The sequence below is a fragment of the Aphelocoma coerulescens genome, chromosome 5 (assembly GCF_041296385.1).
Source record: "Aphelocoma coerulescens isolate FSJ_1873_10779 chromosome 5, UR_Acoe_1.0, whole genome shotgun sequence".
Taxonomy (NCBI): domain Eukaryota; kingdom Metazoa; phylum Chordata; class Aves; order Passeriformes; family Corvidae; genus Aphelocoma; species Aphelocoma coerulescens.
The window spans coordinates 53,245,730-53,389,908 of NC_091019.1; the positions used below are offsets into that span (position 1 = coordinate 53,245,730).

At 41.6% G+C, this 144,179-nt stretch overlaps 2 protein-coding genes, 1 long non-coding RNA gene and 1 other non-coding gene across 9 annotated transcripts; 1 reads left to right on the forward strand and 3 right to left on the reverse strand.

Annotated features, from left to right (window-relative positions):
- Positions 1–488: 488 nt before the first annotated feature.
- SYNE3 (spectrin repeat containing nuclear envelope family member 3) lies at positions 489–65,957 on the reverse strand. Of its 6 annotated transcripts, XM_069018185.1 has the most exons (19): positions 64,981–65,065; positions 64,339–64,490; positions 44,093–44,250; positions 40,928–41,100; positions 40,190–40,499; positions 35,010–35,171; positions 33,949–34,293; positions 32,658–32,794; positions 30,597–30,744; positions 29,666–29,848; positions 29,269–29,412; positions 28,174–28,308; positions 27,064–27,225; positions 26,178–26,341; positions 25,160–25,286; positions 24,829–24,984; positions 24,052–24,201; positions 22,792–22,830; positions 489–11,484 (listed from the first exon to the last, which is right to left on the reverse strand). In XM_069018185.1, exons 2-19 carry the CDS (start codon positions 64,427–64,429, stop codon positions 11,287–11,289), a joined length of 2,982 nt encoding a protein of 993 aa, XP_068874286.1. In that variant the 5' UTR covers positions 64,430–64,490; positions 64,981–65,065; the 3' UTR covers positions 489–11,286. The 6 variants fall into 6 exon arrangements, with proteins under 6 accessions (XP_068874286.1, XP_068874292.1, XP_068874290.1 ...); XM_069018191.1 differs by lacking the exons at positions 64,339–64,490; positions 64,981–65,065 and adding an exon at positions 65,821–65,957; XM_069018189.1 differs by lacking the exons at positions 64,339–64,490; positions 64,981–65,065 and adding an exon at positions 65,388–65,563.
- Positions 65,958–73,225: 7,268 nt separating this feature from the next.
- Positions 73,226–78,540, reverse strand: LOC138111817 (uncharacterized). Its single transcript, XR_011151463.1, has 2 exons — positions 77,334–78,540; positions 73,226–75,652 (listed from the first exon to the last, which is right to left on the reverse strand). It is a non-coding gene; the product is annotated as an uncharacterized lncRNA (long non-coding RNA).
- Positions 75,955–76,228, reverse strand: LOC138112130 (small Cajal body-specific RNA 13). Its single transcript, XR_011151561.1, has one exon. It is a non-coding gene; the product is annotated as a small Cajal body-specific RNA 13 (non-coding RNA).
- Positions 78,541–78,624: 84 nt separating the features above from the next.
- On the forward strand, positions 78,625–85,455 carry GLRX5 (glutaredoxin 5). Its single transcript, XM_069018192.1, has 2 exons — positions 78,625–78,954; positions 84,064–85,455. Exons 1-2 carry the CDS (start codon positions 78,651–78,653, stop codon positions 84,240–84,242), a joined length of 483 nt encoding a protein of 160 aa, XP_068874293.1. The 5' UTR covers positions 78,625–78,650; the 3' UTR covers positions 84,243–85,455.
- Positions 85,456–144,179: the final 58,724 nt, after the last annotated feature.

Consider the following 144,179-nt stretch of genomic DNA (forward strand, 5'->3'; position numbering starts at 1 on the left):
ATGCTAATGAGGGTTGTGCATCCAAACACACACACTGCAGTGATTGCTCTTCAGAGAGATCAGCACTGGTTACACCAATAAACTGCTTGCTCACTACATGTGATTGGTGTTAACTTCCAACCCGAGGTTCTCAAAAAAACTCCCCTTTGTCTTACCAGCTTTGGGATTGAGGAGAACCCCACAGAGAGTGTCAGGGGCCAGTGCCATAAGAAATCATACTGAATCATAATATGATTTAGCAAATTCACATTTTCTTCAGGTCCAGTAGAATTCTATTTAAACAACTTACAAAAAAGCTGACGTTTTCTGTTAAATCTCAAAGGACTAGAATGAAGTAGCTACATTTAGCACAGCCATCTTCCAGTGATACCTGAGCAGAGAGGCAGGCAGCAGCAGATTTTATTCTTGCTTCACTTGTTCTGGTTTTTTTCTAGGTCAGCCCAAATACTCTGATGGTAAGAAACAAAAATGTGCAACCACCACGAAAATAATCTAAAAGTCCTTAAAAAGAAATGCACGTTTATTTATTGCATTATAACTGCAACATCAAATACAACTATATTTGCATTTCAAAAAAGGACACATGCAATAAAATATTCTGATTCAACACAGTTCATTGGTAACAGTGGAGCATCACAGAATAGTCACAAGGCAAGGGCTTGGGGAGATGATTTCCAGTCTCTTGATCCTACTTGCAAACAGCAAAGTCACATCATATTTTATTTGTCATTGAGGGATAAACTTTTGGAATAACGTGGCTGGATCACAGAAGGTTCCAGCTGCCCTTTAACTTCCAGACAAGTCTTGAAGAATCAGATTTTTTTATTTGAGAAAATATTATGCTTTGACAAGAATGAGGAATAGACAGTATTTTCCAAGCAGAGAGCAGAAATCCTTCCATGTTACACCACAGCTGAGGTACAAAACAGGGGCCTCTGCTTCACAGGTGCAAAGAAGCCAAGGCTGTGAGTTACTTTAACTATTGCTCTGAAGAATGAAATCAGGCCATTTTCTGCAATATTTCACTGCAACTTTCTATTATGTTCATCTGCTCATTGGGCTTCAATCAATTTAATCTGGCATTTCAGCTATGGAATAAATCCACAACACACAGGAGGAGTCCACAGCTCAGAAAAGAACACAAAAAGTTGTCCTGAAGTACTCAAAACATAGCCTCTTAACTACTTAAAAGGCCCTGTTCTTCATTAGAAAAGGTCCTTATTCTATCTTAGCTATTCACACACCACAGGTTCTTATTTTTAATATTTCCCACAAAGTTTCATGGGACTAATTTTGAAATAAGGTTCTAAACAGTGTGGAAAAACTACAGACTCAGGGCCCAAAATGGTACCATTTCTAGCATAACCTCTCCTGACTTTCAGTTGGGGCTTTTTAGGAAGTGTGACATAACGCTGTCCAGCCTTTCAAAACAACGACCTGGTTTCTTTCTGTACATCATGCGTGGCATAACACTAAGGATGACTTACTCTAACAATTTACATAAAAAACAAAGTCAGTCTTTTTATGCAGTTGCATTTTTAGATAATTTCACAGAGTCAGTATACAGAAGCTTACAGCTTTTTGAGCTAATTCTAGCAAATAGGAGGATTTATCTATGAAAACAAAGCGTTCCAAAAGTACATGGAAATCCGTAGAGCAAAATATATATTTCTATATAATTTCCCAACACAAGCAATAGGCAGTTTAGAAAAATATGATTGTTACAGTCTTTCTGAACCAGAAAAGAAAGGATTTAAAAAATAAGTTCAGCTTTTCACAAAGCCATATTTTTAATAAGAAAATAGAGAGGTCCGCATTTCCCTGAATAAGCCTGAAAGGTTAAAGAAAGGTCCAAGCAAGGCAAGGAGTCTGACTTGGACTTGATATCAGCTATGATAACATGCACACGTACAGAGACAGCTGCTTGGCTCCAGTATTGTTTACCTTAGAAACGAGCCTAATTTATCACAATTGCATTTAAAAATCATAAATAACATGATAAAAGTGGAACTGGTCCCCGCAAGGCAAATAATTATATTCATACAAGCAAAAAAATGACATCAATCCAGTTATTTTCTTGTGACAGTTAAAAGGTATTTTGTACCCAACTGTTACATTGAACAGCACATGTATAAACACAGATTATTATTGCAGACTTTGTTATCAGCTACTATACATAAACAAGAAGAGATGTTCATGCTGTAATTGCCTCTAAGGTTTTTGTTCTACTTGAATATTAACATTTACAAGAAGCTGAGGTGGAGACCTGAATTCAAGCCAGGATTTCAACATGCAAAATGACAGGGTTCACAGGAAGGTTTCTGATCCTCCCCATTACTGACATTTAGAAGTGGATAAGAGCTCTGAAGAACTTTAAAACCATTCATAACATGAGTTTCTGTTGTGAACAGCCTTTGGTTTTCCCCGTGCCCAGAAGCGGGTGATCTAACGTGGGACATGCTGATGAAATTTAGATTTACATCAATAAACCTCCTGTTATGGAGAATACACATTTTAGTTTCAGGTCACTTCTAAAAGAAGGTGGCAAAATGTACCTCAGTATTTGCTGATTTTTAAATTAAAAGCAGAGAAGATTTTGATTGCAGAAACTTTGCTCCAGGCTGTTCTTAATAACTATTTAATTTATCAGTTAGAACTTCTGATTAATTCTGTTCAATGTGAGAGCAAATCCCTTTCTTTTGTTGCAATTTTTGTGAAATATATGGGATATTTATTCACCCTATATGGGAGTCTTAGCACATTTCTTTAAACGTTCTTCTAGCTTGAAATTAAACAAAAGCACAAAAACTAATGGAAGCAAGATTGATGGAGTGTTGGTGAAGGGATACAAAACTGTTTAAAATCCATGCTTGGGGCTCGAGACACCCCACTGCTCTGAGGAGTGAGGACAGGTCCTCTGTAGGAACACTGGACATGGGTTATATTGCCAGTAAACAACAGTGCAGCTCCTGGGCCTCCTACCACTTTTCAGTGTCAATGGAGAGTTATGTCTTACGAAAGGCAGTGACAGAAAAATGCAACACCCACATTATTGCTTGTGTAATTGCTTCACAGTGGTCCAGTACAGTCGAGTAAACAAATGAGAAGAAGGTATGGTGCTGGAAGGGAAGCTCTGAGGCTGGGCAGATGCAGTGTGCCCTCCTGGAATCACCCAATAAACTCAGTTAACACAAATCAAAACAGAAAAAAACAAATGCAAAGAGTCACACTGATCAAAAGGAAAACATCTACTGAGGCAAAAATTACCATGGGGGTCTTGGAGCAAGACAAAGGTGTGTCTTTTGCCTTCCAGTCAAGCCCATGTACAAAATGGAGGCTGGTGTTTGAGGACAGACACACACTTAGGATATGCAACATCCACATGCCTTGAGGAACAGCCAGTGCTCAAGCAATGCCTCCTAGGTTAAATTCTTACAGGGTTTTATCTCGGAATGTGATGGAAAAATCATCTTGGGTGCTTTTTGCCCTAAAGACTGAAACCTAAACTCAAAGCTTATTAAATCTCATTAAAGCTCATTAAAACATGTACCTCTAAACTCTTCCAGCTTCCCTGTAAGACATGGTTTCTCTTAAAAGTTGCACTTGAAAGTTACATTGAAGTGGAATGTCGCCTTTCTTTAAGTAGAACAATAATTATGCTCCCCATTACATATATATACACATATATATACATACATATACATATATTTCATGGCAACGGAAAGTACCATACAGAGGCATTCATTCATATCTGAAGCGAAACAAAGTCTGTGGTGTTCAATGCTTATTAGACTTGACAATAGAAATAATTTGATTTTGAAGGTGGGAGTCACTTCAGGAGAAATAACAGCTCCTACCCCTGAGTTCCAGCAGAAGGCCTCCCAGCAAAGCGCTGCTCAGCAGTGGCACTGCTCTCCAAACTCACCTCTCCCTTTTAACACACAGCTTTTCATGGAGCAAAAAGGAGCTAAAATAAATGGCTTGCTATAGGGCTTGATAAATGAGTTGTGAAATCAGTTTGTTAAAAGCAATCATTTTAGTTTTCTTTCTTTCTCTTTTTTTTTATTTTTCCCCAGGCCAGAAAAAAGGGTTCTGGGTGTATAACACCCAGATAAGGTTCTGTGTAACCTTATTTAGGGTGTATAACAATGACAGTGGAACACTCCTGGCAGCTCAAGGGCACAGCCCCTGGCTGAGCAGCACCTGGGAGCTCTTACCCCAGCGGTGACAATGCGAGGATAACAGAGCTGCAGCTGAACCACCGGCCCTTGCACTGACTGAGGGGCAATTTTCTGCACACAGTAATTGGATTACACATCAAAACCTGCTTAAAGAGGAGAAGAGAAAAAGGCTCTGGGCAGGCTATGAACAATGCTAATGGCGAGGCTTTCATTATTAATAATTGCTTGTTAAGTGACACCCTCACATTTCCTGTCTGCAGATATGAGTATTAAGGGCAGTCTCTGAGCCAAAACTGAAGGCAGATGAGGGCAGGACATGGCCAGGAGATGGAAGAAATGGCTGACCAGGACTAGAGTCCCCCCAGATAGTGATGAAGGTTGGTTTGACACAGGGGACAGCAGAAACAGACAGAGCATCTGCAGGAGGAACTGCAATGGGGGAAGAAATTACTGAATTTTGAACTTACTGAAACTGGACCAGATTTTTTGCTCTAGGTATTGACGAAGAACTGACACTGGAAACACTTAAGGTGATAGGAATCACCTAGGCTGTGGAAGAACTGCAACAGGAAAATAAGAATAAAAGACTGGGATAATTTACTTTGGAAAGGAAATAAAGCCAAATCTCCTCTGCTCTCATAAAAGAAGGAAAGACAAAATGTGGCCTTTGTGTGGCCTTGTGCTGGTCTTTCTGCTTCCTTAGATTTAACACAAAGTGGCCAAAAGAAGGAAAATCAAACCATCCCCACTCCCCAAACAAAAAATTTCTAATCCAAAATCAGTTCAGGGGAATACCTTTTTCACACAGCTTGGAATATTGTGGAACTTGCTGATGGCTCTGAAGCCATAAAGCCACTAGCCTTCAGTAAGGCCCTGAATAGGCTCACCCCCAAAATCCAGAAGACTAAAGACAACACCTGACATTTACTTGAAAAGGAACAGAAAAACTCCCACTTCAGTTCTACATTGCATTTCTGCCTCCTGAGGATTGAACATAGACCATCGTAACTGGCTTTCTATCTATAATAGCATTTCTTGTATCTTTTCCTGGAGCATCAGCACCCACCACCTACCATTAACCTGTCACTGAGCAGTTTTAATTTAGCAGTTTCTTCTGTATTTAATGAAAAGAAAAAAAACAAGCCACTTCCAGGGTTCAAATCTCAGCTTGAGTGAATCACCCCAAGGGGAGCTTCCTTCCACAGTCAGGGACATGAAACTGAAACTAAACAGTGCTGATGGCCGCTGTCAAAATTTTGTCTGGATGGCAGGATGGCAAGCCCTTGTTCCTGTGTCATTAGTCCTGGACTGCTCTCATAATGCCAGACCTACATGTTCCCCTCTTGCACTGAGATATCAGGCTGCCTTTTGAGGACCTAATATCTCCTGCTGCTTCTGCTGGGATGCTGCACCTTAAGCTGTGCAGTTTCACCTTACCCACACTTTACTAGGAGAAGGGTTGTTACCTCACAGGTACAATGAGGTAAAATCTGGCAGTTGCTGAAGCAGGTTAGGGAACAGGAGTGCCATTTAGGCTACAGTTTGAACTGGCATATTCCTGATATATATTCCTTGTTTTCCAGATCTAATGATACCTCTCTAGGAGACACATATTCATATTTTAAATTGGATGGAAAAGAGAGAATAAAAAATCCAACTGTATGACAGATTATTCCATCCTGCTTTATTGTTTTGTTTTGGTTTTTTCTTTAATTCAATAATCTTTGTTTTGTTTGTTTTGCCATTTAACAAGTGCAACATGATCTCATAATTCTTAGAAAGACATGTACAAGTCAAAATGCCTTGTGCCTAAAACATGCTGCAGTTACCCAACACCTACAACTAACCTGTTTATATTCCAGTATAACCAATAGATATCTTTTTTAAATATGGCAAAAGTAATAAGACTGGTTTCTCAATGAATCATATTGTCTGCACCAGAAATATTATCTTCAGTATTTTAATAAACTGGCTTCTGAGAGTTGTCAACAGCTGACAGATAAATTAATGCAATAAACTTGTAATGGCTCAGAGCAGGTCAATGATCTGGGCACTGCTAAGAATATCCTCAACAGCCCCCAGCAATTCTGGAAGAAGCTGGTATAGGTTCTCTGGGCAAACGTGTTTTCAGCAGCAGATTAGCAAATGATACTGTCCAAGGGGTAGTAAAGTCTCCAAAAGCAGCTCTTACAGCCAGCTGGGTACCCAACCTATGACTTGAAAGACCTCTATGATGCCTGGCAAAGACATGTTTATTGGGGGTTTTATACCAGCCTTTCTTGAAAGGCAAAACTATTTTTCCAGTTTCCTATGGTGGATAATTTCATTTCAGTCTGTAATCTTTAGTTATTCCAAAAGGCTTTGTTTGCTCTGGGAATCCCTGCTGTACAGCAGTTTTGGGTTTTTTTCCTGAAGAAAAGAGGACAATGTATTCTCTTGTCGACACAAGTTAAAAAAATTATTGTACATGAACTCACTCTTCAAATCTCTTTAGTGCTAATGAGATGCGTATGCACACACATCAAAGTAAAACATTCTCTATTTAATATTGAAGAGGAGATCAGATGTAGCAAACTCCTGAGGTCTAGAGCAACTAAAGGGAAAATACTATTTCTTCTGATGTGCAGAGATCACCACTTGTCTTATCTAGCAATGGCCATTTTTTGGAGACATTTCTTCTCTCCGAGGTCTACAACTACTCCAACAAAAGGGATTAAGGAGAAGCATAAAGCCATTCTAAAAGCTCTCCAAAATATTCAGTGATCACTAGGTGGTTTTATTAGTTAGCCTAGTAGCTTTACTTACAGCCTCAAATGTTTCAGTTTTTAAGCATCTCGGTCAGTACAAATAAAGTAGCACTTGGTAGAAATCATGACTGCTCTGGAGATCCAGTGCTAGCAGAGGAATACAACATTTTTAATGTATGTACTTAGAACTGAACATGTTTTTCATAACAGATTTCTGGAGAGGGCACATATAAGTTAATATTTAATACCATTTAAATTGCTGGCTGGAATCAGAGAAGGGTGGTTAATAGACACGGGGCACAACAGCAATTTTCTACCTCAATGTATTGCTGTCATGGAAAATTCTCTGGAAAGCATCAGGCTTCAAAATCAATTACAGTTCACAAATGAGGCTTGCTTTCATGCCAAAGGTTGGGTTTGAAGTGTGCCTTTGGGCAATGTCTTACTGTAATGTGTGGGCAATGGAGTGCAGGATTTTGCCTTCAGCACTGCAGGGTCATTAATGTGGTCACCCAGCTCCTGGGTCCAAGAGCACAGGCAAGAGCTTGGACAGAGAGCTGTGAACAGGCTGGGTGTCTGCATGGAGCACAGGCCAGGTGCACAAACAACTCACAGCCTCAAACATATTCGATATATTTTAGAGGGTTTTAGCATGCTTTGACAGTGGCTGCATCTGGACTGGGGAAAATGGTGCAAGTCCTCAGCTGCAGACACATCCTAGGTTCTGTGCATCCCAGGTTTTGGCAAGGGAAGGCTTAAGGCAGTGGCCCCAGTCTGAACCTGAGCTGTAAGACATCTCAGTTACATCTGGATGTCAGAGATGTATGAGCTGGGGATTTTATAGGCACAAAAGTGAGTATATAACCACCAAATCATCTGCGAGCAAAGACGAGGAACCATGCTCAAGATTTTAAGGACTGATTTGGAAACAGTATGATTTAGTTTGTGTTTTGAGGAATCTGAGCTTCGTACAGTTTCCTGGAAGCTGGACTGGGCAGTTTGTTTTCATTATTCCAATTACTGACTTGATTAATATTTACACACACTTCCAGGAATCAGTATCACAAGATTTTCAGAAAAAAAAGCCACAAGAGAATAAAAAAGAAAGTTAATTTTGCATTTACATCTCAAGTTTACTTTTGTGGTTCTTTTACTTCTTTCTTTGCCAGAAAAATGCCACGCCTGCCTTGGACAGGTGAGCTAAATGACATTATGGAAGACTTAAATTGTTTTCACTGATAGGAACATTAAAGTCCAGTGCTTTGGATAGTTTTCATTGCAAAGAAGTAGAAATATTCATCACTTCTATGAGATATTCAGATTATTTAAGTTAATGAGAATAGATTGACTGAGATTTAAAGCAAAACTTTCCAATATTACAGACAGGGGACTTAGAGAATAAATTGATTGCAAACCCAGCAGCAAAAATGTGTTTCTAATTTAGTTGTTTGTTTTGGTTTTTTTTTAAACCTGCAACAACACTGAAACATCAAGGTGATGATGCAGTTGTTCTCCTAAGATCCTCTGTGCAGAAATTTTTTCTCCCAGAAACGTTTTTTACACATTCCCATGGTGTCAAATGCATTTGTGAACCCATACAAATCACCCAGATCAGAAAAGCTCAGCAGAAAGAAATCTGATGTGAGATTTTCTGCTTTCATAGAAAAGCTTTTTTATCTCCCTATTGACTTCCATTTGCAGCTTTATTATTCCTCATTATTTTTACTTTCTCACTGGTATTTTACATTCATCACCTGGAACAGCTCAGCAAAACCCAGAGAACTGCAATGTAGCTATGTCACAGAAAGGTGTGTGCACACCTACACACATTCACAACCACACAGAGCAGGTTTTCTTACTGCCCCTCTTCTCCCACACTTCTTTTTTAAAGGAAGATTTAATTTGAGATGGAGATGTGTGTCATAATTAACTCCTTGCTGGGTAGCCACAGGGTTTTCTTTCCCCAGGGCTGGCAGCAATTTTTAGGGGAATGTGCATGGCACTTGCACAGCTAATCAGGAGAGGAGAAGGCATGTCCTCTGCCCCCAGAAAGAATGGTTGCAAAGAAGGAATTAATTTGTCCCATTCTCTGCCAAATTATAGCCCCTCTCACCCTCTCCATCTAGCTCCCTCATGAAAGAAATCCCAGGCCTTCTTTCACTTCCCCCACTGGAATGTCTTACTGCTCAGCACACATGGACTCTGCTCACCTTTCTGCTTCCAGTCCCTTCTGCCTGCTCTGAGAGCTCTTCTACTGCCTCCTGACAGTCAGGTTTTTAACCCACACCAGCTCAGCTCCTGCTCGTGCTCCCCTTGCACTTGACTGATCCCTTCATCATCCCTGCTGTCTCCCCTTTAACTTCCACTCTTCTTTACACCTTTAACAGAATTTTGGCATTTTAATCCAACACTAGCAAACCCAGTGTAGTCAGAAGGATTATTAGGAACACAGTGACAGAGTCCTGGTGGTGGAAGTGTCTCCTCAAAACACTGGTAGAAGCCCTGTTTCTCAACCCATTTTAAACCTTGAAAACTGAAGAAAAGCTGTTTAATATGCAATAGAACCAATACTGTAGCAGGCAGGGGGAACCAAAAAGATGCTGAGATTTTTTCCTCTGCAGAGCCTGCACTCTTGTCCTCTGTGTTAATTGTGACTCCCTTTGTAAGGTTTTACAAATTGATGGACACCTCTCATCTCTATGTTTAGCTGCTCCTCTTTCACACTGCCTGTTTTCCTAATCCTGTGCCTAAATTGAGCTCTGTGCTGTTATGCCTCCCAATTCTACACAAGTTTGCTTCTTTAACAGAACTTTAATGATTTTGTTAAATAAGTGACTTCCTCCTTCAGTCTCTCAGCTACTTTATTATTTTAGATCTTATTAGGAAGAGAACACCAAATATCTCATACTGATATGCAGAAGAGAAGTTCCTCCTGCAACATAGCCTGGAGAGGGAAAGTAACTGTTCCTTCTGTTGATTTTTTTCATGATTACTACTGTAGCTAAAAACATAAGACAATAAGGGATAGCTCTCAGAAATGGCACAAATTTTTAGAAATTACCTTTTCTCTCAGGAATCAATTATGTAAAACACCACTAAGAACGGCTTCATCACTCTGAAGTGAGAATTGCTTTTATATTAAAAGGCAATGCTTAAATGTACATTCAAAAATTTGATAAATCAGGCATAGGGTTAGGTAAATAAATGACAAGTTGCCATAATTTTAGAGTTTATACTACATGCTTGACTGTGTTTGATACAATCAGTGTACATAATTTCAATAAACCATTAATATAAAAGCCTCCTAGATAGGAATCTTGTTTCCAAGGTGGTATTATTAAAGTACTTCCAACTTTTGCTTTACTGACAATGAACCAGGCTGCATCCCAGTGTTCAGGCTTTATGATCCGTTACCAAATGCCCCTTTATAAAGTAAAAAAACCCAACAAACTAAATCACAAAACCTCACAAACACAAAAAATCTAACAAAAAACCCACTCTTTTTTATAGACAAGATTGGTGATACAAGGTTTTGTTCAGTGCTCACAAATTTGTTCAGAAAATTATGAACTGATTTTAAAAGTTCTCCTGCTAGAGAGATGCTAAAAAAATATATTCTTTTTTTTTCTAGGTTTCTTCCTACTGTATTCCACCTCTCCTGATTCAGGTGGGCTGGAGAATACAGTAATTGGAAAAGAAATCTGGTAAAAAATAAGAACAAGAGGAGGTCCACCCCCACTCCTACTGAAGTCAGTAGAAACATTTCTATTAGCTTCTGCAATCCCTGTATCCAGATACTGAAAAAGCAGCTCAAGATTTCAAAGAGAATAGTCCAAATCTTCCTTGAGTGGAATGTCAACCACTCTACTCAAACATGATTCTGCTGTGCCTGCTCTCCAGTTTACACTCTGGTGCATGACCACATGTTGTCATACTTGCTCTGACTTCAGTTCAAACAAGAATCTGATAAAAATCACCCAGAAAATCCCACAACAACACCATCCTTCAGTACTGCTTGCTGAAAGATAGCAGAAATATTGCAGAATTATCCTTAAACAGTGGATGAGTGGATGGTGGTTGTTAGTTTGACCACAGATATGCATATTGTTTTATATATATATATATATGTACATACATATACAATCTCTATATACATATTACAAATACAATAGTAAAAAAAATGTAAAAATATTATTTTTGCTCAAATACCTGATTAAAGTGGATTAATGTCATGTTGCAATTATGTGATCTATCCAGTTGATAGGATGGCTGTGTTAGAAGCCCTAAAATCTACAATAGCTGCAATTAAAAACAAAGAGTCTGCACTTCCTCCAGTCACCTCGTGCCATGCCAAGGCGTTATGTTGGAGGTGGGCCCTCGTATCTCAGCATCAGCTTGAAGGAGCGAGCGAAGTTGTTGGCCAGTGTGCAGCTGTGGGTCTCTTCTGCCAGGGGCAGGAGGAAGGCCAGGAGCAGCAGGAGCAAGAGGAGCAGTTGCAGTGGCAGTGCTGCCCGGCACACGCGATGCAGGTACGAGCACACGCCCCCAGAGCGCTTCTGAAACACACAAACCAAAGAGCAACTCAGCAAAATAAATTACTGGGGACGTCTATTTCAAACACATCCAACTGCAGGGAGAGGGTCAGAACAGCCCCTGTGGTCCTTGGCCTAGGGTCCAGCCTGGGTGCTGGGCACACTGAAACTGACTGAAGTTAAATTATGTCTTTTAGGAGAATTCTCTAGTTTCAAGAATTCACTGCTGCAAACTGTTGTCTTCTAGAAGGAAAACACTGCTGACTTTCTAGAAGGAAATGACTGCCTCCAAGTCCATTTCCAGTTACAAAGTGGTGGTTACAAATGCTCACGCCCAACTGGTCCCCTCACAGCCACCTTGTGGCACAGAAGGTCTGTGTTTGCTACTCTCCAGTCAGTAAAATGAGAGTGCTGGTGCCTGGAAGAGAGGAACAGCTTCTGCTCTCCATCAGCAGAAAGGAGCTTTGCTTGCCGCTCATCCAGCTTCTAATCATCTGCCCTGCAGCACCATGCCTTGGCTTTGGGGTCTACAAGACCAGAGGTCAGAATAAAGGCCGCACAGTGCAGCCTGCCTCAGTATACCTTATACCTTATCAGGCCCAGCTTAGAACTTTGTGATGCAAAAGAACGAGAGAAACACAACACTGATAGTTAAGGAGACATTAAAGTCTCATCCATTTCTGCACAGGTGGGGGACACACAAAGGAGTCCCATTACACCTTTCTTTATGCTGGTGCAAACCTAGAGTAGCTCAGTTAACCTCATAAATTTAATCTGGTTTAGCATGACCAGGAGAGAATATATTTAGGGCTACAGAATTCAGAAAAGATTAATTAAGAAGGGAGATTTCCACTGGCAAGACTCCTGGGTAACTCCTGCCAATGAGCTGAACTCTCTTGAAAAGAATTCTGATAAAAAGGGCTCAATTACCCACTTATTTCATCAAACAAGGATTTATACAACGAACATAAATGCAGTGCTTAATGCACCAGCCTACATCACAAATGTCAGCACATTTGTGGGATCCACGTTTTCCACAAAAGGAAATTAATTTATTCAAGTCACAGGCAATGTCAGTCCTGCAGCAAAATTAGGGCTTCTGCCCACTACAGGGTGCTTAACAGGCAATGCCTTTGTCCCACTATAGCACCACCATGAATAGTCCATGGGGAACATCAGCAGAGAAGACAAGGAGGAGATTGATGGTAGAAGAAAGTGATTATGCCTTTTGTGATTTTTAATGGTCTCTTCCACTGCTTTCTAAATTACTCAGTCCCTTGTAACTCCATATAAATGCTTACAGAATTAATTACAAAGGTAAATATACAGCTGCAGTTATACACAGCAAGACAGTTGTGCTGCAAAATCCTTCTGTTGTAGTTGGTTTGCTTCCATTATATCGTATGGCTGATGAGATGTAATTATTGTGTCAGGCAGATGTAGAGGCAGCAGAGCAACAGCTGCTTGCTCTATCATTTCTGGCCCACAGTATCTGGGTTGTAATTTGCTTGCTGTGGCCAAGGAAAACTCAGATCCCTGGACCCTGGAACTGTCAGCGGATAAAGTGTACATGCCAGGGTGTGAGTGGGACTGACTCTGGGCAAGATCCCCAGGTACAGCAATGTCATTTACCCACAAAATCAAAGCTTCACCAACCTGGCTGCCTTGCAGAAGTCATCTGCTCCTACTGTGACCTGTTCTCAAAGCATGAGGCATAAGTAGCTCTACTAATGAGACTTTCCCTTCTCTAGTCCAGACCTGAAATCCTTCTTCCCCCCCTGAATTTCATCTGCCTATGGGCTGAACAAAACCTGGAGGGTCTTTAACAGTCAATGCTAAATCCATCATGCACAAGAGCAGCAGCCACAACCCTTGGTGTGAACTCTCTCGGCTTGTCTCTGTGATGCCACAAAACAGCCACTTCTTGGTAGGTTCAGCATAAATTAATGCACTGTCATTCACAGCTCTGTTTTCATTGAAAAGGATTTCTCAGTCTTAATTCTTCATTGCATCCATAATATACAGCAATATGACAAATACATTTATCAGAGTGCCCTATCTATAAGGAAAAAGACCCCTGCCAGGTTCCAGAAGCCATGAGCAAGTTTTATGTATTAACAGGTGTAGTTCTGTCAGTGGAAGATCCAATTCGATTTAACTCTGCATTGGGACAATTCAAACCATGCTCTTTGTCCTACCACTAAGGCACAGCAAGTCTTAATGCTGATGTTGTTAAGGGGTAGGAACCTGTGAGTGACTGTTTAGTTCACTACAACTGGAATCCTCAAAAATGTTCTCACAAACTCAAATGGGGACTTAGAAACCCACCTCTCACTGACACAATTGTGAGGACCACCAGTCTTCCTAGAAACATCTAAAACTTTTGGTTTTACTGCTGTCAATCATTTAGAATTGGTTTTGAAAGCTACTTCAATCTGAAACTATTGTTTCGTTGCCAGGCCAGCTGCAACACATCTCTTCCCTGCTATGTGTTTCTGCCTATGAACTGGTGGGAAATGTGGGCTTTTCCAGTTGTGCCTTGTCTCTGTTCCTGCCACAGCCCAGGGAGCAGATGTCTGATGGTCACTCAAGCCTGTCACTGGTTTTCTATGATGACCACACTGCCCGTTAACCACTAATGTTTTTCCTACCCTAATTCTTTTACCAATCCAGCATTTGATTTAGAGCAGTTCACTGACTCTGCCTTGATTTCTATAGCAAAGACTATTAATGCAACTCAAATAACATTTCAATCTCATCCCATTTCTCAAAGTGTCTTGCTTTTAGATACACTGGAAGAAGCTGTAAAATAGTATTGCTTTTCACAGCTCATCCTCCAGAAAGAATTAATGCAAAATGGATTTATTAACAAGCTCTCATTTGCTCTCCTTGGAGCTTTCAGCAGAGAAAGATACTCAGGCTAACCACAGCAGATCCTAGCATTAGAAATATCTGTGAAGGGACATTTACCTTGGGGCAGAACTTCAGGGAATGAGAAATATTTTGTCTTTGTCTGCTGCTTCTCCCCTACCTGCTTGGTGGGTTTATAGGTATTTGTGTTTGATGAACTTTTGTCTTTGATGCCCAGCTTCTCTGTCTTGTTTGATCACACAGCAAGGTCAGAATCTTGTATTTCTGACTCCATTTGTTGTCATGGGAATGACTCAGCTATTGCAAACATGGTATTATGATGTCTCTGCAGGACTGAAAATGAGGCCCACAGGAGCTCTAAAGGTTTGGTGTTTTCAGCAAATTTGCAATGATAAACCCTTAATAAATGAGGGCCTCAACCTGCACACACTGAAATCCATAGGAGATTCATCATTAATTTCAGTGTCTGCAGCAGGATTATGCACAGGCACAACTAAATAAAGTCATGATCAGGAACTACTTGTCTTTGGAAGTCAGCAGGTATCTTACAAATAGATTCATTACTTATATGCCCAAGTTGTTGTGACATGAAACCTACATTAGTTTCATTGCTTTGTGCTTGCTGGAAGAATTGGTGATTTCTTCTTTTTTTTTTTGGTGATAGTACTTTGAGAGGTGTTAAAGGCTAAAAAAATTTGAAGGAGACACAGTAACTTTTAACAAGAAAGATGATACATCTGCAAAAAGCATGGAAGGTTTGAGGCACTGAATCCCTTTCTGAGTATGAAAAAACAGCACTTCAATTTTACTAAGTCAAGATATTTTTTAGATCTGTGATGTGAAAAAGAGATGCTTTCAGGATGTGGTGACCTGAGATTATGGCACCAACAGGAAATTCAGGAGGCCAAGGTTCAAACCTCTGCTCTACTGGACTCAAAGTGATCAGGGTCCTGGAGTCAGCACCATACTTCCAACCCTTTAGCACATCATTCTGGGCTAGAAAAGGACAGTCTAACATAGTTCCACCTTTGCGAGACACAGTTTGAGTATATCATTTCCATATGAGATGGAAGGTTGATGATGAGAAAGATGAGAAGGTCAGAATCACAACCTTTGCTACACAGTGGAATTTCCCTTCCCCAATCACTCCAGCTACTGGCATCAGTACAGCTACTACCCAGCACCCACAGTGCCTGCAGTGCATGTGTCAGATCTAAGCTCCACTAAATATTCTGAAATCAAATCTTCCTCTGAGAAAAACTGGCAAAGCTCCAGTGAAGTCAACAGAATTTTAATTTCCACCATCTTAGAATAACAGCTGGAATACCTAGGTATTGAGCCAAAGTGTCAGAGACATTTTTGAAACACACATGGAAAAGGAATAGGTTGGCATTTAAAAAGAAAATATACTTTTAAAGTTCACCATCGAGAATAAATGTCCTCCCCCTTCTCCCTCAAAATACCAGGACAAGCAAGGACTGTCAAGGGGTGGACTGCTGTGTTTTGTGTAATGCTAAATGCATGCTTGTTCCAAATGAACTGCACTGGCTGTGAACATTCACATTTGTACTTGATTCATGTTGGGGCGTTTGAATGACAAGCATTGGTTCAGATCTAGGGAGTCCTCAGAACTTAAATCTGTTTGCAGTTAATAACTCCTTACCAAACGCACCATGAAAAATCACTTGGATGGGAAACAGCAGAAAAGCACTTTAGAACTTGCTGCATAATATTCCTGTGTAAGTTGCTGAAGTGTTTTACTAAAAATCAGTGCCCCCCCGGTTTGCTATTGACCACATTCCAGGATATAAGAAAACACACAGTTAATCTAGCTATTTGAGAGAGCAGAGCAATATAGCATCTTAGACCAGACTCATTAGTGGGGCTTTGCTGCTGCTTGTATGTCACCAGCGTGCCTGACAAAAATCATACCTGCACCACTGAATCAGTGATCCAGCAGAGAAAAAATATTTAGTCTGGATTTATTCCTCTTACCTCAGAGTATTTCCTGAGAAATGCACTGCTGCCTGAAAACTCCTGCTCTCCCTAGAGGTAAAGCGACCAAAGACTTCGTGTCCTACAGACACTACACACAGACACCAGCAGCCATTCCACTTTGTGCCAGGACTATACCCAGCCCAAGTTTCCTCTATTCTACAGCAGTTGGCACAGATGCACAGGTATTAAGGCAAGCATAAGTAATTTCTCCTTAATATTTTTACCCTTCAGCTACTTTCAGTTCAGGCAGTTTCCTGAGCCTGATAGAGCTTGTTCATCTGTTTAACATTCAGTATCTTTCTTCCAGATACTTGTCCAGTTTCCCCTCGAACCTACACAAACTATACTAAGTCCTCAATACTCTTCAGCAAGGAGTTCCAGCTGGCATGAAAAACACGTCCCTTGTGTTAGCTTTGAACCTGGCTCCTACTTCATTCTACAAGAAGAGATGGAGAGTCAACCATCATCTACACTCTCTGCAAAATTCATGATGATGTGAAACCCTAAGCTACAAGCCCAGGCAGGATGAATCCAGGCCTACCTCCACAGTGGGTAGGTCACAACATATTGGGCTTAAACTATAGCAATAGGGACAGAGGAAGAACTTCCTAACAAGAACAACAGATAAGCCTGGGAAAGGATCACCTGCATAGGTATGGATCCTAGCACTTCCTTATTCCTCTGAGAATAAACAGAGCTGCCAGGAAGGCTGAAACAACAGCTTGCCATACATTCCTTTCATCCTGCATAGGAGTATGCCCAGATAGGAGTATTAAGCACCACCACTTGTTTTGGTGAAGCATCTGCCTTATCAGTGGTATTTTGCCTCTGAGAGGCCCCATGTTTCTGCCACTTGAGATCTCACTGTGTTCTTATTCAGCTGTCACTCACAGAGGCAGGTTATTGACAACAAGAAGAACTCAGTTCCAGGGGGATCATGGGCTGCTCTCTCAAACCAAAGCAAATTGGTTTTTTACCTCAATGTGAGATAGTTTGGAGCTGGGCTTCTCATCAGTTCTCATCAGGAGCCATGAGTGTCCCTCTCCAATATAAACAACACATTGCAAATCACAGCTGGTCTTTTCAAGAGGGAAATAATTTAGGGGAGTTGGATACTACTGTCACCACAGAACTGAGTATCCAACATGCTCTTGGGCAATGCACAATCCCATAAACTACAGCAGGAACTAAGATCAGCCTCTGTTGATCAGAGGTTATGTGGCTTCCGCAAAAGGACAGTGAGACACTGGGCTCAGAACTGTATTTTCCTAAAAGCAAACACTGCCCAGGGTAGGCAACCAGCAGTGAGGAACGAGTAAGGAGGGCCTGGGACCCCATTGAGTGCTGTACTTATCATTCTCCTTTGCATAAAGAACTACCAGAATGAACCACAATGCTGAAGAGAGGTTAACTGCAGTCATACAAGCAATTTTAGCTCTGACATTTTCCATCTTCAGATTGCTTGACTTTGCAACCTTAATGTTCCTTTCAATTCTGAAGTGCATAAACATATGCATGTAAATAGATAAGTACACAGGCAAATTAAATACTGTTTTCTTCCTTAGGGAAGATTCTGGAGTACCTCAACATGGCTGGGGATAATCTAGAATCTTTGATGGAGGTTTCATTTACAAGAAACAGAAAACAAGGAAGAGCCAGCAGTTTGTATCTGAGATTTCAGCAGCCACATATGACGGATATTTCAGAATTTCTGCTGCAAAGTCACTTAGAACTAAGCACTGTGCCGTATGCTACTGGGACACAAATGGATTTATAAAGATTAGCTTCTGTGTGCATATACAGCATAACATGTTTCTAGGAGAAGCACATCACAGGACAAGAGCTACAGCCTGACCTGTTAAAGTAGCACTGATTTCTATAATTCTCCAGACCCAAGCAAGCAGAAAAAGACTTCAGCCTTCTTTAATTATTCAGGAAGGCAGACAAGTAAAGCAACTTTTCCCAATTTCCATCTTCCACTCATCCTTACAAGTTGAAATAAACTAATTAAAATAAGCATAGTAAGAGTGAAAACTGAAAGAAAGAACGTTCTGGAACTTGTAGAAGAAGTTACTGACATCAAAAGATGGTTTATCATGTCAACAATGTATGTTCCCAGCTCCTCTGCCAGTGACTTCTCTCAAGTCAAGATCAAGCTTTTCTTAAACTTCAGCAGTCACTATACATAATTTGAATATTATTTGCATTTTATTTAGATAATTAAAAATGTGATGGCTTACTTTTAAAGAAATAATAGGTATAAAATTAGAGGTAATGACTAGAAGAGCTTTTCTTACAGTGCCTTTTACAGTTGTGTTAAAAACATTTTTCCAGACATATACTGAAAACTGGTTGCATTCTGCTACTGCTCAACAAATCTTTTTCTCTCTCTTTACCTTTCAGTTAGGATATAAAATTATGTCTTCCAAGAAAAATCATTCTAGGCTATCTTGGTGAAAATCTGCAAATACCTCACAACATGGCAGGCAGCTAAAGGATCATCTCTTCACATAAAGCAGGTAGCACCGACCACATGCCTGACTAATACCCAGGAGCATGAAAAGAATGTAAGAACCAGATGTCCTGGGAAGCAGGATGTCACCTCCTTGCATGAGCACTACTGTAGGCAGAGAGCATTGGCAGGGCACAGGTGTGGCAGGACCAGATAAACAACAAACAAAGAGCCCCAGATTTCTAACATTTGAGGACACTGTAAATGTCCTCAAACGAAACCGACAGAAATAAGAGCAGACATGCAGGGAGTCTCACAGGTGCAGTAACACGAAGGAGCCTGCTGGAAAAGGAAGGGGATGCTGCTGCCTGGCTCAGCATATTTAACAGTGGCTCTGAGTTAGGAATGGGCAGTCAGGATTTTTCTGGAGGTGGGATTTTTTGGGGGTTTTCTTGACTAGGTTTCCTTTCTGAGCAAACATCACTATTGGGCGAAAATAAGTCTATCTACTAATTTTAAATGCTAAGATGCCCTTCATCTTGTGTTTGGAGCATGGTATAATTCCTAAAACAGGTAAGCCCAGGCTTATAGGCAGAGTGATGAAAAAATATAATGGAGAGATATTATCTTTATCTATAAAAGGGGTATTGAAAACTGAGGAAAAGATACATTTTTAATAAGTCTTTTTCATTTTACTAGGACTGTAATTGTACAGAAGATTTCAAGTGGGTAACACCTAGCAGAACTTGAGGAAAACAAATGGGCCACACACTTTTAATAGAGAGGCACCACTAATACAGGCACTAACACACAATGCTGTGACTTTCTGCCATGAGGAACTCCCATCATATCTGCACTTGGGCAGAGCAGACCACATTACTGTTTTCCTCCTGGCAAGCTGTGGCAGCTCTTGCTTTGCAGTTTCCTGAATGACTGCATTAATTTGATTGACTCCAGATCAATGGTGTCTCTAAATAAGATTAAATTACATGTTCCTTCTGCCTGTATGTTACAGGAGATTACTCTTAGCAGAATCTCAAAGGAAGCAATTAGCTGACCACTGATGTAATGAATTCTAATTATTTTGTTTGTACAAACAATAAAGCCTGATTGTTTGTTTAGCAAGGAAGTGTAATTACTCTGAGCACTTGAGAAAATAAATCAAACAGCACTACCTAGACCTGTAAATAATGAGGCTTCGACTTTGTATTTATGCTAAGAATACTCATGGAATATTTTCAGGTAGCTGGGAGCCAGCCTTTGAAAGTAACATTCATCATAGTTATTATTGAGCACTTGCTTGATTATGTTCTTGAGTGTGCTAGGTACCCTGCAGAAATATCCATCTACATTGGCTGTCACTGGCACCTGCTAAAAATTTGCTGCAGCCAGTGCAATTTCCTGCAACTGTTTTTTGTTAATCAACAAGAAGTTGCTCACATCACAATCATTAGGCTGTTCTGCTCCTAAGGGCACCAAGTGGCAGGGGCATGTCCTCAGCAATGGACGAATGACCAGAAAAAAAAGCACATTCCTGTGAATGGAGCAGGCTCTATTCTGCCCAGCATTTGGCCATGTAGGCTAGAAATGGAATAGAATCAGAAGGCAATGGAATGAGAATGGCCGCAGCTGGGCCTTCCCCTTCTCCATGCTGATCTGCTGCTGCTGCAAAATATTCACAGCTCAAACAGGAGAGACAAGGAGAGTCACTAGGGACCTCGTGCTGCAAAAAGCAGATATCAGTCCAAAAATACCTCAACTTCTGCAACTTCTGCTGATTTTGTGTGACTCAAGAGCATGAAGGAGCTGACAAATCAGAGATAACCTGATCCTATTTTATGCAAACTCACTGGTTGTTGCAAGCACAGTGATGCAACCATTTGCATTTCCTGCAGATCCTAAACTCCTGAGATCAGCTGATCTCTTCAAGGTAGTTGGCTTCCTTTACCACAGCTTTGAAAAGATATTAATGCATGCAAAAATATTTTGCTTAATCTTTCTTTCATTTCTAGCCACATTTTATGTGTTAAATCTGAATTTAAAGCAAACTGCATAGACTAGAATTCTGCAGTTGGCCTGGTTTTCCTCTTTTCTTAGTCCAAACAGTGATACACCCAAAAGGGATAAACATTATTTTCTGGCTCTCTTAAGTGGTGCTCAAAAATCTTGTGGCAACACTGGCTTACATCCTGATAAAACCTGAATGAAAAAAAAGACACTTCTGCTTACAGCACTTGGATTCTTGTTGTAGAGATACTGTTTAAACAGAGAATGAAAGCCCTGAGGTCAGCGAAATCTCACTGAAGTGAGCAGGGTGTAAATTACAGCAACATCTGTACTGGCTGAAGGGAAACTACAAATCACTTGTTAGTGCAATGGGAGCCATTTCCCTCATGCTTATGAGGTATTTCAGTTCTTCATTCCTTTCCACCCCGAGCTGTTTCTCTTTGTTTGTGTTCAGTAGCTACTAAAAACTCACAGAGTGGGGTTTTTTTTGTGCTCTTGCTGTAGGCCTAATTGACAAATGTTTGCTGCCTGCCATTATGTTAAGCCAGTATCTTTGAAAATTAACTGAAGACTTTAGTCTAATTTGGAGAATTTAAGGGTGAATAAATACCATGTCCCCAAGGCAGGTGAGGCAGATGAATTAAAAATGGCATCTAATTGTAGTGGAGACATGCTTATGCCTAAAGCTTTTGGTTTTTTTTTTCCCTACAAACAACTTGACCCAACCAAACAACATGAAACCAGAGACTGCCTTGGACAGTCTTCTGGAATATCCCTTTGAGCCTCTTCTAGGGAAAAGCAGCACTACTAAATGTTTGGCTGCCTCTACCAAGTATTAAAATGTCATGCTGTTTTTCCAGCCTTAAAAATTCTGGTGACCTTACTGGATGAAACAATTAATGCTGAGCCAGACAGGCAAGAACAGAAAGTCTTTGGGGGTTTTCAGGAAGGCTGAACTGCAGCCAAAACTATTGAGAAAAGTGTGAAAACTGCCTTAAAATTGGTCAGTATTTTTCTGGGTATAAATACTGGAGCTGCTACTCCACATTTGAGTATTAGAGGAATATCTCATCAGAATGAGGAAAGTCTTGATTTCTGGCCATGCTTGAAGTGCACTGTACTGCCCCCTTTAAATATTGGTCTCTTGTACAGAGGGTGTTGCAACAGGAGAAATCAAGGGTTTGATTTATCTTAAAATGACTATGTGATTATGATCCTGCAACACATTATTCATCCAGTCTCCTTTGTGTTGGGCAAATAAAGCCTTATTCTGTTCCTTCTCAAAACAAATGGAAAGTGAGACGACAGTACAAAGTAGAAGAGCCTCTATAAACAAAGCAAATTGTGACAGAAAAATTTGCTGGCTTTGTGAGAATAGGATCAGAAGTGCTGCTTGGTTTAATAAGAAACTGTCAGTATTTTGTTTTCTTTTAGCTTCTCCTTATCATCTCCTGTACTGCTTCTGTTTCTTATGTCATCACTTCAAAAAGAAAATCCATCACAGGAGGAATTCTGCTGCTTAGAATAAGGATTTAGTCTAATAACATAAGACAAATCTCTTGACTTTCTCTGGCTTTCTGCATCAGAAAGAAGATGGGCTGATTGATCCAAAGCACTTTTTTTCAGAAGTGTCTGAAGAATTAGAAGTCCCATTTTCAAAATTACTTTAGGCACTTAACCACTAAATCCTTTACAGAGATATTCTGGCTCTTCCTTAGTCTCTTTTGAAAAGTGAATTAAGTTTATATAGCATGTAGATATACAAAAACTGAGTTCCCCTCCTCTCCCAGGAGATGGATATTTAGCTTCTAGAGATACAGTAAGCCTAGCTCAAGAGTAAAAACTGTCTAATATTTTTCCTTTTAAAAATCTGGAGAAAATCAACAACTTCCTTAAGAGTGGCTCTTAATATGCAAATTAATTTCAAGAATCTTTAGAAAAGTTTAAAATAATCTTCTGCAAAACGTCTGGTCAAACATTTTAATAATAAGAAACTGTCATACCTTTCTGAATCTGTCTGGTTCCTCCAAAGATCCAGCACTCTGTTTAAAAGAAAAAAAAAAAAACTTAAAAAAAAAAGGCATGAAGTTAATATCCCAGAGGAACCTATAAATGAGTATTCACCACACAGGGGATGTCTCTTTCAATTCATGGTCACCTGGACAGAATGAACCAGCAGGAGATTTTTTTAATGAGCTTTTTAACAAACATTAGGCAGAAAGATGACATGTTTTTAGGTTCTTGACTATTTGAATCAGATGAGTAGTTCTCCTAGCCATAGCTTTGACTTTACTGACACCTATTGACTATATTAATGCCTACAGAAAGTTTTGGTTAACAAAGCATGAGTCATTACAATCAATGGCAAACATAGAAATATGCTCTTTATTAACAGAAGTCATGCTTACCTTCCATGCATTTTAAAAGATTCATGTTCTAAATAAGCTTTGGATTTCAAGTCAATGTTTCCCAATACAGAAAATTTTAAAATGCCTCAAATTTTAGGTGTTCAAGTTCAGGTACCTTTGAAAGCACATACAGAAAGTACCAAACGCAAACCCGTAAATTCTAGTCCTTTGATTATGGTATCTTGAAGTTGCCCAGATAATGTGAGTAGTTAAGCTAGAAAAATATTAATTAATAATTATATATGTTTATGCTAAGAACATGGGAAAAGCTTCAGCATGCCCTGAAATACTTTATATATGATGATGCTATCCTTAGCATGCCTTACATATAACAACCCAGTAACTTCTATAATAATTTGGTTTTTGCATTAAAATGCCCCCCCTTTATTTCATTCCAAATCATTAGCCTATAAAGACAGTTTCAAAAGTGACTAGGTCCTTCTGTGCACTTTGAATCAGTTCAGTCACTGACTATTCTGTCCCACAGCAGGAGGCACAAATAATGAACAGTGAATATATTCTTACTGCAGGAACAGTCAAAAAATAACTCTATGGAGAACGTTGTGTGGAGAAAGGGCAAAAAACATAAATCCATGTGCCCAGAACCAGGCATTTATCCAAACTATTCGCACACACAAACACCTCTCAGTCCCCAGCTGCTGCCTCTTTGCCAGTTGTCATTCGGGTTTGAACCTTCCATTTCAGGAAATATTTTGAGCATAGCTTACCAAGGGAAAGGCCCACAACTCTTCATTAAGCACACACACCTACTGTTGAATTAAGCCCAGCAATGGGAAGCAACCTGAGAGCGCAATGGCAGAGCTCAGCAGCTGGGGACTGTGTGTTGTCACCTACCAGAGTACTCATGGACTCTCTGAGTTTAGATTTGTAGAGCATCCATCGGTAGCGCAGGTCCTCCAGCTCTTCAGAGTTACCAATGACAGGATGAAGATGAAGGAGGTCCTCAAAGAGATGCTGACCATCAGGCACATGAGACTGCAGCTCCTACAGGCAAAGACAAGGGTCAGCAGCAACTCAGGATTCAGGAAGGCCCCACTTTTTAAATTAGCATTTGAAATAACAGTGGTTATGGAATAGCACATTTATTTTTGATATTGCTTTTTTGGTTTGAAAGGATATAAAACTCACCTGAAGGACTCCTATAGCCTTAGCTATTTCTGTATTTAATTTCTAACAGCATCCAGTGCCACAGCATTTGGCTATACTCAACAGGAAGAGTGAGACCAAATACCAGACACTGATTTTAATCAGCTTCTTTTAATGAACACCTTTGCCATACCACACTGGAAATGTCCAGCCCAACAACTACATGCCAGGTGCTCCCTTCCCTTCTACCACTCTGGCTCTGGGCTTCTTAGTAGAAAGGATGAAATTTGTCCAAACTTCCTGAGCTTCAGCTACTCTAGAGTCTCCTAAAGCAGAGAGCATAGTGTTTGAATTTTTTGCCTGTTTGTTCTTTGGGGATTTTTTTTGTTCTTTTGGGGTGGTGGGATGTTGGTTAGTTGGTGGAGTGGGTTTGGGTTTTATTGTTCCTGTTTGGGTTTTTTTAACTCAGAAAGAATTTGCACTTATTGCAGTATTAGTATCTCCATTCACCCCCTGAAAACTAACCTCAAGTTTGCTCTGGTGTGCCTTAATTTCCTCTGTGGAAGATGGAGTCCCAGCAAGAACTTTGGTTAGTTTGGCATTTTCTCCTTGTAGCCATTCTTCAAAGTCATGTAGGAGCTTCAAGTGGCTGCTTGTACTTTGCCCTTCTCCCATCTTCTCCTGGGACAGAGGACAACAGGGACAAAAAAGCTCTTACTGTTATGTCAGATGTTTCCTCTGAAGGCCTGATTGCAAGATCTTAACCTCCAACTTTGTAACCTGCAGTATCAGATGAAGGCAATGAAATTGTTTTTGTGAAGCTGATATGAAGGCAGACACAGAGTTCCCATCTCACCTGCTTATGGTTGGGCTCTACATCAAAAAGGCGGAAAGCAGGTCTAGACATCCATCTGCTGTCCACAAATGCTCTTTTCTTCTTCTTATCAGCCACTGGTCTGTTTAACTGCCACTTTTTGAGGAGGCTTGAGAACACAAAACCAGAGACATCAGTGCAGCAGACATCCACATTTTGACTGGGTCTATGGGGGACAGTGCTGGGGAAACAGCACTATTGTTGTTGTTATTATTATATCATTATTATTACTACTAATAACACTATTACTATTAAAGTTATTCCCAACTGGAGTGTCTCAAAGCTGTACCAGGACTCTAGTTCTAACATTTCCAAGTGTTTTGTTTTCTTTTTTTTAGGGGAATGAAAATATTACCTTGGCAATATACCTTCCTTTCTGGTTCCAGGAGGCAGTACAATCAAGCCTTCCTTGATTTTGTAATTTAATTTTTGTGCCTATTCTGACACTATGTATGAATACAATCATATATGCAGCACATCATTAAATATTAATACAGACTGGCAAATGTGAGCAGCATTCGACACTACAGAGCAGAGGCAAAATAAATTAAGTCTTCATTCCCTAGCTAAAGAGAAGATTTTTAGCTCTGCTTATACTTTTGCAGGTTTTCAAAAGGCAGAAATCCCATTGCAGATATACCCTCCTTGGAGGCATCTCCAAGGAGAACAGGAAGGTGAGACAGAACAGCACAACTCACCCAGTCTATGCCAAATTTCTTCTGACTGGCATACAAGAGTGAGCTAGGTCATAAGACACTGCCTGCTCCAACATGAGGTAAAGAAGATTGACAGACATTGGTGCAGAGTCTTCAAAAGGTTTTCTTGAAAATAATGATTTTCAGTTTATAAACAATTAAATAAAATCCCACCTTGCTTCTAGCATTGTGGTATGGCTGTTCACTTTCACAACACAGAGCATAAAGCCTCAAGTGTGTCTGTTCTTATTGCAGTAAAAGAACCCCCTTGAAGGGACATGAGGAAGACCTACATGACCACTTACCCAGTTGCCATCTCTTTCAGTGATTTCCACGACTCCTTCAGCTGATCCAGCTCTGCCTGGACATGGGCAGTCTCTTCTGGAGAAGAATTCTCCATGACCAGCTGGCCATGAGCTTCCACAAGGTGCAGTTGGATCTCCTTATCTGGAAACTCAGCTAGCCATCTCTGAAATGCACAGCCCTTACAATTACTCCTAGGTATCCTGGGTAAAGCAGAGGCTATGTCAGACTGAAGGCCATGCTCAGTCCAGGACTATGCTGGTTCTGTTGGTGCTAGCTAGAACATACCTAGCGGGCAAAAAATATGCTGTGGATTCTTCCAAAGAGCCAACATAGGCCAAAGAGCTGATGGCAAAACTTAAAGGGTGCAAGCTGTTAATGCACCTCCTTCTGTAGCCTTCCCATGAAAGATTTTGGTCTCCCATAGGAAGGCAACAGCTGCCAGCTGAAGTAACATCCAGGGTGAATTTAGCATACAAGGTACTGCTACCCAGGGAAAAGCTGGCAGCTTTGGAACAGCTCAGTTCAACAGAGTGTAAGGCTAGCTAACATGGCAGGAATCTTCAATGTATTGATGAGTATGGACAGGCAAAGGCAGGTATTGTCCAGAGGGATCACCCCGACAGGAACAGACCACCTATCCCTGTATAACACTTTATCCATCTCAACACTTCTTAGTAATTTTTCACCATTCTTGTCTGTTACATGGCCCCACATCCCACAACAGAGGGCAAAGCAGCGAGGCAACAGCAACCAACAGTTATTGGAGGAGAAACACACCATCATTACCCTCCCAAATCAGGAAATTCTCCCTAGAAACCCCCACTCTTAAAGTCTGAATGCTGCAAAGTAAATAATTAACATCTTAGTTTAAGATGCTTTTCCCACCTCCAGGTCTTCTAGCCTGCCCTCAGTGTTCTGCTCTCCATCAGCATCCTGGTAGGAGTCAATCTTCTCCCTGGTTACTGAGATCCACTGCTGGAGGTCAGACAGTTTGTCGTTATATGCCCAATGCTTCTGAACGTGGTCTTCACTCTGCTGTATCATCATCTACAAATGATAAAAATATGTCAGCAACTAAAGACAGACAAAAAGCACTTTCTTTACTGGATCTAACACTATGATGGGCACAGAACCTCATGGGCAAAAAGGAAAAAAGCAGCTGTTCATGAGAGACAAAAAACCTATCCTTTTAGCATCAGTGGTGTGGAAAACACCTCCAAGCTTCTGCAGGCCTGTATTCAACCACACGGGGGGGTATTAAGAACTAGAACAGCTCCCTTCCTTAGCTGAAAGGGAATACACGTCTTGGGCTTTTGTACCCCAGTCAATATCAAATACATCTTATGGTCCCTGAATCAGAAAAGATTGTACAGACTTGTTTGGCAAAAGTCCAGTTCAGTGATAAATGGGATGACTGAGATTGAAACTAGAATTCCACAGTGCATGTTCAGGTAACACTAACATATGTAGTTTTATAGTGAACTGCATAACTAAAGTAACTTTATGAGCTCTTCTTCTGAGATTGCTTTGGAGGTCATTTTATAGGTATGTTTGCAAGCTACAAAATGCCTCAGGACAAAACAAGTATTTATGCAATTGCAGCACTTTTCTCTCATTAACTTGTAGGTCCCAAAGCCATGAAAACCCCAAACACTTTGGTACAAAATCCCTACCCAGTAATCTGTGAAGTGCAAGCACGACCATGATAATATGAGTTCTTTTGCTCAGAAATCTCAGGCCCACTCCAGAAATTGTTTATATAGACATAAAATCTGTGTGGATGGTATTCTATCCCCAAGGGAAATCACATCAGAGATAATCAGAGAATCCTGGAAGAGTTATCAAAGTCATAAGAATTCAGTGCCTTCTTCCCCTGAAATGAAAATATCTGTCACTCAAAGCATGTAATGTCATATGCCCAAAGATTTTTTTAAAATATTTTAAAATAGAGGCAACTGACAACTCCCCAGGCAACTAAAAGCTTCATTATGTTACCTCCAGTGATCTCTTCAGGGCCTGAGAGTCAGATGAAAGTTGGTTCATTTCATGCCTGTGTGTGGTATTTGACTGAACAAGCTTCTCTACCTCCTCCATGTGAATTGCAAGCTCTGCCAAGTCATCTTGGATCATCTGCAGATGAAAAGACAGATTCTGTATGGGTAGTGTGCTAGGTATGGCATGGATTTTCAGAAAACATACACCAAAGGTAGCTTCATTTGACAGTGTGAGGACAAAAAAATCCCAGCAACAATCACTGTCATTAAGAAAGTGAATTGTTTCTATGCCTAGGAGTAAATGTTTCTTAAAAAAATGGTTGGATTTACTTTACCTGCTACCAGGAGATAACAAAGAAGATAAGTTACCGAGAGGTGCCAAAGGAGCCATAGTATAACCAGCTAAATACTGCAAAGAACTGTGGTGAAAATATCCCTGTGGTCACCGATGATGAAGTGGCACAGTACAGCTGAACCATCATAGCTCACCGTGGCAGTCACATTCCCTCTCCCTTCTCCTCCTGCTCCTCTCTCCCCTCTCCCAGGTATGAAATCCCACTGCATGCCTTGAACAGGCTCTACTGCATGTTGGACTCTTTGCTGAACCAGTTCAAAACATTAACCAAAAAAATTATTATCTTTTTCTGTTAATTTTTTTCTTATCTTGGCCAGCTGAATCAGTCTGTGGAGTAAATCTAGCATGTGTCAAAGCTAAGTGACAAGGTAAAGAGCAGAAAGAGGAGGATACAAAAGGAAGAGGAACTCTGTTGGAGGCAGTTAGATTGGTTCAAGTTATTTGTGCTGTTTCACTCCCAGTGGGAAGTGTCAAGATACATTTTCTTTAGCAATTAAACTAGCCCAAGAAGGAGGTACCACCAAGAGCTTCCAGCTGCTTCTTCCTTGCCTCAAGCTCAGTTTGCCAGTGCTTCATCTGCATTGCTTTAATTTCATTCACTCATGCTATAAACTGGACCAAATGGAATTATCTAACACATAATTGAGGGGAAAGGTACTGAATTCCCAGTGCTAATAAAATATGAACAAACAGGATCACAGTTAGCTGAGGATAACAGGGCCAAACAATACTGTAATGTACCTGGAGTCTCTGGAGTTGTGTCTTTTTACCCAAGAGGTCAGGCCGTGGCTCCTTCTCTAGATCTAATTTGGCTTTGATGGCAGATAATTTCTTCTGCAATGGTGCAAAACCAGCATCAAAGTTCTTATGTTGCAATATCAAATTCTAGATGGAGAAATAAGAAAACAGGTCCAGCATTCCAGATATATCCCTTGGCATTATCTTTTGTCAATACCAACTTCATATTCAGAACAAACACTGAGCTACACTATGCAACAGACCACAAATTTATTTGAATGCATGATCAGCCTAGAGAAAGGGATTAGTACTGAATTTGTATATATAAAAACTGCCTTAGTAAAGACTTGATCTTTGTCTTTATCACAGGCAAAGTCAGTATATGGGTTTTGTAGCTCACCTGGAGTTTGCTCTTGCTTTGCAGCAGACTTTTGTGTAGGAGTTCTCTCTCCTTTGAAGCTTCAGCTGCTTCTTGAAGGAAAGACTCTGCTTTTTCCTCACCAAGGACATTGTTTAGCAAATCTTTCTTCAGCTGTAACATCATCAACATCTCTTTGAACTGGGAGCTTTCAGCTAGAGCAGCCTAAAGGAGGAAAGTTCTTCCAGTGAAATCATACCAAAGAAAATAATAATATAAACATATTATTCTCAAACAAATCACACAACCAAAGCAGTATGACAAATTCAGGTAAAAACAGCATGCTGGGCCAACAAGGGGTAACAGAAGGTACCTGGACAGTGCCCAGTTAAAGGAAAAATCTTCCTGATAATGTTAGAGGCACCAAGGCTGCATCCATTTTGTGAACAGAAATAGAGGTAAGCTGTACTATGGAAAGAGTTGTCTGTGCAGAGGAGAGGCCTAAACAACCAACAGAAAGGACAGCTTGAATGCTCATCCTGAGGATAAATTCCATCCCTGTTCACAGACACATTTATTCTGGAGATCACAGGGATGAACAAGTAACAAACACACTTTGCTGGGCACATGCATAAATCATGTATTTTAATCCCATGTCTACATCACTACAAAATTCTTTAACAGAGTCCACAGATTTCCCATCCAGGGAGATCTGGGTTAATGCTAAACAATATTATCATCACTGTTAAAGATATCTAACATTTTAATGCAGCCTACTCAGCTGACAACTCCAGTTAACCAAATGGGGGGCAGAAAGTAAGACAATGTGCTAAAGCTGGAGCTAAGTAAAGACCTCCATCCCTACTGTGGGTTTTCCTGCCACACTGGCAGGACCTTCCAGCTGCTGCTGCCTGGCAGCTGTCTGCACCCTTGGTCAAACCCACATTTCTGAAATTAGTAACAGCTTTGCTACCTCAATGTGAGCCAGTTCTGGCTCCGGAGTCTCCAGGAGCATCTGGACTGATGGCTTCCACTGTTCAAAACTTTGCAGGGGATTTTGGAAGATTCTCTTCAGTTGGGTTTCTGTATCAGTGCTCATTTTAGAAGTCTTGCCTCTCACACTGTAAGGATAAAGTGACAACCAAGAGAAGGATTATGAAGAAATCCAAGTCCAAACATTCTATTCTTCAAGGCACAAATTAACACAATACTCGGTGTAAACCATGTACAACACAAAAGCCTCAGTGTGTTTGCCTGTCTGAGCCTGGTGTTGCATACCATCAGCTGCTCTGTCAGTCAGAGACATCTGAAAAAACTTTATTTAGATGCTGTAGGACACATTTTTCTGTTGTATCAGGAACTACTTTGCTTTTCTAGTAGCCAGAAGTCTCCCTTTGTATACGATCCTTCTTGGCTGCTTAAATCACCAGTGTGATTTAACAAATCATATGATTGGAGCAGTCTCACTGACTGATGGGAAGAACAAGCCAAGAGTGTCTAGAATGTAACTGCAGTTGCCTGTAAAAAACAAGGTTTTGTTTCTTTAAAAAATTAGATTTAAAAGTCTTTGATAACCTTATGTTAGCACAAAAAGTGAAAAATACATTTTTATTTCAGATATAATTCTTTTAAATTTTGCAGAACCACTTGAATTTATATTAGTACATACAGGTGATTCTGATAAAAGCTTTCTATTTATGTATATGTATCCACATACATACACAGCTCTATTACTGGAAAAAAAAATTAAATCAGCAAACTTTCAATGAACATCCAGGCTTCTCTTAAAAAGGCTTATCCCAAACACAGCCGAGTGACAAGGCCCAGCAGTGACACACCCCATGCAGCTGCCTCCTGTTTTTCTCAGCTTGCCTGACCTTCCCAGTCTGCAGAATCCTGCCTGGTATGGCAAAATGCAGCCCAAACTTTATGCTCATAGGGGAACAGTATCTTGCAAACTCACAAGACAGGCAGGTGAGAAGAATGCCAATCAGGATCAAATACTTCCTTTCTACACAGAAACAACAATCTTACCTGTGTCACTGGGCCGTGACAGAGCTAAACAAAGGCAAGTTTGCAGAGGCCAAAAGCTCCGCAAATAGAAAGTTCTGACTTTACACGTCCTCTGCCATTTGCTCTGCTGCCCCTGCCAGGCTCAGTGTGAAGCTGCCAGACTTCCCAAAGCAGCTTTGGAGAGAAGCTGGCAAAGGAGCAGCTGCCATTTCCTACTCAGAGGCAAGTCCCCTGCTTTCTTTGCTCCTCTTTCAACATTGTTTACTTGCTAGTTTTTAAACTGAAATCCTTTCCCAAAATTACCTATAACCCTTCCAGCAGGACAGCATACTGAGCACACAGGGTAATAAGCTGGGATACAGGAAAAGAACTGACCTTCTTTTTTCCCTTAAAAAAATGATCCTTTCTTCTAGTTTGCAAAATTTGCTGCAGCTTCTTTACTTCCTGATTCCAGGCAGCCTGGAAACGGAAACACTGAAGTCTGGGGAGAGGCTAAACTTTCAGAGTTTCCAAACCAAGGCAAGTTGAAAACAGGAACATGCATAGAAGCTGCCAGGAGAAAGGGAATAAAGTCTGCCAAGTAATTGCTAAGGCTGGTGAGTCATTGCAACAAACTCAACAAGGGAGGGCCATAATTCTTCTGAACCGTTTACTACTACAGCTCCTGTCCTGATTTTCTAGTTGCTGGCATGAAAGGCAAGCAAAATACATAAATTATTATTATAAAATGCTAATAAGATCAAATTAGCTGCCAACAATCTAATTTTCTTCAAACCATACACAACATTAATGATGTAAGATCATTGCTTGAAAATGACCAGGAGCCTCCAGCTCCTAGCAAATGGCTAAAATTACAGCTTTACTGAAACATGGAAGCGGATGTAATTAGCAAAAGCTTTTTCTTCTACTCATCACTTACAACTGGATGGCATATCACTTTTTTCTTAGGCCCCTGACAATCCCTTCAGTGTCTGACAGAAGATTCCCCCCACCAGCCCACCACCATCAGACTTCCCAGTACCTTTGATACTGGTGTATTGCAGAGACAACACTCTCAGCGTGCGGCTGGACATCTTGGGAAAACCGTAGCAGTTCCTTAAGCTGGGCCTTCAGCCTCTCAATCTTTGACTCTTCTGCAGCCAGAGCTGCTTTGGTTGCCTTAATTATAGAAATAATGAACAGATCACACCTTATGTAGCGTCTGGCACACAAAATGAAGAAGTAAGGCTGTGTCTCAGGGTATGCACAAATCCCCTTTGGGATTTTTTTTTTGGCTTTTTTCTTGGTTATAAGGAATATGGTCTTTGCTAAGACAGAAAACATTCTCAGGAACAGTTTTGTTCCAGCAGGCTCTCTCTCCTCCCCTCACACTGCCCAGCCTCTGCATCTGATCTGCAGTGTTCACTGTTTGAACAGAGTGAATCACAAACAGGCAGAGTTTCAGTTCAGTGATTGCAGTATATAACATGAGCTGCACTTTTGGAGCAGTCTTAACGGCATCTGTTTGCATGAACAGATCTTTCTCAGAAACTCACATATAGAGAATGTTAATTCTAGGGTGACTCAGGGAAACAAAACCAACTAAAACCCATGCAAATGTAGCTGGATTGAACCAGTCTAAATTTTTTGGATCCTTTTTGCATATACTTCTCCCAGTTAGTCCTGCACAGTTCTAGACATACAAACAGCAACGAAAGGCATTTTGAGAACAGATAATAAATGTAAAACCAGCCCTCGAGAGGAAATGAGTAGCAAAGATTCTTATCTCCTTTATGTGTGATGAATTTTTTGCACTCATTTTTGCAGCAGATTGGATTGTTACAATCTTGGGACTTCTTAGTACTGATGATGTGTCCACTAGTAAAGGAAGAGAGGTACCTACCTTACAGAGATGAAGGATACAATATAGCAATGGTCTTACCAAATTCCTCAGAAATATGTGTACTTGTGTCTGTGTATGCACTTGTGTCTGTGTATTTATATGTACAGTGAGGCATTAATTTCCTGCTTCTTTTTAAGTGGAGCAAATTGTGTTGTTTGCTCTGTATTGTGCTCTTTTTGTATATGATCCCTTTGAACTCTAGACACAAACTCCAGCACATCCTCCAACCCTGCTCCTTCTGTGCAGTGTAAGATGGAGGTTGGGGCAGTTGATTCCATTGCTGGCAGTCACATTTTCCTCAGTCTGTTTCACACACACTCATACTCTTTCCTTATCATCTTTAACCAATGGGACAGGCATCTGTTGATGTGACTATGCATGTTCAGTCTATGGCTGCACTTGATCCTCCACACAAAGGGTAACAACTTACATTGCATTTTCTCCACAGAGTTACAAACTCATCTTCAGTCTTTTCCCCTTCCCCAGGATCCAGGTCATTTTCTAGTCTCTGTAGATCTTTCCTCAGCTTCTGGATGTCTGCTTCTAATTGTCTGGCTTGGGACTCATAGGCACTTTCAGACTGTTGGATCTTGAGCAATCTCTCCTCCTCCTCACTGCTCAGCAGTTTCAACTTCTCCAAGGATTTTCTTAGCTCTTCAAGCTCATCCTTCAATCTTGCAGCTCCAAGTGGAGAGGTATTCTGAATCACCTCTGCGCACTGATTTTCAAGGTGCTTCCATTTCTTTCCACCACTCCTAATGTCTTTGGAAATTTCCTACAAAAAGAAGTTAAATAAAGATTATCTGCAGGAATGGGAAGCTAGGGAAAAAGCTGAAAGCAGTAGGAAAAAAGACCACCTCTCCTGGTTGTATGTATTTTGGTTTTCACTTCTTATTTCAAAATATGTCTTTTTTCAAGTGACCAGAAGCCAGGGCTAGTCATTTGACTGCCTTCTGAGTAATATTAATTGCCATTGATTCTGAAAATACTGGTTTTCATTAATGCTAATCACCTGAGATCCCTGACAAAGAAAACAGAAGCTACAGGCACTAGATAATAGCTGGGATCTCAGAGATTTTAAGCTAAACAGTTAAAACAGTGGCACCAAAATAAAGGATATTGTTCTCAAAACTGGTATTTTCATCACCAGCTCTTAACTCTCAAAAACTGTGAATCTTCAGGGTCTATTTAGATCATGTTTACCAAATCTGATTTATTTAAACAAGATTCTCAAAGAATCACATAATCGTTGGAGATCAGGCTTTAAGAAAAACAAACCAGACCAGTTTGTGACTCATACTGGAAGAACCATACATACAAACAGTTTCAGGACTTCATACAGATCTTCTGCCCTAGCCCATGCTAAAATCACCATCTATTTTGTACATGTAATTCTTTTCTCAAGTACACCCTTGTATGGTTTGAGCAACGCATACAGGGATGAAAAATACACAGTCCTAACTCCTTGTTAGAGTAATATTGTTCAAGGACCTTCAGTGCCTTTAGCTTGTCCTCTGCTGAAGACTTGGTTGCTTCTCCAATGCAGCAGTTTAATCTCTCTGTGACACCATTCAGCCATGATTGAAACTGGTTGACATTAGCGCTGTACTGCTCATGTTCCTTGGTTATCGTTTCAAGCAGTTTCACTCTGTTCTGTAACAAGAGACATGAGAAGTGGTGAGGACTGTGCTTATCTGACTCTTTTTCCTTTATATTATAACCCAGAATTTATAAACAAGACTCCCTTTTCATGAGCCCCGATAACACTTGGCCTCCACAGGAATTCAAAGTTTACCTTGAGAAACAGAACACAAAAGTACACAAAGGCTTGTTCCTGTCTGGACTGTGCTGCAGGTTCTCAACGTCTAAGTCTCCAAGAACACAAACTGCAAGGCACTGTCAGGTGAATTTCTGACTTTCCAAACCTTCCTACTCTCTCATTAGGAAAAGAAAAGAGATGGAAGTTTGGTTCTGGTTTTCACTTTGAGAGACAAGCAGTTATGTTCCTCTTGTGGGTTAAAAATGAAGATGAGCACACCTTCCATATGTCTCAAAATGAAAATAATAGAGAATGCACTAGAGGCATGAAAATTGTTTTAAATTGTTCATTATTTAAACAGACTGCAAGGAAAATGACCATCACCTGCAATTGTGTAGTCCAGGCACTTCCGTACTTAGCAGATCACAAACTATTCTGTGGTGGTATCACAGACTCTGGAAACAAATTCAAGCCAATGGAAAGCAGACTTCATTTTCCAAGATACTGCCTGTACACCCTATAAGTAACAATCCCTGAATTTACAGGGGCCTGCACATCCTGAGTTGCTCCCTGCTGATCCAGTCTGGCAGTCCTCACAAGTCAAAGTCACATTTGCTCAGATTAGCCTTGTTTTGCCAGCCCAAGTTTAGGCCTGTTTGATTTTGACACAAATCACCCGCTCTGTTGTTTCACTAGTATAATATCCAACCTAAGTATTATTTTCTGGAAAACCAGACTGATTTTTTCTTGCCCTTCTCCAGCTGGCATGGAGAGCAGTTGAGGTACACCATGGTTACATTAGATAAAAAATAAATATTCCTTGTTCAATCCATGCAGTGCTTGCAGCACCCTTGAAAGCACCCCTTGCTCTCACAGACAATGGGCCAAGTTTCATTCTGTGTAACACAGGACACACCACTGGCTTCTGAGCAGCTGCCCTCCAGGGCGAGTAGAGTGACAGCTGCAATGGTGGGGTAGAGCTGAAAAGTCCTCTTTGCATTTCCCCTGTCTCTGTGAGGCTCTGGACAGGTCCCCATACCTGCCAACCTGGCTGAGGTGGCAGTGAGCCATGTCCATTCTGTCAGCCTGTTCTCCAGCCAGGCCAGCAGGAGGGTGGCATAAGCATCAGTCACCCCAGGATCTCCCGTGTGCTGGGGTGACATTCCCTCTGGGACTTTGCCCTTCACCTTTGGGACAGGTTATGCCCATGGTGCACTACAAAGCCACCATCCTGCAAGTGGCACACCACCAGTTCGTCTTCCTCACTGCCACTGCAGTCTCTGCTGACTTGTGCAATTCATGAGTGACTCCCCTAAAGTTAGTTAACTTGCTGTGGGACAAAAGAAGGACAGCTAAGGGACAATTGTTTCCCATGGAAGATGAAATGCTGCCCATATTAGAGCACAACCTTTAATAGCACCAGCCACATATGGCTTTGGATGAAACCAAAAGGTAGTATTATGACTGCCGACTTCTGTGGCCAAGATGCATCCAGCAGAACACTTCACTTGCTAAATCCCCGTGTGTCAATTCTCAAATCTGCAGAGGCTAAACAATTCATGCCTCGACCTCATGTCAGGGACCTGAAGAAGACAACCTTATAGCAGTGTAAAAGGACCACACCAAAGTGAGACAAGTCAGGCCAAACTTATTGACTCCACGGAATTAGATTAGTTTGTTTTACTGGCAGAAGCTCCAAAGGGCATAAATCAGAATAACAAAGCAGAGATGTTATTAAGCTCAAAAATCTTAGGCTGATATACAGGGGACTAAAAAGGAAATCAACAACCTACCCTTGGCCAAGGCTATTCAGCTAAAACAAATGAATCTGCAGTTTGGGTACACTGCTGGTCTGTGAGGTCAAGGGATAGATGCCATGGATCTGGACAGACTGTGCCAGTTGTCAGACAAAAGGCTTACAAAGAGCTGGCTGAGCCCTCTTCCCCCACAAGAGGTTAAGCAGGAAAACTGTTCAATGATGAAAAGTAAGGTATCACTTGCTCCTGCTAGGTTAGCTGCTTGGGGAGCAGGACAGCGTGAAACTCAACATCCACATTCACTGGAGGAGACTGAAGCAAGGACACGGCCCTGGAAAGAGTGAGAGCACTGGCAGGAAAAGAATGGGTTTGCCATGGGCTGCAGAGAAAGAGATGTGTCTGGGCAGAATATGCCCAGCCCTGGGTACTCAAGGAAGGTGGGCAGAGGCTTAGGAAGCCCTCTCCCCTAAGCTCCCTCCACAGTCAGTGAGGGCAAATGAGCCTCCTCTGGAAGGCAACCTAGAGCACGTAAAGGAAGTTCCTGCTTTAAATCCCTCTGTGGTGTCTCAAGGAGAGTACAGAAAGCTCCTGTAGGCCTTTCTGGTGTTTTTAGTCTTAGCCCTAGGGTAACTTAGCAAACTGTTGTAATTATCTAGGTTTCAGTTAACAGAGACAACGTGGACTGAAATCAATTTGATGTGCTCAGAAGTATTTAAAATATTTCCTAAATATCAGCATACTGTATATCATAACTTTTCTTACCATCTTCAATCATCATTTATGCTAAAAGACACAACCATCTACCTCTGCGTATTTTTAATTTCCTGGACAAGGAAAGTATGTAGGAAATGGCTGCCACATATAAAAATATTCCTGTTGATGTAATTAAAAAAAAGTATATGCTTTTAAAATTTGGGAATGTTAAAGACACATGTTAGCACTAAGAAAAAAAAAACCCTCCCACCATTTGCTCATACCAGAGAAGCAATATCACAGGCAAACCATTTAAGAAGCACTGTCCAAGAGCCTGCCTTCTGACAGAGCTGGACAACTGCACAGGATCTAAAAACGCTCTTCAAACACAAGTGTAATCTACAAACACCAGCGAGCCTCCTCTGCTCAGGCATTCAGCTGGCATCTGCAAGTCACATTTAGTCTGGCCTCTCATCATGTGAGGGGCCAGAGCAATCCCCTTACAACTCCTGTGTCTCCTTCATTCATTCCTCCTGCCCGATGGAAGAGGTGGCAGGGTTTCTCTAACTAGTGCTATACTTTCCAACACAATTCCCAAGGTGCCAGTAACCTTGGCACTAGATAATAAACTCCTCATTTACTTCAGTTGCAAAATCCAAGGCTTCCCAGCTCCCTTCTTTGTTCCATACCTCCAGAAAGAGGGATTTCTTAGCTGGATTCTCTCACTCAGTCCTTCTATTAAATGTGCTATTTATAACCAATGCCAAAGAAAAGCTTTCTCTAGTGTCTCAGTTGGCTGGAAACATAAAGACATATTTTGTCTAACTAGTATGAGCCACTTCCTGATCTCATTTACACCAGCACATATCCAAGTCAGTTAGAGAAATCACACTATGTAAAATCAGTCTCAGAGAGGTCACATTCTGGCTTTGAGTATTCAAATTACTTGTTTGAAAGAACAGCTTTATTAAAATAACTAATGACTGTCTCACTTCAAAACCAAATTTTGGTGAGGAGGGAGCAAATGATAATTTTAAATGCCAATCTAGATAAACCCATGAATTCCCAGGAACCTTCTTATTTGTATATCCAGATGCCTTGTAACCAAGATATCTACCTTTAAAAATAAATAATAAGTGTTGAGGCTCAAGTCTGCTGGTGGCTTCTCTGTGGCAGCTGCAGCTACGGAATTTCCAAATATACTCTAGATTTTGGAGAGACATTAGCAGTAGTTGTATATTTATGGCTAGGAAAGTATGTGAACTACATGCTCACAAAAGATGCCAGTTGAGGTTTTTTGTCATTTTTGGGGCTCAGGGTATTTTACTTCAAAAGAGAAAAGGTATCTATGGAGCAAGCAGGACAATGGCACAAGCATCCTAGTGCTGTAGTTCTTCCATTGTGATCTGAAGTTAGCTTTGTACAATGGCACCAGGGAGGGAAAGCATCCATCACTGTCAGGCTCCAGTTCTGGACTGGTGTGGGAATTAATAGAAGGCAGCATTGTAACAGAGGCAGACAGCAGAATCAAAGTAATGAAAATGATGTCTATTTGCACCACATAATTCCAGCCTATAAAATTCCTGGAGGTCACTATGAGCCAAAACTAGGTTTCAATTTCTATACATTTGGTATAGATGTGTCTATATATATATTTAAAATATCCCTTTGAGTATTTCTATTGATTTGGTCAGTAAGAAATTGAATTCTTCTGCCCACATGCAGATGGTCTGCCCCTCAGCCATACTGCATGGTCTAATCCTTTCTTTACATGAGTTTTAGAAGTGCAAAGTACAAGCATTTTCTGAAATCTTTACTCAGAAATAGGGTGAAAGGAAATCACTGGTACTGAAAGATGAAGCAGGATGCCTTACACCAGCCTACTCTAGCAACTGTTCAAGCTGGAAGATTAGTATTGGGCAAGAATTAGTATCTGTGTGCACGAAAATCTTTTAGGTAGTGGAACTGGTCACTGAGCAAAGTGTTGGGCCAGAGCTGACTCCCACCTCTGTGTTTCCCAGTTCTGCAGGCAGGCAGGGTAGCTCTGGATCTCAACTAATGCTACTTCCTCCAGCAAGGCTGTATTCACGTAATATTCCCTGGCTCCTGGAATGGGTACTCTGCATCTGGTTATACACGAACCGCTAATGTGCTGAAAGATGAGGAACAATTCAAACTTTATACAGAGATGACCTAAAGCAATATTCCTTAGGTCACAGCAAGCAGCCTGCAGTCACTTTACAACAACACACTATAAAGCACTGTGTAAGAGCATCCCAATTAACAGCTCATCTTGGGACTTGACAATTGTTTCAAACAGTCCAGTGACCGAAAGAACAGGTGTTCTCAGCTCTGTTTCCTTTTGCAGTTCTACCAGGTAAGCCCCATCACTCAAGGAGCAAGTAGCAAAGAATACCATAGATCAGAGGAATTTGGACATCTCCCGCTCTTTATGAGTGTACCTGAGCTTCTTGTCTGATTCCTTCATATTCCACACTCATTTTCTTCTGAGCATCCTCATCAACACTGGGGTCACCTATCCTGCTGAACAATGAAGCAGCTTCATCCAGCAGCCTTTCCAGCAGGACTGACTGATTTAGGACATCATTCTGCAAAACCTGAGCATGGCTCAGCTGCCACTGCTTCTCCTTTAAGCCAAGCTGCAACTCAATGTCAGGCTCCAAGGTCACTCTCATATTGTGAATCCATGTGTAAAACTCATCTTGGGCTTTCAGGTACTCACTCCAGTGCAACCAGACCCACTCAATGCGGCTGTTGGGGAGAGCAAGAGAGAAGAGTTAGATGAAATGATGATGGGAGCAGTGGAGACCAACAATCTCAAAAAGCCTTCAAAACAGTGCACAAGGTTCTCAGCAATTTTAAGCTGCTCTGACTTGACAGAGTCTGGATTCACTTCCCAAGTCCTCTCTGCTTTGGGGAGGAAATACTCTGTATAAGATCCCCGTGCCTGACCAAATTCATCATTCCAGACTATGAGGTGGGTGGGCCAGGCTGTGAAGGCAGAGCACTGAGGTCTCACTGATCCTCTCTCCCCACACAGTCCCCAAAACGCTCATGGGACTGGGATTAGCAGGGAATTGCTATCTACAATCCAGGCAGCAGAGAGAAGCAGGAAGCACTTTATGAAAGCACTGGAGGAAACAGCTGCCTCAACACAACCAAGAGTGTGTTTGTCTTACCTGTGACAATGAGTAATGTATATGGCTGTCTCTTCCCACAAGGCTTTAATGTCCTTTAGTTTAGAGAGCACCTCATGCTTCTTATCCTCACTGATGCTGCGAAGAGCAGCATCTGCCTTCACAAGAACCAACTCCATTTTCAAGCTGCCTTCTGGTTCCAGTGCACGTATTTTCTATCAGAAAAACAAATGGTACTGAAAGCATGGAAAGAAAACAAGCATAACTGACAAAATGTAAACTTTGTTTTTACTCAGAAATCATGAACTCAGAATCATTTAGGTTGGAAAAGACCCTCACGATCATCGAGTCCAGTCATTAACCTGACACTACCATGGGATGGAAATGTTTCTATACAACACAGACAATTAACCTTTCCCATCTAACTCCCTGCTGCAGAGTTTCCCCTGAAAGGAAAATATGATGGTTTTTTTCAGACATGTTTACTTTTAAACATCCTAAAGGACTGAATTTAATTGCAAGCCACACAGCAGCTGAAAAACATTAAAGTTAGCTACAAAAAACCAGACCATCCTCTATGAAATGCCTGTGGCTGTGTTTCCATTGCTGCTATAAGGTTACAGCACTGTATTGCCACAGGCCAGCTGTTCTCCCCCACCTGCCAAAGCACAAAGAGGCAATCTCCACAGGGTACACTGCAACCTCTCAATTTTAAGCTCTACTGTAAGAAATCATGAAGCATATTAAAAAGGCTTCCTAGTGCAAATAAAAGTTGGCTTAGAAAAGAAGCCAAGAGAAATTAACTAGTGGAATTTTCTGTCTGCTACCAAATTTTGCTTCAACCCTAAACTGCTAAGTTATGAATTGGTGAATATGTGTATCTTACACAAATAGGAATGCCAGGAACTGATAGTTGAGTCATCTAATTTTAAGTATCCAGTGGAAAAATCAGCAAAAGTTCTGTACAATATAACAGATTAATTATGTCCCAATTCAGATGTCAGCTTTCAACATTACTTTATCCAAACTTCTGATACTATAAAATTAGCTTTTCTTACTGCTCTTCCATAAACTCCTAGCAAACTGCAGGCTTTCAAGCTTAAGAAAAAGGCTTTTACAATGAAAACACCAAGATGTTCACAATCAGCGATTACTTTCAGTAAAATTAGGCCTATGGCATTTGTTAAAAAAGAATCATGTCAGTTATTGCAAAGGTGAGACAAATAAAAGGCCTTTGGATTTCCAGTCTCACATTCTAGGGAAAGCCTGCTCTTTTGGCATGCAGGCAGCACACCTGCATGTGATGTACAAACAGGTGTTTGGACAAATTATTTCCTAAGAAAGGTGGGACTAATGGAATCCAGAGAAGCAGGGCAAAGGCAAGAAAATACAAGCCATAGCTATCACCCAACAGGAAACATGTAAGAGTAAAGCTGTATTCTGAGCCTGATATTTTTCCAGCAAGTAGAAGCAAACAACAGCTGGAGAGAAAGCAGTGGCTGTACAGTCATTTTTCTTTTTCAAATCTGTTTTTTACATGATTTTTATCATTGGCTGACATTTTCATTAACAAATTAACAGAAAATAAACCACAGGAAGGAAGCATGAAAAAAACTGGCAAGCCAGGTGCAAAAAAGGAACTGAAACTTGATCACTGGATTTGAAAACAGCCAATGGGTGAAGCAGTGAGCACATCATGAGGACATCCAAGCTGGAGACAGAAGCCAGGCCCAAAAGGAGGCAGGATGAAGGAGCAGGAGGCAGTTAAGGTACACACAGGAAGAAAGACACTTGTTAATCCTTAGAATGATGAATTTCCAAAGTCTGAGTTGAAAGAATCTCTTAACATGACTTTTTGCCTGTTACAGACCTCCTCTAGAGCCCACAGAAGTAAATGGGCTTCAGTTCAGGCCATATCACATCACCACAAATCTCCAGACCTTAAAACTTGTTATCTCTGCCATGAATGTTCCCCCTTTGCCAAACTACCACTCTTCTACTCGAGTTCATGTGTTTCTTGCGTGTTTTTTGAGACTGCACATATCAAAGTTTCCCAGACAAAACAAGAGTGAAAATAATTTAAGATCAGAAAAATAAAACTATAGACCAAGATAGAATACTTCAGGTTTTTATGACTAACATGCATGTCTAGCTACCATCCATCACTCCATGAACAGCTTCTGTATTATGCCAGAGGCAAAATCCATCCTCCAATAAACCCCAGTTAAGGAAAAAGGCTGAAGACATCACTGTAAACTACCTCATCATCCATATAAGCCTGCAACTTTTTTTGTTAAAACTTCAGAAGAGGCAGGCCAAATACAAATGGACACACAAAAGGAGAGACTTTGGGGTAAATAACAATGGGAAAGATTTTTGCCATTTAAATTAAAGAACAGATTACTTGGAATTGAAGGTAATAAAAGTATAAAAACAGTTTTTCAATATTAGTCATAGAAATATCACCACTCCCTCCAATCATGAATGGTACAAATGGGACAAACAGGAGTGTTTCCTTCTCTGAGATTACAAGACCTAGATAACATCTAATGAAACTGAAGTTAATGAATGTGAAATCACTGTAAGAGAGCAGGGACAATCTACAACAGGATCTCTGTGAGAAGAGTTATACAACAGATTAAGTAAAACCAGGAAAAAATGAGAACTTTTACCTTTTCATTAAACAGATCATAAAGGGGATCTGTAAACCCTCTTATCATCAGGGTTTATGGAAAAGGAAAAAGCTATTACTCTAGAACAGCTCATTACCAGGACACTGCAGTCTCTCTATCAGTGCCAGAGTCCTGGAGGAAATGGAATGCTAACGTGATCTGATTCTCTTATACTGTGTGCTGCTCGTCTGCAAATTACTGTGGTAATTGCAAGCAGCAACCAAATTGTTCCAGGCTTGAGGAGAGTGTAAACATTTTAACCTGCCAAACCTGCTGCTAGTGTTCCAAATCAATCTGAACAGCTTGGAAGCCTGTGATATCAAATTGCCATCCTCTTTTTCTACATCTGTAAACATTTTACAGATGGAAAAATTAGAAAGAATACTGATGTGAACCCATCCACACAGGCCCAATGCTCCAACAAGCAGGGGCAGCTGACTATTTCCTAATGGAAAACTCTTGAGTTTACAGCAATAACTGCTGTAACAGTGGCAGCAGTGAGAGCTACCTCTGAATTCCATCACTATTCCCTTACCTCAGTCTCTCTCAGTCTGGCTTCTAGGGCAGATCGAGGTCCTTTGGTGTTGTCATTGATCCTCAGTCTCTCTTGGATGGCCTTCATCCAAGCTTCTGCATTCTCCACGCTACTGTCAAATTCATCCTGTAGCTGCTGAGTCATCGCATTGGAAGAAGCTGAAAAGATAGGAAATGGAGGTAAGCAGATTTTGGGTAAGACCTAAACAGAAATGAAAAGCACTATAAAGGAGCAAGGGAGAAAAGCTAATGATATTGTGGCTTTCCTTTTGAACAATAATACCAAAAACTGCAGCATCGCTGTTCAGTTGGGCACAAGAGAACACATGCACAGCAGCTTTCCCAAATGAAAATATACCAGGAAACAAAAAGAAGGTGGAGAACTGTGGAAGGCTCCATTACAGTAAACATTCAATTCAAAGCTTTTAAATTAGGTTAATTTGGTGTGTGGTGTATTCTAGATTAGCTACACCAAACACAAACACTTCCTGTTTCTTCCCAGAGCCATGTCAATATAAAACTCTCCCAATGCCCTTCCGGGCTCGTGTGCTGACACCAGATAATGAAGTATTCTGGCACATGCTTAACTTAGAGGTGTATAAACTGCTTTTGTAGAGGTGTTAAAGCTGCTGAGAGCTGGATCAGATGCTTAGGCCCTCAGTTAACTTTTTCTGCTGACACCATGCAGAGGTTATCTGAATGCACATGCAGTGAGCCTGGGATACACAGACAACAGGAATTGGCCAGCAACTTCTGAGACAAACCACAAAAAAGCCTTCATAGGGGAATATCAACACTGGTGGATGTCTTCTTTTGCCATCTCTTTTATTCCATAACAGGCTCCAAGTTTTTAATTTTCCTCTCCCTCTCTCTTGTTGCCCATTCCCAATCAGCAAGAAGGTATGATGGTTGGTTGCTCTTTTGAGATCTCTGTTTAGAGCACAAGCTCTCCACTGCCCAGCCAGCCTCCTTTGTTCCTGTACAATAGAGCAGAGCCATCCTAGGCTCACCACTAGGACTGCTGGACTAAACTTGACTAATAAGGATGAGCCATAACAAAGCGCCCTGTAGGTCAGCTCCACTGAAGTGAACAGAACAAGAGCCATGGACATTCAATGGGTTTGGGTCACATCCTACAACTACTGCCAGCCAAGCAGCCAGTGTCTCATGGAAAATAAAACATTCTTCCTCTTTGTTATTCATCACTGAAATATTTTTTCGGCACAAAGTTTGAGACTTAATTACTGAACCCAAGTTAATTGTGCAGAATTCAGTTCCACAGCAGCCCCACAGTTCCACAAAACTATTCATGTGGAAAAAAGTGCTCAGTATCAGAGGCAGAGCACGGCTCCTGGTGAAGCTGGACCAATGCTGTTTTGCAACCACCAGAGCTCTCAGCAGCTCAATCTTTTCAAGGGAGAGCCATCCTTCTGCTCACAAGCAGAAAGCTCCTCACCACCCTGCCAATGTTCCTCTCCACGAGGTAAAAGGATTCATGCAATATTAGAGGTCCTTCCCTGCAGCTCCCAGTGTATTTTCTTCCACATTAGACCAGAGGACACAAGATGTCCCCATTCACAACAGTCTGAATTGTTGCTTGCCAGCCATCAGCAGGTTTCTACTCAACAGATCCCAGAACAGAACGAAAGAACTGCACCTGCAGAGCAGCTACTGCACTACCCATGGGGACAGATGACGGGGTCAGACATCCATGTGCAGAGCAGCAGAGCTGCATCTGCATGAAAGAGGGAATTCCTCCCTAAGTGAGACCTGTCAGACAGGACAGAATCTAAGGCTGTAGCTCTCAGAACTTGAGAGCAGCTTTTAAAAGGGTGACCTCACCTTGAAAAGATTTAAAAAGTAAACCAGGATGTACTGGATTTAATAAGGGTGGTGTGGCACAGGGCAGCTACTCCCTCTCTCAAATATAAAAAATATGACAGGATATATAATTAAAGCTAAAATCACTGACTTACATCACGAGAGTCCTAAGGATGAAGCCAGCTAATGGAGGAATGTTATTCTCAGTGGATTGCTAGATAGCTGTGTCCTTCTCCAACTATGACTGGTTCAGAACTGACATTATGAACTACAGTAATCCAGTTCTCTGAAAAGAGTACATATTTCATTGCAGCTGAAAAATAACTCATTTTCACATTAACATTTCTCATTATATCTGGCAGTTGTAGAGGGACTGTCCCCTAAAACTCCCCTTGTTACATACATACATTTCTAGGCAAACAGTTTCTGAATGCTCATGTATGAGCTGTGGTGATCCCAAGTTATGGTACTGTGAAACAAAAACTCACAGTGCATTTTCTGGATAGACACTGACGAGAGGTGGCATTCATTTCCTAGGAGAGGTTTCTATTCCTGGCAACACCCATATCATATTTAAAATTGGCTTCACTACTCCAGCCATGGAGTAGCCATACAGAACATAATGTTATTCTAGTCCTAATTTTTACAAAAAGTTGAGGGCAATCTAACATGGGTAAGACTATTACAAAAAACCTCACAATTACACAGTGACACATCGCACATACAGTCAATCCACGTAAGGAGTCAACACAGGAAACCACAAAAAAAGTTATTTCAATATTAAGATCACCAGCTTGCAAAGGAAGAGAAACACTTTTCTACTCCAACTACAGACATGAAACATCACTGACTGATTTTGACGAAGCAATTCCTGTATCTAGGACCACAAAGACTATTAAATTTAGCATGGACTCAATGCCCAGGTGGATTTCATAGTATTTACAACCTGCAATACCTGACATGGATTTGGGCTGCCTTTTGAGACCTCCTGTCCTCTCTCCACACAGGGCAGCCAGATGCTGGCTGAAGCAATCAGCTACAGTGCCAACTTTTGTTCTGGAACCCTTCCCAGTCACTAACAGCACGACTGATACCTGCAAAGTAAAAGTATGATTTCTGACTTACTGTCTGCTGGGGAGGAAGAACAACTGCTGACTATTTGAGATAGGAAAGGAGTTACAGATCTTGCCCTAAGTCTTCTAAAGTTGGGATTAATGATTAGAGGATAAAAGTTAACCAATCAACAGCATTCACCCCATTTCTGTTGCATCATTGGAACTAAATGATTGAGCAATACTGCTGGACACGAAATTGAGCAATACTTCTGGATCCTGATCTGTACAAAAAGGACAAAGGAGACATAGCAGCTCCTGGAACAGACCTAAGCTGTAGAGCTGTGCAAAGCTATCATCCACACACCAACCTGTAATAGCAGCAGGCCATTAGGGCCACCTGTACGGTGGTGCAACAGCTCCTATCCCAGGCTCAGTCTCTGGGACCCACTGTGCCAGGGAAAGTCTTCCCTTAGTCACTGGTGCAATCCTCTGAGCAATTTGTACAAAATTGTTTTCTTCACAGTTATTTTCAAATGTATCCAGCTGTTCAAAACTGCTTTTCATTTAATGCCACTTGAATCAGTGTATTAATTCATACTGTGGAAAGCGCATTTACACTCTAGAAACCACTTTGCAAATCTATACATGTCACTAAATGAGGGCAATAACTATGCATAAGAAATTCTGGCACAGATAATGAGATGCTGAGCAAAACCAAGTTTTATTTGTCCAGATGCAGTAACAGTTTCTTGGTAGAGGTAACAAAGAAGCATATTTCAGGGTGCTGAACAGAACTGACCCAGGACAGCTCCTGCAGTACATCCACAGGCTATAAAAACCACATTTTAGGAACAGGAAAATATAAGACAGATTAGCTGCAGAAACCTGTAGCTGAAACTCTGCCACAACACTAGTCTTCCTACCTTCTCTGAATCACCCTCCATGATCCCCAAAACACAGCTTGGCAGTGTCTGGGTAGGCACATGTGTTTCAGTGCCACAGAGGGACGATGCCTCAGCCCTTGCCCAGCTGCTCTGCCAGACCCACTGCACACCCACTGCACATCCAGGGCTTGCACTGCTTTGTCTGAGGCTCAGTTACATGCATGGGATATCTGCACCTTTGGAAGAGGAAAAGGTGAACACCTGACACAGCACACACTTGTGAGCATCACTCCTCTCCTGCTCTCTCATTCAGGCACAAAACCATTTAGCAAGGAGGGAAGTCAGAGAACTGCAGCCTACCACCTCTTCCCAAAATCCTGGAGAAGAGGCAGCTGGAAGGATGCTGGGGGACACATATGCTGTACCCCCAGCTTGCCCACAGGCTGAATACCCCAACATGAACTAATGAGATCCAAAGCAACAGCAAGCTGGGTTTTTCTTTTAAAATCTGTTCCATTTGTGTTGGGCTGGGCCGAAGAGATGCAGAGGCAGCTTTGTTTCAGCTGTGGTCTTGGAGCCATCTTGCTGAAAGAGCAGATAAATGAATTAGCAAGCTGCTCTGCATCATAGCTCTGGGAGCCACTGCGTGGACATGTCTGGGTTTCCATGGCAGACCCTGACACAGACACAGGCAGAAGTCATCCCTCATGTGACCCACGTGGCACTCGCAGGGCCAAATTTCTCTGAGCAGTTCTTCCCTAAGTACAGCCACTGCAGGAGCCTTGCTAGTACATCTAGTAACTCTTCTGAGACACTCCAAGATTTATTTATTTAATATTTGTAATACACTACTGAGAGCTTTTAAAGTTATTTTGCAAGTCCAGTGTCTTTTTCTTAGGATTATCTTATTATTTTGCAATGTTTCCTAACATACTGTTTTCTCTCTGCCAGTCGTACTGGGGTTCGGTTTTTTGTTTCTTTTCTTTTTTTAATTTAAATCTCTTAAAACGTTTCTTACAACCACTCCCATTTTACACATTCCTTTAAACCCTACATTTATAGGACACAGGCTTTTAAACGGTTTCAATATGTCTTGGATTCTTATATTTATGTACTACTTGACTAGTTTCCAGAACCCAGTTCTTACAAAAATAAAAGTACAAAAATGCTCCAGGAAAATTCAAACCACTCACCATTAGGGAGACTATTTTCCAATTACTGAAATACTTCAAACTTTTCACAACCCTTTTCATTTGGTTCTGGGATTGTATGTGGAAAAAAAAAAAGATTTTAAAAAAGCCCACTGAACTGTATCAAATTTTAGACAAATGTATGAGTGTGGAAGCAATTTTGGTTCTGGAAATTGTATCTGGGATAATTTAGTAACTTTTCAGCTTCCCTAGATACTATAAAGAGAGCTCTGAGGAGGCACAGAGCTGGGAGCTCTGACTGTCTGCTTTAGATCGGAGCAGAGGTCAGGAGCTGGCACAGACCACAGAGGCACAGAGCACTGACCCTTGTCTTTCCAAACTTGAATATTCCAGGAGGAGCTACTGTGAACTTTGAATCCAACCAGCCTTACCAGCCTTCCTGAAAGCCTCCACAACAGCAGCTGCACCTATGCACAACCCAGTTAAACTGCTTGAGTAGGTGCAGAAGCTCTCAAGGTTTCAAATAAAAGGTGTAGTTATTTCCAGCATAATCTTTTAAAACTCAAAACATTAATCCTATCACCTTGGCCATCTTCCAACACAGCCCTCTCCTGTGCTACTGGCAGTCAATGTTTATGACAGTCAGCAATTGTTTGTTCTAGTTAATGAGCTAGAGTATGAATAGGGTTTTCTGGAATAAACACATCCATATCCTTGTTACAAGCATCCCCTTCAACTAAGGAATGCAGCATTCTGAGTACATACTGCACTCATCTATATCCTAACCACTTCCTCTCCCTTACAAAACAATCCACAGGAAACCTATGGCACACGCAAGGCATTCTGCCACAACATGATCACACCTGACAATATTCTCTTTGTTACCAAAAACTGAAAAGCAGACACATGTTCTGTGCAGGCTAACTCTCCAAAAAATGCCTGATTTTTTTCAGCCATTTGTTTAAAAATTAATTTCAGACTTTGGGTAGAGCCAGTACAGGTGGGATATCTTTTTGTTTCCTAAGACTGCTGGGTACAACATATAATTCCCAGGTCTAAAAAGCCATTTCCTTAAAAAAGGGATTGAAATTTAAAAACAGCTTTATATCCAAATGCAATCAATAGCATACAAGTAAGGCAGAATGGGGTCCCAGGGCCATCTTCCCTTCTAGGGAATGATAATCAATAGGTCACAGCATTTTTATTTTTTATTTCAATCTTCAAGTCATTTGGAAGTAAAAAGAGTGAGGACTCTTAATTACAAATCTCTCCCCATTCCATACACTCCACACACAAACTTCTGCATTTCCAGTTCACTCTAGGAGATGGGTTTGTCTACCATGATTCCATTAGATAAGTAAAATGCAGGGTTTAGTTCTGGGCTAGAATTTTTTTTACCATCAAGGAGACAGAGTATCTGTATTAGCTGTCTGGTTTAGATTTTGATTCTCTATCCCCACATTATTGAGGTATAAACAATCTTCAGAGCATTTCAGTCAGCCCTCCTGGGAAGTAAGACTACCTTATCCCTTTTACAGATAACAACTTGGGTTCAAAGGCACTTTGTTTCTTGCTTCTAAGCAATAAGAAAATACTTGAAAGGACAAGAACAAAGTTGAAGATTCTGTTAATAAACGCTGCAGAGGGTGATTTTCAGCCTTTTCTAATCTGTACCACTTGAATTGTCTCTGCTGAGATGCAGATATCTTTTTAGTGACTTCAAACTTAATGACAAGAGCCTTCATTTTCCTCATTACCATCCACAGACACTTTAGTCTGGGAAATCACAGGTTAAACACCTCTGCTCTACAACTTCAGCAGAGATTCCTTAGGTGCAGAGAATCTGATGGGGAAATTACCCCGAAAGATATCAGGTGTGTTTACTGCAATCTACATCTTGAGCAGCGGGGCACAAGTTCCCAAGTAGGTTTAGTTTCAGCTTTTGTCAGCTCCCCGAGTTTTACCATCAGTCAGCTAATGCAAAAGCCCTGCAAGCCAATAGCATTAGTTTCATGGTCTCTGGAGACTAGAATTTATGTATTTAATTATCTCCCACTTGTCCTCCACAGACTGTATGATCCCTCAGTACTGGGTGCCAGTCACAGCACTGATAATACTGAGAAATAAACCTCTGTGGTATCTGCCCCTTGGCTAGAGATCAGTGAACAATTCAGAGTGAATAACATATCTGATAAATCATTCCTCTTTTGCTGGTCATATTATTGTGTACAGACAGACTCATTTTCTCAAGGGTGTGGTTATCCCTAACTATTTGCCACATACACTTTGCAAATCAGTTTTGCTCTGCAGACTATTCCCAAGAAATTCTTCTTGGCAATCCTTAATACCCCAGCTGTGCTGCTTAGCTTTGGTTTGGCATCACAACCCTAATGAGAAATTGCCCATCTTCCATGGCTAGCTGGGAACAGCTCTGCTTGTTTGTATGCAGTTTGTCACATGGCAGCTCCCAAGGGCCAGGGCCATAATCAGGACTCCAGAGCACTAAGCCACATACGAAGAGTGCGCCGTCACAGCACCCTCAGTGAGCAGAAGTGCCCTACAGTTACAAGGATAACACCTCTGTCCCAAAGAGATTACAGAGGACATGTCAGAAGGGGTTTGGCAATGAAAGCAAGGCATCAGTGTGTACTTAGGGACATGGAGTGATGGAGGGAAGAAAGGGCTGTCAGAGCCTTCAGCTGCACTGCCACTGTTCTGTGAAAGCTGCAGTGTTTCCACCACCCATGTCCTCCACCCACCCCTTGGAATCAGAGATACTCAGAAAGAGATCCTCAAGCCCAGCTGGAACACATGGCCTCAGCACGGGCTGGATCTCACACCAGGAGAGGGGATTCACTGCACTGAACCACAGACTGTTGGTGGGGCACCCTGAGGTAGGAGCCCTGTGATTCCCCAGGGAGTCTGTGAGAGAGGGGCACTTCCAAGTAAGGAACCATACCAGAAGTGGGTTAATTCGCCTTCTTCAGGAATCCCATGTTCTCAAGGGGCCTACAGTTGTAATATGAGTGCTCAAGGATGTCAATCTGTCTCCAAGTCTATATTCTTTCCTATTCCACATCACTGTTTCCACATTTGGATCTAAGGAGTTTTTACACATGCAATTTTTTCCCTTACAAGATCAGTGTTAAAATCTTATTTGATTATCATTTAACTATTTCACCTCTGAGTGATAGTGTGTAACTTGGAGCGCTAAGCACATGGCTTTTAAAGTAATAAATCTTTAAAATTAAGTATATACTGGGAATATTGCTTAGAAACAAGGTCACTTGCAAGTACTTTATAAGTATGCTCTAAGGGCACAGGTCTTTTGTCCCATTTAGAACAGCTGAAGGACTAACTCTACAAAACAAGATTTCTCAGATACGTCTTTCAAAACATTATCAGTTCAGTTATGCTAATGATATATTTATATGGTGAAAGTGAGACTTATGGAATTGAGAAAAGAGTAGCAAGTAGGACAATACTAATTTTAGATACCAAAGCTGTTGATTAAGAGTTATTTTCTTGGGATCAAAACATATGGCTATGGAAAAATGAGCAGATTTTAATTTGCATGGAACAGAAAGATCTGTTTATATAAAGAAAGATAAAAATGACCCCTGAAAGAGATGAACACTTGAAATGCTGTCAAGAACAGACAGGAGGCTATACCTAAACAGTAAATAGCTATACCTAAACAGTCAGCACTCTGTACATAATTAAAAGTAATATTTGCATTAATCTGATAATACCAGGCTTTATATTGCAAAACAGCACTGGTTTGTGTTCAGACAAACCCACAGGCAAACAAAGCCTGCCTATATCCCAAACAAAATACACTATTGGAACAGTCAGCAACCTCATCCCCAAGCTCAGAAACAAAGCAGACCACTGCAAAATGGTGGTTATAAATTAATATTGAGTGGTTGAGAACATTTTTGGAATTGAATAAAACAGGCTGCTTTCTTGTGACTCATTTTTGCCTGAAGTATTGCAGTTTCCACATCTTCGTCACCCTCCCAAGTGTGTGCTGGCCAGGCACTGTGGGTTAAGGAGCACAGCCACATCTGGTTTCAGCTGCACAGACCCCTCCAGCAGGCTGGGAACAGCCCAGCACTGCCAGACTCCGGCACTCTGATCTCTCAGGACTTCACAACAGCGATGAAAAACGCCTTTTTAGCAGTCTTTTTAGTCTGATCAGGGACTGAAGTCCTGTAGTCTATAAACCCAGAGGGGATCTGAACCTCCTCCTACTGAGATTCATCAAACCTAAAGCAAAGAGTAAAACGGCGGCAGAGCCCAGCAGTGAGCTGAGTTTGTCAGCAGTCATCCTCCAGTGAGGAGGACCAGAGAGTTATTTAAAGCTGTGATCACAGATAATTACCGTGCTGAGCAGCACAAGAGAAGCCAATGCTTTTTCTTCTCACTCTCAACATCCTCCTCTAGCAACTGCCTTTTAGTAATGGAGTACTACAAGAAACCAAAGCTCTTTTTTTCCCCGGAAACGTCTGAGGAGATCAGGCAGCTCTGTTCTATTCGAACCCCAAGGGGGCCTCAGGGCGTGCTGCTTCTCAGCAAGTATGAAAATGCCACCCTAAATATTATGGGACATATCCCTGGGGCTGCCGGGGAGCTAACACAGAGATACATTTACAGCAACAGGGGTCCATATCAGCCAAGGAACTGTACACACACACTGGCAGACGTGTCATAGCACTATCTATTCTCAAACACTTGAAAAAAGGAAAAGGTATAAAGCTATAGATTTGTTTAACCCAAGTAATACATAATTCTTCTACAAGGAGTAATAGACATCACGGCACAAACTCAACTTTGGTCTAAAAGAAATAAAAATAATTCCCCACTAGTCTCCAAAGCCATCTTCTAAAAATAACGCAAACACTTGCTATATTTTATAGGCATTTGCATTTCATATTGCTGAAATTTTTCTCCACTATTTCCCTTTCAATTTACAGATCAGGGCTCAGCAGGTACCTTGAAAAAGGTTGATTCATAAAACAGGAGAAGCCAGTTATCCTCCTGAAGAAAAATGTGTTTGACTCTAATTGCTGAACCACCACAGAGCAGGGCATTCAATGACCTTGTTTGGGTTCAATGAGCACAACGCAAGCAACAGTGTTTGTGCAAACTATACTCCCTACTTAAAAAAAAAAATTCTGAATTTCTTTAATCCCCTTTTTTACCTTTTGCATACCTCCAGGTCATGTTTCAACAGTTATATATGCAACCTTAAACCCACACTTCAGGGAAGGGATCTCAGCAGTCCCAGTTCAGCAAACATTTTGGGGCTGTAAAAGCTGATATCACATCTTGAGTGCCAGCCACACTCCCAGCTCCCAACAGACACTCTCTCTCTATTAACTTCACCCACTGTCACTTATCTCCAGCCCTTCTGGTGCACACCACAGTAGGGATATTTTGGCTTCCTTTCTCCTGCCTTACATGAAGGAGTTCCCCATCCTGGCCTGCTGCTCACAAAACAATTTATCAGGCCTTATTTCATTGCACTGGGCCCTCACCCTTGGGCCCTCCCATCCTTTCCCCCAACACCCTGTGGTGCTGGCACCAGGCAGGAGGGGAGGTGTGGGCTTGCTCCAGAGAAAAGAGCGCGAATGGGCTCATCTTGGCGCCCTTCACCAGCTGGGTGCTGCCAGAACCCTCACTCATGGCTCTCCTGCAGCAGGCCACTGGCTTCTATTTCCCCTTTCACCAGAATTCAAATACTTGAAATTTCAAGACACTTGATATCTTTAACACTTCCATGTCTCTGGAAAATTTCATGCAAAGCAGAAAATTAGTGCAAAAGTTCTTAGGAGCCAAAAGATACAGACACACTGCCTGTCCAACCATCTCACTACATAATGAAATAAAAGTAATGTTGTAAAAACCTTACCAAAATCCTGGGAAATCTGGTAAAAAGGGTAGGTAAAAGTCTGCGGTGATTCCATCAAAGTTCCCCGAGGGGTTGCCAGCATGGCAACCACAATCCAGCCTGGCGTCCACTGGGACTTAGAACAGCGATTTGGCACAGTTGGCAGCACGAGCAAGTCTGGCACAAAGAGAAACCAGTGGCTTCCTCCTTACTAATGCAGGAGGAAGCACAGAACTTCCTCTCTGCCTCCTCCCATGCAGCGGGACTGAAAGAGGAGATGACAAGCCAAAGATTTATCAGTGCTGAAAAAAAAAAAAAAAAAAAAAAAGGAAAGAAAAGAAAAGAAAAACCCAGAGCAGGGCATGTTGCCACTGTTTAAAATGTAGGTGAGATTTAAATAGCAATAATCCCCCGAAACTATCTAGTTCAGGTCATCAACTAACAAGCTGGTTAATACCTGTAAGGATTAATGCTTGAAATTATTATGCCTGACAGATGTTTGCTGAATGGGAATTAGTTAAGAATACAGGGGATGAAAACCAGCAAGAAGTAGAAGTGCAGACAGGTATGTCAGAGCTGAGATTTTAGAAATCGTTAACTCATGCTCTAACATAATAGTAATTTTCCTTTATCTTCCACTTCATTTTTTACTCCCAAGGTCTCTAGCAGGAGATTCCCTTCACAGACTGACACACTCATCTAGATTCTGCTCTCAGTTACAATCGTGCAAGACAAAAAGGAGGTTAGCTGATATTTTCAGGAAATACCTCTGCTGCACAATTTGGCTGAATGGAATACACTTTGTAGACACTAGCTGTCTCTTATGACGGAGCACATGAGGAATTCTTCCTTCCTAATTCCCCAAAACTGTTGGAAAATACAAAGCAGCATTCTCTGTTGATTAATTAAGATCCTGCTGGGTACATCTGCTTTTAGACATTCAATAAAACACACTGGTTTGGTCTACCCACCCCACTACCATTTGCATCATCCTAATGGATGACCTAATACACTCCAGGACCAAAACAGGTGCCACTTACTCAAGCTGGTGTAAATCCAAAACAAGTCCATAAGGCCAACAATCTCTCTACTTTTTCAGTTGCTGTGTGTCATAACTTACACTACACTGAGCAGCATTTCTAGAATTACAACAAAAATATGGAGGAGAGGTGGAGAAATCAGTGAAAACAAAATATGAGGGGGAAAGTTGGTTCAAATTCTACCTCCAAATTAGAAGCTACAGATACAAACAGGGATAAAACTATGAGCCTCTGCATCCATTTTGGAATCAGGCAGCAAAAGGGAAGAGCATGGGGAAAAACTGAAGAGAGGAACAAAGATGGATGAGAATCTAGGTGAAAGAACAACACTGGAATAGAAAATGTTGATCAAGCTAACCCTGTGAAGTTGCTAATACAGAGAATTAACTGAAGACCAGAAGCCTCAGTGAGGCTGTGACCCCCCTGTGACCTCAGCGCAGCCAACCAAACACAGAATTCAACCAGAATTTTGCCATCAATGGTGAAAAAAACCCCCAAGGGACAGAAGACGAGGAACATCTTAAGAGTTAGCAATGCTGATGGTACCTCTAGAGAGGAAACTGAAATACCAGCTATTTTCCAACTGTCTTGTTAGCCTTTTGCTAACATGAATAATCCTTAGAACTATATGAATATCTCAAAACACATGAGGATAAGAACATCTCAAAACATATCAACCTGCAGACTAAACTATACCATGGCTGGGGGATGTAAACTGGATATTGAACCACTTATCTGAAAGTCATATCAGGGTTGTTCTAAACTGTGTTGTTTGAATGGGGGAGTTTTAAATGCCTATAAGTGATCCCCTTCATCACTTTTCCCTTGTTCTCTCTCTCTTGTGGTGTATCCATAGTCACTGCAAATTTGCCACAGTCCTGCTAAAAAAAATTAAATAAATAATTTTTAAAAAGCACTGAAACTAGTAGTATTGAGGAAGCAGAGCATATGTGGTTGACATCAGCTATGCACAGCAGCTTCTAAAACAAGGTAAGAATCAGTCTCTTTGGATAACTAATCTAGAAGGCAAAGGAGCTCCCCTGGTGAGTACAGACAGCCACAAGCTACAGGCAGCAATGAGGGGATCAAACTAATAGTGAAAAATGCAGCATTCCCCACAAAACTTTCTGTAAGTTAGTATCACAACGTATTTAAAATATATAAATACCACATTACCACTTGGGCATAATTCCCTTTAGAGCAAACTTGATTTTAAATTTTTCCATAGTTTTAAAGGAAACCAGGTTCAGCAAAATATTCCAGATGTTCCCACAACATCTGACCTGCCATTCTCTTCTTTTCCATACAAAGAAGTCCATTTCCAGTTTCAGCAAGGGATGAAAGAGTGTTTTTCCCACTCTTCTGGCCAACTATTATTTCTGTTATGGCACTGGAAAGCATTTGAATGGCCCCTTCTTTGGGCTGACATGTCTATGCTCAAACATGGATTCAGTTACATCTGGAACTGTGGTAACATCTGTTGTAGCTGTAACTCTTGTAACATCTGTTGGATGATCTTAGATTACCTGGTGGCCCATGGGCACTGCAAAGGAAACATTTATGCAAAGCCAGCGCAGCCCATGGAGTTAAATGACTACACTGCCCCACTGATTAACCTACTGTAAGTGATACTCTGGGCAGACTGGCCTCATTGCCCACTAATTGTCTGCGTCTTCAAGCAGCCAGTGATGTATTTGTCCACTAACTGCTCAGGAGACAGATGTCATCACCGCAGCAGGGTTGCAAGGGTTATAAATTATAAAGTGCTGTCTCAGCTCTGACAAAGAGCTATGAAACCCCTCAGATACGACACAGAGCAGCAGTATAAAAATTTCTCTTCAACCATGGCAACTGTGTTATATATTCTTACTAGTCTGCAGAAGCTTGGGTCCTCGGTGTAAACCAGCCCTACACCATGCTGCAGGGAGTGAACAGGCATCCCCAGTTCAGAGGGTACTGCTGAAGCAGAAGAGAATAGAATATGGATACAAACAAAATATGGATACAGACAGAGGGGACACACATAGGAGCACTGAGGCAGTATTAGCATGAAAAGCCACAGGCAGAGCAGCAGCTGCCTAACCATGGCCAAATCTCATAGGCATTGCAGCAAAAACGTTTTAAGGAGGAATCTGAGTGAAGGTCATGACATGGATATGAGAAGGATTACATGTGAGAACAAGACTGGGAGGAAAAGCATGAAAGAGCCCAGGTGAAAGTCTGCTGAGCATTGGTGGAGGTTGGTATCACAGGCAGGCCAGAGGTGGAAGCTGCTCTCTCATTTACACAGGAAAGGCAGCCTGGGGATGTATGGGAATCAACATTTCCATTTTCTGGGGAAGATCATATTTCTAACTGTATTTTAGTTGTGAATTAAAATAACATTGGATAAAGGGACTGTCTATGCAATTCCTACTCACCAAGGAATCTGGTTTGGAATTGCTGTGAAAGGACTTTTCAGAAAAGAAACACCCATCAAGAAATCAGGTTGTCCTAAGTACTGGGTTTGGAGGTACTGGCAAGGATAGCACAGACAGGTGTCAAGCTCTTGATCTCTCTTTCTGGTTTTACACAGTTTCAGCCTGTGTAAATAAGGAATCATTATGCAGAACCTAATCATTATGCACAGCCTAATGATTCAGGTGTCCCACCTGGCAAGCTGAGCATCTTAAAGGTCTGGCATATGTCATCATTATGCTCTGTTACATTCAGCATGGAAAAACAAAAAAAAAAAAGGATTTTGATTTACCAGTTAGCATGAAAAGAAACAAAAACAACCCACACACCAAACCAAACTCTGAAAAATGTCAGATCTGATCTGAGCAGACTAAAAGAATCAAGAAGTGGGTTAGCTGCCAATATAGTTGCTTAACTGAGAAAAACACCTATTTGCAAATCACCAAACTAAGGTGTAACCTGCTAGTAGCAATAACAGGACTTCACAAATACCAGTGATAGCTGACATAGGAAGGGCACTATAGAAAACAATTACCTGTGGAGCACTGAAGCACATCCAGGTAGATTGCTCAGCACTGACTAACCACAACTATTCAACAACAAAAGGACTTTAAAAAAAAAAAAAGGGGGCTGTGACATTTTAAGTATTGGGATTAAACATGTCGATGTAATTACTTATAAAAATGGTTTTTATAAACACCTTCAGCTCTTTCATCAGACAGCAAATACTATTTCACTCTGCAGACCAGAATGACAGCACCAGCTCTCCTCCATCATGAGGTATTCACAGAATGGCTGAGCTTGGAAGGGACCACTGGAGCTCATCTAATCCAATCTCCCTGCTCAGCTCAGGTCCCCTAGTAAAGAATGTTACTCAGGACTGTGTCCAGGTGGCTTTTGAGTATCTCCAGAGGAGACTCCACAGCCTCTCTGGGCAACCTGTATTATCACAATATGCAATAGCTGGACAAGCAAACACCTGAGGGGAGAAATAAAGTAACATCGAAGATGAAAATACCTTTAGGGTTGCTGGTAGCTCCATCCCAGACAGGAACTTGTCATGTAGAAAAAAAACAAACAAAACCAAACTAACCAATCAAAAGAACATCCTCCCAAAACAAACAAGCAAACAAGAAAAACAACCCAAAGAAGCTTGAAATCTTTTCCTGTTTGTTAGGCTGCAGACATTTTCTGTGGGTTGGCATTTCACACCAACAGCACAACTAATGGAGTCAGCAGGTTTATAATCTGAGAATACAAGGGAAAATCCCAGGCTCTGGTAAAGCCAGGGGCAATACTGTCACAGAGCCAAGATTTCTACCCTGACTCCTGTGGACTTAAAAGACAAGGTAACAAGTAAATTCTTCCTTGGGTGCTCTCTTAATCTTGAGATCTAAATTAACGCGCGTCTGTGGTGTCTACTGAGCCAGTGTTATTAGCCAGTGTTAAAGTCTTATACTTCACACAAAGCCTGTGCTTACCTTGCTGCACCTATAGACCAATTCTGCTGACTTACGTAAGAAACATCACCTACATTTGCCAACTGCTGTCATCTGCCATTCATACAAACACTACCAAAGACTCGAGTGCTCATGCAAAGACTCTTGCATTAAGAGAAATCAGTCATCTAAGCTAAAGGAAATGCACAGCCTGGGGAAGAACTGACAGCTTCAATTTCTTTTACTTGGTCACAGAAATTTTAAGGCAGGGGTATATTTTCTCACATGCTGACTTGAAAATGCAGTGGGTACATCAGAGCTTGTACACTTTTCACCGTCCGCTCCTCTGAACTTCTTCAGGCTGCATCAACAATGGGGTACAGAGCCTGGATAAAGACCAGCTGTTGCATCTCTCAAACTGCTCCTCAGTCAGAGACAACACATGTTTTTGTGATACAATTGCCTCATTATAATGGCAGGAAAATAACACAAGCAGGTAATGCTTTAAATCACATATCACTTCAATGTGAGGTGGAGAGAAAACACAGCCAAAAGTACCCCCCTACACTTTTTTCACAGTTTAATTTATTATTGCTGTTGTGTCAGTCCAGATGAGTGAGTAGGCGAGTCAGTGTGTGAGATAATCTTTTAGGGTGAAAACTCCAATCTTGGTTTTTAAATAAAACCAAGTACCCAGATCCACTGTGGGTGGTTTACTCTGTTGCACCTGTGACACCCTCCCACGTGGTACCTGCAACACAGCTGCCACACACATCAAGTGTACCCGATGAGATAAGATGTTAGTGTCTCATTTCACAGATGAAGACACTGGTGCTCTCAGCGGCATCTGTGACAGACCCCACACACAAAGCATCCAACATCACTGGTCCCATTTCAAACCTCTGACTGTACATGCTCCGTCAAGATCACAGAGCAAACTTGTGGAAGCAAAGCCGCATTAAGGGAGGTTTAGACTGGATGTCAGGAAGCACTTCCTGCCTGACAGGGTGGTCAAACACTGCAATAGGCTTCCTAGAGAGGCAGCCAATGCCCCAAGCCTGTCAGTGTTTGAGGCATGCAGTGCCCTTAATAATGTGCTTTAACTTTTGCTCAGCCTTGAAGTGGTCAGGCAGTTGGACCAGGTAATTGTTGTAGGTCCCTTCTACTCTTATTGTTATTGTAATCATGATCAACCACAACGGGAGCAGCACGTCGCCTTATGTAAAGTGTGTCTAGGATTCCCTGGTGACAGGCACTGTATCTACTACGCATAACAGCACAAGCTATCCCACGTGGGCCTCTCACTCAGCTTGTGCTCCCAAGTATTCCTGTCACGTTTCTCAAAAGGCTTTCTGCATAGCACAACTGTAACAGCAGTTACTTCGCCTTTCAACATCACTAAATAAACACTAATCAAGAACAAAACAAGCAAGCCACAGCTTGATACCTGAGTTCAAATCAAATTACAATCTCCGGGTTCTCCCTGTTTCCTGCTATCTCTTAATTTCTTCCAGTATGTTTTTTTCTATGCACCTGTTCAGTGATATCCCAAGGCTGAGACTGCCCTGTAATCCTCAGCCTGTTATAGTCAAAGCAGAAATTCCCTTGAAACCCCTCGATATGAAGGGCTTTATATCAAGTCCATGTCTTTTAAGTGTAACACAGAAAAGAAGCTTGTAACAACAGGGACATTAAAAGTCAGTTCTGTCTAAGGGAAAGAAATGTCTCCACACCCTCTTGAAATCAATGCTCTTTCGTTGAAATATAATTAAGCTGTGTGCACAGAGAGAGACATCAAAGATTGCTTATTAACCTGATATGGTGTGTCAGTGAGAACCACCGCCCCTGTCAGACCTACCGTCCTTTTCTCAGCATTGAGGTGGGGCCACTTCAGATACCTGAAGTTAAATTACCCACGGCTCTACATTCTGAGTAGTTTTTTTGTAATTCAGGCAGTACCATACTGTGATGCAATTTATCAGCAATACAGGAACATATGATAAGCAACAGTTCATGAGACTTTAAATCTGTGAAGCAGTGAATCCATGGCAATGGACGGCAAAGACAGCATGTTGTAGAGCCATCAGTCCTTGTGGAAAGCAAGGACTGAGTTGAAGCTCCAGCTCTGCAGAAGAGTGTGTAAGGAGTGGTCCTTATGTAAGGATCTCCACTTTCAGTTTAAAAGACTCCATTTCCCTAATACTCTGACTGTTATGCCCTCAACAAACACTAGATAACAAACAGGAAGAGTAAACTTTCAAACAAAAGAACAAGGCTGTGTTTAAGTTGATGCTGACAACACTGCAGCTAGTCATGGAAGTATTATAAGAAAAGTCTGCATGTGCCAATGTCAGCCTCAGGCAATGAAATTGTATTTCAGACCAAAATTTAAGCAAAATTTAAGGATGTGACATTTGGGGCCTATAACTAATCAATATCAGGCTGTTTTGAACTTTAAACACTGCATTTGATGGCAACTAATGACACAATGACACTTTTCAGTTTTCCTTGTGTCATTTCAGACTACTTTAACCAATATTAACTAAAGGCACAATTCCTATCATTCAGTTGCTTGCAGAGCAGACTTGCATGACCAAAAGGGACCCTGACCACCTGTTTTGCATGTTTTAATTTCACAGAATTGCAGCCTGAAGAAGCTGAGACATTACTGACCATCAGTAAGCACTACCCTAAAAGATATTTTCCTTCAGGGATAAGAGCATTCCACTTACTATGCTACAAAGACAGTGAGAAGATTTTCAGCCAGATTCAAAGAGGTATTGAAGGACCTGGTATTTATTCCTGTTATCTCAGGTGCCTGGTACCTTTGTCTTCATACAGAGATGTACCAGCTAAAAACTCCCTTGCCAGTTAACACCTGCTGCTAACATTCCGGGAGCTCAAGAATTTTTCCTGTTACAATGTGGCTTTTTCCTTTCACATGCCTGAATTACCAGGATTCAGACTTGGCCCAAAATCCTCAAGTGGACATACATGATCCAGTTATAAGGGGACGACCCTTTCTAAGGACACCATTGCACCTGTCTATATGGCAAAACAAGTTTGAGAGGACAGGTCAAAGCTGTGTCACAAAAATCCTGCTGACAAGGACTAACAGTTAAGAAAACCCAAATCAAAACAGAAATCCAGTATCTTGTCACTATTACAAATGATCTGGGATTTGTCCCACCAGAACACATTATTTTGAGCCAGGATGAATGATCACTGCTTTTGCGTGGTTTCATGGGCATTATGCTTATATGATGGCAATCTTGAAACTGTTGGCCAATTTTGTCAAAATAAATCTAAAGACACTAGCTGAGATCATAGCCCTTCTGTACTTGTACAAATGTGTGCCTGGCAGAACAAAGACAGGAGTTGTGCCCTGGAGATGCAGGGATGTAAAAACAAAGCACTCTGTGACCAGGCCAACTCAGGAAAACAGATCTCCTAGAGAGCTGTGTTCCTTGGTTGATTAAAAGTTTACACTGAACTGCACCAAGACTTTGTTTCCATGTTCAAAATGCAATGTATCATATCAGCGTTATTTGTATTCTTTGAAGTTTTAAGGGAGATGCCAGTTCAGGGGCACTTACCCAGAAGATCCTTCTCCCTTTCTCTTTACAGCTTCATTTGCACCAAATATATTATTGCCAAATGGAGGCTGTCACATACAAATGTATCACTCAGTCACTGAGCTAAAAACTTGGGAAAACTAGTAAGTGTCTGATTTTAGACTTGCTTTTCCCTGTTGGCCTGTTTCTACAAAATTTGCAGGAGCTTAATTACCTTGGAGCTGTTCTCCTTACGTCATACTTAGCTGAAACTGGGAAACGGCAAAAAAACATTACAAAAGAGACACATACCAAGACTCATGCATATACACATATTAAGGGATGGCAAAAAAACTTGTTTCCAACAGAATTCTGCCAGTTATCTTTCTGAAGCTGCGATGCAGGTGTGGAGCATCCCCTCAGGCAGCGGAATTGCTCTCCAAAGTCATGTGGATGCAGGTACAGCCACATTCTGAGGCCAAGCATCCACAAGTGTATACAACAGTTTTTAGGATGATTTGTAAGCCACGGGTAAGTGGAGGAGCACAAAAAATGGCTTACTCCCAAAAAAAAGCTAGACAATCTTTTCAATGAGGTTAGTGCACAAAGGCCACACAGAGGACATATGTGCCAGGAACAGACTTGGAAGTATGGTACAAGTCTTAGCCAAGATGAGAGGGAAAGGAGGAGCAGTGAAATATGGCTGAAGGGAAGAACTGGAACTATCAGAAGGAATACAACAAGAGAGGCAAGCACCACAGTACTGCACCGTGAATGGTAGCTAATTCTGGCTTCCTTGGGAATTTGAGAGGACTCTGGATCTTATGATTCACAAGCAACATGAAAACAGCACTGGGTGTAGGGGAAAGCTGCTTTTACGGAGGGACCATCGGCATTGTCAGACTCCACTTCCTGACAGCTAGTTTGTATGGAACAATGTTACTGTGACTCACCAAAACATGTTTGTTTCTTGTGGAACAAAAAGACTCGCCGGGACTGATTGCAATAAGTTACATTTCCTTGAGATCCAACTGGCTCACACATTTGGCAGCCACAGAGACTGTGCCAAGCTTATGTGCATTTCAACAACCGCAGATTTGAGACACTTTCAGGAAAAGAAGGAAAACATTTGAAGGCAACCAATCAGCTTTTAAAGTTTTGTGGCATTTTTAAAATTCTTTCCCCAGAAAACAAGCACTGTGTACAAAGATTTTCAAATGACATGCACCATGCCAAGGGCTGAAAAGTAACATCCAAAACTAGCAGCAGGGAAGTGGTAAGAGTAGCATAGTGATTTTATTTTTCATTAATGATTCAAGACAGCCAGGCTTAGATTTGAGGCAAAGAAGACAGGCATCCTTGCTCTGATGAACTTGCAAAATAAAGCAGTGTCTTGCAACCGTAATTTTCACAATTAGTCATCATATACATGTATAATTGCTTCAGATTTCAGTCTGTTAGCCTATTTGAGTAGATCTATTTCTACAAATTAAATTTTCCTGGACAAAGATCTAAACTCACTCAAGGTCAAAACAATAAGGATTTGGGAATATAAGAGATGGCAGAAAAGAGTGTATGAGAAACCAAAGTCTTACCATACATTGGGGTGTGGGGGAACTTTACATACATAAGTTGCACAGAATCTAAGTTGCTCTTATAATAGAAAAACAGGAAACTTTCTATCTGTTTAGGAAGAAAATGTGAGACAAAGTCAAACCTCTTAAAGGGGAATCAGAGCCAAGCTAGGATATATCTAATAGGTTTGAAGGGGAGAGAAGTGGGAAGGGAGAAGAGGAACAAGGACCTTGCAAACCGCAGAGAGAGTCCTGGCAGTGAGGACCTACAGATGAAGAAATGTGACAGTAACGCTGAGCAACCGGCTTTGGCAAGAGCCTGACATCTATCAGAGAAAGAAAAGTTGCAGAATGCAGATGAATGCTGAACCAGGCTGGCACTCGTTCGCAGACGCGATTTTCTGAGAGAAGCTAAATAAAAGGCTTACCCCGTTTAGTGTATATTACTTCGGGAGATACGCTGCGGTTACTGCAGCTGCGATATTACGCGTATTAGGAGTAGACAGGGAGCTCTCGTAGTACCCAGGGAGCTGTCCTGGTAAGGACAAGCCCTGCCGGCGCTCCCGCTCTGCGGCCCCGGCGGTGCCGCTACCCCCGTTACACGGGCGGCCGGCCCGGGGGCCGAGCGGCACCGGGCTGTCCCGGCGGAGTTTTGCCCCGGCGCGCCGAGCAACAGGAGGCGGGTCTGGAGCCAGGCGGGCTGACAGCGAGCCCCGCCGAGCCCGACCGCCCTGAGCGCGCCGCGCTGCCGCCCGCCGGGACGGACGGGACGGTGCAGTGCCAGGCGCCGCCGGTCCTTCCCGCTGCCCCCCAGCACCGGCAACAGGCCCCGAGCAGCGCCGCAGGCCCCGTCCCACTCACCGCCGCGGCACCGCCGCCGCCGCTTCCCCCGCGGGCAGCCCCAGGGCCGCGCTGTCTCTCCCCCGCCGCGCTGCGGCCGCTCGGGCGCTCGCTCAGCCTCGCTGGGGCGGCCCGGCAGCGGCACCGGCCCCGCCGCTCCGGGGGCTGCGCGGAGGGCCCGCCCTCACCGCCGCGGCCCGGCCCGGCGGGCGGTGTTATGTAACCCGGGCCGGCCCGCCCTGCGAGCGCCGCCGGCCGCGGAGCCCCCGCCGAGGGCAGCGGCGCTGGGCTGTGCTTGCGCGGCGGCAGCGGCGGGCGGGCGGCCGTGGCCGCGGGCACCAGGTGAGCACCCGCACTCTGCTATTTTTAGCCGAGTAAAATGCAGCGGAAGAGGAGAAGCTGAGTTTCTCACAGTATCGTGTTCTGGGGAACTCGGAGCTCTGGGAGTCACCCAACATCAGGCGACCGGCGACAAGCCCCGGGCGATCCTTGCACGTGCCGGGAGCTCCGGCGATCCGTGCCAACACGTGGGAATGTCTCTTGATGTTTCTTTTGAATGGCCACCAAAGCAGGCAGGCAGGCAGCCTGTATCTCAGCAGTTACACGTGCATGAAAACCCCAGCTCATCACTGGCACTGCCAACAGGCATTCATTTGGATGCATGAAGTGATATTTTGGGGAGAAAAATCAACGAAAACTTAGGAAACAAAATCTGTTTCCACTGTAGTACTGATTCAGGCACAAAGTCTACTGCGTGTGCTCAATTATGGAAAAAATCAGAAGCAAAAGGAGCAGCAGTGGAGGTGCGTTGCCAGCCACAGCCTCGGTTCTGTAGCCCATGAAGAGAAGCCAGTCATCAGCATCTTGTGCTCCATCTGCAGCATCAGAAAGTTGTAATCATATGAGAGCCTAGGTGCTGAGCCACAGGGAGGGAAGGAGGAAAGAATGAACAGCTTCTTCATATTTGAACAATAATACAATGTAAACAAACTGAATGAGCATGTGAAAAGCTTGTATTTCACAAAGCACTAAACCATCCTCTTTGGCAGGGGTTATATTGCTGCCCTCTGCTGCTGGGAAGTTGGGCGGCTATTTGCGATAAAAATCTCTGATTAGACGTAACAGTTCTGCGGCCAAGAGCCTCGAGATACATAGTTAAGAAGTGAAGAAAGGGTGAGCTCTCCCATTCTGCGAGAGGCAGGGGACGACAGCTCTCTAATGCTGGATGGGTTGCTAACTTACACCAACCGTGTTCTCTGGCTGCAGCAGCCGCGGGAGCCTTCACGGACTCACTTCTGCCCACAGCCAGCAGGGTGATCTGCCATCCATGTGCCAACACACTCTTAACTGGAATAGCTCTGTATTTATATTGCTCCCAAAGCATCAGGAATCCCTATCCCGCACCAGCAGTGGAAAAGGTCACAGGAAATTTTGTCAGAACTTCATGGTAAGGAGTGCACTTTTACAGATGTTTCTGACTATGAAGCTTCGACTGCCCACAGTACTGTAGTGGTACAATTTGGGGTGACTATGACCTTTTAAATTGTCCCTGAGAGGGCAACATCTCTTTGTGTTTCTGGACAAGCCTTTCATCTAACTTGGAAAATAATTTTTTCACTAGCTTGGCTTTGACAGATTATTTACTTGGAGGAAGTTCATAAAGACTGTAAAATTGAATCAGTGCCTATTCAACTGCTCTTGCCCATGGTAATTCAGAGCTGATTATCTCTCAATGACCTTTGGAACAGTGTGAGGAAATGGATACAACCCAAAAGGGTTGCACTCCAAAGGAATGTGTCTAGAATAGGTAGATGACAGAGAATATAAAATCTTGCTTGTGAATTTGCCTTGGGAAAACGGGCTCAGTTATCATGGTGGGTAGACGAACTACTGTTACTGACAGCTATTAACTCCTTAGGAAACCACCCCCAGGAAGTTACTGTGCATACCTAGACCTTTTAAACTCTTTGCATTCAGAAAGCTTGCTGGTGGGGGACAATGCTTCACTGTATCTAAAAATTGCTTGAATTAAGCTCCTCTTCTGCATTTCCCCATGTGGAGGCTTTCATGGCTCTGATTTTACTCCCTCAAACAGCTTGTACATGCTGAGTTAGAAAAATCCCTACAAACAGGCAAACAGCAGGCATTAAGTAAATAAGCATTCATTGCATTACCCAAACAATACAAAGCTGCCCACAAACCACACCTAAATGACAAAGGAGAGGTTAGAATGACTGCAAGCAGTGTGGAAGGGTGGAGGGGCTTCTGCAAAGGAAAGAACAGGAGCCCTAGCTCTCTTTCTTTGGAAGAAAGGCATATATTTTTAGAAGCGGCTGGCCCAACCTCTAAACCAAACCACAAGTATTTAGTCAGTGAATATATAGCATTTTCAGCCATTTCCTGTGATGAGCAGAAAGCCCAAGAGACTGGGCGGAAAGCACCAAATACTGCAAAAGTAATAATGGTGTTGGCATGGTTTACTGCACAGGAGGGCCTGCATGACGTCTGTAGGGTATCAGAGAACCACTTAAAATGCTGCAGGGTAGCTACTCTCTCTTGTTAGTGCAACACACCCATTTATTCATGCTCATAACCAATGACAAACAAGTATTACAAGATACTAAGATGTTTTCCTTTATGTTTGCCTGGGTACAGCAGTACAAAATTGTTATTCAAATAATGAGTCACATGGCAGTCAGGGTGGGAGGGACAGTGTTTTAATAGCTACTCGACATTGCACATTTCATGACAGAAAGCGTTTGTGGGTGGTGGTCGGAGTTGCTACAGAAGAACTCTCTCCTCAGTGAGGAATCAAGAACTATAAACTCTTAAATGCTGATGCTGAAGCAGCATATCCTCAGGAGCACTAGGCCAAGGACCACACCGGCAAACCAGGCTAACTTCCAGTCTTTTATTCACTCAGAGACCACATGGATTTAACCCAGCATTTCACATTCTCCCTGCTGCATATGTTGGACTCTACCTTTTGTCTAATTTGGCTCCACACCTGAGCACAGACTGAGCACCTCCACAGGGGAGTGAGACTTTGTGCTACTGGATCAGTTGTGACACCCTGTCACTTTAAGAATACAGCCATTTTTTTTGTTGCATTAAATTTGGCAGAAAAATAACTCCCCTTGTATCCCAACTGGCCTCAGATATCAGAGGGGGTGGGGAAAGCTGGGCTTATTCTGAGTGATAGCCAATGCAACACTAAGGAACAGAAATGAAGGGCAAATGGGATGCTGTATTGAATTACATCCAGTAAGAACTACGGCATTTTCAAATTCACAGTAAGTCTGGTCATATCCAATGAACTCTCAAGACTGGCCTAGAAGTCCAGTCCTGTTCAATTACTCTCACAGCCAGGTGCAACACACTGTAGTTTAATGAGCAACACACAGGAAGGATCATATTGGAAGAGAAGGCTCCAGGGAGAACTTATAGAACCCTCCAGTACCTAAAGGGGGCCTCTTCGATGTACTTTGAAAGTGTGAAGGAAGCAGCAGCAAAATGGAAGGCTGTAGGTTAAGGAGTATACAGCGCTAACTTTTGTAACTAACAGCAATGCCTCCACTGGCACTCAGTAAATGAGCCAGGGGAAGCCAAAGCTCCATGAAAATCAGGATTTGAAACCAAATCTCCTGTGTCCAATTCCAATGGATTAATGTTTTCTTCCTTACTGCTCTCCACAAATGTTTTTGGTTTTTTTTTTTAATTAAGAAAATATTCTCTGAAGTCCTCTGAATAGAGAGCAAAGACAAATGTTGATATATGACATTCCATAATTAAAATTATTCCTTGCTTCCCTTCCACTAGTTTTGCTATACTGATTTCCCTGAGACTCAGTAGTCTGGAGTTACTCTTTCACCTTTATTAGTCTCCCTTTTCCTAGACATGACAGGTTTGTAGAACAATTTGTTTACATCTAGTCTTTTAAGGGATGGGAAACACATGCTGCACCAAACAACTGTTGTATGCCAGTGTTTAAAAGACTGTCGATCTAGGAAGTCTTTAGTTTTACTTTCCTCCTTCCATGGCACACAGCCCTTAAATCACTCACCACAGTAGTCAAGCATGAAACTACAACAGAGCACAGATCTACTTACTCTGATTGTCTCAAACTAAAGTACAGTGACAGAAAGCAGCTGTGAGGCTGTACTTTTGTCTCCTCCTGTCTCCCAGGACTAGCAAGGATGGAAAATTAGTATGTGAACAAAGAGCAAAAGGGCTACTGGTAGGAAAGGGAGTCCAAGGATGATTCAGAGTGATCTGAGTGCCACTGTGACAAGGAAAGTGATTGTTCTGAAACTCAGAGCTATTCCCAGGATGAAAATGCATGTGTTTGTCTGTTCAAAATGAAGTCAAGCTGATTATAAAGCAGGCCTTTATACAAGCCCACGAACTGCTACAATTAAATGACACACAACTTTCAGGTCCAAGTTCTTTATCCTGCAAGCTGCTGGCTATGTCAAGGAGGTTGGGGAGCAATCTCAGCTGCCACGGATATTAGCAAGGGAAGAAGGCTACTATGAACTTAAGAGGAAAAGCTGAGAGTACTGCAGGATTGAAACTTCAATCACTGACTTGCAAGAAATTAACTTGAAGGGAAGCATTAGAAAGCATGCAATTATTTTAAAGGAAATTTAAGAAAGATGCATATGCTTGCATTTGTGGAGAAGCTGCCTGTTCTGCGAAAGAACTGCTTGCCCTCTAAAGTGCATAGTTAATAACCATCTCCAAAAAAACCTGTTTGTGTGATGCAGTCATGAGCAATAAAACCACTGCATGTGCACAGTGAGACTAATGAAAATCACTGTATCTATATGGAGCACTTGGAAGTACTCTTTGAAAACTCAGATTTTCAAAACATACACATTTTCATACTTCAAAAAAAGAGAGTAAAAACATTTTAGAATATCAAAAAAACCCCAAACCTCCCTCATCTGTATATTATTATTTCCAGTTTTACAAGTTTTTCTTTTTAATTAACTGCAGCAATCTAAAAATTCAACTTTCTGGGCTCCCCTTTAAGAATTTGCATTTTTACCTCCCACAAGAGATACTTTGTTCTTGATCTTTGAGTCCACACATCAGGAATACAAGTATGCCCAACACACCCACTCCTCCTCTCCCATTTTAAGTTTCTGCTATGTGTTTGGGTCCAATTTTCTTCACATCCCATAAAAACTCCTCTGCAGACCAAGTGATCAAATTGATCCTACTGTACTCACGGACATTTTTAACATACACAGTTTACCTGTGACATCAGTGTCTGGGGTCAGCAGGCAGGGATTTAAACCACAGCAAGTTCAAAGCACCTGCTGATTTCACAAACTCAGTTTAAGACACCTAACTTTCCAGAATCATTTTTGCAGTACTTTGTATTTTCCAATTTCACATACTCTTTGCTTCATTGGTTCTAATTACAACTGCAAGGGCCAGCCAAGAGCTTTTCCTAGTCTGCCTTCTAACTACAGTAAGATGAACACTCAGAGAGAAACGCCAGCAGTGAGCATTGTTGAGGACTGTACTTTAATTTTCCAGGTTTCCTTCCACAGTAGAGACTAAAAATGCATCTAAGGAAGGCATATAAAAGGCTTGATGCTCTCCTACTGCAAGCAGTTTCCTTTTGAACCTCAGGGCTCACCAAAATTAATGCCTGTGCATTGAACATATTTTTCCCTTCTGGGGAAAAAAATCTCATGTCATAATGAAAACTTTGATTTGACCTGCTTTGCACACAATTTTGAAAGCTGTTCAGCCTAAAACTAACATTTCTCGAGTGTCCTGTGTTGCAACTCTAAGAACATTCATTAAGCAACTTAGATCCACACTTGTTTCCTTAGAAGTCAATCAACACAAAACTTCACAACTCAACTTCACATTGATCCTTGCACAAACCACCTCAGATCAGAATGTGACTCTGGTAACTTGTGCAGGGTGAGAATGTAAGATCACAAGCTTGTTGCTCTTCACCACACTGTGATCACCAAGGTGACATACAAGGCCGAGACATGCTCCCACTAAACCCTCCCCTAAAAGCTTTAAGGACTTGTTTCTATGCTCTTAGGAAAGCCTGTTTTGCATGTGCCACTAAACCTTAGCCCTTTCATTCCTATCCCCTCCATTTTCTTCATGGTACATTATTTTTTTTTTACCCCAAACACTTATATTCCCAATTTTGTCTCTAGTGGTTTCTGCTATCTGTGCAATCAGACCTACTTGCTACCGCCTTATCCACACTCCTGGTCAGCCTGACTCCTTCTCCTGTCTCCACACTGTCTCAAGTGTCCCATCTAAGATTACACATCTGGTCTGAAAAGCCCCCTGCTCTGAAGGGACAGAAACAATGACTGGAATAGGCTGGGAAAGAAGACACTGCCCCATCCACCTGTAGGAGTAACCACTGTAGCTGTCTACGAAATACAGTTCCCTTCTACCCGAGTCCCAGCCTCCCACACCTTTGCACATTCTCCCCCGACTTTTGCTACTGGAAACAGGATTTAGCCCAGCCCACCGAAAATCAGAAAAACAGGGACAATATCACATACACTTGGGGAAAAAAAACCCAAAACAAACAAAAAACCCCTAACAAAACAAATATACCCCCAAAAAATAAAAACAAACACCCCCCCAAAAAGAAACCCTAGATACTTTCAGATCAATTTTGTTTGTATATATACAAGTAATTTTGCAGAAGCTCATACTGCAGCCAAACATGGGCAGATTTCCATTCACAATTCCTGTCAAAAATCAGTTCTCAAAAAAGTTTCAAGCCCTCAAATTCCACACTACAGCTGTCTTCTGAGAGGCAATACACTTTTCATCTACCTCATCCAAATTCCAGTTCTCTTTAGCAGAACATAAACCATGGCACGCCTCCTGTGGGAAATTTCAGTCAAAACAACTCCAATGGGCATAAAAACTGGAAAGTTTCAGTATACACAAAAAGATTTAAGCAAGGGAGATGAGGATCCTTTTATTTTGCACAACACTTTGTACACCAGAGGAACATTTTTTTACAAGTATCATGGGTTGCAAAGACTAATTTTAGTTTAGCTACTCACTTTTCTTCATCCCTGCTTTCAAATATCCCCTCTGCACTTCCACAAGCATGCAGTACATAGCTAAGAATTACCCTCAACATTTTTACAGTAATGAAAGCTTATTTATATCAAATCTAATATAAAACCACATTGAGAACACTTGCACCAAAGACCTGGGTTTCAATTAAAAGTTTCTAGGCTCCCTGAATGACTTTTAGATTTGTCAAGTAAAGAGTAAGCAATAGCAATTCATGTGATTTAGGGTCACAACATTGGCTAGAGTATAGTGCCTTTCCAAAGGAACATTGCAGGAACTTAAAAATATGCTAAAATGTATACACACATTCCTAGAAAAAAAAAAAACAAACACTAAAGGGTGTGTAGAGAAAAAAAATCTTTATTGAAATATTGCAGTACCAAGTTAAAAACTCTTTACAAAACACCTTATCATTAAGATTCTTCATAGCAATTCCATCTGTTTTACAAATACAGCAATGTGTGCAAAAGTCTTGAATTTTTACTTGTGGAAATAATAGTTCATATAGATGAAACTCACATGTGATGACACACTTGGTACTATCTGTCTTCTGCCACGAGAAGAGATCAAACGGCCAGTGCTATTTATTAAAGCTGAGGTGAGTTTTGGTAAAGTGGTGCATGTCTCAAAATTACACAGCAAAATACTGTAATTAGGAAAAAAAAAAAAATATATATATATAGAAGAGGTAAGGTAATTCAGAAGTGCTGAAGAAGAAGGGATGTAACCACTCTCCGAGGCAGCAAGGTATCAGCCCTGCCCTTCCAGCGCTGTGTGCCCAGACCGGAGCTGCCAGGGCCCCCTCGTGGTCACGACACAGACGATAATCGCAGATGCTCTGCTGCCTCACGGCACCTGCACGTTTTGAAAACAAACTAAGCCAATGAAAGCACCAATGAAAGCTACTGTGACAGTGTGCCGGCAGACCTTAACTGGGGCACAAGAATCTTTCCTACAGGTAGTGAGTGCCCTGGGGTTTTCCCAGCCTTACTAAAGGCCAAGACACTTCCAGCACTTTAAGTAAATTACAATTGTCCAAATTACCATACTCAGAGCTCAAGACTCTTGTTTCTGTGACACTGGACAAGTGAGTGCACAGGAAGCAAAGAACAGGACATGTGTTTAGTTACAACCCCACTTCCTAGCCTTCTGTGGCTCAGGAATTGATACCATAATGGTGTCTTTTTATTTAGCAGATCCATTTTTTTCTTGAGTATGGCCAGTCTTTTCTAAGGCCCATGAAAGACTTTAGCATTCCTAACTCCTGGGTAAAAAGAGGCAAGAGGTGTTCTCCTCAGAGGCAGTATTTCTCAGTTCTGCATGGAAATAGATGCATATAAAATTATGCTTCCTCCGTTATACTGAAAGACTCAAGAACCACTACCACCTGCAAATCAGAAACAAGGATCTAACAGATTTTCATCATTCAGAACAGTTGCAAGCAACTTGCTTATCCCAAAGAATAATTCTGCTCCTCTATTACAGAGGTCATACTACTTGTCCTTGCTTCACGACAGCGTCACAACTAACAAAGCAGAGTGAAAAGAGGTATACAGTGATATCAGTGTCATTAAGAAGTGAGCTTCAAGTCTAAAGAGCGCCTCATTTAAAGGTCTACAATCAAGCTTGAATATGATCTTCCATTCTTTTTGTTAAATGTGGGGCTCAGACATTTTCCCTTTGATGATTAGTATGACCCCTCTCTGCCAAAGGCATCCTTAGATAATTTAAGTCCAAAAAGTGCCTTAGGTCATGTTTATCCCCATCAGTTAAACTGACACAGGTAATTGTGTAAATATTCTTCACCTCTCTCATTTATGAAATGGACTGTTGTACTTTAAGGCTAATGCAAACACCGTCTTGGGAATATGCCATAAATCCACAGATATTATTTAATTACCTATCCAGTTCAGAAACAAACTCACTTATAGATCTCCAGGTTAGATCCACAACAGGAAGTTAGATACTGTTCAGATTCCAAAATGTCAATTTCCCAGTAAAACCCAGTAAAACTCCCACAGCATTTTTACATTTCTGCTGTTTGTTGCACAACTTTTTCAAACTAGCACATTTCCAAAATAACCAGGAGCTTTTCACAGATGTGTTTTCAGGGTTCCCAATTTAGGCAGCCCAGAACTGTAGGTACATGTTAAGCATTTGTAATACTCTCAGAACTGAGGATATGTTGGTGCTGCCAGATGTTACCCTGATGGTGCACTGAGATGATTTACCTGGCATGCAGAACAGCTGGACCTCAAGCCATCCCACCTAAAAACTTTAATAAACAAAAAATCCCCACCTAAACAGAGCTCAATTGTTAGGGCACAATAAAGGACTCCATTTCCAGTCACTATCACAACCCAGAATGACACAGAGATATCGGACTTGAACATGAAGAAGTGTTCTGTTCTGATAAGCTGAAACAAGGCTTTCTTTCTCACTAACTACCCTAACCCTCCCCCTTTTAAAAACAAATAAAAACCTTTCTGCTGAGAGTATCATTCTTGTATGTCCAACTTCTTGTATACCATGTGAGAATAAACCACAAATTTATAAATAGTAATTCTGTTCTGCAGCAGAATGCCTGAAGGTAACCCAATTTATGACTAACTGTGAGCATTTAAGCCCTGCAGTTTGAACACTGGTGCTTTTATTAGTGTTTTCAAAATGAGGTGATAGGTCTTCTAACAGGAACATCAGCAAAATGTCAGGAGTCTTATGGGAATCCCATTAATATTTCTTCTGAACAGATGATTTAAATCATTATCTGGAAAACACAAGAAGGTTCACTTAGACTAACAAAAGACAAGACCTGGTGACAGAATTATCTGTTTCTAGAGTGTACATGGACAAGTTGTTCTAAGTCTAATCAGTAGGTAAAAGTGTTTATCCACTAATTTAGTGCTGTATATTGCATAATCCAAAAGCATTTAACCATACTAAATATTTCATTAAAGAACATTCTGTTAAGCTTTATATCTCATAGACCAATCTCATAAAACTACAGTAACTACAAATTCAGTACTTCTACTTAACCTAGTACACAGACTTCTGAGAAACTTTCCAGTATTTTATAGCAGTTTTTTCAGTGTTCAGCAGACATTACTCTATTTGCTAAACAATATCAGACTGCAGAATTGCTCTTACTGTTGATAGATCGATAATGACATGGGAAAAGTCATTATCTCCGTGGCAACAGGATGGCAGCTGTTGGAGGAATATTGCGCATGTTGCTGCTGCACCTCTGACAGTCATGCCTCGGCTTCCTCACACTGGTGCTCTCTCTGCAAGCCTGGTATGCCCAGAGTACCAACAACCAAGGGCACCTCTTGGACTACAGAGGATTGAGCTACAAATGTGGTTACACAATTTCTGAAAGAACATATCCTCACAAGGGTTTATTACACTTGAGTCTGATGTCTTTATGTTACTTATTTCTAGTGAACCATCCCTCTGTAGAAATAGCTAGAACGAAATTCAGGAAGGCAAATAGCATTGTGTTCTGTTCATAGCCCAATATTTTGTTGAATAAAACACACTTAGTTGTCTTTAAGAATAAAAAGGTATCTTTCTTGTCAATCAATTTTTATTTAATTCCACTTTGACCACCCAGGACCTGAAAGTCGCAGGAGTCTTTATACTTGATTAAAATGACAAAAGAGACCACTTGGGATATTACATTTAACACTTGTTTTGTCTTTTTATATTGAAACAGTTCAACAAATAGGAAAACATACTTTTGCTCTGCATAAGTTACTGCAGTTCCATCTAGCATGAACAGGACTTTTTTTTTTTTCATACTGCACAACCTTCACCATGTTAATCACAACACATTAACCACAGAAAGCAAACACTTCTCTGTGTCTTGATCACCATGGCTGAGCCTGACTTGTGATGTTCTGTTGAAAGCAAAACATACCAACTCACAAAATACAGGGTATTCATCAGCAACACAACATATGAACTTTGCCTTCAGATTAAACGTGGAAAGTATTTCCTCATAAATACATCTACTTTTAAAAACTGCAGCAACATTGTACTTATTCATAACCTATGCACAAGGGATGGCAAGGGGCAAGTTTGCAACAATTGTTAATAAATTTAAATAAAAGGCAACAGAAGTGATCCTGAGGGTGGCTTCAAAAAAATTAAAACAAAGTTCACTCAAGCATCAGCTGGATTCCACATAAAATAAGAACTAGGCAAGCACTCTTCTGAATGCTGAAAACAAGCTGGTCTTGCTTGCAAAGTTCTCACAAGAACGGAACTGGATGGTAAAAGTTCTTTTAATTACAAATATAAGTAAGACAAATGGTCATTAATATACCAGAAGTCCAGATGCTACAGCTGCAATATAAATTAGCACTCAAAATACACTGTGACTTGTTATTTGTGAGAGACTGCATTTTAGCACAGAGGAAAACTCTTCAACATTTTCTTCTACTTACAGGACAGGCCCTGCTGCTTTAGGAGACCGCCACGCTCTGCGCCAAGTTCTTGGAAATACGGCATCTGCCCAGGAGATCAAGCAAAGCTGGCTGCACGCACGGCCGTCTGCAGGACACGTTCCAAATCCAGCGCTTCTCTGGCTAACATCAGGCACTTCTGCCCTTGTTCCAGCACCGACTGAACCATCCTTTTGCGCAGGCAGCCAGCCCAATCCTGCTCCCATCTTTCCATCCCGCTGCCACCCCTACCCAGCTCAAGCTGGCAGGTCAAGCTGTACAAAGCTACTCGGGTCTCCCCTCCCAGCACCAAACCCGAGCATGCAAAGCACCGCTACTTTCTCAGTGAGATAAACCGCCTGCTTTATCCCATCAAAAACCAACCAAACCCGGACAATCGAACGCAGGCAAATCGGTCCCTGAACACAGCCAAAGCCAGGAAGGAAAACAGACCCATGCAGCACTTTGCCAGCTGCCCACATACAGCCTCCGCTGCCTACGGGGATAAAAAGTGCCGACTGAACGGCGCTGCTCTTCTGAGAGCAGCTTCCCCGCTGCCACCTGAAAACGCTTTAGGACCGCGGCTTCACCCCACACACCCGCCCGACACTCCAGCGCAGCCCGGCTCCCTCAGTCCCTTCTCCACGGATTTCCCTTGGCTCTTAAACACCCCCGGCCCGAGGGAACTCCACCACCGCCTGCACCACCAAAGGGCCAGCGAGATAAAACCCAGACCCCGCCCGAGAGCCGGCAGCGCCGGCAGGGCCCGGGGGTGTTCGGGCCCCCCCAGGCCCGAAGGGTGAGCCTGAGCACAGCAGCAGCCCCCCGCCATGCTGTGCAGCCGGCCCCGCGGAGCCGGCGTGGGGGTGCGGGAGGCGAAGCGCGGCCCGTCCATCCCGGGGATGGCGCAGGGCCCAGACAGGAGGAGGAGCAGCAGCCCCACGAGTGCCACCGCTACCCGGAAGCGAAAGGAACCCCACGCCAAGCGCCGGCCCTCCCGCCCGGACATCCAGCGGAAAGCCCCGCCCCGCGGCAGCCTGGCCAATCGCATCCGCGGGGTGCGGGATAAACGGATCCGCGTTAGATTGACAGGTCCCTCTTCCAGTGCGACCGCAGCAGCTCTGTTCCCTCCACTAGGAAGGCGAAGCACCTCAGGGTTGCTGGGCGGGACAAGTCTCGCTGCGTCTCAGCGCTATTGGCTGTCGGCTCTGACTGGCGGGTGCCTGCACCTATGCGGAGGAAGCTCCCCGGCGGCCCGTCCCGCCGTGCGCCAATCGGCGGGCGGTGCGGGCGCGGTGTGGCGGTGCTGGCGGCGGGGCGATGAGCGCGGCGGTGCGGGCGGGGTGGCGGATCGGGGCCGCCGCCGCCGCTCTGCGGGGCCGGGCCGGGCGCCCGCTCAGCCAGGCGACCGGGGAGGGCGGCGGGGCTGAGGGCGGCGGCGGCTCGGGATCGCGGGAGGCGGTGGAGCGGTTGGTGCGGGAGCACCCGGTGGTGGTGTTCATGAAGGGCAGCCCGGCGCAGCCGCTCTGCGGCTTCAGCAACGCCGTGGTGCAGATCCTGCGGCTGCACGGCGTGGAGGATTATCGCGCCCACGACGTGCTACAGGACCCCGACCTCCGCCAAGGTCAGCGCCGGGCCGGGCCGGGGTCACCTCTGGGTGCCGCCTCCCCGGGGCCTGTGCAGCCCAGGGCTGCTCCTGGTGGGGACGGAGCCGGGGCCGGTTCCCCGGTGGGAAGGGCCCTCGGGAGCTGCCGGGAGGTCGGGCTTGCCTTAACGCCGCTGACCTCGAGCACTGTGGGAGCGGCCCCTGCCTGCTTGTCCCACCTGTAACTTGCCTCTTGCTTTATCGGGTGGGCTGGGTTGGGCTCTGGTTTTTTTTTTAAGGAGGCCAACATTGTGGGGAGAAGAGCAGCGGAGCTGGGGAAGGGTCTGCAGCACATGTTCTCTGAGGAGCGACTGAGGGAGTTTGGCGGTGTTTAACCTGGAGAAGAGGAGGCTTACGGGTGACCTTATCACTTTTTACAGTTACATGAAAGGAGGTTGTAGCCAGGTGGGGATGGGCCTCTTCTCCAAGGCAACAAGCGACAGGATGAGAGGACAGTCTTAAGTTGTGCCAGGGGAGCTTTAGGTTGGATGCTAGGAGGAGTTTCTTCACAGAAGGGGTGATCAGACATTGGGATGGGCTGGCCACGGAGGTGTTGGAGTCACCACCCTTGGAGATGTTTAAGGAAGGACTGGACATGGCATGTAGTGCCAGGGTCCAGTTGACAAGGTAGTGTTCAGTCATGGGTTGGACTCGATGATCTCAAAGGTCTTTCCTAACCTAATTAATTCTATGATTCTGTTTGGGTATTAGTAGAACTGGAAGTGTATTGCAGAGATGTGCCATTGAGGTTGCTATCAGTTTGTTGCTGCCCGAACGCCCTGGTTTGGTTTTTGTGACCCTCCCTGTGTCCAAGAGGTCTGTTATCAGCAGGGCACAGCTGTGTGCGCAGGGTGATGCTTGGAGATCAGGCTCTTTGTGCCACGCTGCCTTGCCTGGTTCAGAGATAGAGAGCTGCATTAAAGACCCCTGAAATTCTTCGTTACCAGGTTTTGTCTTTCCTGTGAACAGTATGGTGAAATTTCATATATGGCTTGAACTTGTACTACTTCATTTCCAGCTGGTACTGCCTGCTGGGATTCTCTTGATAAAGTACAAAATTATGCTAATTATTTGCATAAGAAATATTTAGTAATAGCTTCATCAATGCTGCTCAAGTGGTAGTAACTATTCTATATTAGATTTTTTTGCCAGCTGTGGAAAGCTAGTAATCTGTTCTGGTAATGCTTTTCATCTTTCCCTCTTCAACGTGCACATCTGACTGTTGAGGTTCTATGTAGTTACTTGAGAAAGTTTTAAAACAAACAAAATTATACAAGTACATAGTATTTAGTCTTGCAGGTGCATGGCATTAACAGTTCTTGCCAGAATGTACTAAAATGTGCTGTAAAGGCACATGCTGGCATGTATCAGGTGACTTTGTTCTCCTTTGTTTTTGGTGTCATCTGACTGATTCTGTTTTTCATTAGCTCTTAGCTAAAAGCCTGATTTTTCCAGTCCTTGTTTGCTTTTCAATTCACAGCTATAATAGTTGGTATGGTATAAAAGCTTAGATACTGGAATTTCTATGTGTAATGACATCTTTTGTTAATGGAGGTTGGTTTTGTTCAAATTAATCTTCCTCTGCCTTTGGCAAGTGAACAAATCATGGTAATTTTCTAAAGTCTGTTTACATATCTGAATGTATTAATTGTACAGTTTACTAGAACAAACTCATAAACTAAAAAGGAGGAAACAAAATCCTGAAATCAAACCATCAGCATTACACTTTTGGTTGTGGGGGCTTTTGTGAGCCTGTGAATGGGCAGTTCATTTATAAGTTAGAGTCTCTGAGGACTTGACCATGTGAATAGGTAGTGTTTTCTTCCTGTGTAACTTAAATTTTTCCTCTGTATGAACTTGGGCTTGTGCTAGGTGATCAGAGAGGTTATTGCCCTCCTGACTACCAGAGCTTTAAATTGAAATTAGTGTTTTGATCCAGCCCTCCAGTGTCTAAGCTACATAGCATGAAGTTACGGAGTGTACCCTTGCACAATACTCTGCTGGTTCTCAGGTGTGTAAAGAAGTTGTTCTGTTCCTTTCCATGCACCAGCTTTGGCACCTGTCCAACTGTGCAGAGGGCTAGCTCAGTTTATTAACTGGGTCACTGGGCCTGCAAGTTGAAGTAGGAGTTTGTACTGTGAGCTGAGTGCCAAGCCAGCATGAAAAACAGAGCCTTGAAGGCTTGGGGAGTGACACAGGTGTTCTCAAGGGGAGCAGAATTCTTGTATTCTTGTACTGCTTCAGCTGTATTACCTACTGCACACTAAAAAGCCAGGAGGTGCATGCTTCTGTGGGTGGCAATCTCTGACAGAGGAGAGGACAGGGCTGCTTGAAATTGTAGTTCTCTAAGTTGCCAACTGTGTTTCAGCAGTGACTGACTGAAGGCCAGATCTGGCCTCAGGTGCCAAAAAGTTAGATATGCAGCATGTGAGCCTTTCTTAGGCCCTCTCTGTGAACATAATCTGCACTGCATGTATGGGGGGGTGGAACCTTTAGCTGTGAAAATACCAAGTACATGAACAGAAGACTGACCTGCAAGGAGATTGCAGTATGTGAGCTGGCCACCAGTTTTGTGTTCACCTGAACCTAACTTAAATGTTTGAATATATGTGTGCTTATACATTTGTAGTAAGGGCAGGCTGTTGGAGAGAGGCATGTGCCCATCCTTCATTAGTGCTAATGCTGGCAAGAGAGGCTGAGAATTGGTAACTGGAGCTGGGGAGAGGGGTGGGACCCGTGCTGGGCACCCGTTTCAGTAGCTCTTTGCACTGATCCTGGTTTCATAGTTACCTTAAAGTGAGCTAGTGCAGCTGTCAGACTGATCCCCTGACCTGTGGAGTGTGGTTTTCCAAAGCAAACAGTAGTTCAGAGCACAGCCTGCAGCTTCTGAAGCACAGCAAGGAACCAATCTGCAGAGAGGGAGATGGAGATCCCTTTGGATGTTGTGTACCAAAAGAATCATCACAAATATGCATCCCAAGTGCAGCAAGTGTAGCCAGGCTAACTTGCTTTAACACCACTGCAGCAGTGTCAGTAACTGCTGCCCCGAGGTAAGGCTTGGGTGGCCAGTGGAGGGAGTGTTCAGTCTGAGCCCCAGCACGGAGGCATTTCAAGCAGCTTGTCCAGCACATGAAATGCAGCACACAGAGCAACTGAGCTTGATTGTATTCTTATTTTTATCTGAAGGTGGATAGGTCATTAAAAGTACTATCAGTGCTTGTATGTGTGTGTAGTTGGGTCCTTGAAGAAAATATTTCTGTGGAAGAGTTATTGGTGTAAATGTTACCTTGGAATGCTTGTTAGCGGTAGGTTTGTTATGCAGAGCCCTTAGTTCTCAATTCATGTTTAGCATTGCAGTATCTTAAGAAAAACAGGCCCTATTTCATATCTGCAGTGGCTCTTTGACCAGGGTCATCCTTAGGCATGTCTTAATCATGGAACATAGGTTTTCATTGAAACTTTGATGGCTTAAAAGATACATAGGACAGTTTAAGCAGCTTTGGGTACTCAAAGGCCAAAAAGCATTTAAGAAAAGTATTGTTAAATCAAGTTGACATCAAAGCTTAAAAGTTCTGCAAACTAAGGAAGAAGTTACAGGTGGTGATGACGGAGAATGGGTGGTTATGGGTTCCCTTTGGCCTTGATTTATGTGCTAAACTTGCTGGTTTGGGCTTACGAAACACTGGTTGCCCATGCACAAAATCTGACGTCAGGATAAAATCTCTTAGCTGACGTACTTTGTGGTTAGGAACACTTTGTCACAACAATCTTTTTTTCTAGTTTACTATTGCTTTAGTGGATTTTTAAAGCATGTTATATTTTGCTAAGGGGAGTTATTAGCTATATTGCATCTTTTATACATTAAAGTAATAATCCCATTGTATATTTTTGCACTTAGACATATTTCTTAAAAAAGAAAGTGGTTTAAGTTCCAATAAAGCAAGCATAAGTTCCTTACATGGTTATTTTTTTAGCTTGAGTATTCTGGGTTTTGCCTTTATAGTCTCTAGAGACTAAAATGTTTTCTGAGGGGAAAACAAGTTTTCTTGTGCTGTCAGCTATTCAGGTCTAATATTTGTTGATGGAGGGTTGGCTTCCAAGGTGAGTGGGCTCTGATGTTCTGAAAAGGTACCTCTGTAGGCTTAAGTTTGCTATATGGGCTTTCATGCCTTTGGCAGAAAAATTCCAGGCACTGCATTTTGAAAATACATAAAAATGTTGAATTCAAAACTTGTCATCCAATCAAATGCTCGTGGTTGTGTTATAAAAATAGGTAGCAGTAGGTTTTAGCTATTTCCTCTGCTACAGAAATAATGGCTTTGTGTGAAGGGTCGTTTAAAAAGTGGCAAGTTAGATACAATGATTCTTCTGTGTAATTTTTTTGTGTGATGTCTAAGTGCAAGCTGGTTGCAGTGTGTATCAGCTGATGAGTTTATATTTTTGGGTGGTCTTACATTTGCCTTCTGTGAAATACAGTTTTAAACTTGAATTCTGTACTTAGTAATTGACTTAAGCTGTGTTTTGTTAAATGAGTACTTTTAAAGAGACTTCAGTCTTTGTGCCCCTCCCATGTGCTGTAAGGTCTGGCAGTGAAAGATAAAGCAATTTAAAATTCATAAGGCCACTACAGGGGCAAATATATCTTGCAATTGAAATTGCAGGAATAAGTGTAACTGTATGAGTTCAGTAAGAACATAAAATATTTTAAAGTCCCTCTGGGAAATATAACAGAAAGTAAACAGTTCTCAATATTTTTCAGTACTTCTCATTTCTGTAATTGATTGAAAGAGTCATTTATTGTTGGGAGTGAAAAAAGATGCTGTGTTTTTCCAGTTCCTGCTTGAAGCCAGTATAGGAGCTGACTCCATATCTTTCAACCCACATCTTTGAGTTGGAGTGAGAACCAAACCTAACTCTAACATAATTTTTTCCTGATAGTGCTCATGTAACATAGATAACTTTTTGCCTTAATGGGAAAGAAATTCAAATATCAATGGTAGAGTCAGGTGGAAGCAATGCATTCCTTTTAAAATACTATTCTGTTAGGAGAGGGGGGGAAACCTTTAATAATTTTTTTTTCTTGTTCAGGAATAAAAAACTACTCCAACTGGCCTACCATCCCACAAGTGTACCTCAATGGGGAATTTGTTGGCGGCTGTGATATACTCCTCCAGATGCATCAGAATGGAGATCTTGTAGAAGAGCTGAAGAAACTAGGAATCCGTTCAGCGCTTCTGGATGCAGAAAAAGACCAAGAGAAAAAGTAAAATGAGAAAAAAAAAAGTGCTGTGACAGGAATAAAGCAAATCTTTGATAAGAACTTGTTACCCATAAAGCCTTACGTACTCTAGGTTGAAGAAGGCATCTGTTTGAACTGACACTAAGTGAATGTCTCTTAGCTCATGGTAAATGTAGTGATCTTGGTATTTTGATTTATGGGTATTGTGAAAATTCCAGTATAACCACTGCACTGTAAAGCAAACGTTTGTGAAAATTTGTGTTTTAAAAAAGAAAATTCACTTCTAAAAGCACTCTTCTTCATTGAGGTGGGAGTAAACCAAAAGAACTAATAATATTTTTATGGATTTTATGTATGTGATTCTCTGTTCTTTGATACATGAACCTATACAAACAGCATTTGCATTCCCTTGCTTCTCTTGAAAAAGCATTAGGTAATAGTGCATCTGTTTTTCTGTTTAACTCCTGGTGATAAGACTTCCTGAGAGCCTGTAAAACCTGTGTAATCACATACAATGTAGGAGAAAAACAGTTTTCCAACAGTATAGGAGAAAAAAGATTATATGAGAGTGCATGAAATACACTTTTATTCCAAAGGGTAAAAATAAACAGAACTTGTACAAATACATGTATAATGGTCATTATTACTTTGTAACTTTCTGATGGCTTTTAAAACTGCTAAGAATTGTGCCTAAATATTTTATAAAACCTTTTCTACCTCTTGCAAAACAGCTTTTCCCCCTGCTTATATACTTTGTGTATGGCAGTTCTGTGTCAGTGCTAAAATGTGGGAATTGTTTAAGGCCTCAGTATTCTAGCTTGAAATAGTACAGGAGAATACTTCAGTTATTACTGTAATCTTGTATTATTTGCTTGTTATCTTTTTGTATTTGTTGTGTTTCCAAGTGTTTTCTCCTGGCTGATGTGCTCAGGAGAATATAGTCTTTAAACATGGGATTTACAGATTAAATGTTCATGTGGGTAAGATGAGTGCAGCACAGAGGTTACTGAATAGATAAGTATTTCTTTGTGGAAAGTCTCTGAAGTGTTCAGTACCTACCTAACCACATTTCTTTAAATGAAAACAGATTCTATTAACCAGTGTAGCTTCAGCTCTATAGCAATACTGCTAAGGTTAAAAGCTAACTAAGCTATTTCTAAATGCAGTTGAATTAATATAAACCAGTTTGCATGTGAATTAGGCAAATGGTTGGAAATAAACTGTGTTTTATGTTGATTGTCTACAGTAGTTGCTCGTTATTTTAAATTACTAATGCAACTGATACTGCTTTTGATTTGAAGCCTAATGTTCTCCACTGCATAGGATGGAAAATGTGTTCTGGAGAAAGAAGAAATTACGAATGGTCAGTGAAAGAGAACCGGACTGGAACCTGTAGACAGCATAGATTTGATGCAAGTTCTGGTTCTAAATCTCTCCTGCTCACTTGAGCAAGCAGTGGAGAAACTTTACTAGAAATTCTGCACAGGATTTGCCAAACTGTTAGCAGTAAACTTGCTGTATAGTTGTAACACAGTCAGTACCAGCAGGATTAAATACAGTGTGTGTGTGTTGTGTGTATTCACTTGGTCACCACAGCGGGTCCCTGGAGGTCACTGAATGCCCACGGTGTAGGAGTAAGTTCCACTCAGGGCAGTCACTTGTGGCTGTAAGGCATGGAGATGTGAGTGCAACATTTTTTTCTGTTAATGTGCCACATCAGATTCATGCAAAGCTTAAGGTATCGATGAAGGTTTGTTCTGAGCATTTGAATTCAAATTAAATGAACTTTTTTATAGCTAATCACAGGTAGTTGTGTAAAACAATGTTCAGAAAAAGAAGTAAAATTCAAAAGTCTTTGGTTATTTATGTTGACCTATTGAAATGAATGTACACAGTAACCAAAAAGGTAATGAAGAAAATTGTTTTCTGCTTCAATGGTTAACTCTTAGTCTGGCTACCAAATAAATCTATTAAAAAAACAATCCCCCAAATTTGGCGTGTCGTAGATCTTTAGTCTTCTGCACAAGCTGAATATTTTCAGTAGTATCTGCTAGTAATTTTAGATAAAGGGAACTTTAGCATTGTCAGGTAGTCTTTATCCTCTATGCAGCAAAATTTTTCTCCCAGTATGAGTTCCTGCTTTTAACAAAACATGGAAGTTTTTCTACTTTCTCTGCTTTCTACCCCTCTTTAGATTTTAATTACTTGATTAAACCTTTGCATAACATATATAGTAGTGTTTATATCAATCTCTGCATGACTGAAACGTATTATTGAGCAGGTAAAAGCAACAGTGATTCTATAAAGTGTGTGTGACAAAGCCACAGAGTGGGGAATGAAATTGGGACTTTTGCCTGCATTCCCGTGCAAGCCATACATTTCCTCTGTGCATAAGCAAGTTGTTCTACATTTATAAAAATGATCGTTTTAATCCAGCTGCAATAAAAAAATGACCATCTACTTAAATTGTAAAACTTCAGATGCTCACAAAGAGCTTTATTTTGTTGAGTGAGAGTATTTTCCCCAAGAAACTAGTTGTAGGGGATCATTTTAGAAGGTGGGCAGTGTTGCATGCTGTGCTCAACATCCTCTGCTGTCCCTCAAACTAGAGGCAAGAGGGAGCATGTGCTTCCAATCCCAAAGGGATGGCACAGATAAACTCATTTTTTTGAGGAAGAAACCCATACCTCTTTTGAGTAGAGATTTGCACCTGCTTTTCTCATGCTCTTAGGCAGTGGGAGAAAGCAACTGATAGTACTGGAGTGTGGGGTGGCAATCAATGAGTGAGCTGAGCTAATACTGGGGGGCTGGTGCCAGCTGGAAGGATCCATGAGGAGTCCTTGGTCAGGAGGATGAGACAGATTCTGTGGAGGAAAGGGTGACTTTTTTTTCTCCCCAGGAGGAGCAGCTTGTCACGGGAGGTGAGGGAGAGGATGGGGAAAGCTGGTACTGCTGCTAGTTCTTCCCTGATTCCTCTGCCATAAAATGAAGACCAAAGAGGTAATAGTGGTCAAGAGCACACCAGGGGAAGGCCGGCTGGAGCTGCTGGGGGCAGCCAAGAGCAAAGGTGGGGACGTGTCCTTGCCATCTTTGGTGAAGAGAGAGGCAAGACTGCCTGGTCTGGAGTTGGGTCTGCTGTGGTAAGGACGGGGCAGGCGTCAGGGCTGTGCAGGAGCGTTGCCACCTGCAGGGCGTCTGTGGATCAAGGTTGGGTGTGTGGAACTGTCAGTCCCTTTCCTGCTCTTTGTGTTCTTGTGTGTGGTGCCGGGCAGGAATTCCGGCTGGCTGCTCCTCTGGTGAGATGCTGCTGGATCCATCTTAGTTGGATTGCCCTGCTGAGAGCTTACAATAAGATACTTGTGATTGCATGTAAACTTATGTAGGATTATTACTCTATTATCAGGTTGTAGTATGAGTGTTTGCCAAACTGGAAACCAGTACCATAAATATTTACATTCTGAGGATGCCCTTGATGTTGCTGCTGTGCTAAAAGGCTGAACTGAGTGAACCAACCTATTCACCAGATCATAAATTAAGCTAATCTTTTGCATTTGCTAGCACTTCACACCTCTTAGATATAAAACAAGGTGCTTTGGTTTAAGCAAATGAGATAGTTTGTTTTCCAAAGCTGATCTACTGTCTTAAACCTTCACCGAAGTGGGGGGTGAGGGGTGGAGTGGGATAAGGTTTCTTTGCTCTTCTTGAACTGGTCCTGGTGAGGAGCAGAAGGAGGCAGGTTACAAACACTTGCTATTGTTCTGTTAATTTTGATTTGGGAGCATTAAAATCAATTAACACGAAGGTTGTTTCCCTGAGAAACAAGCAGTTAACAACTCAGGGCATATTAATGCGTTATACAGTATGCGTGTTTCTCAGCCCTAATGACTTCCTTGCCTTAATATTGCTAGTGAATATTTGGACACAGTCAATATTCTCCATTGCTTGTCTGCTCCAAAAAAATAATTTTATACCGTCTAAATGCCCTGAAATACTTTAGTGCCTTTATTTTAGGTCTGACAACATGTAGGTTTATTTTCGTGCTCTCACTGAGTTCTCTGGTTCTCTTTAAAAAGTGGCCTAGAAATCTTTGACAGGACTTTTCCGGGAGCCTGTCAATGTGCACAGAAAACAATCAAGCTTGGGAACATGAAATCAAAGAATTGTACCAAGGAAAATCTCTGAGCTGCCACCAAGAATCCCAGTAAGACCCTGGCAGTGCCTGCATCTAAGAAGGGCAATATTAAAAAGCAGAGCTGGCAGCCTGATCAATAAATCCTGTCTAATCTGATTTGCATGTCCCTTCTGCAGAAACAAGATCTTCTTACACAGGGGTGTTCAATAGCTGTATTACAGGACTGTGTAGGAGAAAACCACTCATTAGTTACAAGATACGTGTTACCTGTAAGGAGTCTGTGAGCAAAGGTGGAAAGACAATAAGGAAAGGTTAAGAGAGTAGGCTGAAAGGGTTGAGAGGAACACACTGCTCTGTAAAGGGCTGTGGTTCATTTTCTGGTTCTGGCTTTTTCTTTGGAATGCTTTTTCTTTCGTTTCATAGCTTGGTCAAAGCAGTGCTGTCACTGATGTGACCTGATCATGGCTATAGTAAGTCCCCACTGATTTATCTACTCGAAGTTTTTCCTGGAATCTCCTAGGGAAAGCAGGCTTTAATTACACAGAAAATAGGACTAAAATAGCTAAGTGGATTCAGGTTTTATTTCCAAATTTATTTATTTTTTATCATCCAGCTTCTTGTTATGCCTTGTTTCTCTGGAAGTAAGGTAGCAGGCCAGGAGCAAAGGGTTTTAGTTAGAAAGACCTTGGTACTCCATAAAATCCATGGTTGTCATAGGGTGTAACTGAGATGAATTCACAGTGCTGCATGCAATCAACAAGCATTTATATCTTCCCAGTTTTGAGGATCACATCTTAATTGGACAACAGAAATGCTGACAGAACAGCAGGCTGCTGGCTTATACTCCATTTTCAAGAAGAAACAAAACCCTTTAAGGGTGACTATTCTTCTCAAATGACATTAATTTTTTAAGACCTTTAGAATCAAAGTAAATAAACAAACTAAACATCCTTAAGGATGGAGGGAGTCTCTAGAAACTTTTTTCTAGCTGTAGAAATACATGTTGTAATTTCCAAAGGAGCTTGTTTACCTTAAGTATGTGCAGGTGGTGATGGTTTAGAATTACCTAAGAAGAATCCAAAGGCCAAGTTCAATATGAATTTTGAAACAACTTTTCCACTGAAAGATGTTAATTTAGCAAACAACAGGGACAATTCTATTTTTCTTTTCACTGTTGCAGTAGTTTTACATAAAAAGCCATGAGACTACTCCTGCACAGGTGCAGGTGTGTGTGTCTGTATTTATAGCTACAGGTCATCCCTCCTAACTTCAAGGATGCACGAGGGACCTACTCGGCATTTTTTAAAGATGAGCTTCCGTAAAATTTTGCCAGGCATTTAACGGTAAATTAAGTTAAAAGGGGCTTTGGAGGAGTGTTGAATTCGAAAAAAATATCATTGACTTACACTTTTTTTCCTTGTTATATAAGTACAGCTTTCAAAGCCTGAAGGACTTTATGTACAATTTAGCCTCAAGCAGTGAAACAAATCTTCACTTTGCAAACTAATGGAAACTGAAATACAGAAGTGATTTGTTACTTGTATGGTAATAGCTATAGAGAGAATAAAGTTTTGGAGCCTTTAGTCTTAAGCCTATAATCTAGTGAGTGAAAACCACGTGCTTTTATGGGGGGTATCTCAACAAGCATTTCAGAGCTTTCAAATACACACTACAAGGAGTATCTTTGAAATACTACTTGTCAGACAGGATTTCCCCTTTGAATGGTAATACTATGAAATCTACCGTTTCTGCTCTTTCCCATCATTTCTCTTGTCTAAACCCTAAAAAGCTTTTCAAGTAGATGGTTTTTTTTTCATGAAGGAAATACAGGTATTCTCTGAGAAGAAGCACTTTTTAAATACTTCAAAGAGGATGTGCTCCATGAAGACTGGGTACATATTTAAACCTTCACAGCTCAGGAAGAGAGCAGATTTAGGGCTGGTATTCACGAGTGTCTTGTACTGCTGATTTAAAAAAATATACAGATTCTAAATTATTCGGTATATCATTTGTTTACTCATCCATCTGTAATACTTCATGAGAGGCAAGAAATAGGATGTGAAAGGAAAAAATTGCAAAAATATTGATAGTGCCTGAAAGGAAAGCAAATAAACTGAACACTTTCGTTGATGGCAGAAGAAAGCAGTGGGGGCTCTTCTCCGGGAGATGCTCTGGGATGAGCTGCCGGCAGCCGAGCGAGCGGCCGAGGTTACCCAGGAGATGGTGCTGTTGGACCGGGAAGCGGCGCAGCCCTGACCCAGAAGCATCTTTCAATGCGGTCCTCCCTGTTTTCCATCTGTGTTGCACATTACTCTTTGGGGTCCTCGTTTTCTTTTGGGAGAAGGTGGTATCGGTGTTAACCAGGCGCGCATCGCGGTCCGGTGTGCGATGCCATTCCCAGCCAGCCAGCCCTACGCCCTCGCTGGAGATGACGGCAGTGCTTGAAGGCGATGTTTTTCGCCGGGACTGCGTGGCTGGCGAGATGGTAACGCCGAGGCGGGGAGCAGCTTCACAGCTCACTGCCCTCACCGGAGCCACCGCCTGAGCAGCGCTGTGCCCCAGCCAGGCGCTCGCCGGGCGCCCGCTGCCTCGCGTGGGGAGCAGCACGCCCGCTCCGGGGGCTCCTCGGCGACCCACCAGCTTCCCTGCCGGCTTCCCTGCCGGCTTCCCTGCGCCATCCTCGGGGCGGCCCGTCCCGCGCACACGTGCCTGGCAAAGGTAAGCGCAGGGGCGGCTCTGCGGCCGCACGGCGAGGGCGCGCCCGGGGCGGCGCGGGGCGAGTGCGGGGCGAGTGCGGGGCGAGGGGCGCGCAGCTCCCGGGCACCCTCCCCGTGTCTCGGCACACGGGGCACTCGCCTCCCGCCGGCACCTGGGCACCTGTGGGCCCTGCGAGTGCGAAGGTCTGCGGGTAGTTCAGGGTGGGAAGGTCTGAGGTGGCGAAGGGGAATTTGGGTTTCTTTCGGTCCAGAGTGTCTCAGCAGAGCAAGAGGTCAAATGGTTGTGGTGACGTTTTCTGTCGATTTGCTGTTTTATTAGCATCCTCTCATCTCATTTGGTTCAGAGGCTTCAAATTTGGCCAGAAAAGATCAGCAAGAACTGGAACAGGTTAGTGGATGCCCTGGGAGCGACTGTAGCAACATCAAGTCACCAGACTGGGTACTTGAAGAATATTTAATGGAAGGGAACATCAAAGGCCTTTCCCGAGCTGCAAGAGGGCTTCTGTCTCTGAGTATTTCTGCATGTGTAACCAGGCAGTGACCAGGCTTTTATATGTGATATAAATCTAATTCCCCAGTTCTTCAGCCTGAGGTCTTTTCTATATGAATGGGTATAACCAAAATAAGATCTTTCTACATGCAGGCAGAGAGGCCAAAAGCAAACTTCCTGCAGGTATCTGGGTGGGTTACAAGGCCTCCCTAATTGCAGCCACCATCATGCTATGAGCCATTTTGAGTTTATTGAACCCATCTCTCTGTGGCTGAAGTGAGCATGGCCAGTGATGGAGGTGAAGTGGCTGGTGAGGAAAGAGCCATCACAGAGAGGATGGCCAAACCTCCCTTGGAGTAGATCCACTGAGGAGGCCAGTGGTGTAAGGATTTGAGAATTATGTCTGTTGTGCTGCATTTCTTCTCCTGTCTTTTAAAATCATGAACAGCAATTCAACGGCCAGTGGTAGGATTCTAATTTTTTTTTTCTTAGCAATAAATGATTTAAAGATCAGCTGACACTTTGTGGGGGCTTTTGCTACATGAGTAATGATTTGGCATTAGCTGAGTAGGGAAGCAATGGAGAAACTCTGCTGTCCAGCCATATTTAGGTGTGTCAGCAGAAGGAAACCAGAAGAAAATACTAAAGAACAACAATTCAGGAAGAAGTATAACCAGCCCAAAGCAAGCCTGTTCAAATTCCTTTGCTTTTCATGTGAACTTGAGGTACAGTTCAGCTCACTCTGCTGAACAAGTGTCAAGTTTTCAGGCAGGAGCTGGATGTTCCTTGGGCCTGAGGAGTGTACTGTGAGCAGGAAATGGATCAGGGCTCAGGCCACAACTTTAAGGTGGTCCTGCACATCTCTATCTCAGAAAGATAAACTCTTCCTACATACTGAAGAGGAGTCTCAGCAGGCACCAGACAGGAAGTTACATGCTTTGTTTTAGGGACCATTTTGCACTGAGCTTATGGATAAAATAAAGTACTTAGGATCAGCACACTGACTCAAACCTAGGAGACCTCTCTGCTCTGAGACCCCAAACCAAGCAATAGTGTCTGGCCTCCTTTCACCCCAGAAGCTTTGCAGTTCTTTCTGAGACAGGAACCCCATCCCAACAAGTGGAAGAGTGTGCCCTCTTCCCTCCTAGTTCCCTGCCAGGTGGCTGAGTGCTTCGTTTGAGATGGGCAATGATGGCTTGACCTCCCTCCCATGCAGCCTTTCCACGTCTGGAAGAAAGTTCTCTAGTCACTGCACTATTGCAGACAAGCAGTTTCCAACACCACTGGTATGGATTACACACCCCAGGTTTGCCAGCTATTGTCCAATTACTGCCTCTGGAAAGTATTAAAACAGGGGGTAGGTACCTTTTTTACCAGCTTGGGCCAGAGCCAAAAGTCAGTATGAAATTTCAGATCAAAATGCTGTCTTTTCTAGATGCCTACATCCTGATAACCTGATTTTTGGTTCTTAATCGATATGCAGGAAGGAATTCAAGACAAGACTACATCTGAGACTGCTAGTAGACATATTAATGTAATACAATCTTGTAGCTTAGTGGGAAATAAAGTACAAAAAAGTGACTGAAATTTCAGAGCGTCTGGGTTTTGGCTGTGTTGAGAGGATTTGTCAAGAAAGCTCCTGAGGGAAGAGTAGAAGAAGATGCCATGAATTCCACTTAAGAACAATAATAGAGTCTGGAGGGCATGTATGTTGCCAACAACAGTAATACTGGGCAAGCAAAGAGGAAGTCAGTACAACTGAGTGTCAGGAAACCCTTCTAAATCTGAAAATCTAACCTTAATTTTCCAATACAGTTGTTTATTAATTAGTGTAAAGATGAGATGAAAGGAAAATAAAAAGTAAGTATGGTGGACTGCAAAACACTAAAATTGTAAAATAAAAGCGCTTCAGGTTTGTCAGTCAGAAGAGCAGGAATGATTAACTAGTAGTTCAGAAACAAGATCACCAAAGATTAAAGGCAGAAATTAAAGAAGATAAAGACATTGCTGAGAATCTGAATGATTTGTTTGCAGCACTCTTCAGCACAGAGAATATCAGAGTGATACCTACTGGGACTTGCTCTTTTCTGGTAATCAAGATGTGTCAGAAGGAAGAGCTGGAACAAATCGATAATTTAAAAAGCAGCAAATCATCAGCTCCAGATGGTACATTAAAAAGTTTTGAAGGAGCTTAGTATGAAATAGCTGATCTGCAGCAAAAATATGCCTTCCTTAATTAAAAACAGCTATTTCTCTGGAGAAGTGGAAGGTAACAGTTGTACCCAGAGTTAAAAGCAGGACTGAGATAATTTGAGGAAGCACACACTCTCTATACCCAGATATACACTTCTGTTTTATAAGCTGGTTGAAGACAGAATATAAAGTAGGAAAAGAAAAAAAGAAAAATTACAGTATCTAAAGAGCAAGTTTCTGCAGGAAAGAGTCATGCCTCCTCATTGATCTGTTTTAACTCCAACCGGGACAGGCTTGTCATGGGCAAACAAGAAGGAACCACTGTAATTTAGATAAACCTCAAAGGACCTTTGGCCACACAGGATACTGTGAAACAAAGAGAGGGGAGCTTGCTGCAAATGTCTTGGCTGATGAGACTGTGCCGGGGCTGCATGTCCAAAGAGCCCTGGCCATCCTTAACATATCCGTGCTGCATCAGGCCTGCGACTTGTTCCTGCTCTGTAATGGTGTTATCCCACCCACGCCATGCCAAGCCCTGCTTTCAGCTGCCCTTGGAGGTGAGGAACCAATGAGGGGATGAGTGACCTTTTTCCAGCCTCTGAGAAAGCTTAGCAGAGGTTGTTTCAGTGTGTCTGTCAGGCTCATGAGTCTGAAAAGATGAACACTGTTGAGAAAGCTTACACACTGCTTTTAAATTTTAAGTCCCACAGAGGATGGAGAGATTGCTCTGGGGAACTGCAGGAAGGCAGAAACTAGGAGCTGAGGAGCATCAGTGGCAGCTGTGGTAGGAAGCTCTTCCTTGGGTAGCACCAAGGTAGCAGCTTTGTGGTGAAGTCATTCATGGGGAAAGAAAAATATGAACAAAAATGTTAAGACCCTCCAACTTGTTAGGTAAAGGCAGGAGCTGACTGGCAGAATGCTTTTTAACCACTGTCACTCACTAAAAGCAGGTCTAGTACTACTTAAAGAAAAAAATGAATTTGGTTATAGCGAAATAGAAAATGAATATGACAAAGCATCTAATTTCAGAAGAAGAAACAAGAGGGAATGTATTAATTTTCCCTCCCAGTGCTATGCATGAATTAATTAGATACAATGTCAATGTCAACATTGTTTAACAACCCTGTATGTTTATAATGAATACTCTGGATGAGCTGAGAGGAAAATCCATACTTTTTCCCTTAGAGGGATCCATAAGTATCCATAACTTTACCCTTAACGATGTAGCTTTTTCCTATCTTAATTTGATGCAGATTGGGACTATTTGTGGACTCCTTATTGTGTTCTTTGTTCCCCCATCCTGCTTCAGAGGTACCTCCCTGCTTCTGTGCTGTCAGTGAAGGTTGACAAACTGACTACATCACTGAAAAAAAAAATTCACTAGGATTCTGTGGAATAGCTTAAAAAAAACCCAACCAACCAACCACCAAATCTTTAACATGTATTTCATGTTCAGAACCCTTACTAATACAAATGTATGGTTTTCATCAACTTCAACCAGAGGCTTTTGCTCACTTAGGCAGACAACAGAACTACCACCTTCTTCTTTCTCATTTGTTTTTGCCTGTCTCCATTTCTTCTCATCTCTGTTTCTATGTATTCTTCCCTCAGTCCTAGGCTCTTCCCTTCCCTACCTCCCTCTCATAGGTGTATAATGCTGCTGTTGCTCGTCTTCTTCCATACCTGCTCCTGCCTCCTCACAGCCTTGTCAGCTCACAGCTGTACCAACTCTGGTGCCCAGCCAGAGTCAATTATGCCAGCAGAGCTAATTAGAAGGCACAAGATGCTGTGCCTCATTCTTGAGACTTGTACAGCTCACCATCTCAGTATGCTCTGCTGATTTGGAAATACTGATTTATAGTAACAAAAATTATAACAAAAAATAGTTTAAAGACTTCTGGAATAACCCTGCTGGTTTTCTCTTTTCTCTGTTCTATGCAATTATTTTCATAGTAATAAGCTCTACTATACAGCACTTCTAGGGTTTCACTGGGTATTTTGTGGGGAACAGCATCAGACAGGAAATGCCTGGAGAAGTGCTGTATTTATGGATGATAAACTAGGCTGTAGATTTTAGAAAGACTGTGTTTTGCCTTTTCCTTTAAATTTTCTTATTCAGTCACATAAGGGAGGAAAGAATGGTGCAGAGGTGCCCAGGACACTTTTAAATTAGCTAATTTAGATGCAAAGTCAGTTTTGCCGTGGCAGCATGGAGCAGAGCAGCATGGCTGATTCACTCAGCTCCCCAACAGTCCTGAGGGTCCCACTGCTCAGCTTTTCCAATGCTCTTTTCTGCAAGAAAAGTCTCCCCTCTCTGATGCCATGGGATGCTGTGGTTCATGTCATCACACAGTAATTCAGCTGCTTGATGTGACAGTTTGCTGATATACAGGCTTGTGGGCTTTTCCAGATGCAAGATCCTCAGCAGAGTTGAATCGCTAATGCTTCAGGGTCAGTAGGTTTGGGTCCTTTCTTTCCATTTATGAAAACACCCATAACTGTCAAAGCTCAAGAGAACTAAGACCCTACAAAAAACCTGAACCACTTGCACATCAATGCCATCAGCAAATGTTTCTTTGAGCTGGTTTTTATGTCTGAGACTCGGACCAACATGCAGTGATCTTGTTATTTCTACATCAGCAGAATAGCAGACAGCTCTGACATCTCTTCCCTTATCCAAAAGTACTTTGGGCTAGATAAAACAATAAGATCTTGGTGATGGTTGCCCAGGGCAGTTCTCAAAACCACTTTATTCATCATTAAGACAAAGAAAATTGTTCTCAGTTGAAGGACTATGGAGTATGAAATAGAGATTATAGATACAGTCTGGGGGAAAAGCTTTGTGTTAATTATCATTAATGTCTTGTGAGCTCCTCACAAGATGTCCAAGTTGTAACTGTTCAGCTGGGCTCCACCTAGCAGAAAAATACATCTGTTTTCTGCTCATCCTACCAGAATAAGGCAAATTGTAACTGTGCAGTTTGTGATTACTTTTTTTCCTTCCTGTCCCCTTCCCCCATGGCTAAAGGGTCCTTAGGTTGGTGGGCAAGTTGTTTTTCCTCACAAAAAAGCTGTAAAGGGAGAGTGAGACTTCAAATCTCATGTTGAGGAGAATATATTATATAGTTTTCTGTTTGGAGAAGCCAAAGTTAAAAGAAAATTAAATCAAATTTTTCTCAGAAGAGGCACATCATTTTGTCTGGTCAGCTATTGTGAGTTTGTTTTTCCTGAACTGCTGAGTTCAGCTGGAACTTTAGGTGCCTGGTCTCTTTGAAAATCATGCCCAGGGCTTCCAAATCCAGGCAAAGGGCCATGGTGGTTTATATAGTAACTCTGGCACAGAGGATGAAATAGAGCCTCTCTCTTTCAGAGGGACCTTCTTACTTCAAGGACTTCAGGGACTATAAGTACCTAAATCTTGCTGTTAAAAGTCCCTTCTGCTTTGAGGTGTTCCACCAGGGAGTGCAGTCTCCAAGTTCAGCACAAAATGATGCAGTCCCAAATAGGACACTGCATCTGAGCCCACTCTAGATTATTATCTGACACTATTATTTTTTCTTGTGGAGATCATAAAGAGTGCATGATGGAGCCCAACAACATCTTTTCTAAAGAGTACTGGTATCCTGAGAATATGACAGGAATCTCTCAGTTTGAGGTTTAATAGGTAGCCAAATCCATGTTTCACTGTAGTGTAGTGGGGTTAATACTGCATTCTGTTCAGTATCCTGCTTTGATTGGAATTTCAAATGCTGAATCTAATCTGACCAGTGTAATTTTACCTCTTGGTTTTTATATGTCTGCTTCTAGTTGACCATTCTATGTTGCCATCTTGCTTTTTTGTTTGGATGTCATTCAGATCTTCTGAAAACAAGTTTACTCTATTCTGGCATGCGGAACTTTCCTAGCGAGTCCCAGAGATTGATTTCTGGAGACTTACTTGACTTTGAGATCACATCCTGGAGGATGGTGGTATTGAACTATAATTGGTTTCTCAGAGTTGATTTTCTCCTCCTATTAGTTCACAGAGCAGATGAGTGATTCACTCACTTAACTCTAGATTGGCTCATGAGATTGAAGAGCCCGTCCTTGCACTCATATTTTAAACATCTCCTATCATTTCTCTATAAACAGGCAGTTGAATGATACTAAGTTTGAACCCAAAGTACTTATTTTCTTTACCACACGGATAGACAGCTGAGAGCATCCAGTCTGGTGTAGCTGTTAAGAAAATATGCTGTTCCAAACGTGCTGCTTTTGTTTATATGCCCCACTGGAACTCAGCAAATAGGTATTACCTTTATTACCATGATAATACAAGTCCATATGGTTTCTGATGAAATTCGAAGAGGCACTTACATTTCTCTTCTGCTTGTAATTAGGGCAGAGCAGACAGTTCAGGAGGAGACCCTGACCTTTTACAGCAGTTTATAGGGGGCTGTGCTCATGATGCTAGAGCAGGAATCATGAGACACTTTAAGCTTTGTTAATGACTCTGCTGGAGTCCAGGGCCCGGATTCTGTTTCCTTTATATCAATGACTTAACCTAATTTTTTTAATCAATGGAGTAACACTGATGAACCCACAGAGTAGGGTTTGTCCTTGAGCCTGTTTCTGCAGTGCCAGTGAAAAGTTACCAGAGACACTAGGTTTGTTTGTGCTGTCTGCATGTCCTCCTTGGGAAAATGGGGAGTAAGCAGTGGGACACACATGCTGAAAAGCACTTTGCTATGGTGCTGCTGTGTCCCAACCAGTGTGTAAAACCTGAGTAGGTTTAAATGTGAGTTAGGCAAACACTGGCATCTGCACGGAGTTGTCTACATGTGAAACAGCTGTCTGTGCTTGGTTTGTAGTCAATGGTGGTCGGTCAGTCCTGCCAGAGCTGTCCAGAGAGGTGTCCAAGCATCAGGGGCTCAGTTGCTTAAACCAACTTGTCTGGTGTCATTTGAGATGCCCTGGAGTAAGTGAAGAGAGCTGAAGATTTAGCACAGGACTTTTGCTGTCCTGGAAGCTATAGGCCACACCAGACACCTCCAGCAGTCAGTTTACACAGTCAAACCTAGTTGTCTGCTTGAGGGTAGCCTGAAAAATGCTCTCGAGGGTCTGCTCACTGTATCAGCAAACTCTCTCAGTGATTGCAGCCTGGACACAGCACTCACATGTAGATACCTGGATGGAAGCACCTTCACCTCCATCTGCATCCAGTCCCTTATGGCTGAAGATACAGGTCTGGCTTCCAGAGACATTTAGAGTTAACTATGTAGGTAAGCAACTCCAGAGGGCAAGGTATCTGGCCTATTTTTAACAGCTATTGTAGGAGCAAAAGAAGTGCCCTCTGAAAATGCCTTTCATCAAACTGGCTTCAGAGAGACACTGGGCATGTAGCTATCGAACTTTCAGGTTAAGAAAGTGAAAAGCATCCCACCTTTAGTTCAGATGTAATCCTCTTAACACCACTGACCCAGAAACTGTTTTCTCCAGTTACCTGCAGGAAAGGCCATACGGGAGACACAGTAATGATATTCTGAACCTCAGGAGCATCTTGAATATTTCTCAACTTTGCAAAATGATGTTGACTTAAAGATAGTTGGAACTGAGCTGTGCACAAGCTAAAAGCTTACTGCTTTTTCCCTTCACCAGATAATACTTTGCACCTTTCAGCCCAAAGGATCTGTGGAAATGAACATAGTTTCTCACTCTATTTCCCTGGACAATTTCAGTCTTCACCACCTGGGTGGCATTTTCTTACCCCTTCCTCCTGTTTTCATTCTTTCTGAAAGATGAAAAGACCACACTTTCACTTGGGTTGTTCTGGGAGGCATACAAACCATGATGGCTGCTGTGGGATTGATGGGAGAAGTTTAGTGTGGGAGTAATGACATTTTCAAATTAAGGCTGGCTGACCCAGATGCTCTTTATAGAGGTATCTCATTTAGAAGCTTAAGTGAATTATATGGTCAAAGTTTTAAAAGGAGATGTGAGAGGAAAAACTGGGACAACTAAAAAAGTGCAGCAACAGTGAATGTCTGAGAAGTGCAGTAGAGACTGTATAAATCCACAATTCATCACCCTGGGGACATTTGAAAGTGGAAGTAATTGTAGAAAAGTAAAAGGTAAGTCTTCAATGGGTGTAGACTAAGTTAATTCCAGTGGGATTAATTTTACTTGCATCAATAAGAATCCAACTCTCACCAGTGCGGTCTGATGGCTCTGGTGAGAAGGTAATAGTGTCAACTTGATATATCATTAAACAATATTACTTTGCCTCTGTAATTGTCTAAAATCTAATATTTTGCAGCTCTTTTGATTAGATTTAGCTTTTTATCTGTATCTAGGTGGTGTGAATGACTGAAACTTTGAACAGAGCCCACTTCTTTATTCTTGATTTCCATATATATATATATATATATGGAAAAGTGCACATTTATATATCAAGTAGAGTCCATAGAGGTATTGGGATGACAGAGCTAAGCAGATCTTGGCAGTCATCAGTTTCCTCATGGTCACTACTCTGTGCTTAGATCCCTGCAGAGGAGCATGTGTATTTGTTTGGACTTCTAAGATCAAGCAAAAAAAGGACACTGACAATTTGATGTCTGTTTCATGTGATGCCTTGTTCATAAAGATCCTTAATGACCTTAAAATGCATAATGAAGAGAGGGTCAAAACACATGTGATGCCAGGAACAGTACCAGGCTGCTTGCAGTCCAGCATGAGTAGGGGATTTGCACAGGAGCTTGGTGGCAAAACAGGAGCAGAGTTGAGATTCCTGGGTCTCCTCTCTCCACAAAGACAAGGCTCTCTGTAGCAGTCACCTACACACTCCAGTTTTCCCTTTACCCATGCTGGCTGCTGCAGTCAGGAGTGCTGCCCAAAGCCATTACCAAGGTTTGCTTTGTGCAAACAAACTGCAGCACCATCAGTGCTTGATCTGCTAGGTTGATAGGGTATGACTGCAGCATGAGCCCAGAAGTGAGCTCCATTCCAATGGGGCCAGCAAGTTGCTGAGCTCATGTCCATTTGAGGAATCGTCTCCTGTTGGATGCCATGTGCTCTTGGGAGAGGCCCTGGCACCCTGTGGTCAGCCACGCCTAGTGATGGACCCAGCTGCGTTCCCTGTCTCTAATTGGCATGACCTGGAGCTTGGAACAGAGCAGAGATTATTTTGCTGGATGAATAGTATCCAGTGTTCTTTGGGGGAACACGTGGGAGGGTGTTGCATCCCAGAGAAGCTGCTGATGGCAAATGCCCAGAGGAAGGCAACAGGGATAGTTTTGGCAAACTGAAGTGGGAGATAACTTAAGCAGGTTTTGCAATGTAATTGAAAGTGTGATACTTCAAGTGAATTCCTCCATGAGTGTGCCTCCCTCAGCTCAGCCCTCTATACTTCTTTCTTTCTTTGAACCAGCACCAATATCTCTTACTTGCAAATTTTCATAGGCAGAATTTTATTGAAATAACCAGAAATTGAGGACCTCTATCTTCACATCCTCTTTTAATGCTTCTTGTAATCATTTGAGTTGATTTTTGCCCTCTCTTTGCTCCTCCAGATGCTGTCACAGTTTTACTACGTCAGTACAAAGCTTAGGCAACCTCACCAATCAGCCATCCTGCCTCGGGGCAGCAGGTGCCTCAGCAGGTGTTATTTGCTGGAAGGAGAGATTTCACTTGGGTTAGGATGATGGGAAGAACAGCTGATATTGGCAGTGGGATTGAAGGAAAATGATGGTCCCGTGCACACTGGGATTGGCTAATGCTGTCATAGAAAATGTCCCTCTTTTGGAATTCATCTGACAAGCAAAACCACCTTCACTATTAGTTCGGATCATGACAGGAAAAGAAACTCTCCTATATAGAAGACACTTCTTGTCCTTTGCTTATGTAAGTCAGAGCTATGGCTTCTGGGCTCTCACTGAATGCCTCCTTTTCTCTGTACTTTTCCAGCTCATTTGATACAGTTTTGAATTGTGGGTTGTTGGGGTTTCTTAAGGTTTTTAAAAAAAGATATATTAATTACACAAATGCTTGGTGGAGAGCAATGCTCATGTCAAAAGGTTTAAGCTTTGGGTTTAATTTGGATGAATGCCTGAAATTTAGCTCTGAACCAGTGGCAGTCTTCGAATTTATAAATACTAATATCCACCTGAGATTCTGGTCCAAAGCAAGAGCAAGACTTTTATTCTGTTCAGGTTCCTCATCTCTGCTTATCACCATAGTAAATTAGGCCTTTTCAGGCAAGCAACAAGTGGTATGACTAACAACCTTGTAGTGCTTATTCTTTCTTCCCAGCAGTTTTAATGAGAACAGCCAAGGTCTGGCCATTCTCGCCAAGGACTTAAAAAAGTGTTTGATATTTTTGAGGACTCTTACAAATGTTAATACAAATTATTTTTGTTTGGGAGTTTGTCTGCTCTTGGCTGGCCCAGGTTAACCAAGTATAGGGAACAGGTTCAGGATCCTTCCCATTCCCCAAAACTGTGGGGTGAGTGAGTGTCCATAACAGGTATTTAGCCACAGCAGTCAGTGCCTGGGAACAGAGTGATCAAATAAGATAAATTGGAGTGATAAATCAGCTGAAGGGATGACAACGGGATAGGAATAACACTTTAGTTATGGTAAAATTGTAGAAGTTAAAATGTTCATGCATTTAAAAAATAGGAATTTATGTTTTCTTGCCATCTTGAATAGGATTTAGAAATGACATTGAACAGTTAAGTGAAACCCGGATTTAGGATTTTGTATATGATAAAGTTAGGTAACTCAGCAGGGATTTTTTCTGACTAATTGGTAGGACTGTGGGTGGAAATATCTGTGGTACTGTGTGCTGTGTAAGCAAGCACATCTGCTTGCAGCACTCTGCTCTTCCCCGAATTCATATTCTTATATGTGTGTGCTGATTCCTGTTCCAACACAGATAAAGCCATGCTGCAATCTCTTGGTAACAGGCTGTCTGGCGGACTTGGGAATTTTCACCTTATGGTAAAGTTGGAAATGTCACCAAGGCAGGGCTTTTTGTGCTAGCTGGAGGATTCTGTTTCCAGTGTAAAGAAAGACAAGACAAACAAAATGTCACCTGTGTGACACTCGTATGCACTTGGTCTGAGCACAGGGCTGAAGGTATCCAGCCGTACTGTACTCTGCAGGAATTCTACTTTCACCTGCAAAAGGTGAGTAGAATAGAGAGCTTCTTTTCTTAACCACCCATGATTGAATACTGTTAGTATTTAATACTTGTATTGAATCTCACATAGTTGCTAAAGTGCTGAACTGCTGTCCCAACTTACCCACATGCAATTAATAATATTGATCACCCTACACTGTTGACCTTGAGAGTTAATAACTGGTTTTTCCCTTAGTTTCCCTTGATGAATGGTGCATTTTACATGACAACTTACAATTTTGTCAGATCACAGGGTCTGATCCTGCAGACACTGAAATGCAAACAGTGCTTTCTGCAATGGTTGTTTCTTTGGGACCAATAAGAATATTTATGTACAGGCTGAGAAAAAGAACGACTCTTTTATTTTTACAGGATTTTGCCTGGGGGGAAGCCTATACAAATATTTGTGTATGAACCAAATTACTTGAAAGCTGTGTAGGATACCTGCACAAAGGTTTGGGTTTCCAAAAGTCTAACCTTATTTTCTCTATCAAGTAATTAAATGGTTATTTTCTCTATCTAATGATAAAGTGTTTCTGTTTTTCCCAAAAAATCCTCTCCCAAAGTAAACACCCGGGTTAAGACATAGAGAGATAATTGAAGCAATTTATTTGTCTTATCTCATTTGGAGAGACATTTAGAAGTCTTTTTGCTCTAGGTAATATGAACAGCATCTTTTCCCTGATTACCTTGAACAAACTGAAGAATTTATTTATGGTTATATTTTACTAATAGGCTTCCCTGCTTACCTAATCCTCATTTTACTAGTATTATCTGATAATGAATCAACAGTACTGCTCTCATTTTGTACGACATTTTTTTTCTTAGACTCCTGCTGTTCTATGTGCCTTTTTACTTGCACGTATCCCTCTGCTGAGATCCCTAACAGAAGGATCAGAACTACTGCAGGCCTAGAAACAGAGAATCTAGCAAAAAAGGTTCTGCTAAAGTCTCTGAAATATTTTTATTCTCTGCTGCAGAGAAAATCAAACAGATTTGGAATGTGTGAAGTGGCACTCCCAACCCAGAGCTTGGCATCACTGAGGAAAGCTTTGCAGTGCTGTATTATCCAAGAGACACATAGCGAGGGAGTTTGGGGGAAGAAATCTGCCCCCACATCGGTTTTCTCTCATCAGCACTAACACTCATTGGTGGAGCAGTATGTGGGAACGGTGTGTGATAATCTCACTGCTCCTTCCGCAGAGCAAGTGGAGCACATTGTCCCATAACAGCCAACTCTCAGCACTTTAGCACTGGTTTACCTTCCCCATGGACACACATAACTGCCCCCTTCCTTTGGACAACTGTCATCATCTGAAAACACCTTATCTTTGTAAAAAACATCTTGATAAACTCTTCAAACACCGCCTCTTCCCTGCATTTGTACTCATTCACCCCCTCCCCACTGCATCCTCAGCTAAAGCAGATTATTGCAAAATCCATTTAAAAAACACAGCAGTTTTATACTGAAAGATATCTAGAGGGCAGCAAATCCAGAGGGAAATCTCATCCTTCAGTGCAAACAAAACCTCCTCTTTTATTTAATTTCTGAAAAATCAAACACAGAGTTACATAAAGCTTTTTTTTTTTTCTCTCTCTCTCTCCACAAAGAGGCAAGAATAATAAGATATCTCTATGAGGTAGAGATATAATCATACCTGGGAGCAAATTTTTAATTTGATTAAAGCTTACAGTACTGGGCAAAGCCTCTAAGTTCAGGTGTGAGTTATGAAGAAACTGCTCGGCCATCCATAATCCCATCTGAAAGCAAATGTATTTTTAGAGTATTGCTGTGTGACACAGAATGCTCCTGAGTTATTTGTGTATAACTGTGCTTGATGTGAAGGATATATTTAATTTAGTATTAAGATTGTGTTATTGATTGCAATTCCATTTTCCTTCATGTTTGGTTCAAACTGTAGTTGGCCAAACAGCAGCTGGGTTCCACTTAACTGTTGGCAATGGAAATCAAGACTTCTGTGACATCTTGCTTTATTGCATACTGACTTCTTCAGCACATTTTGACAGCCTTTGAGAAAGGTTTCTGCAATTACCCTTCCTGATTTTCATCACCAACAGTTAATGTGTACATGATGTTTGAAATCTCTGTTTGGTGTCCCTAATATCTTATGTTTGGCACTTGGGATTTGGAACTTGGCCATCAAGGAGTGATCAGAATGCTTAAAAAAAAGGAGGAAGTTTAAAAATAGCCATGCTAATGGTCTCAGTTTTTACTCAATTTTTGAAGATTTCACTTTAATTGTGTGTGAAAAACTGGCATCTGCATGTTGAAAGATGCAACTAGATGCAAACCAGTGCAACTTTTTGTGGACACTGTCAGTAACTGCAGGGAAAAGCAGACAAGCTCCCTACTTGGGAGTACTAGTGCCTATATGTCAGAAGGTACATCTGCCATTCCCCACTTTCTGAAGATGCAAAATGGAGTTAATGAAGTGACCTCCTTTGGCCTGACATTTACTTTTACATTTACTGATTAAAAATGTGATATGAGAGTGTATGACAACAAGGGCAGCACATTTGCATTGAAATAAGATAGGATGCATACAGGAGAGAGGAGGATTGGGACTGTGTGATGGCTGTTTTCGCTGGAGACTATGCCTGAAATGAGAAGGATTTGTGTGGTACCTGATAGCATTTATGGCAAAGGCCATACAAGAGCACAGGCAATTTCCTGCTAATTGCTTTTCTTCTGATGTACAACCCCCTTTTCCTGTTTCATACATGTGGTGATTTTGCACAGCTAGAATTACATTAGCACTGAACTATCAGGGAATTTTTGTCACTAGGATAGTCAGTCATTACTGAATATGCAAAAAGCATCACCTTCCTTACTATCTCTGCCATCTCTGAACACCTCTGTGTTTCCTCTGCAGGAAGGGAAGATTCCCTTTCTCGGTTCATCTCCACTAGAGCGTTCCTTTTGCCCCAGCTAATTGTTTATAACGTGACCACTGGGTGGTTTTCTAAAGCAGGTTGTGAGGTGCAGGTTCAGAATGAGGCACTGCCAATGCCCGCTGACCTGCTGCTGTTAAGGGTCATAGAATGGGTAGGGTTGGAAGGGACCTTAAAGGTCGTCCAACTCCATCCCCCCGGCAGGGGGGGTGTGGTTGGCCTTCAGAGCTGCATTTAATAGCAATATATGACTGCTTTTGTTTGTTTGCTCGGTATTGTGTGTACCTTGCCCTGTGAGCAGTGGGTATATCTGAGCCATGAGAGGTTAAAACCTTTTGGACTCCTTTGGTTGCTCATCTTGCTGCCTTGGGCTTCGTAGATGAAATATAATCACCATTTACATCTACTTAAAATCTGAATTGAACTTGAAATTTCTGTTCAGTCCAGTGGTGAATGTAGCTACTGTTAAATTGCTCCATTAACTACAAAGCAAAGTTTAATCTGTTGTGTTTTACTTTCATAAAAGGTTTCTAAGCACTGCTAATGTTCCTTTTTATTGTGTTCCTTTAACTTTATAGGAAACTGAAAGCTTTGTCCTAGAAAAAAAAATAGGATAAAAATACCTATGAAAGAAATGCAAAGGTTCAAAAAAGAAAGAAGAAGGGAGCAGCATTACCAGGAAGAATAAAAAAGAACAATGATGGAGCAACTTGCTGTTTTGCCTTTTCCTTTCCGAAGGAAAAAGTTGGTCAAAGAGCTTGGTCAAAGAGCTCCATTAAGCAGATTACTTCAACTACTTGTGGAAAAGGTTACAAGTGCAATCCAGAAAGGCAATTACTTTTTTTTTTCATTCAGATAGAATTTTTCAGCTTCTAACATGGAGTTAATTGCCCCCCCCCTTTTTTTTTTCCTCTTTTTTTCTTGTAATGGTCCTTTGCATAGGTTTATTCATCCTTGAGGGCAGCTGCTCCAAGTATACAGCAATTGCCAGATGATTACCTCTTTAATGTTTTCACGGAGTACTTTGCTGGTTAACCTCCTTAACTGGAGAGCTGCTTATTGTTATTTATGTCTTGTCAGCATAGAGGTTCATTAAGCATTGGTAAATGACATGTTTTCATATCTGCTGACACTAGAAATGCAATATGATCAATTGCAAATTGACTTCAGTGCAGCAATGGAGTGCATTTAACACACATCAGTGGATCATTTGTACAAGCAGAGCTCGAATTTTTATGGCTGTTTATGTCTCTCTAATATCCAAGTATAAATTCTCCCAAGCCAAGCGATTCTTAGTAAAACCAAAGGCAAAACTCTGTCCAACAAGTGATCGCGTATCCCAGGCCGGGTCTCAGCACAGGAGGTTTTTGGATGGCAGGAAGCTGAACGCGGTGAAACAGCCCTGCTTGCCTCAGCTGCGCCAGGAGGCACAGGTGGGCTGGGGCATCTCTTGTGAGCCTTGCCCTGCCTCAGGCTGCACCAGGGGCACCTCCCCAGCACTTTCCCTCGCTTCCTGGCTTGCCACCGCCTCAGGAGGGTGACACTGGGTCCTGCCCACACCCCAGGGCAGGTCTGGAGATGGCTTTGTGTATGTGCGATTCCCAGAAGCTGAGCTGATGACACCTCTGTGTCCAGGTCCTGCGGGGCGGGGGTGTCAATGACGGGGAGTCAGGAGCTTCCAGTCTCCCAGGTGTCAGTGGTCTTTGAGTGCTCTTCCACTCCTGCTCCTAGCAAGGGAGTTGAGCTCACAGAAGGTTGGGTCCAAAGTGCTGCTTTCTGGTGCTACTGCAGCAGCAGCTCCTGAGGAAGCTGCAGTTGCCTTCAGGGGGTGAAGCCCATTGTTAAACTGACAGCCTTGGGGATAGAGATGCTGGGGCAGGGCCTGAAATCTGTCCTGCTGCACATGGTGGTAGAGCATCCACTGCAATAGCACTGTCAGGCACTGGGGATCTCCTCTGCTTCCGAGGCCTGGTGATGCCTTTACCTGGTCTTAAAATCAAGACTCATACACAGTTAGAAGGGGAAAAGGGATTTTACCTTGGTATTTATTTTAAGGATACTTAGGTGCACACGTCCAGGTCATATGCATCAAGATGCACCCCACTGAGTCTATCTATGTCTCTCCATTCCCCCCTACCCAACATTGGGTATAACATTATAGGTTTTACTAATTAGCAGATCTATCAAAGATTCCCCAATGAGAGGCTCAAGTGAGCCCCCCTCCCCAAGGTACCTTCCCCTGGATGGTTCTATCTTGGCTTACAGAATGTGTTCTGGAGAGGACCTTGGGGTCTGGGGCACACTGATCTCTGGCTACGAAGCTTCTAAAATGTTTAGTCTCTTAGCTTAACAAACAAGTCCAAGAATGTAGGCAAAAAGCACTAGGAATACAGAAGTTGTAAAAAGGTATAACAGGGGTATAAAAGAAAAGGCAAAAATCTTAATGGCATCACTGGGGTGGTGATCTTCCTTATCAGTGCTCCTCTCTAGGATGAGCTATGACCCCAAGCCAAGGGCAACTAAGCAGTGACTGTATCCCTCCAGGTTGTCTCCTGCCCAAAACTGTACATGCACATACATTTATCTGCTTGTCCCACACTGGAGTACAGGCTCTCCATCTTGTTTTCTTCTGACCAGACCAAAATTTCTAGGAACTACTGATATTTCTGTAGTACTGAGACTGCTCTTGCCTGAACCAGTGTACTTGGACTAGAGTAGGTCACCTTCACAGACACCTCTGAATTTCTAAACTTCTATCTTCAGAAATTTGTCTCAATGGCAGAGGTAAAATTTTCGACTCTGCGGATCCAGGCAGATTATATAGTTAAGGATTTGCCATCAGAGCTAGGAAAAGCATATAGTTACCTTTATTAGAAAAAAAATCCATAACCCCAGAAGGAAAAAAAAAGCTTTTTGAGGAAAGGTTTTCATTAAGAAACATCATCAGGTTTCAGTTTAACAAAACACCATAAATAAAAGAAAACCATGAATGCAGGCAACAGCCCTGGGAGCATTCAGTGCTGATTTACTAGGACATATCTCCTGTAGACTTAGATTATTATTTTTCTCTACTCTTCTGTCACACATTGTTTCATGTCTGAGATTCCTCACTAGTAACTGAGAAAAGGCAGAAAGGATTTACTCGCATTAAATCCATTATTTTATGTACTGGAGAAAAAAAAGGCTTGTGTTGAAATCTCTTTGGGAAGAAAGTAAGATCTTACATTGTTTTAATTGGAGTAGCTTTGGCAATTTGAGATCTATACATAAGTAAAAAGATTTTGACATTCATCTGGAGTATCTGACTCAGCTTATGCTTTTATTCTGTTGGAATATTTGCAATATGCTCATGGCTTTATATGCTATGATAATTTTCTTGTTTTGTCTTACAAAAATGAAATTAAACTTCAGATTGTCTTTTGTGTATAGAAAAGACAGGAGCTTCTGATCTAATCTGTTTGATTAGAGGCCTTCCTGAAGAAAAGTGTTTCCTTCCTTGTTATACTTATTCTCACTAAATATCCAGAACCATATTTGCTCATGGGTAGCTGAAGTACTGGTTGTGTTTGCTCCCTGTGGATTGGACCATGTGAAACAGCCTTGTTTCAGCACTATGAATAACAGAACGCTGAATTAATATTATGGCCCCCTAACAAGATTGCTTGGATGTAAGATTCCAATATCCTTATCTTGTTACAGAGCCATAATACTTGTTTAGCATTCTGTTATTCATGTGCTAAGATGATGTTAATGGACTTACTAAGAGTCCAGCTATAGAGTTCATGCTGGCGTAGAGTCCAACAAACGAAGGCAAATTTCAGTGCAAGTTTAAGACTGTAAGGTGGAGCAGATGGCAGGGCTAGTGATTTTGATCTTTGTTATCAACATGCTGATTGTACCTGCACCTTTTTCCCAACTTTGTTGTTTTTTATCACAGTGCAGGGCCAGATCCCGCCCTGGGGAAAGCTGCAGTGCGCTGGCAGCACAGGCTGCAAACTGTGTCTGAATAAGGTGTATTTTTAAAAAAAGAGAACCCATTGGTCACAAAATATGAATTTTTGTTTAAGGACAGCAATGCTAAGCTTGATAAATGATAGAAAGATGAAGAAAAATGGGCTAAGAGAGGTTTGAGTGTCTAAAAAAAAGTGTGGTGATTCCACTAAAATCTTGATAATTTAACCAAACTCTGTTTGTGCACACAAGTAATATGAACAACAATTGAAAGGAAAGAAGAAAGAAAGAACAACTGCCCTGTGTGTCTTCAGATACCACATACATTCCATATAAAATTCACCAGGAGGTATAGTATATAAAACTGTGGTATGCACTAAGCCAGTAATAACCAAACAATTTGAGATCATGGGGAGTTTCACCATTTTTCTTTCCTTTCTTAAAATCAATTAAAAATCAATTTTATTTCAAGAACACTGAAAGATAATTTATAGGGAATTCTACCTCTGGATGATGATGCCCACTAACAAAATGCAAGAAAAAAAGATGCCAGAGCTCTTCAGAATGATCTCTTAAAATGTGCTGGAGACATGTTGGGGTCAGGCTTTCTCGCGGCGCTGCAGACTCCATTTCTGCCCTCTCTGGCTGTCCGAATAGCAGTGCCAGGCTGTAAGACATGGAAATGCTTTTCCTCCAGGCTGCCTCAAGATCCCAGGCAGAGCTGGATGCTCTGCAGACAGAGGAAACTGCTTCTGACATCCTCTGCAGAAACCATCGTGGTCCAGTGAAGGGGTGGGGACAGAGATGTATCACTCCCCGGCTTGCTGTGTGTGTTCAGAGGCTGCTGCCCATCCCAGAGCTGCAGCCAGGCTGGGGGCAGAACCACTGGCCCAGGCAGGGGTGCAGCAGGACGTGGAGCTGGATCCATGTAGAAGGCTGTGGTCCTGCTCTGCATGGCTCCTCTGGTTTTGATAGACAGGGATCTGAGTGTTAATGTTACTCAAAGTTGCAAGGGTGAAAATTGACCAGAAATACCAAAAGGACCAGTATTTCATTAAGGAAGATAGATTTATCGACTGTCTAGACCGAAGTTAGTTTTGTATTCACACTTCAGAACTTTTAATTAAGGTTTACACTCATACTGTCTAGCCATTCCCAGGTTAGTTTTATGAAAACATTAACCTTGACATTTTGACAACTTTTTTCTTTTCATTTAGTCTCTCATTTAAAATTGTTTTCATTGTCTGTGGTTTAGTGATTCCCTTGGTCCGCTTACACAACCAAGCTCTTTGAAGAGTGACAGCTCAGCAAGCCCAGTGGCAGTTCCCAGCACAGCATTTAATTCTCAGTTCAAGCTGAGAAGTGGAGCTCTACCTCTGTGGCACTGCACCAGCATCACACTGGGTTTTGCAGGCAGAGAGGTGAAATTTGCCTCCACACCTGCACAGTGCACATGTGAGAACAACACCCTGGTGCCTTCACAGCTTGTGGGACCCAGGGGCCAGCAGGGGCTGTGGGGCTCTCCCTCACCTCTGTGCCTTGGCCTGTCCCTCCTGCCATCACATGCACACAAGTACTGTACCTCCCAGTGCAGTCTGTTTCTCTAGAAGATGCTCCAGCTTCTGCATGGGAGGCCCCAGGCAGTTCCCAGTGGCTTCTGTCACGTGCTGGGACACACAGCGTGCAAAGATGCTCTGACAGTGCCACGTGTTGATTTGGAAAGTTCACGTTCAGCATTGTTGTGTCAGGAAATGCCCCAAATCACCTAAGAACTTACTGCAATACATACTTAAACCTTTCTGCCCCAGCTCTCCAAAGATATTTAGGCAGAAATGTACATAAATTATGTACATTTACAGTGATGCAGGGAGGTGCTGTGAAAGTCATACAGGAATGTTTCCATGGCCAACACCAATTAAATGAGCCTTTAAATTTTACTGATGTATTTCTTCTCAGCTGCTTTTCTCTGCAAAGCTGCTGTGGTTATTAACTCTTTGGAGTTCACAGGTGATGAGGCAAAATATTTGGGTGTTAATGGCAGCACTTTAATAGACAAGTAGAGAGAGAGAGAAGTTGTAACATGTCTCTCCCTAGGAAGACAGGAGAACACATCAACTCTCAAGAAAGGAATAACTCTTACCTCTGCATCCCTGCATATCTTTCCTTAAGACTGCATTGTGTTGGGGAATTTCCATTCCAATCCTGCTGACAGAATGTGAGCAACTGGTCTTTCAATTTTGCTGGAAAAGGGGAAAATGAAGTGTTTTGTTGTTTGAAACAACAGAGAAAAGGTGGTAAGATGGCATAACTCAGGCCAAGCTACTGTGAAAAGAAGGAAATGTTGCTGAAAGAAATTTCCAGAGAAGAGGAATGCCTGCAGAGAAGCAGGAATGTAAATAGTGTGGGTGTGCTCAGCCTTTCCTGTAGAAGATTCCCGCATGTCCTCCTGCTTCTCTTTCAAGTATTGTGCACCATGTTGTTGAGTGCATAAACTGAGTGCACCCTCTGGTTCCATTTGTAGGAGTTCAAGATGAGAGCACTGAGTCACTTGCTCTTACCAAAGGTGACTTTCTAACTCTGTGAGTGTGGATCAGAAACTAAGAAGAACGGTGACATTTTACAAAGATGGGCTACGCAAAACCGTGGGAGATTCTGCCTCATGTAAGGCCAAGGGGAAAAGAAGATTGGGACTGCATTTTTAATACTGTTTGGGAATCCAGGTTCCCAAGACAGGCAATGCACATCCTTGTGAGCACAAGGGAACAGTGAGGAGAGTGCGTGACCCTGTGTCACCGTTTCCCTGCTGGAGATGGTGACAACATGTTCATAGCAGGAACACAGTCCCTGTTCCCAGGGTGGGGAGAGGCAATGGGGACCTGAGGAACCAAACAAACACCACTTTTACTTCTGAATAGCAAATGCATCTCTCTATTTGCATACACTGAACATCTGAGGATTAACTGGAAAAGGATAAATGTGGGATTTTGGTATTGGAATTAGGGTTTATAGAAATCTGACTAAACAAGTAGTGTATAGGGCTTGACATAAAATAGGCATGGCAATGAAACTGATAAGGGAAACACCCTTGGGAATCCTAGAATAGAAATCCTCATTGATCTCTTCTGGCCCTGAGAAAGAAAAATGCAGATCTACATATGAACAAGCACTCTGTGGGGGAAAAAATTACACTCAGGTGATAATCCCAAATCAAAAGGAGTTCTGAAGAAAGAGAAGTGTCTAAGTCTTTTTGTTTATAACTGAACTTTACAATCATGGATGTTTTTCCCTGAGGACGTGACTGTATTGATAATTCCAAAAATTAATAGGAAAAAAACCAACCCAGAAGAACATATACACTAAGTTACCAATAAATTGTTTTTCTTGCCATGCAAAAAAAGGAAAAGACTGGCCAAAAAATCTTGATTAATTCTGTAGTATGGTACAGAAGGTAGCAAGGTAATGCTCTGTGTCAGAAACGTAAATATTTTCCTCAAAGGAAAGTATTTTTTTAATCACTGCAAAGGTTAGTGGTACTGATTTACCACTAACAATTTATTTATTATTTATTAACTGTTTATTATAAAAATCTAATCTGTTTTCTCACATTAGTTTTCTTTTCTCATTTCATCTACATTGGATTGCAAAATTTGGCCCAGCAAACCATCTTTTCAACACATTTGACCCTCAATAATAAGAATATTGATTTTGTTTTAGGGAACCTGGCCTGGCATTTAAGTCTACAGTATCTGATTCCCTTCTCTGACACAAAACTTATGTATGAAAATGAGGGCTTAATTTTTTGGGGCTCATCTTCCTTTTTGTAAAATATGATTTTTGGGAAGAGAGTTCCCCAGCTTCATCCTCCTAATAACTGGAATTCTTCTTCAAGTTTACAGGATGGATGTGATTGTGGCAAGTGTTCATACAGTATCCTTATCTAAATATCTCTACAAAATTAAATAGTTATTTTCCTCCCATGGTAGTTAGTTCTTGGATGCCTTACAGACTGCAATTTTCTCCTCTTTCAGTCTGGGTTTTACTGTGCAAGACAAGAATTCCAGCCTTCTGTCATGAGAAAATGCTCCTCTGATCACCTCCATAAGCCCCTCCATGCCTTTCTTTTGATGTGAGCTCTTGTGTGCAGTATCCCGATGGGATTTCTCTCTGCTTTGTATAAGAAGTTCCAGTAAGAAATTTTGAAGAAATGTTTGTCCCCTCAAAAATAAAGGAATCTTTCTGAGCCTGTTCACTTATAAAAATACATAGGACAGGGATATGTGCTTGTGGTATCCCAGCACCATGTTTGTCACTCTGTCCTTTACCCCCACACAAGGAAGGTCCAGCTGAACAGTCAGCATTTCTTGGGGCATACCCTGTCTAAGTAAAATACAAAATAAAACAATATGGAAAAAAACAAACCAAAACAAAAACCCAAAACCAAGCCAAAAGTGTGAGTTGCTGTATAGCTATTGTTTAATAAGGGTGTTAAGCAAGAAAATGCCTGAAACCACTTTGTGGGTTGAGCATAGGACACCTCCTTTGTATTGCTCTCCCCTCTGCCCTTGTTCACCTGTCCATATTCTGCAGCTGCTGGCTGCAGGAACATGCTCAGTAGAGGCAAAACTAAACCACCTAGGTTCCTAGGGCTGGAAGGAGCAGCCCTTCATGGCATCCTGGCAGTCACAAGGGCCAGCACAAAAGGAGTGGGGCAGCATTTGATAGTTCTGGTCTGGAGCAAACTCTAGTCCCCAAGAGACAGGCATGACCCCCCTTGCTGCTGGCGTGATATGGGGCTGGGATAAAGGGGAAATGTTAAGGACAGAAGCTGTCAGATGGGGGGTTTACATGTGGCTGATACTCCTGGGATTTAACTGAGGATGGCCTCTATTTACAAAATGCAACAGCTGTAACTGCACTCAGTCATTCTGCAAAACTGTTTCATTGGAAGACTGTCCAGTGACTGCTGCTTCGATCTACTTATTTTCTAAAGTTTATTTTCCACTTACAGTTTGTGAACTGATCTGGTTTAGACTTTAAGATGCTAGCATTATGTCTCCAGATTAAAGCATTTTGTTGTGTCACTCCTTGTTTCTAGTGCCAAGATTACAGTCAGAAGGGAGTCACCCATGAAGATTTGTTCATGCAGCTAAGCAAACTTTCATGGATAAAGTCCTAAACAAAAAAGGTCAGTTGTACATATGTAGTTTTGTATATGTGTAGTTTTCTGACTTATGAGGAAAATTCTTTGTGAATTAATGCAAAAAGAAATGTTTTGTTTGCTTTTTTTAAAGTTATTTGTGGAAAATACTGTATAGGAATAAGGTTTTTCCTAAAGTTGTCTAGAAACAAGCTGGATCCAAACACACTTAAACTTGAAAAAAATGTGAGATGAATGAGGTGAGGCTCTGGGATATCTAGTCTTTTGGTTTCGTCTTAACTTTAGGGGTTCACAAAACTTCCTTTTTTCGGAAGATTTAAAGCAGAGCTCCTAACTGGCTGCTAAAAGTTACCAGTCTTTTAACGTGCCTCTGTACATCTAATTTCTGTTGGAACTCTCCTCTTTTTGACTGTGTTTGTATCTAAGCAGTGGGTCTCCCAGGGTGGCTTTAGTACTTTGCAGGATCTTGTGCTAATAGTCTGCAAATGCCTGAGAATACCTCAAATTTTCAAAGAATCTCGTTGGGTTGCAATTTTGCTGCTTGGAAAGGAAGGCATAGGTGCATACCAAGAGGTTTCTGCCTTGTGACTGTTTCAGTCTCTCTGGTGTCTTTCCTTGATCTATATAACCATCTCACAAAAGCAATATTGAGAATATGTGTGGCTCAAACTCCTGCATTTTCTTAATATCAAGAATGAATACATTTTTCTTGTCTCTTATGTTCCTTATTACGATCTGACCCAAAAGGTTCCCATGGGGTTTGGATCACGCCCGGTGGTGTTTTAGGACTAACCGTGTTCTGAGCCATAGGGCTAATGGAATTAACCTGGGAAAGGTTTTAGTCTGCTTTAAAGTCCCTGGTTTAAGAATACTTACTTCTAGCAGGGAGGAAACTGGAGTTGCCTGATTTTTTAGGAGAGCTTTATTACGATTAGCCTCAATCCTAATCAGATTGCTCTTCGGTACTTAGCTGCATCTTTGTGCTAGCATTGAATAAACATAACCCCCCCCTTGGAAACACAGAACAGTATTTTGCTGTCTGGATTCTACTCTAGATGAAGTTTCTGGGTATCTTGCAAGATGAATGTCCCTGACCACAGGTCGAACAAAACTGCACTTTGTCCTTGAATATGAAAATTACTCTCCTGTGGCAGGAGCTTATATAAATTATGTTTCTTGGTTCTCTTTTCATGCCATCAACATTTTCTTCTTCCACTAAAAGAATTAAGGTCAGAAAAAAGGGATACTAAGCTGCAGTTGTGAATACAAACAACTCTATTTCTGTGACTTCCTCTTTTGCAGAAACCTCTACCCACAAAGTCAAAATTGAGACCAAAATCTCTTAGAAAAGAGAAACTCAACAAAAGAGCAAAAGACTTAAGTCTTGGCCCATTGTTCATCTCTTTTCCAGGCCAAGCAATTCTTTGCTACTGAATTATTTACTGAAGAGGAGAATCAGCTTTATTCATCAGAGGAGCATTAGAATCCAACAGGACTGTGAATACATATTTAAAATGTTTACTAGTGTGTTTGAGGATATTCATTTAAAGCCTTTAGAGACTAGGTTGCTCATTACAACTTCAAATGAGGTTTGCCCTAACTGTTTTTTAACTTTCCAGATGCTTGTCTTGGCTTTTTGTTCTGCCCTGAGTGCGTGGCTTTTTGTTTTGTGCTGAAGGTACCAGAAGCAAGATGTTTTCTGTGACGTGACATTAATTTATGCAGGCATGGTGTGTGATATTTTAGGCTTGAATTTATCCATGTTGGATGATGGTGGGTGGGGGTGAGGGGGAGTTCCACTGCATTCCACTGATGGGGGAGGAAATTCCAATGCTCTCTCTTCTTAAGGCTGCAGTGTCGTGATTGCAGTGGCTTTGGAATATTACCCTACTATGATTGAGAAGCATTTAATAGCACTACACTGGATGTCTTGCTCATTAAATCCCTCTCATAGATATTCCACTCCTGATGCAATCAGAGATAAACAGTGCCAATTCTTCCTCAAAGCCATTAGTATTTAAAAATCTTACACTTCGAACAGTTCTTCCACATTTCCTCAAGATTTTCAGAGTCTTCTTTTGGATTACTTCTCAGAATGGAACACAATGAAATATTTTTAAGCTTTCTGGAGAAGCTCTCGAGGCAGGATTTATTAATAGTGAAAATTCATTACTGATGCTGTTGTTCTCAACTGATAAGAGGTTTTATGCTTCTGTATGTTTTATTTTTACTTTTTAAGAGGTGGCATAGCTCGCAACTGCTCACTATCAAAAATCTTTCTCTGGCTCCTGAGCTGGCAGAAGACTGAATCCTCTGTGTTTATGGTTAACAGCTGAATCTCTTGACCTGTGCCTATTAACTCAGATCTGTTTGTATCAGCTAAGGCAAAACAATTTATGTAGTCTGCTATTCACACACTTCTCTCAAGGCTGCTTCTGATTGTCCAGAACTGACTTCTCTTTTGATGGCTTGCATCTTGATACCAATGCTTCACAGAAGTACCTCCATCTCCTCTGCCTATGCCTCTGCCATTTACTTCCTTATGCCCCAGTACAGCACTCCAGGATCCAGCACTTCCAGTAGCTTGTGATATGACTGGGATTAGGGGTATTATGATTTTGCTGGGGTGGAAATAGATGTGTTTTGTTATTGCTGTGATGGTGGGCAGAGCTTCCCTTCCAGGAAAACTTCTAGATCCCTTTCAGAGCCTTTCTGAACTGCTGACCTTAATTTTACATTTTTAACATGCATTTGGAGCACCTGTGGCTTAAGGGGTGCTTTTAGAGATTAGGTGGCGCAGACCTAACCCTTCCTAGTGGTCAGAAACTCTAAGAGGTGTCTTAAAGACTCCAGCCTGTGGGGCTCAGGGCTCACCCTGAAGTGGTAGGGATTAAGGCATTTGTGTGAAACATTCTCTGTGTAAAAGGATAACACAGTCCTCAAACATATTGATGTTAAATCCTTTGTTTTACATTGGCAATCCTAGGTATATAATAGCATTTCAGTACAAATTGCTTGTTGCATTTAAATACAGTAAGTAAACCCCACATAAAACTCAATGTTCTGAATGCAAAGCATTTTAAATCAGTGTTTCTAAAACAGCAACTCCCAGTGCTCCAACAGCAGTGTGATCTGAGCAGGCTTCACCTTCCTATAACCTGCAAAGAGTGAGAGCGTGCACAGAGACCTGATCCTTCTCAAATCCACCTCTGTCTCATCTGCAACAGAAAAAAACAGCATAATGTGTAATAATATTACAGGGTCATAAGCCAAAGCCTGGTCTTCCCTTCTCATTTCTTTTTCCACAAATAACATTAGTTGTCCTCTTGTTCCTAAATTGCCTTCAAAATACACTTTCCTCTAGTGAGAAGCACAGAACCCTTTTAGAAAGCAATGCCAGCAAACAATATGCTGCCTGGTTTTCATTAAAGATACACTTTGATGAAACCCCTCACCTTAAACCAAACCTTTTCTGTCCTGGGTGGGCTGGAAGTATGTACTTGACAATTGCAGGTGCTAAAACACAACCTGCTGTGACATGATCTAGCACATACAATCACCACACCTCACTGTCTAGTTTGTGATGGGAAATTACTTGCTAAAAGGAAATGTTCTGTTGTGCCCCAAAATGGATAATGGGTTATGGGCAAACCCATAGAAAATTTCTTTGAGAAAGACTTTGTTAGAGTAGCTGAACTGTCAATAAGGAGAGTGATGGTGGGGTTTGTTATCTATATGGACTACTTTTATTCCAGCTCCTTGTTCTGTCTTGATGTTTGCTAGTTTGCTACCTGTCTAACATTAAAGTATTTTATCTGAGAACCATAGGGTTAGTTGGAATCCAGAGGTTTCTGTGCTCCTCCTCTGCTGTGGTGAGAGGATAAGACATCCCTTAGTAATTACCTTTGAAATTGCAAAAGACCAAAGCCTTTACCTCTCATTACTGTCCAGATCTGTTTTGACTTATTTTTCTCACCTTGTCTAGATTTAATTAGAATTTTAAAGAAAATGCAGCTTTATGGCTGTAATAATCATTCAGGAATAATTTCTGAACCTTGCCATGAGTTTTGCTGCTCCTTATTGATGCGCAGCTCATTCCAAACTGCTGCAGTAAGTCTCCTCTTCCTTGGGCTAACAATTATCTCTCAGAACGTTTTCACGCCGGGTGTGTGTAGCAGCCAGAAGAGCTGCATTAAGTGCATAGAGACGAGAAGCTCCCCGCCTTTGTAGGCTCCTCAGAGCCCGGAGGCCGCGCTCATTGGCAATTCTGATGGGCGCTGCGAGCCCAGCGGGGACCGGCAGCCCGCGCCGGGAGCCGCAGCCCGAGCGTTCAAGGAGCCGGCGCTGCGGAGCTGCTCTCTCTGCTTGTTGAGCTGACACGACACAAGTTATTACCATATAAATGAGATAAGGTCTTAGATAATTGCAGACTGAAAGTAAAACTGAACTGCTTGTGGCTGGAAATTTTAAGTGTACCCTTCTATCTCCAATTTTTAAAACAGTTTTTAAAGAATCTTTTACTTTTTTACCTTCCACCCATTAGCAGAATCTGTAAAATGACATAAAGAGCCCTTATGTTGTACAGTTGTGACTATTTTGGACCTGGAACTTTTCTGGTGCCTTTCCTTTCTCCTTTGCTGGTTATTATGAAACCTGTATGCAGAGGTAATAAAATTTCTTTGAGAGGAATATGAATGTGAATCCCTTTGACCAAAATAATCCAGTGCAGCCACTTTACTCCTTTTTCTCTAAGAAAAAGTAAAAGGAAATATCTTTGGCTGAGTCCTTCTCTGTCCTTACTTGGTCTGGCCATGCCAGAGATTTGGTGGCTCAGTTTAGAAGATACTTTTGGCTCTGGGTTAGTATCTTTGTTTTCTGTTCCCAGGCATCTGACTGCATTGTAGAGTAACTGAGTAAAAAGTGATATTCTACTACAATAATCTCTGTGTTAATCTTCTCCCTCCAGAGTAGGGCATAAAACCCCAAGGAAAGGAAGGAAATGTTTTCATGTGTCTCACCAAGGCATGGTATAATCTTAAGGATCCCTTTTAGTAGCCAAAAGTGTTTCTTCAATTGGCGATCATCAAACAGCCTGCTCTTACAAGGGAGAAACAGCTGGAGAGACAGCCAAAGAAATAGCACCAAATGTCTTATTTGTTGTGGGGATCAAAATCACAGGTCAAGGTCAGGCCTTGCACGCTTAGTTTGGACAAAATCCAGTCTTTCAAAGAAGTCTAGGATGACCACTGTGTACTTACACCCGGGAAACAGGCCTGGAGCAGGGCATAGGGCCTGTGCTGGATGAGTCGGTGGAGGCTCAGCTGCTGAGCCAAAGGGCACGTGCCCACAGCACTCAGGAATGGAGTATTTGTCTCTGCTAATAACAGTGCTAAAAGCCTGTGTGCCTGATAGTACATACTACATCCAAAGAGATGCAGTCTTGCATCTTCTGTCTCTGCTGGACTGAGAATATCCTAGCTAAAAGCAGGCACAGGAGGGCTTTTCTGCTCACCTGACCTGTGGTCCTGCTGCTGGAAGCAACTGCCATTCCTTTTGCAAAAGTGTCTTTGCCCGGAAGTTAGTTATTGAAAATTTTTCTCCCCATTTCTGCAACTGTGTCTTTGTTCCCAAACCTGTGTCCTTGCATGATTTGAAGGCTTCCAATTTCTAGCCTTAAGACATTCATGGGCAGTTTATAACCCTTTGACTAAATCAGGTAGATGACACAAAATCATAGTTACAGAAATGCTTTCATGCTATTAACATTTGAAAATTCTATGCATTGAATAATTGCACATTGAAAGTAAATAACCAATTTAAGCTCAGTCTGAATGCCAGTCCATCTTGGGGTATAAAATAAAACTTTTCCAGAAGATTGCCTGAACGGAGCCTTTCTTTAAATAGCATCTTTCTTGATTTCTAATGCTACTGGTTCAAAATTGCTGCTTATTCTTGCTACCCAATTTCACAACATCACTTCAGTCTGATGCCTTTCCTGCACCAAGGGGATTGCTAGGGGACTCATTTACTTTTTTTGTGACTTTACAGAACAGCTAGAGGAATAACAAGCCCAAAGAAAAAGATAATTCTACAGTTTGATCACCCAAAGTACCTACAGTATTACAAACTTTAATACAAATAGATTTTTAAACTTGAAGAAGCCATTTTTGAAAGACAGGTGAGATGTTTCAAAGAGAACTGGCTCCATGTGAAGAATAAGGAATATGTTTCACAGTGAAGCTTGAAACACACAGCTCTGCCAACATCTGAATCATCCTGTAGATGTGATGATGTCCAGAGGATATTGAAACATAGACAGAAAGAAGAAAAGTCAAACAATAGAGAATGAAAGAAAAATGAACACTAAGATTAATATTTCAGCAGTCTATTTAAAACCATGTTATTACAGCGCTTGAGGCATTAAATTTGCTGGTCTGACTAGTGTGGGAAATCATTTTATTTTAAACATTGTGCAGTCTTGGAGAACTTGCAGAAGTTTTCAACCAAAGTAATGCATTATGCATCTGAATTGGACAGAAAAAAGTGTAAATCCTACATATAATAAAAATTGATGGAAGCATAAAAATGCCTAGAATTTAAAAATAAATTATGAAGAGCATCCAAGGAGATTAAATCATGTAAAGAAAGAACAGTAGAAACAAAGCAAACTTTACAAAAAAGAACAACTGGGAATTTCATCACATGATTGCACGAAGGTATTTAGCATAAACTTTTCCCACTGGCTGAAGTTAATCCACAAAGTAAAAGCTAAATCATCAACTTGCAGGAAACCAGAGACAGAGCCAGTGTCTTGGTAATTCCAGCCCTCACTGTTACAGATGAACAGCAAGGTATATATTGTGGCTTCCAAAGTGGGCTGTGAATGCTGATGTCCTCTGCACCAGATTGCCTGCTGTGGGAGAGAAGAGGCTGCTGGAGGGGTGAGCTACTCCCAGTAGAAACAGATTTCCCATATTTCTTATTCCCAGTGCAAGAGGACATAGGAGTGGCAATTATTAAAATGCATGCTGATCCACCTTTTCAAAAAGCTTATTTATACTGCAGTGAGGGTGGGGGCAGAGATCCGATGTATTCGTTAAACACGGGGAATAAATGGTGTTAGAAACATCCTCTTGCAGGTGCTACAAACTGGTTCTTAGTGCTGAACAAAAAGGAGTTTATCTCTACCTTCTTTAAGATTTAGTATTTGAGAACAGTACAATTTCACTTCTCTGGGCTCCTTTGAATGCTGTGAGATTAAGTATAGTCTTTTATGGTTTATTATGTGACTCCACAACAGAAAAGCTTCATTCCTTCCCTTTTCCCTCCCTCCTCCTCTTTCCCCAAACTGCCAAGAGAAGCTGTTGCCTGGGTTCTGTGTGTCTGGGCAAGCTTTCTCAAGGAGAGCTGGAAACAGAGTCATAGTCTCAGTTGTGATGTGATATAATGAGGTGTCTTCAGGTTTTCCAACTGCCACTTCTGTTCCTTTGCTGGCCAGATGGCCCATTTGAAACCATCTCATCTGAGTTATAGCTCCTTGCTGTCAGCACTTGATTTCTGCCTGAACTTCCAAATACAGCCCTAGAGTGATATCCAACCTTTAGTTTCTGAGTATAGTTATTATTCACCTTGCAGTTTATTCTCTGACACAGGTGGTTTTTTTTTACAGTGTCTGAATCTTTTTTGAGCCTTCCTTAAGGAATTATTCAAAGCTTTTTTCTAATCTTAAAATTTTTTTTTAGTGTCTTTCTTTATCAGGGAACTTTGTTTCACAAATTTGTTAAGATCTGATTGTGGAACAAAACATTAGCAGTCATAACCACTCTGGTAGTGAAGTCTTTGTAGCCTACTTAAAAGCAAGCTGTAAGTGGAGACTGTTTGGGTTGAAAACCCCTGTGTTCACTTCATTAATGAGTGCCCAAAGTGTCACTCTGAACAGGACTTCCTTCAGTGCCATGGTGGATCAGGTTGTCCTGTGTTTGATCAGCCCATGTAAAGCCAAAGGAGATTTGCAATCGTAAGGGGTTGGTTTGTGGCTGGGACAGCTCTTCTCCATGATCCCCACGATCCCTGCTGCCTCAGCCATGGGGGAGCTCCTTCCCTCCCCACATACCTGAGTCTCCTCTTGGGAGGAGCCACAATGATTCCAAGGACAGGTGACAATATCTCCTCACTTAACAGTAGGGCATGAAGAAGGCATGAACCCGAAAAACAGGACAGGAGGATAAACCTATCTCATGCTGAAGCTATGGCTTAAGTTCAATAATCAGTATTTTCCATGTGCTTAATGTCTTTTGTTAGAACAGAACATGCAAATACACTGGTATTCGGATTATACCAGTGCCTAATTGTGGAAACCCTAGTCAGTCAGTTTCACTTTGTTCTCTGACTTTGAGATTTTATTTGCTTTCGTGAAATGAAATGAAATCTTGTGATTTCAATGAGTATCAATTTGGCAAAATTTGGTCCATTTCACTGCACTTCATGTCATCCCATGCCATTTTACTGTTTTCACTTCGTTTCAGAATTTTTTGTTTTTAGCATTTCATTTCATCAATTTCTTCCCCTGTCTCTTCATTTCACTTCGTTCTCTGATTTTGGGATTTCAATGAGTATCATTTTGGCAGGGTTAGGTCCATTTCACTGCAAAGAAACAGCACCTCACTGCCCCAACATTGCTCCCTCCACACCTTTCTTCTTGGCACCACCCGTGTGCTGGGCAGCTCAGCAAAAGGCTGCTTGTACTGCTCCGCTTTGAGTTAGGCTTGAAAAAACCACAAATCCCAGAGCTCCAGGGACATTGCAACTACAAAAGGCATGCCAAGGGAAGCACGGTGCTGCCCCAGCATTGCTCCCTCCACACCTTTCTGCTGGGCACCACCCTTTGTGTTTGGCACCTCAGCAAAAGGCTGCAGCATACATAGATCTCCCTTTCATGTCCTTAGCCATCTTTTTGCTTAACTGGTGCTATTTGCTTTAACGATCCAAAGATTTGGGACAGTGTGTATGTCTGGAAAACACCAGCATGTGGCTTTTGACCATTCCTCTGATGTTACCTGCAGAAACTGCAGCTAAGATTATGACATCAGAGACTGTAGAGTGTGAGAGGTTAGAGGTAATCCTGGCACTTGCAAAGAAATCTGCATTGCACTTTAAACTCAGGCAGGAATCCCCTTTTGCCAGCCCTTATGCAACCTCTGTTTTCACCTGAAAAGCTCCAGATCTAAAAATAACAGAGAGGACAATGGCAGTGTTGGATTACGTAGTGATTTTAATATTAAAAATGTATCCAGGGTGATTTTGAGCATTTCTGAAAATGCCTGATATGTACCATCCAAAATGCCTGTTTGCCCTTTTGCAAGTTGGAATTCCTCCTGTGGTAGATCATTGGGCTGAATACCCAGGGGCCTGGGTTAAAGCTCAAATGGGAAAGACATCAGACAATGAAAATGCCAAAGCAGGTTTGTCAAGTGGAAAGTTATCTCTACACGTAGGGATTGTAAGGTTTTACACAGCCAGTAATAGATGGACCATCACAAATGCTTATCAATATGCCTTCTTGGTCCACGTACACAAATGCCCATGGGTTTAGTGTGTGGAATCTGGGTCTCTAACCCTGCTCTGGGAGGTTTATTTTACCACACTGAGTATTTTCTGTGCTATGTTCACTTCAATGTTTCAGGGCAGAAAATCATTCAGGATACTTTTCCCCTAGTTTATGAACCTTTTTGCCTTCAAGTGTTGATAATTTATAAAAGGAGGTTTGAGTGGAACTTGTGAAAAAATGGCAAATGTTTTGCCAGAAGTTGCAGGGCTAGACTGTTCCAAGTCCCAAACATAATTTGTCACAGGGAACAAGCACATATCATGCATGTTTACAGTAGGATTAAATCTAAAACAAATACACTGAAATTAGATAACATAAAAATAATGAAAATGTCTTCTTTCCCCAAATTCTACAGATATATCTGATGTTTATATTGTGGTTCTGTATTTTAGCAAATAAGAAAAAGCTTGTAGAATATTTGGATCATGAAAGACTGCTTAAAAATACTAGGTTACTATAAATTTATGTATCAATAAATACTTATGCTTTTAAAAGACCTTGAAAGCTATTGTTGGCTATGAAAACATTAGTTGCTGTCCAGAAGAACAATATTGGAAGCACTGATTCAGTAAAATGTGCAACGTAAACCCCTCAGAGTAATAAACCATGTAATAAAACCTGCCCATGCTGTAATTGTTTAAAAGGTGCCTTCAAACCTGAGGCTGAGACCATATAGTTAGAATAATGACTGAAGGTGTGAGAAATTTATGCTGGGTCCTTTCCTTGCCTGTGGATTTTCCATGTGACCAATGGTCTGCCTCCATGTAGCTCATCTTCCTGGATGCTGGCTCAGAGTTCCAGCTGAACTGCTGCTTCCTGAGGTTACCATCTGTCAACCAAGCGTGTGCAGGCTTTTTACTTCACACTTGCATGAGGTTAATAGTATCAGCTTCAATTAAAAAGATCAGACTTCATGTATTTTTTATTTTGCATGTGTGACAAGTGCTGACAGTGCACTCAGCTTCGCTGGCAAACAGGACTCTGTCAAGTAGTGATAGCTTGATTGGGTCCCAAAATGGGGATAATATTCCTTTCTCTCTTCGTACTGAAGAGAAGAGCCACATTGTACTGGAGACAAGTGTTTTTGGGTGGTTCTGGATAAAGGTTTATTTTCCTATTAAAGTAGTACTTAGTCATGTGAAATATTTTCTAGCTTGAGTTCAGCTTGCTATTAGTCACTGCTCCGTGCAGTTGACTGGATTTCTGCCTGTGGCCACATCTCCCTGACCAGAGGCAAAACATGCCGTGGTGGTGGCAGGCAAAGCTCTCCCTCAGCTCTGTCTTTGCAGGGATGCTCCCACTGAACGTCCAGCCCTCTCTCTCTGCTGGTTGGACTGCACATGAGACAGAGGCACAGTTGTTAGCAAGTTACTGAAGAGGAATTACTGTGAAAGGGAGTCTCAGGATTAAATTGCATCTGTACCTGCAGGAGCTGCTGGGGAAAAATATTGCCATTGACAGAGATGTAACTGGGTTTGATCAGAGGAAAAAACCTTCCATCAACTCAAATGCTCTTACCTTGTCACAGCTTATTCATTGACTGGCAAAGACGTGTTAAAACATTTGGTATATTCTTTCTCCAGCTGTGGATGATATCTAAAAAAATTTAAAATCCTATTTGTCTCAACATCTTCCCCAAATAGTTATTGCCATTAAAATTTCCAGGGCATTTGCAATAGTTAAAAATAGCATAGGAGTTCACTTACATATATTACAATTTAATTTGTGGCCAGTGAGAATCAGCTAAGCAGATTCTGTTGTGCAACATGAAAAAAAGTTTTTAATCTCCACTTCAGGACCTTGTAGATGTAGATTAAGGCTGTGTTGATTCTTTGACTTTTTTTTGTGTATTTCTGACTCATTGTCACTTAAAGCTGTCTGATAGAAATGCAAATCTTGGCACCTGTTAAACATAAGCATTAGCAATCACAATAAATAGTCCAATTTCTCCTGATAATCTCTGCTGAGACAGACATGTCAATGGCAAGAAGGCTTCTACCAGTTGTGCAAGCATCCCGTGAGAGGGATAGAGCTCAGGCAAAATTACTGACCTCTACAACAACAGATTTATTAGTCTTGTGTCACATCTGTGTGTGAGAGTGAAGTAGGAGGTTGCTTTAGGCTTGCCTAGTAGAAGGATGCTTTTCAGGAGCCTGTACATGAGACACCTTCCAGGTCCTTACTCTGATGTGAGAGTTGTGCTGGTGAGTTTCACTGAAGAGTCTGGGTTTGTTACTTCCTCCCTCCATTTGGACAGCATGCTGTATGCTGTCTTCCTTTCACATGTGTGGAGGAAGGGTATGAAAGCAAGCAGTACAAGGTCTCAGAGCCCTGTTCAAACCTGATGATTCAGGCTAAAAGCAAGAGAAGTATTCCCTCTGTCAGGTCCCCCTGTGGCAGAGGAGCCTGTGTGGGAGATGGTCTAAGGGATGTGATAGAGAAGGGACAAGGGAAGAGACAGGGAGTGTGTGGCAGGCTGGAAATGTGCATTTTAGGTATGCTGTTTTATTGAGGTTGAGAAGCAACTCTGCTTGGCTGAAAGCAGTGAGCTGTGGAGTGAGGAGCTGGTGAACATGTGAAGTCTAGACTAGGTGAGCCCACATGGTGTGAGGTCAGCTGTTATTTAAACATACAGCAGTAGTGGCCTTTATCAGGAAAAAATAGTTAGAACCTTAAAAGAGTTGGAGACAGGAGGCTTTCTGCAGAGATCTTGTGTTGTGGAGGTCCTTCAGGAATTTCTTCCATACCTTAGGGCTATACTGCTTTTGGTGCCAGAGCAGAGGCTGCTGGTGAACCAGGAATGGCTCCTGGGGCTGAAGAGGCTCCTCTCACCAGGCTGGTGGCCATCCACTTTGGGCATCATCACCCTGCAAGACTCAGCAATCTAAAACTATGAGTTCAGTGTTATTTTAAGAGGGATTATGAAAATGAAAAATTGAATTAAGTTGGTGGATCTATTAAAATTAAGTATTGAGGTGAAAGGGTTGTGAAATTAATATAGTTTGAGAAGGAAATATTGTATTTAATTTTGTTTATGTACACTGCTAGTGGTACTTTTTTTTAATAGTGATTGGCAAGCTAAATTACTTATCTTTTTAAAGTGGGATTTCTGGATAGAGGTTTCAGCCAGTGTTTTAGAAGCAAACAAACTTCTGATTTATCCCCAGACAAGTGTCAGTGGAAGGACTACATGTGGCTGAATAAGGGGAATGTAAACAGAGAAACATGTATGAATTTGTAGGGCATTTTGCTGCAAGTAAGTTTTTGTTGATGGCAATGAGATTAAAAAGAAGCAATCCTCCTTAATTTTTTTTTAAACTAAGTAAAAATATAGCCAGTAGGGAACTGTGTTGTGTTTTGCTAGACACTTCTCTTTCCCTTGAACACCGAAACCAAGAACCCCCCGACTGTTTACAGGTGAATTTCACTGTCTTTCAGGAAACCCAGCTTTGTGAGCCAAGAAATAGCACTCTACTGTTGCTGGTGGTCTCGTTAGCTGGTTACAAATTTCAGCAGAGAGTTAGTGTGACAGTGGGTCAGCCCGCAGGAAGCAGGTCAGGGATGCTCAGCACTCTGTCTGCAGAACCCTGTTTCAGAGAGAAGAGCACAGAAAGCAAGAGGGATGAGAAGTCTTGCTGAGAATCTCTGCACTGGTTCATGCTCACATTGTGAACTGTGTGCTTTGGGTGAAACTGGGAGAGGCAGGAGGCATCTGCATTCATCCACCTGTCAGTGAAATAAGAGTGGAGCTCTGAAAATGCAGCAGGCACCTATGCAATCTCCTTCATCCCTGCTTGGAGATTGTAGATTTATTTTTTTGAAAGAGTCTTTGTCATGTTTAAGAACTATGTGAATGCAAACACAGGCAGCAATTTAGGATCCTGAATATCCTCTTTATGGCAGAAAATTGCTGCAACATTTGTTGCACAAAAACAGGGGACATACAGCAAGATTCAAGCACCAGCCTTTTGTCTGGATCACACCCTGTCTTCTTCCAAAACACTTATAATGTGTAGAGAACTGGAGAAAGGGAAAGCATCAGTCTTGACCCAATACCCTTTTCTGAATTTCCACTATTGTCTAGTGCTTTACCCAGAAATGAATCATAGCTTCCTTGAGGCTCTTCCACTCGAGTGAACTGGTAGTATTAGGACTGATATGATGTAAAGGTCCAGGCAATTGGCACTGAGTCAGGGCATTTCCTCACAGAAGCTGCCATGATCCCATCTGTTGTCATGGAACACCACTTATTTTCTTTGGATACACTTTTGGGCAAGATGAAATATAAGCAGGTATAGCTTTAGATGGTTTAAATTTTAAAAAAAACTGATTAAAGACCTACTTTCACTTGCTCTGCTGGTAGCCTAAGACATTATTTTCCCATAAGACAAGCTCTGGGCAAAAACTGTCTGTGATTGTGACTCAAAATCTGAAGACTAAACAATTACTTCAGTAAAGATTTCAATGTGACATTTGACATACCACAAATTGCCTGGCATATATAATCCTATTAACTGGAGTGGAGAGATGAGATCCTTTTATGCTTAGAATCAACAAACACTGCTCACTAAACACTGCTTATCTCACACACTAAATAGGCACCGAGAACTGAGGCTGCTGGTTGGCTACCTGACTCACCAGAGCAAATACAGATAATACCACATGCTCTGAAAACACCAGAAAGAAATCATGCTGGCTGCTTTTTCCAAAATATCTCTAAAACCTCTTTGTTTGTTTTTCCTTGCATAACTTTTGGTTTGCTTGCTTGCTTTTACTTAATTCTCATTAAAATTTTCTTCATGTTGCAGTATTAGCAACCTTATACCACTTGCTAAATTCATGCCAAAACTACTACTTCCATGTTTTCCATCTCTTAAGTGAAATGGAAACCCTGCTTAGGGATGAGCTCTGACACTACAGAAAATATTATTTCTGTAAAAAAAGTGCTGTAGTAAACAAACAGCAACACATTTACAACATCAAGCTTACAGAATGTGGGAAATAACAACTGAGAGTGTGCCTTGCAATCTTTCTTCAGTGCCACTGTGCACATTTGCTGTGATGCAGTCTTAAATTAATTGTGTGTTCACATAGTCCTTTTCTCAAAACATGGTAATATTCATTTAATAAGGATTTTCATGCATTATCTCCTAGGGATTTCAAAGTGATAGGGGTTTTTTTAACGGCATGTTTACCTTCCATTTTTTCTAAGGACTTAACTGGCACCAGTGCAAAGCTGTTTGTATCTGGATAGGCCCTAGAAGGAGATGGCAACTCTCTCCTTCAGTTGTTGATTCTGATTGTATCTCACTTCTATAGCAATGGGATGCATTTTTTTTTCAATTTTTCCCTGCCTTCATAAAATTTCTCATCTTGTTGTTTTACAATTGCTATTTTCAGGTTTCAGAAGTTGAAATGAGCCATTGGACTCATTTTTATCAATGTGTTCCTGTGAAGAGCAAGCACTTGTTCAAGTCAATCAGCTAGAGTTGCCTGTTCTACTTTTAGAGAACGCTGAACCCAATAAATCAAAGCAAAGCAAATACTGTAAATAATTTAAGTGATACACGTGGCTTTTATATTAGTGGCAGACAGTAACTACATCACTAGGAAATATATTGAGAATCATAAAACCACAATTCAGTCTGGAAGGAACCTCCAGAGGTCATCCACTTCAATACAACCCTAACTTCAAAAGAGGTCTGACTAGGTAAGGCTGTCCAGAGTTATGTCCAGTCACCATCCTGAGTGCAGTGAAGCCTGTGGTTTGCCCCAGAACATCTGGGACATCCCAGATTTGCTGCAGTGTTACCAGTGACTGTTTGCTTTAATTGCGTAAACAGGATTCCTGGACGAGCTTCTGAATAGACAGAGGAATGAAACTCAGTTAAATGTAAGAAAAACTATACTGCAGTTTGTTCTTGGAGAAAAAGGCAGGAATAAACCCTGAACAAACTAAAATGGTGAGGAGGTAAAACAGGGGGGCGTTGATAGATGCTCTGAGTTCTCAAGCACTGAGCTGGCAGAATGTGAAAGTAAACTCTGTGGGTTACAAATTTTTGCCAAGGAATTTCAAATCCTTCCTGGAAAACTTGCCTTTAAGCTGCTACTGCGAGCTGTGGGCATTTATTCTGGAGAGAACCCACAGTGTTTCTAATGCATTTTGTTGCATGTGGTGTGCATCTGCCGTGGTGTGATGTAATGTAACATGGCATGTGGTGTTATAAATAGAATGATGAGATCTTGCAAAAACCTTCCTGGCAGGCAAACTTGCTGTCTTTCCTTTTGAAAGGCTTCCTGAGCTCTCCACTATGCCTCTCTTGTTAAAAGGTACCTTCCACCCACAGCACCCTCCTGCTCAGGTTCCTGGGGAGAAGTTGGGATGGAATGGCTTTTTCTCCCAAATTCCTTTTGCTTGTCAGCAACACAGCAAAGACTACATGGGGGCAGTGTCTTGCTGCTCTCAGTTCCTGCCTCTCCTTTCATCTGTGTCTATGCATTTCTAATTTGCTCGGTGCTGTGGGCAAGATGCTAATTTTAGCAACCTTGTGTAATTACTCTGAAGTCACTGGGGTTAATGCATGTGCTCAGTATAGCTCCAATCAGAATCTGGCCTTATGTTGTCTTAATATTTTTAGCTTTCTTTTTTTTTTTTCTCCCCAATGCCAGTAAATTAAATCTTTGTGGCTTTAGTAGTAACACTAATGTTAGAATAATATTCAGACATGATTTAAAATAGGCCAGGGAGTGAGAGCTACCAACAGGACAACATTCTCTGATCTTTCTGGCAGGGATGCTGGTCTGCAATTTTATGGTCCCCAGCTTGCTCTGTGCTCTTTGGAAGAGTGATGGGTTACTATATTTATACCAATCTGCTAAGAATATTGCTTTACCAGCACTTATTTCTAGAACTGTTTGGGTTTCCAGGCAGGCTTCTCCTCTGACTGTCTAAGCAAGAATATTTTGTTTTAGCAGCATCTTGTATAAGAGTTGAAGGTCATATCTGTTGCCTGGTAATAGCCATTAGTCCAAAGCCTCAGCTGTAAAACTGAACTTATCAGGACTCCCTCTTCTTATACGTTTCATGTTCCAGTGTGTGACAAAATACACAGAAAGAGATTTAAAATGTATTTTTCACTAGCAAATTTTAGGGTTTTTGTCTTTTCTTATAGACTGAAATGATATTTCTGAAACTCTATTGATAGAAACATTAGCTATTAGGAATTTTTTTTTTCACAAAAAGGGTTGTCAAGCATTGGAACAGGCAGCCCATGGAAGTGGTGGAATCACCATTCCTGGAAGTGTTCAAAAGAAGTGTGGATCTGGCACCTGAGCCGTGGTTTAATGGTGAACATGGTGGTGGTATTGGGTTGGTGGTTGGACTTGGTGATCTTAAAGGTCTTTTCCAACTTTAATGATTTATATTCAAGCATATAAATACTTTGACATGGTGTGATTTCCTGTTGCAAACTTTGTTGCTTCTGTTGAGTAAAATCCAAGCACCCTGTGATACGACTTCCCAAAATTTTAAATGGTTTTAAGACACCAATTGTCAAGTCCATACATGAAGACAGCATTTTGGTGGCATTCGCTCTCCTTTGGCTGAGCCACACCGGAAAAACGTGCACACAGAAATGACCGAGATGTTTCACAAGGGAGATGTGGCATCAGACTTGGTGTAGTTCCTGAAGGGTGAGGAGAAGCACTCAAGTGTAGCAGATAAATAATTGGTTTGTTTAATCACTTCCCATTGATTGTCCGTCCATACATAAGAAAACATTAACCAGGGAAAATGTTAGCACATGAATGCTGCATTGAGTTGAAACTCATTGTGTTTGGCTCAGTAATCTAGGCAAAAACAAAACATATTCAGCCTAAAGCATGATAGCTCTTATTAAATTTCACAACTCATGAAACATTTGAAATGCTATAGTGTTACAAATTAAAAGCATGTTTATATGCATGATTGGAGGCATTATCAGGGGATAGTTTTTAGTAAAGTCTTTCTTTTTTCTTTCCACTTAATCTTTCCAGCTATGCTGAAACATCCTTTACTAAACTTTGTCTTGTGTGGTATCACCCTGCCTCTAGTTCTGTGCATCTTGCATCCCCATTTGCATCTGGAGTGTTATTTGCTTTCTAATTACTTTGAGGGCTGTTCTTTGCATCCAAATTTATTCTCCTCCAGATCCAAAGATTTATTTCTATCTGCAGTACAGAAAAGAAATCAGACTAAGCAATGCAAGAAAATGCTGCTCCTCTTTTCATCACAGAATATTTTTCTTCTAGATCTAAATGTGTGCTGCTCATCAGAAACAAATGGATCTTGTGTCGGCTGCAATCCAAAGCATGTACAACAAATTCTGGACTTTTGCAATTATTTAATTGATGGCCAGGAACTGTGATAACTGCAGGGTTTTTGATACTACTTAAGGAGCAGAACAAAATGCTCCAGTACAGTAGAATGGACTTGAAACACTTTTGGTCTCAAATTTCCCTCATTTGAAATGAAAATACCTGATAAACCACAGAAGTACTGAAAGAAGATGCAGTTGCTTATAAAACCTGTGAAACCTCTTTCAGTCACCATGGTATCTTGTCTTTAATTGCTGATGGATAAGCATGAAGGGTGGGCTGAATGAGCTAAGTGGATGCTGTGGGATTTTTGAATCCTCAATGTTTATTTAAATTGCATTTTAAATGTGTAACTGTATTGAAGCCAGGATTCAGCAATGCGACAGAATCTGAAATCAAGCATTGCTTTAATAGCCTCCTGGTGTTAAGGGATACTTTCTAGAGTAATTTGAATAAGTTTTGTGAAATTACTCAAGGCTTATTTTTGTTAAATGCCTTGTAATGGGGCATACAGATCAGCAGAAATTCTTAATAGAAAGGTGAGGAAAAAGTAGTTGTCCTCTTCTCTGCTTGGACTGAATCCACTGGCAGAAGGTGTCTGAAATGTGTCTCCAGGTTCTCGTATGTTCTTCACTCCACCACCACTTGCTCTTAACCACACAAGAAATTGGTACTGGAAAGAAAAGAAGAAGTGTTCACAGCCAGTGCAATGCTTTTTATCAGCCAACTATCTAGTGAAATACTGTTTAAAACAAATCACAATGGTACAGCATTTGCACCTTTTTAAACAAAACAAATAACAACGATAACTAAAAACCAAAACCCACCACACAAACCTTTCTGGTGCATTCCGAGATTTTTTCTTCCACGACACTCATGAGGGATTCTCTTTTACTGAAAACCTAAGATTAGGAACTTAACAACATTGGGTTTTTTGGGTTTTGGTAAAGAGCAAGCTGTTCCTTATGCTACATTTTCCCACATCTAACAGTGTCTGGCTGCAGCATGAGCCCTCCTTTCCTGCAGTGAAGTGGCTCAATAGCCCTTTCATAAGTGCTGAAGAACTGTGGATAAATACAGGAAAAGAATTAAAACCAAAATGTTATGGCTGTGTTTTCAGACTCTTCAATGCATTTTTCCTACAGGAAAAACAACTACATAGTCAAGAAAAGTCAACAAGGAAACTCGAGGACACTGATATATAGCAGCTATCTTACAGTTTTGCCTCTGAGCTGCTATGATAGTCAAAAGTCCTGATCTGCAAATAAATACATTATGGAATGTGGGGTAGTGGGCCACAAGGCAAGAAATACATTGTGCTTTGGTCAACACAGTGACAACAGTGGTGAATGCTGCAGGGACTCAGTATAACCATGTTTCAGTGATGCTTTTTGAGCTGTAAAACCTGACTGGCTGCCTGTGTTTGTTTGACTCTGTAGTCTTTGGGTGTGCCTTTTCTTCTTTCTCTGTTAGTAAAGCTTAAAAAAAGAAAGCAAGGGGGAAAAAAATTCCTTACGTGACCATGCAGTGAAAGTTAAGGACACATAGCACACCTCACTGCATCAAAGGTGGCCACCATCCTTAAAGTAAGTGGTGAAACAAAGGGGTTTCCATTTGTTAAAACACATTGCACTAGTGCAATGAAATTTATTCCTCATGAAGCTTGTTTGAGAGCTGCATTCTGGAGTTTGTGTGCAACTCCTTCACAGTTGTCTTTGAGCTTAACAGTCTTCCAGAGGAGCTGAATTAAATGCCCGGTAGACTTTCCTTTGCCCAAATACCTTGAATATTGGAACAGCTGAGATATGAACTTATGCATTTTTCTGTCTGTAACCAGCAAGATGAACTGAAGGGGAGCCTGCCTCTGCTCCAACCTACTCTGTACTTGCCAAGCTTTTCCCTGGTGGAAGTCAGTCTCCAAGTATCTTTGCACAATTTTTATAACCAGAGAAGCTATGTTCAAAATAACCTTAAAGTCAGGAAAATCTCAAGATTATTGTGTGCAATTGAATAAAACATAAATTGCTTTCTATTTTTAATACTCAAATGAATTCCTAATGCTAGTTACTAGATGAGGAGTTAGTTTATTATCCTACAGATTCTTGATGGAAATAATTAGCTTCTCTCACCACCAAGACTCAATGTAATAAACTATTCTTGAGAGAGATCCTGCCAAAGATACAAGTTTAAAAGCATTCTCTCTGTGAGTAATTGTTTTCCGTGTTATCTGGAGAGAGAAACAGATTTACATACCAGAAACAATTGCTGTCTGCTAAAATTGGCCACTTTCACAAAAGCCAATTACTTTTTTCCCTCTTTTCTACCTAAGAGTTCAATTTTGATATGGAAAATATCTTGCATTACAATGATATGGGGTCAAACTTATCAGAATGTATTTTCTGGTCATTCATCATTCTACTGTGTGGGTCTTGACTTCCTGCACTCTTTCTCAGTCAGAACATGTGTTGCCTATTTATTTTTTAAGGCTTTGTGTTGGATTTATTTTGGTTTGGTTGGGCATTGGGGTTTTCTGTTTGTTTGTTATAGTCATAATACCAAATTTGGATGAAAGATCTTTAATCTTCTGTGCTTTCCATTTTTGAATAAGTTCTCTTGTGCCTGGAAATTCCCCTTAGGGCTGGTTGTTCTGGGATATTGTGGCGCTGGAGGAAGGAGGCTGATCCTCTGGATGATAATGCCTGCTCCTGTTTTTTTTAATGAACCAATTCTTGTGCTCGTGAGCAGTAGTGTTGGTACTGTGGTCCCTGTGGTCTTCTCAACCCCTTTGCTGTTTTTAGGTATGGGAGAATGAACACAGATTTTGGCTGCTCAGTGAATATCATACATGTTTTGTTCAAAAAGAGAGCATATTAATACTGGGATAAATGCAAAGTTTCTTTTGTATGCCTAAACCCCTAAGAAGTATAGGGCCTTTGTTTTGGTCTGCACATATGTTAGCTTTGAATAGAACAGTTAATGACCTACCACTGTTTGGAATTACAAACTCAAGTACAACAGAAGCTCAAAGGGTTTATTTTAAAAAAAATCATAGACTATCTGGATTTTGAAGGGACCCACAAGAATCACACTGTGTGTCTGAGCATTGTTCAAACTCTTCTTGAACTCTGTCAGACTTGGTGCTGTGACCATTTCCTTGGGAAGCCTGTTCCAGTGCCCAACCACCCTCTGGGTGAAGATCCTTTTCCTGATACCCAACCTAAACCTCCCCTGACACAGCTTCAGGCCATTCCCTCGAGTCCTGTCACTGTCACCACAGAGCAGAGATCAGTGCCTGCCCCTCCTCTTCCCCTCACAGGAAGTTATAACTGCAGTGAGGTCTCCCCTCAGTCTCCTCTTCTCCAGGCTGAACTGAACAAGTGACCTCAGCTGCTCCTCATATGGGTTCCCCTCAAGGCCCTTCAATGTCCTCATTGCCCCCCTTTGGACAGTCTCTGATAGTTTAATGTCTTTTTTATGTTGTGGCACCCAAAACTGCCTCCAGCACTCAAGGTGAGGCTGCCCCAGTGCAGAGCAGAGTGGGACAATCTCTTCCCTTGCCCAGCTGGTGATGCTGTGCCTGCTGCCCCAGGACACGGCTCTTCATCTATTATGTATGAGTACAACTCCAAACACAAACAAGTTTCCAGGCTTCATTCACAAGAGACCAAGGAATGGTTAAAACCAGTAGAAAAGGAGTACACAGTTCATTTATGTTCTTAAACTCTAGACGAACCCATCTTGACAATCCCAGCAGAGGAAAAATGAAAAATTAACTTCAAGGATAGGGATAGGTGAATGAAGCACGATATAAAGTTGTTAAAATAACTTTATCAAGAACAAGCTAGTCTGTTAAGGAAGACTTCTGCTCCTGTTGACAGATGCAATCCTTAAAAAAATTAAAAAATACACACAAGCCCATACATGTAAGTGCCAGATAATGATTTGCAGTTTTTGTGGTCATCTTTTTCTGTTCTCAGTAAATATTTTTCTCCTGAAATGATTGTCATGGCAGTTAATAATTTAAAGTTATTATATAGCTAAGGGCTTCTCTCAAGGCTGATGTTACACTAGGCAATGCAGGAATACAGAACAGACAATGATCTCTACTGAGTTTATTCTCTGAAAAGCCGAGGCAGACTAATAAAAACAGGCACCACATAGAAAAATGGTAAAAATGAATTTCTGTTTGAAGCATACCCTGTGCCAGGAAAAGAATAAAGTGTTCTAAAGTATTTATTTCCTTGTTCAGTAATCGCTAAGGGAATAACCTTCATGCATGCAACAGCCAGGGGTTTTCTTCTAGCTATAACTCAAGTAAAAATTGCAAGGATCTTTTCCATGCCTAAACCACTTTATTTAAATGCATGCTAAGTGTAGTCAAATGTTGTTTTACATTCCCACTTAGAAATAGTAGCTAGAGACTGAACTTCTTTTAGAAACATTATCCTAGAATATCTGTGCTCAACAAGTGGTGTTCAGAGGTCCTAAGTTTGCTCTGCTCTTTGAAGGCAGATGCAACACTGACCAGTAGAAAGGCGAATGACCCAAAAGGTTGGATAAATTGGGACAAATGGATTACAAAACCAATTATTGACTTCATCTACCACAGTAGGACTGCAGCACATGTGGACACTAGTAGAATTAATCTGGCAAGGCAGAATCCAGCTGGTCTATTAGGTTTTTTCTACTTTAATATACATGCTGCATCTGCAAAGACAATGATGAGTCTGAGTGAATTTCGGTGGCTGAAGAGATACGTTTCCAATCTCAATGCAAAGAGGAAGTTTATATATGTATAAAACAACCTTCTGAAGGACCAAGTAGTAGAAAAGTTGTATATTAACACTGGTGTGGCTTGTTTTGAATGTAACTGGGGAAGAATTCCAGTTTCAGCTGTACAAAGTAGGCAGATTCCAACCCACCAATGTATAGTATGGGGTGGGTGGAAATTGAGGTCACTTTTAAATAAATACAAGTACAGTCAGTATAGAAGAGAGTTTGATGGATCCATTGTGATGGGATGTGTGTTAATAATCACTGAGCTATATTGGTAAGCTGTGCGCTTCTTACTCAGGTGTGGGCAGAATATTTTTGGTGCCCATTAGAGCCCACTGAGTTAACTTGTGATATGCAGTCCAATGAATCATGTGGCATTTGAAGTCTAGGAAATTCCATGAAAATTTCGTCTAAGAAAGGATCTTCTAGTGTTCAGTGGAATTATTAAATGATATTCTGGCCAGAGTGTGAGGCATGATGCAACATAATTGGGAAAAAAATCGCTGGTGTGTCCACGGAATCTCCCACTCCCCAAACCCTTGAATGCTATGCTTGCACTTTCCTGACTGCAATATACTTTCTTCCACTCATCACATGTTCCTGTAGAAACTTTCCAGGCAAAACCAAACAGCCAGTATCCAGCTGACCCAAGGAAGGAAGGATAGCAGCTGCCAGTTATTAGCTGGGAAACTATCACTTACAAAGTGGAAAAATGGACTTAGAAATTGGGCTTGACAGCATTTTTGTCTTCTCCCTGTTCTTCCTAAACTATTAAGCTGTGCTTAGGTGTGTGTTGGCCCTGTTCTTCCTCATGGGTTGTGTCCTGTAATAAGATCTACACCTTCTTTTTTAAGATGTGCCAGCTAAATATGTAGGCAAATTCATAGAAAAACATTTTATTTTTATTTAGTGACTTAACCTTGAATTACAAAGGTAATTTTTTGCCATAACTTGTTTCTTTCAGACTAATAAAGGGCCATCTTCATTGGTTTGTGATATATCAGTGAGTGTAGATTGGCCAGGATGCTTTACCTGTGTTTTAGGTAACTTCCCTATTACATGGAGTATTCATATCCATGGTGAACAAAAAAGACCTTGACAGATACTAAATCCTCACTGACTTTTTTCTGTGTTATGATAGCTATCTGGATGCCAATCAGCACACTGAGCTTGGTCTGGGACCTGGGATCTGACAAGGACAAGGTGATTCTTTATCCTTGTAACAGTTTTCTCATCTCCAGCAGATCTCTGCTTCTAACTCTTGTCTTCATATCCCTCTGAGATTTGTGTAGCAATCAAGCCTCATGTCCAAATTATTTCACAGTTCTTTATATTTGTTGATATTCTCTGAGGGCTTTTGTAGAGGAAATGTGGAAATATTCCAGATAATTTTCTAGATAATATTCTGGATATTTGTTTTATACTCCACTTTACATAAAGGTCTATTGTTACTCAGAAGCCTACTTCTAGTAAACATGTTGTTATAGCTTGTCTTACACTCCTGAATTTTTCAGGAAGTGCAAAGTTAACATCCAAGTCCTTGTTGTAAGAAGAGACCCAGTGAGTCAAATAAGTCAAGTCACCTGTTGAATACACCCAGCTCTTGATATGACTATTTTGCTGGTGCTGAGCTTGTCATAGTACAAATATAAGTGGGTGAATTGATATGGTATGTCTGAAATTGCTTTTCTTCTAAAGAATATTGCTCTGGGGCTTTTATGCATGTCTGATCTCATCAGGTCCAGTGGATATGTAAGTATCTCAGCTATTATGCCACTTATGACACTATATGTTGATTTCTAGTAGAAGTAAGTGGAGTTTCAAGAATGTATCCACTGTGGGGGGAGGGTTCTAACTTTAAATCTGTGTTTCAGTGCCCTTCAAAGAATAAAATTCTTTGGAAAAAAATGCCATAATTTTTCACTTACCGGGAAATGTTGTAGATTAATGGTTTGTTTCCAAGCATTTTTGTGAATACTAACACATGAATCCTGAGAGCTTTAGATATCAGATAGTTATTTATGTTTAGTCCTATCAAGTAATTCATAAAACTAAGACTTAAAAAACTTAGACATACAATCCAGTGATTTAAGAAAAAATGGAGATCAGTGTATAGACCAATACAAGATTCTAAAATCCTTTATTGAAAATTTAAAATATTCATGCTATCCCTGTCCAGGAAGGAATTTCCTTCATTACTGTTGTCTTTTATAATGGGAAAGCACAGTTATTGTAACTCTTGCTCAGGGTCATAGATGAAACGACCCCAATAACTTGAAGTTCTTATTTTTCATTTCTGTGTTTACAGTATGAAGGGGTCAACATCAAATAGGCTTTGCATTCAGTCACTTTTTCTTTCAGAACCTTATCCCAACCCCTCTTTCTTATCTCCTGGTAACTTTTTTTCCTCATAGATAAGGGGAATCTGTTCTCCGTGTATCTTCCTTTCCTGCTAATAGGGTATTGATAAGATACTGTCTCTGATATTGCCCCTGCTTTCATGTCCTACACTTTCTTCCACACTGACAACTCAGAGCACACATCAGTTAAATAGGACTTCCAGCTCTTGCCTGTTTATCACTCTGATCAGATTTTGATGGAGAGGTCATTAGAAAATAGGTTCACAGTCTTCAGATCTGTCTGTAGTCTTCCTGACCTATGAATCTAAGACATCTCTGAAATACCTTCAGTGAGAAATCTTGTACAGATATTGTTCTTTTAGTTTGTCCTTATTGAAACTCTAAAAAAGTCTAGAAAATATGTGTGATAAGCTATGTAACGTTCTCCTACAATAAGAACATTTGTGTGTAAAGGAAAGACTATTAAAGAGAAAAAAATTCAGTGACAAATTCACACATTTTGAGATGCATTGAACATGCTGCATTGACTGTATACTCCAGTAGGTTTGCTCTTATAAACTAGAATAAGTTAGAGAGGCAGAATGGTTGGTACTTACACTGACACATTTTTTTTAAAAGAAATCTTTATGCTACTCTTAGCTGGATTGCTAAAAGTGTTTTTCGAAGGTGGGAATGTCAGCTGATGAAATCAGAATAGGCCAGTTTGCAAAATGTGATGCCTGCTCTGAATTTTCCCAGAGTACTAACAGGAACTTAATTTACATCTATGGTGTGCTAGCAGACTCAACCCTTACGTGAGAGAGCGGTGATATTGGCTTCAGGGAACTTGGAAAATGCTGAGGTTGGAACAGAAATTTCAGAAATACTTTTTTTAGGGTTTGGTACTTTCCCTAGATTCCATCACAACCATTTGCCAAACCTGAATGCTGGAGTGCTCCTTGCCAGGCAGCACAATTATGTGCCTGTTAATCAATCAGTTGAAACCTGGTGATAGCCAGGCATGGAGTAGTGAATCATTGTGAAAGCCAGACATGTACACAAATGTGAAAAAAAAAAAGTAACTGAAAAGTTTTTAAATAATCATTTGATTGATTACAGTTTAAGTTGTAAAGCTGCAAATGCTTTTGAAAGGAATTAAAGAAATTGTGAAGGGGAAAAATATCAAATTACCAGTATGAAGAAAGATTATGTTAATACCTTGCTGAGCTTCCAAGCATACTCTGAGGGAACTAGATGTTTACAGGATCCTGAGCAAGCTCTTTCAGCTAGGTGTGTATGTACGAGCACACACAAAACCCCCCAAAATAAAAAATCAACACAAGTATCTTCCCTGAGTCAAAACTTCTCAGCACTTGCTGAGCAGCACAAATGGAGAAGTTTCCAAGAGGACTTGAACTGAGAAGCCTAAAGGGTAGAGGACAGAAGTGGAAAAGTCTTGATTGTTTGAGAAATTCAATGCAGTATTTTTCTTTTGATTGAAGGTGAGTAAATATTCCTACATCAGTTGTCTTAAAAATTTCTGCTAATTTTACCACATTTCTTTTGTCTGCTTTGGTGAATTTTTTCCTATATTTAGATGTGTGTATTACAAGCTATTTCTTAGCCAATCACCCAAAGCTTTCTAAAGAGCCCATGGAAACAGACACTGACATGTTCTGCTTCACATGCCTGCCCTCAGGTGGGGTGTACTGTGTCTAGCACTCCCTGTTTCCCATCCTTGACTGTTGAGGGAGTCCACCTGTCTACCATCCCTGTCCCATTCAGAAGATTTTCAGCCTTTATTTGGATAGCATTTTATTTGGATTCAGTTTAGTAACTGGCCCGATTAAAGTAATCCTTTTAAGCAGGTGTTTATCTATATTAAAACAATGTCATAGGCTAAAGTTTTGCCACATTTCCTTTAACTCCTCTTCATTTCCATTTCTAGGTATAGATTCCTATTTTTACTATCCAAGTATCATGAAGGCCTTGTGAGGTGCTAATAAATAGTTCTAATAGCTAAGCACAAATTAGCTTTTTCCACAGAGCTTTAAAGTCACTGCTGGAGGCATTACAAAGCATGGTGTGTCATATTGCCAATTTTTTAGATCAAATACCATCCCTTTTTAGGCAAAAGGCTGCATATTGAATGCATACAGGATCCTTGCCAGTGTTAGAAGTGACCCTGAGCAGCTGGTGAGAGAGATTTCGGGAGAAGCTTTGCTCAACCTTTGCAGCTCTAGGCTGGGGATGCTCAGTCCAGATGGAATCTACAAACCATTCAGCTGCCAAACTCAAATAAGCCTTAGTGGTCATGTGTAAAACAGGACTTTTCTCTGTTCTGAGATCGTGTAAACTTTGGCATATTTTCCTGGAAACAGGAAAATTCAATACCCTTCCAAAACCAAACCAAACTCCTTCTTAAAAGTGGGCAGCTTTATTTTTTAATTTTTATAGAGAGCAAAACTAATGACTGTGTCATCATGAAAGAGTTTTAGGTTTTGGTTGGTTGGTTGATTTTTGTTTGGCTTTTATTTTCTTGTTTTCTTTTTGGTTTTTATTTTCTTGTTTGCTTTTTGTTCATTTTTGTTTTGTTTTTTTGGTGTGTGGGTTTTTTTGTTGTTGTTGTTTTTGTTTTGGTTTTTTTTACGGACAACAAAAAAGTTGTATGATTTTGTTGGGAATTTTCCAAAATTCGCCCTGAGGCAGATATCCATCAGGAAATTTCCATGTCCCAAATAGACCCACAAAGCAGGTTCAACAAAAGGACCTTTGGGATATAGGCATCACAACAAGCACCGTTTATACTATGGTGATATTGTGTCTGGGCATGCATGGATCACCTATGACAAAGTTTTCCTAGAGAACCATGAGAGCCATGCTTGAGTTTCCTTCTGCAAGATGCAGGTTCACACCCAGGAAATAGGGCTTTGAAGACTTTCTGATATAGACAGCCATTGCTGCATGCCAGTATGCCCTGTGTAAGTACTGCTCTCCTGCTGGGATCTTCCAAACCAACCCTGATCTTTTAAAAATGTACAAGTTGTAAACGCAGGCACACAGGAGCACCCCTAAAAGAACGATCTTTAGCAGATCTTGAGGCAGCTGGTGTTTATAAATGTTTTATGTATCTCAGTGCACTGACACAGACTAGACCTTTGTGTGCCACCTGGAGCTGAATGGGAAAGCTACTTGTGTGATGCAGTTTTATTGCCATCCTGGGTGAGACAGATGGGCATCCCTGTGCCATGCTGACAGTCTGGATTGCACCCACGGGTGTGCAGGGCTTAACAAGGAGCTGCCCTGGGCTTGCAATGGGAGCTGGGCAGCCAGAGGATAAACCTGTTTGTGCTGCTGAGCTGCTTTCTCTTTGTGCGTGTGTGGTAACGTGGCTTGTGGATCTGGGGTTACCCTGCAGACAGCTGGGCGAGTGTGTGATGATCTGAGTGCCAGTGGTCCTAGCAGAGTTCTGGAAATGAGAGGAAACCTTTTTGTTAGGCTGGAGCAGGAGTCTTCCCGTTGGGATATTGCTTTGAGGACAAGATAAATACTTGGTCTGATCATGCAGTGCAGAATTCCATGTAGTCAAACCCTGAGATTTATCAGGGTCTATTTAAGGGCATGTGCTTACAAAGAAGGAATAGGGAGATATTGTCTCTAGGGCCTGTCTCTTACCCCTTCTTTTCCATAATACACATTTCTTGAAGCAAAATATATGCATTATAAATGTCTTCTGGCTGTGTTGCTGTGCTTTTTTTATCTTTTTCTTCTTTGTGTACAGTTGTACCAGTTTCCTGCACTCAGGGGACAATGATCTGCCTGAAAATTATTTGACTGCTCAGAAGAGAGAGTCAGACTGTCTGGTGGGGAAATGATGACAGTGTCTAGAAGGAAGAGGTATGTTTTTCTACCTATACAATTACCAAATCTTTTTTTTAGGAGAAATAGGAAGCAAAAGCTTAAGCCAAGACCTGCCTTCATGATCACTAAGTGCAAGCCCAAGCACTATGTACACTCTTGTGCATGGGCTGGCCCTGCTGGCAGGCACCTGCCGTGAGCTGACTTAGAAACTCTGGGCATTTCTGGTGGTGCTTGCTACGACCAGGAGCCCTGCTCCTGTGGTAGCCAAGCCTGTTCTGATCACAGATCAGTGGTGCCCAATCTCAAAGGACATATC

What these genes read in the sequence shown, in the direction of transcription:
- SYNE3 (XM_069018185.1), bottom strand. Translation starts at nt 64,429, where the DNA reads ATGTGTGAGCCAGTTGGATCTCAAGGAAATGTAACTTATTGCAATCAG. An exon ending in CAAGAAACAAACATGTTTTG is followed by an intron (nt 44,251 to 64,338) that starts GTGAGTCACAGT and finishes CTATCTTTTCAG; the next exon opens with CTTCTTCCAATGCGATGACT. An exon ending in CTCTGTGGAGAAAATGCAAT is followed by an intron (nt 32,795 to 33,948) that starts GTAAGTTGTTAC and finishes TCTATAATTAAG; the next exon opens with GCAACCAAAGCAGCTCTGGC.
- GLRX5 (XM_069018192.1), top strand. Translation starts at nt 78,651, where the DNA reads ATGAGCGCGGCGGTGCGGGCGGGGTGGCGGATCGGGGCCGCCGCCGCC. An exon ending in GGACCCCGACCTCCGCCAAG is followed by an intron (nt 78,955 to 84,063) that starts GTCAGCGCCGGG and finishes TTTCTTGTTCAG; the next exon opens with GAATAAAAAACTACTCCAAC.